General features: G+C 32.6%; 11 protein-coding genes across 31 annotated transcripts; 6 read left to right on the plus strand and 5 right to left on the minus strand.

Moving 5' to 3' along the window:
- The first annotated feature begins 2,012 nt into the window (after positions 1 to 2,012).
- LOC137820305 (mechanosensitive ion channel protein 3, chloroplastic) lies at positions 2,013 to 14,295 on the plus strand. 6 transcript variants are annotated; one of them, XM_068624301.2, is made up of 14 exons: positions 2,013 to 2,283; positions 2,398 to 2,545; positions 2,765 to 2,824; positions 6,078 to 6,166; positions 7,133 to 7,259; positions 7,340 to 7,437; positions 7,520 to 7,633; positions 8,347 to 8,407; positions 8,775 to 8,924; positions 9,118 to 9,228; positions 9,381 to 9,548; positions 9,648 to 9,761; positions 10,249 to 10,305; positions 13,342 to 14,295. In XM_068624301.2, exons 2-14 carry the CDS (start codon positions 2,444 to 2,446, stop codon positions 13,984 to 13,986), a joined length of 1,896 nt encoding a protein of 631 aa, XP_068480402.1. In that variant the 5' UTR covers positions 2,013 to 2,283; positions 2,398 to 2,443; the 3' UTR covers positions 13,987 to 14,295. The 6 variants fall into 6 exon arrangements, with proteins under 6 accessions (XP_068480402.1, XP_090151136.1, XP_068480403.1 ...); XM_090295010.1 differs by lacking the exon at positions 13,342 to 14,295 and adding an exon at positions 10,695 to 11,081; XM_068624302.2 differs by having other exon boundaries at positions 2,032 to 2,303.
- A 1,170-nt stretch (positions 14,296 to 15,465) lies between these two features.
- LOC137820307 (O-fucosyltransferase family protein) lies at positions 15,466 to 24,473 on the minus strand. 2 transcript variants are annotated; one of them, XM_068624304.2, is made up of 10 exons: positions 24,127 to 24,473; positions 23,926 to 23,988; positions 23,726 to 23,807; positions 23,522 to 23,592; positions 23,306 to 23,394; positions 23,009 to 23,212; positions 20,706 to 20,976; positions 19,642 to 19,869; positions 19,275 to 19,472; positions 15,466 to 15,731 (listed from the first exon to the last, which is right to left on the minus strand). In XM_068624304.2, exons 1-10 carry the CDS (start codon positions 24,265 to 24,267, stop codon positions 15,522 to 15,524), a joined length of 1,557 nt encoding a protein of 518 aa, XP_068480405.1. In that variant the 5' UTR covers positions 24,268 to 24,473; the 3' UTR covers positions 15,466 to 15,521. The 2 variants fall into 2 exon arrangements, with proteins under 2 accessions (XP_068480405.1, XP_068480406.1); XM_068624305.2 differs by having other exon boundaries at positions 24,153 to 24,433.
- A 2,964-nt stretch (positions 24,474 to 27,437) lies between these two features.
- Positions 27,438 to 29,812, minus strand: LOC137820748 (uncharacterized). 2 transcript variants are annotated; one of them, XM_068624985.1, is made up of 3 exons: positions 28,909 to 29,812; positions 28,202 to 28,335; positions 27,438 to 27,634 (listed from the first exon to the last, which is right to left on the minus strand). In XM_068624985.1, exon 1 carries the CDS (start codon positions 29,708 to 29,710, stop codon positions 28,961 to 28,963), a length of 750 nt encoding a protein of 249 aa, XP_068481086.1. In that variant the 5' UTR covers positions 29,711 to 29,812; the 3' UTR covers positions 27,438 to 27,634; positions 28,202 to 28,335; positions 28,909 to 28,960. The 2 variants fall into 2 exon arrangements, with proteins under 2 accessions (XP_068481086.1, XP_068481085.1); XM_068624984.1 differs by lacking the exon at positions 28,202 to 28,335.
- Positions 29,813 to 33,517: 3,705 nt separating this feature from the next.
- On the plus strand, positions 33,518 to 37,152 carry LOC137822045 (MADS-box protein SVP). Of its 6 annotated transcripts, none has more exons than XM_068626936.2 (9): positions 33,518 to 33,599; positions 34,009 to 34,197; positions 35,277 to 35,355; positions 35,608 to 35,669; positions 35,762 to 35,861; positions 35,967 to 36,008; positions 36,332 to 36,373; positions 36,705 to 36,880; positions 36,976 to 37,152. In XM_068626936.2, the coding sequence occupies exons 2-9, from the start codon at positions 34,016 to 34,018 to the stop codon at positions 36,992 to 36,994; spliced, it is 702 nt and encodes a 233-aa protein (XP_068483037.2). In that variant the 5' UTR covers positions 33,518 to 33,599; positions 34,009 to 34,015; the 3' UTR covers positions 36,995 to 37,152. The 6 variants fall into 6 exon arrangements, with proteins under 6 accessions (XP_068483037.2, XP_068483040.2, XP_090151882.1 ...); XM_068626937.2 differs by lacking the exon at positions 33,518 to 33,599 and adding an exon at positions 33,614 to 33,915; XM_068626938.2 differs by lacking the exon at positions 33,518 to 33,599 and adding an exon at positions 33,747 to 33,886.
- A 4,794-nt stretch (positions 37,153 to 41,946) lies between these two features.
- Positions 41,947 to 47,485, plus strand: LOC137820309 (V-type proton ATPase subunit E). The gene is made up of 6 exons (XM_068624308.2): positions 41,947 to 42,180; positions 42,263 to 42,363; positions 43,036 to 43,192; positions 44,207 to 44,403; positions 44,651 to 44,750; positions 47,010 to 47,485. Exons 1-6 carry the CDS (start codon positions 42,079 to 42,081, stop codon positions 47,043 to 47,045), a joined length of 693 nt encoding a protein of 230 aa, XP_068480409.1. The 5' UTR covers positions 41,947 to 42,078; the 3' UTR covers positions 47,046 to 47,485.
- A 1,234-nt stretch (positions 47,486 to 48,719) lies between these two features.
- On the minus strand, positions 48,720 to 54,618 carry LOC137820308 (V-type proton ATPase subunit E). Its single transcript, XM_068624306.2, has 6 exons — positions 54,353 to 54,618; positions 54,170 to 54,270; positions 53,540 to 53,720; positions 51,645 to 51,841; positions 51,275 to 51,374; positions 48,720 to 49,214 (listed from the first exon to the last, which is right to left on the minus strand). Exons 1-6 carry the CDS (start codon positions 54,452 to 54,454, stop codon positions 49,179 to 49,181), a joined length of 717 nt encoding a protein of 238 aa, XP_068480407.1. The 5' UTR covers positions 54,455 to 54,618; the 3' UTR covers positions 48,720 to 49,178.
- Positions 54,619 to 56,126: 1,508 nt separating this feature from the next.
- On the plus strand, positions 56,127 to 68,320 carry LOC137820151 (putative ubiquitin-like-specific protease 2B). 7 transcript variants are annotated; one of them, XM_068624011.1, is made up of 16 exons: positions 56,127 to 56,421; positions 57,330 to 57,629; positions 57,715 to 57,793; positions 57,886 to 57,932; positions 58,321 to 58,518; positions 58,767 to 58,842; positions 59,044 to 59,152; positions 59,287 to 59,343; positions 59,981 to 60,112; positions 60,918 to 61,118; positions 61,203 to 61,258; positions 61,330 to 61,423; positions 62,488 to 62,581; positions 65,888 to 66,007; positions 66,571 to 66,951; positions 67,239 to 68,320. In XM_068624011.1, exons 1-16 carry the CDS (start codon positions 56,350 to 56,352, stop codon positions 68,121 to 68,123), a joined length of 2,901 nt encoding a protein of 966 aa, XP_068480112.1. In that variant the 5' UTR covers positions 56,127 to 56,349; the 3' UTR covers positions 68,124 to 68,320. The 7 variants fall into 7 exon arrangements, with proteins under 7 accessions (XP_068480112.1, XP_090151101.1, XP_068480108.1 ...); XM_090294975.1 differs by having other exon boundaries at positions 57,715 to 57,790; XM_068624007.2 differs by having other exon boundaries at positions 56,225 to 56,421; positions 57,304 to 57,629.
- Positions 68,321 to 70,096: 1,776 nt separating this feature from the next.
- On the plus strand, positions 70,097 to 76,195 carry LOC137820716 (pyridoxin (pyrodoxamine) 5'-phosphate oxidase). The gene is made up of 14 exons (XM_068624931.2): positions 70,097 to 70,450; positions 70,542 to 70,733; positions 70,829 to 70,867; positions 71,099 to 71,266; positions 71,406 to 71,511; positions 71,903 to 72,069; positions 72,168 to 72,410; positions 72,578 to 72,666; positions 72,814 to 72,864; positions 72,954 to 73,044; positions 74,216 to 74,320; positions 74,417 to 74,487; positions 74,705 to 74,797; positions 75,967 to 76,195. The coding sequence occupies exons 1-14, from the start codon at positions 70,310 to 70,312 to the stop codon at positions 76,031 to 76,033; spliced, it is 1,623 nt and encodes a 540-aa protein (XP_068481032.1). The 5' UTR covers positions 70,097 to 70,309; the 3' UTR covers positions 76,034 to 76,195.
- A 1,579-nt stretch (positions 76,196 to 77,774) lies between these two features.
- Positions 77,775 to 83,342, plus strand: FIP1 (FH interacting protein 1). 2 transcript variants are annotated; one of them, XM_068624923.2, is made up of 4 exons: positions 77,775 to 78,380; positions 78,453 to 78,554; positions 79,189 to 79,460; positions 82,979 to 83,342. In XM_068624923.2, the coding sequence occupies exons 1-4, from the start codon at positions 78,032 to 78,034 to the stop codon at positions 83,150 to 83,152; spliced, it is 897 nt and encodes a 298-aa protein (XP_068481024.1). In that variant the 5' UTR covers positions 77,775 to 78,031; the 3' UTR covers positions 83,153 to 83,342. The 2 variants fall into 2 exon arrangements, with proteins under 2 accessions (XP_068481024.1, XP_068481025.1); XM_068624924.2 differs by having other exon boundaries at positions 77,789 to 78,380; positions 78,462 to 78,554.
- A 6,054-nt stretch (positions 83,343 to 89,396) lies between these two features.
- Positions 89,397 to 91,238, minus strand: LOC137820899 (zinc-finger homeodomain protein 2). 2 transcript variants are annotated; one of them, XM_090295873.1, is made up of 3 exons: positions 91,098 to 91,228; positions 90,169 to 91,008; positions 89,397 to 89,853 (listed from the first exon to the last, which is right to left on the minus strand). In XM_090295873.1, the coding sequence occupies exons 1-3, from the start codon at positions 91,153 to 91,155 to the stop codon at positions 89,759 to 89,761; spliced, it is 993 nt and encodes a 330-aa protein (XP_090151999.1). In that variant the 5' UTR covers positions 91,156 to 91,228; the 3' UTR covers positions 89,397 to 89,758. The 2 variants fall into 2 exon arrangements, with proteins under 2 accessions (XP_090151999.1, XP_090152000.1); XM_090295874.1 differs by lacking the exon at positions 89,397 to 89,853 and having other exon boundaries at positions 90,041 to 91,008; positions 91,098 to 91,238.
- A 9,170-nt stretch (positions 91,239 to 100,408) lies between these two features.
- LOC137821793 (serine/threonine-protein kinase-like protein At1g28390) lies at positions 100,409 to 102,563 on the minus strand. Its single transcript, XM_068626547.2, has one exon. It carries the CDS (start codon positions 102,269 to 102,271, stop codon positions 100,700 to 100,702), a length of 1,572 nt encoding a protein of 523 aa, XP_068482648.1. The 5' UTR covers positions 102,272 to 102,563; the 3' UTR covers positions 100,409 to 100,699.
- Positions 102,564 to 108,151: the final 5,588 nt, after the last annotated feature.

The following is a 108,151-nucleotide window of genomic DNA, read 5'->3' on the forward strand; positions in this document are numbered from 1 at the left end:
AATTAAAACATAAAAAATAGTATAATTTAAAATGCCTATTGATATATACATTTTATATATGTTTGAATAGTATTAAAAAATTATATAACCATTATTTATTTATTTTTAATTATTTTGAAATAAAGAAAAAATATTCAATTACTTATTTTATTAAATAAATAAATTATATTTTTATTTACTAAAAAATAAAATTATTCAATTAAAAAATTATAGCAAAAGAAATTATCAAATAATATATTTTCTTTTATAAGTCAGGTTGTTAAATTAATCTTACCGTCTATGTAGCACGAACACAAATCTAACATAAATCTATATATAGCATGAATATATGCATAATATCTAAAATGTAGGATAAGATGATACAAATCTATATATTATATAATTATAAATTATATAAATTGACAATAAAGATTAAAATATACTATTTTTTTAGTAAAAATATATTTTTTATGACTGGTTTAAAATGATTTATTTTTTATTTTATAATCATAATAAAATTTTATATAATAAATTTAAGTTTTTTATTTTTTTAAAATTATGTTAGACCCGTACTAAAATTATCATAAATCTAATAAATATTTTTTGAATTTGACATTTCACTAATACATGTTCTATGAATATTATATAAAATGTTAGTGTTTGATACGTCTCTTCGACATGGATAAGAGAGTGTCCGAATCTCATAACTCAGAGTACTTCTAACGCACACGAATGATGTGTACAACGTTTATTCAAGGTACTACTAATTGTGTTTCGGTTCATATACAAGAAATTACATAGAGTTTATCTTTCCCCATTGTTCAATTTTCTAGTGCACTGTCTATGTATTTTTTAATCAACTTTTCGAAATGTGAAAAGAAACACCCTCATATTAAAAATGCTATGAAAAAAATAATTGAAATTATATTATTTACACTCTTCATCCTTTGTCTTTTAACATTAAAATGTTGTGCACCTCGAATTTTCCCCCATGTATATGACCGTTATAATTTTACCGTTTATTTTTCTGGTGGTATTTGTCGTTACATAATGAATATTAGATTACCATTTACGTCATAAAACTTTAATATTAATGTAATGTTTTTTAATGTGTATTTTGCATTATAAAAAATCCTAACAGTCTAGATAAATCTCATAATTTTTAAAATTCAATCATTTCGTACATAAGATAATGACAGTTAGCTTAATAAATAAATTAGTAACAAAATAATACATAAGGATAGGAGCTTTCAGGTGAGACCCACTTAAGAATTCAAATAAAAGTATTGAATTGGAAATAATAGATATTGAGAAGAATAAAAATAAGTTATTTATACTAAGAAAATTATCTAAGCATCTAAAAGGATATTCCTTGTTAAATATACTCTTAGACCTTCGCTAAAGAATATCTTATCATCATTGAAAAAAAATGCTGTTTGATTAATTAGAAAGTACTAAAAATATACAATTTTAATATGTCAACCAATTACGAATTAACAATAACAAAAATAATACCTTCTGAAATATAATACCTTCTGAATGAAGATATTTAAATCGATTTTTACGAGTTAAAAAAGAATATAAAATTAAATAACATTTTTAAAGTGTTTAATATGAAGTTTTTTTTCCTTCTAAAGACAAGTTAAAACTTACATAAAAAAATTCACTATGTGTAGAAGCGTCTAGGTCCTCTGTAAGAGATTTCGAAAAATGATTAGGCTTTGGACAAAGGGAACCTTTAGGTGGTTTCCGATTATACCAAGAACAAAAACAATGATAGAGAATTGAGAAAAAGAAACAAACTGCATATATTATTCATCCATAAAATAATATGTCAATACTCTATTTATAAAGTACTAAAGATTATAAAATTCTAATAAAATTTTAACTAATTAAATAAATGATAAAATCCTGATAAAATCCTAATAAAATACTAACTAATTAAATAAATAATTAATTTCAAATAAAATCCTAAGTAATTATATCCTAAAACTTTAGGATATAACACACTACGGCCTAGTAATATTTCTTGATGTAGTGTTATTAAACAGTAAATAAAGAGCACGGAATAACTCGTGATCATATACCACTTTTCTTTCTTTTTCTTTTTAAGAAAAAGGTTTATCGCTGAATTATTGCTGCATAAAGAAGGTTCGCGGTTCGTGTGCTGATAGAAACCTCTTGATTTGGAAGAGTACAAATTTCCGTTTCTAACTATTCGCGATTGTTCCATTGCCGAGAAGAGGATTATTTTCTTTTCTTCGCTCCCACGTCTTCGGAATCTTATCAGTATCAGACATCAGCGTATCTCTCTGTTCGAGCCCGTTAGAAACATTATATTTATTTGCACTGACGACTCACTGAGACCTTCTTCTATTCTCTTTGCGTCTAACATTATCGGGTTTGTCTCTCGTGCAGGTGAACTAGGCAAAAGTTAAAGTAGTTTCGGTTGTTTGTTTATACGATGTTGTGCTCATCGCGTAACCTTGGATTTCATCTCACTTCAATTAGACTGTCTCGCGACGTCAGGCTGTACAGTAATCATGGAAGTTGTTGTTTTTGTCAGGTATGTGGTTACTTAATTTTTCTTGAGATTTCCTATTTGTTGTAAAAAAAAGTGGAATGAGTTTCTGGCGGATGCATGATCTTATTTGTAGAAATTTTCCAATCTTTATTTTTAACTTTTGTGAATGATAATTCAAGACTACTGAAATTTTTTCTTTCTGCGAGTGTTCTAATCCACGATGTACAACGTTGAGTTTCAATTTTGTTTGTCTTTTGGCAGAAGCGCGTGCATGGGGATGGATTATGTTTTGTTGCCATTAGTCTTTTGCCACATGGTTTGGTATGACCTTCATCTATGAAAAATTCATGTTTATTGTTTGTTTGTTCCCTCCAAGCATTTAAATTGTGGTCGCAATTTCACTTTCTTACTTTATATTGCTGGATATCACGGCCATAGGAGCGCCATAACTGTGCTCGTAGACACTTAGGTACAATTCTTTAAGTATTGCTTGTACTGTTCTCTAATAAAAAACAGAGTTTCATCCTGCTAATTCACACAATCCTTTAATAAAAACTTTAGGTATATGGATTACTAGGTAAAACTTCAATTCTAATTGGAGATTAAACAAACAACACCTAAGAAACTGTATTTAAGTTTTTTCTTTTTCTAAAACCCTGGTTCCATCCTAGGATGGCTATGTTTGCTAGTTATCTTTGAATTTCTTGTTTCTGGCAGTTTCATGATGATAAGAGTTACAGTATTAGATTGGATTTAAATGTATGTTTTTCTTTTATTTATTGTCTAAATCCATGGAGAACTTTGTGAACTGACAGAGGCTAGAGGAAGTATTACATAAGACAACAAAAATCAAATATATAAAGCACCTTACTTTTAAATCAATAAACTGTTGTTGACTGGGTAATGTGTCAATATACAAAACCAACCAACCAACTAATACATTATTTATGAATGACACCGGTATCTCCAACTACAAATTTTGAAAATACGTACTAACCTTGTCCAATTTAAGTACTTCTCAGATAAAAAGTTTCTGCTATGATGAGCGTACACAGCAGTCATCTTATATATTTTTAGTACATAAGGCATACTCAGCCAAAGATATAACTAAATATAAGCCATTCTGTAATTCACGTTTGCCAAAAGAGTGCAATTTTCCTTGGTGAAGATGTGGGTAACTATAGCAAAAGATTCGATGCCATCTCATTGCTGACATCACAACAACAAATAGTACTGGGGATTTTTATGTTAACCATTACAATTGAAAAGCAAAGGGTAATTTGAGGTTAGTCGGAGGACTAGTTACATTACTTAGAACCCTGCTTACCATACTCTTCTACTCTGTGATGAGCATCCATGAGAACATCAGTTGTCCAATCCTTTACTTCCTCCTGTGCACAGCACGTGAGGATTTCGGTCACTCATAGTGTGTTTGGATTAGGTTCATGGTGTGAATTATCAATTATTTTTTCTTGGTGAAGGTAAAAACAACAACAAATACTTCTACTTTTTTTTGGTATCACCATGATTTCACAGGATGATAGGATAGAATTGATTTTTGTGTTATCTAAACGCACTGAAGAGTGTTGAAAAAACAAAAACAAAAACAAAAATGTTCAGCACCCATTTTTCTCTTTTCAAGAAACTAAACATGTATGGAAGAAATTGTTGGATTCAGAGGTTGAACATTTTTGTGTTGAGATTGCCCATATTAGCAAGTGATAGATTATGTGTGATGAAGAATATATGATTTTACCTTTCACTTGATAGATTATGTTGACAAATCTAATAAAAGTATGAGAGAAGTTAATTTCAACCATAGTTATACTTGAACAATTGAGGATTGAAAACAGTGTATTCAACCCACACTGTTGGACTCTATTGATGTGTGTGTGTGTGTGTGTATATATATATATATATATATATAGAGGATACAAAGAAGAGGCAAGGCACTTGCCTAAAACCCTAACCCTAAAATTGGGTACACACAAGAAAAATAATAAAAAACATTATATTTCAACACTCCCCCTCAACCTGGACTATATAGATGATATGCACCAAGTTTGGAACATATAAATTGAATCCTAGGTCCTCTTAGAGATTTACTTAGAATGTCTGTGTGTTGTTCATTAGAGTTAACGAACTTGGTAATAAGATCCTTGGACAACTACTTCTCTCTAACAAAATGACAATCAATCTCTATATATTTAGTTCTCTCATGAAACATTGGATAGGAGACAATGTGAAGAGTTTCCTGGTTGTCACAGTACAACTTTGTGCTCATTTTCAAAATAATTCAATTCTTGAAGGAGTTGTTTATTCCACACAAGCTCACATGTACATAGGGCCATATATTGATATTTAGCTTCTGCACTAGTTCGAGTATAAACACTTTGTTTCTTACTTTTCCTAGATGCAAGGTTCCCTCTAGGGAATACACAATATCATGTGGTAGATCTCATGCCAATGGGACAACCAGCCCAATCTGCATCACAATACCCTAAGACTTGAGTACGTCCTTTGTTCTCATACAACAATCCTTGTCCTGGTTTCACTTTTACACATTTGAGGATGCGAATTACAACTGGATAAGAAAGACCAGGTCTTGTTATATTAAGCTAAATGAGTTTTCCAACTAACCTTCTCTATCTCTCTAGGTTTGAGAAAAATTCACCTTGATCTCCCATCACCGGGTTTGCAATTTTTCATGTCTATCCTCCAAAATATCAAGAGCACATTATCTTTGTGAGATGATGACACTTTCTTTTGATTGTGTCACTTCAATACCAAGAAAATATTTTAGATAGTCTAGATCTTTGGTCTGAAAGTGGCTGAATAAATGGTTTTTAATTGAACAATTATAGTGATATCATTTCCTGTAATAACAATATCATCAACATAAACCATTAGATAAACACACTTCCCAGAAGAAGTATAACAATAGAACATAGGATGATTTGCCTTGCTTAGTTTCAATCCAAAAATCTACACAATATGACTAAATTTACCAAATCAGGATCCATGTGATTGCTTTAAGCTGTAGAGAGATTGATGTAATTTACAAACTAAACCAGACTCCCCCTGAGTAATAAATCCAGGAGGTTGCTCCATGTAAATCTCCTCTTCAAGATTATCATGAAGAAAGGTATTCTTAATGTCAAGTTGAAGAGGCTAGTGACAAATGACAATCATAGCAAGAAAAACACAAACAATGTTGTTCTTAGTCATAGGAGAAAAAATATCACAATAGTCAAAATCATAAATTTGAATGTATCCCTTAGCTACAAGACGAGCTTTGAAATGATCTTCTTCACTAGTAGAACCTTCCTTAACAGCATAAACCTATCTATAACCCACAAGCTTGCTTCTTACTAGGAGAAAGAGGTACAAGCTCCTAAGTAGCACTCTGATCAGGTGCATGAATTTCATCAATCATGGCTTGTCGTGATCCAGGGTGGCCCAGTGCCTCTTGAACACTCCTAATAATATGTGTATAATCTAGATATTCTTGATTGTATAAGATCAACTCAACTCCTCATTTCTATAATTATTACAATTTGTTTATATTGTGAAGTTGGGAGGTGGCGTACGTACCATCAGGAGGAGTTTGGCAAGGAGAGCGATTCCGACAACGACGACCATGGACACAGTGGCGATGTCAAGGTAGGATAGGGATTTGGGAACTGGGCATACTAGTAAATGTTGTTTTTCTTTATTATTATTAGGTTAAATTCAACTTTTCCTTTCACATCGTTATATTTATATTATTATCTTAGTTTCTACTAGATTGAATTTAATGTTTTAAATTTTATATGTTTAAAATAATCCTTTTGCAAATTTATTATTAACAAAGTTGTATGTGTTTGCATTTGATTTTATATATGAATTGAATATTTGGTAATATTTGTAAGGAAAAATAATTTGTACATCATTAAGTAGAGGGTGGGGTGATGTTTTGAGGTTTTTTTTTATTGATTAATAGAATTTAAATCATATACCCTAAGTCCTAAATCCTAAATCATAAGTCTCAAACAAATATCTTGAAAGCTAAAAAAGGATTGTAATTGTTTTAAACTTGTTAATTTTGATTTTTTAAGAAAAGTTTGTATATAAATTGATATAGAATTGATCTAATTGATTATATTTAAGAATAATCAATTATAGAAACTCAATATGACTATCCTAATGGATTATGTTTATTTCTAGACATAATCGATTATCAACAAACTGTATACCTAAACCAAGCTCTAGATGATTGATTATCAAGTTATCAACTAAGTTTGTATTTGAACCAAATTTCAAGATAATTGATTATCTCTCATTTATGAGAATCGATTATTTGTGAAAGCACCATAATGTGCAAACACAAGATAATCAATTTTATTAATATGGTATTAATTTAATCACTTATCAAAAGATTTTTGAAAAAGATTTAAGTTCTTCTCAAAGGCATAGTATGAATATGAATTACATAAAGGGATGCGACCTAAAACTAATGCATACACACATTTACACTTGAAAGCACAATAACACTCTTTATAGTTTCAAAGTCTTGTTCATATATTTTCTTTTCCATCTATCTATTTCTGAATAAATGTTTAGAGATATTTATTTTTTAAATTGATGTAGGTCATATAATGCTATAGCGGGAAAACCAATTGCGATTCAATTCATCCCCGCCCTTGGTATTATTGGGTTTGCTGTTTTTGGTCTTGAGCCTCTTGTGCGACTGAGCAGGAATCTGTTTCTCCAAGAAGTTAGCATCTTATATAGCATGTTTGTCAAAATCATTTGAATAGTATTAATTGCTGATTTTCTGTTCCATGATGTTTTCAGAGTACTGATAGGAGTTGGAAGAAAAGTAGTTCACGTTATATTTTGACATCTTATTTTCGACCTATGCTGCTGTGGACTGGAGTAATGCTCATATGCAGGTATCTTTCTGGACTAACAAGTCTTTTGCAGTGGAAGTTTGCCATTTTCTGTTTGTGAAAACCTTAGAATAAACTATTTCAGGGATTTAGATCTACTAGTCCTACCATCAGAAACTAGTCAGGCTATCAAGCAACGGCTGCTGAGTTTTGTGAGATCGTTGTCAACTGTGCTTACAATTGCTTACTGTTCTTCAAGGTAAATTTGATTTCTGGCAGAATTATATCCCTCATTTGTTCAGTAAACTAACAAATTTACTACTGTATTTGTAAAAACTGTGGTCCTCATTGTGTATTTCAGGAAGTTTCATATGTTATCTGTAATTTTATTCTTTATGACAGGCTTATCTCGCAATTAATACTAGGTTTATGTATTTAAAAACAATCCCATAATCACAGGGATTTGTCTCCTTAAAATTAGCTGTCCATATTTCCTAAAATAACCAGCAGGTTCATGTATTTATTATAGGCCCAATGACCTCATAATTGATACAATGAAGTAGAATATTATTCCTTCTAAATTTGAGAATATTGCACTTTTTCATTGTAAGAAAAGCTTTTTGTTTTCCTATTTCTAGAGCTAGAAGTAAAATACACACTAAAGTGGAGTGATATATGCAAATTATTAACTAAAAAAATAGGATGAAAAAGAAACTGAGGCGCAGAACAATGTAGAGTTTGCTTTGTAGGATAATTCCATTTTTTTATTTTAATTATTCAACATTTCAATTGTATATTTATTTGAGAATTTTGTTGATTTATTTAAATAATAAGCAAATTAAATATTAAATCCTCTTTATTTGTTGTTGTAAAATAAACCATTGAAGTAGTTCACTTCTTATTATTATGGGTTTGGAGTCTTCCTATCTTGTTCAACTTATAATGTAATATGCTTCTGCTGCCTATTTTCAGCTTAATTCAACAAGCACAAAAATTTTGTATGGAGGCAAGTGGCTCCAGTGATGAAAGAAATGTATGTTTCCGTTATAGATCCTTGTCATTTTCCATTTCTGTTTACATGACATTTTAATTCAATAATAGAATAATTTTGGGGTGATACCACTTAAATAAAGGTTTAGTTGTGCTGTGTTATTCCCGATGAAAATTAGAAAAAGGTAGTCAGAGTCTACGAAATAAAAAATTCAATTGCTGAATATTATTTTAGCAAATTTGAATTTGTGGATTGAATATCGTATCATTATAGAATATTATTCCTTATTTTCATGTTGGATATTTTAGTGAGGGACTTCATAAATGTTAATTTAGTTTGTAGATTCCTGAGGGCATTTCTTAAGTATGTAAACACAAATCTTATTCAATATATTGCCAATGAATGACAGATGAGCATTGATTTTACTGGGAAAGCTGTATATACTGCAATTTGGGTTGCTGCTGTGTCATTGTTCATGGAGTTGCTGGGTATCTCCACACAGAAGTGGTTGACTGCTGGTGGTTTGGGCACAGTCTTGATTTCCCTTGCAGGTCGTGAGGTATAGTTTCCTTGATACTGTCTACGAGAATGATTAAAATTTGTCGTCAAATTTTTTTATGGATCCTCCTATACTTCAAATTCTTGAATTCCCATAGACCGTAGAGTAACTCTACTGGGTATAGCCATTACCAATTAGGTAGGCTCCTCTTTGCTGTCACTCTCACTTCATTTTTATGGTGTCTTGTCTTCAGATATTTACAAACTTCCTTTCGAGTATGATGATTCATGCAACTCGGCCATTTGTTGTGAATGAGCGGATTCAAACAAAAATTAAAGGATACGAGGTTACTGGTAAAGTTGAGGTTTGTATTTATCATCTAACCTGCTGAAAAGGTAGTTTAGGAGAACAGAAAAAAATATGTTAATTGAGTGCAAGTGATTTTCATCATAGGTGATATTTTTCCCGAGTATCTTTAAAGTATTTCACTATAATCAAATTTCATATTTTCTCTAGCATGTAGGCTGGTGGTCACCAACAATAATTAGAGGTTCTGATTGTGAAGCAATTCATATTCCTAATCACAATTTGAGTGTAAATGTTGTGAGGAATCTTAGTAAGAAATCTCATTGGCGTATAAAGACTCGTCTGGCTATCAGTCACTTGGATGTTAACAAGATTAATGTGAGTATTCTTAGACTTTAAAAATTGTTCAGTTACTATTTGATGGCTATCTCATCATCTGAAAACTTAAGTAATCTATTTCCTAATTTTTTTATGCAGAGTATAATAGCTGATATGCGCAAGGTTTTGGCTAAAAATCCCCAAGTAGAGCAAAGAAAATTGCACAGAAGGGTTTTTCTAGAGAACATTGATCCAGAAAATCAGGCTCTTATGGTTGAGATACCTTTCTTGTTCATTGGTTTATATAATATTTATGAGCTTATAAATTCCAATATATTTTTATCTTCCCCTTTTCTTCAATTTTTGTTTTGGAAGGCTTTTTTAAGGTTCCTTTTGATGCTACTTGTAGCATATTTCTTAGAATGAAAATAAGCTTCTTCAAAATCTAGAATCTACTGAAAATCTTGGGCATATTTTTATTCTCTGTGGAATACCTTTTTATTCTTTATCATTTAAGAACTGTAATTTTTACTATCATATTGTCATGAAATCGAGAAGTTTGTTATAATATTTGATGTTGTTTTAGGCAACAAAATATATTAAAAACCTGTTTATAAAGAATTTTTTTTTTTTTTTAACTTACGACACATTTATCTTGTGTTAAAAAAAATTCTCATCTATTAGGAAACGATCTCACAAGTATATTTTTATTTTGATTTCTCAACTACCATTATCTTATAAAAGCCTTTTTATGTCACAGATATTGGTATCCTGCTTTGTTAAAACTTCACGTTCTGAAGAGTACCTGCGTGTAAAGGTGAGAATAGATTGCTTATAATACTTGTTGATGCTAGTGCAATGATCCGTACTTCCTTGTTAAGGAAAACATATATAGTAATGCTTATAAATGTTTGGTAAAACAATCCTTTCAACTCAGTTGTATTAGTAATGTCCTCACCCATTTTCATGTTTTGAAACTCGGAAGGATTTTTTAACTGTTTTAAGTGTGGATGGTAACTTATAAGTTTCTCTGTTTTTGTGAATTGTGTGTTTAATCACACATGTAAATCTTTTATTAATAATCAGTGAAAGTATAATATAGGAAAACCTAATAATGGTTAATAGTTGAGAATATTCTTAATTATTAGTTGTTCAAATTTACCTATTTACTAAGATCAAATCATATCTTTTACACTCCTCTTCAAGCTGGAGCATATACGTCGAATGAGCCAAGTTGGTTGCAAATGATGTCAATATGTGAGCTCTTCAAGGATATAGTGAGCATCTTTGGAAGTTGGTCACTGGAGTTGACAAAGTCACTCATGATTTTTCCAGAAAGGACCTTCCCTAGTAAAATGACTATCTATTTGTCTATTTTTAATCTACTCATGGAAGAATGGGTTTGATACAATGTGAATGGCAGTTTAATTGTCACATATTACTATATATCTTGTGTATCTCCATTATTTTACCAATTGAGAAGTTTCTTAAGCCATGTAATCAAACATGAAGTGTCTGCCATAGTTCGGCACTCAACTTCAAAACTAGATTTAGCATTCCTGCTCCTACAAGAAATGACGTTTCCACCACCACAACCTGGTGCATTTTTTATGTATTGAAGGATGCGTAGCCCAACATCCCAATGACTTTCATATGGAGTCTTTTGGAATTGACTAACTACACTAACTGCACATGTAATGTTTGGTCTAGTGATACTGAGGTAATTAAGTCTGCCTACTAGGTGATGATATCTTCCAAGGTTTTCCAATTAGGATCCATTGAACTATCTCTGGGGGCGATTAATCATACCAATCTTGGTCTAAATGTCTAAAGCATTCTTTCGCTGGGAAATGACAATGCTAGATGACGATTGTGCAACTTCAAGGCCAAGAAAGTATCAAAGTGGACCCAAGTCCTTGGTTTGAAACTTACTGTGAAGTTGAGATTTGTATTAGAGAATGACATTAGATACCATTTCATCAACATATTCAACAAAATAGGTGCACATGCCAGCGAAGAATGTAGTGAAAAAATTGAGTGATCAACTTCCCAACGAGTCATACCAAACTCAAGCAAAATAAAGTTGAAACAGTAGAACCTGGTACGGGGACATTGCTTCAAGTCTTAGAGTGAGTGCCAAAGCCTACAATGAAGACATGAGTGAGTCATTAGAGATTATAAAACCAGGTGGTTGATTCATGTACACTTCCTTTTGCAACTTATAATGTAGGAAGAAATTTTTTATGTCCAATTGGTGAAGAGGCCAATGGTAGATGGTGGCCCTGGCAAGAAAAAGACAGGCAAAGGTGATTTTGGCTACTGGAGAAAATGTGTCACCATAATCTAAGCAAAAAGTGTGAGTATAACCTTTTGCTACCAATTGAGCTTTGTAACGATCAATTGTACCATTAAAACAATGGTTTTGTTAGGAGGTGTTGTGGAATAGCTCAAATTAAACTCACTATAGAAGCTTCTACACACAAACGATAATCTAATAACAGATAAATCACAATCATACGGTAAAAGGTAACTACATCAAGAAAGAATCACACAATGGTGGAAGAACGAATGGAATTGGAGATGATGTTGCTGGATCAGTGGGTGACACTTTAAATAGTGCCCATGTCCGTTGGTGACATGTAGAAGTGGAGGTGATGTAGAGCAACTACTGTGACAGCAGGTGGAACCTTTAGAGGACCTTTTTGATGTTGGAAGAAAAGCAAGGACTAGTTTCATGGGACGTAACATCAATAGAGACTAGATACCATTGTAGTTGAGAGAAACATCAATAACCTTTACACAGTCAAGAGTAAAAACAAATACATTTTTTGGATTTAGTAGTAACCTTTATTTTCACTTGGAGTGAGTTCATGGACGAAACATGTCTTGCCAAATATATAGTGACAAAATGAAGTTCATTTTTAGGGTTCAAGATTGGAATGAAGGATTTGATTGTTAAGACCCGATGGAGGCACGTGGTTAATCAGATGACATGTAGTAAGGAGACCCCCTAGAAATGTAGAGGAACATCAATGAGAAGAAGAAGAGTACAAATTGTTTCCACAGTGGTGGTTTTGCACTCAACAATACCATTTTGTTGTGTGTGTGGACACATGATGTTTGATGACAAATATTCTCTTGCATCATTAATTGTAGAATTTATTTTGCAGTTAAACTAAGTTTCAAAATAAGTACGATGAGAGAAATAATTATAGAAGTAACAAAATAAAATATCCTAATGTGTAACAAACACGACTAGGATCCTAAACATAAGAGTAAACTTCAGCAAATTGTGACTCAACGCGCTTATTGACTTGAGGAGCATAATTGGTACAAGTATGTTTACCTAGTTGTGAATTTTGATACAGACGTGGACACATGTATCTGTACGTATTTTCCTAATTATTATCATCAAATCATAACTATATGTTTTCAACTTTGTGAATCTTTAAACTTTTGACAAATATATTGACCCAACTATCCAATTTATTAATTTACTGCTTCCAAGCAACTCTTCATTAAAGATCATTATTATTTAATGATTTAATTACGTTTTAGTGCCTGAAATCTAGAATAATGGCCCCCCTACATTAAAAAAATATATTTTAGTTTATAAAAGTTAGAAAATGATGATTTTAGTCTCTAAACACTAGATTTAATAGACTAAAAGTAGTTTCAAAACAAAATTTAGTCCTTCAAATTTAATTATTTGGAACTAAAATCATATTTCCAAATTCATGGGATTATAATAACTTTTTTTTGAAATTTGGGAGAGTGAAAAAACAATGAGGTCTTGTTTATTTTATATTCAGCCTTAGCTTTTGTGATCAATAATTACTATTTAATAAAACAGGAGGCAATCCTCTTGGATCTTCTCAGAGTTATAAGTCATCATCGAGCTCGGCTAGCCACACCCATCCGCACAGTTCAGAAGATGTACAGTGATACTGATTTCGATATTGATCCATTTGATGACACCATTTCCACTCGATCCAGATCAAAGAAAAACCGTCCTTTCACACTGATAGATCCACCTTATAAAGTTAAGTCTTCAACTCCTTCAACCATAACAAATGAGGACAGAGATGGTAAGATGGATGAAACCTTGCCATCTGACATCAAAGTAGACTGTGATGAATTTTCTGTTACAGCAAGTTCCATCCAGAAGACCTCCAAATCCCAAAAGCCCAAAAAGGAAAGAGCAGGAAGCACTGGAAAGGAAACAACAACATCAAAGCTAGATGATCAGAAATCTGTTGTTTCCACGTCTTCATCATCATCATCATCACTTAGTCGTTCTTTGGAAGAGAATATTATTCTTGATATTGCTGTGATGGGCTCAGAGAGAACTCTTGCAGTTGATGAAGAATTGGTTAATTCTATCCCTGCAGAATCACAAGAAGTTGCAGCCCATCAGAATGGGAGTGAGTCTCCTATTTGCAAGGATAAGAAGGATGGTGAGATGTCTTCATTGCCTCCTACTAAACAAAAGGATTAAGTGGATCAGCAGAATAGATGTTGATGTTGAAATAGAGTAGCTACTTTTGTTCATGTTAACACGAAAATGATCTAGCTGTCTTTTTTAAGCTGGGCATTGTGCTACGTATCCATTTGTAAATTAGTGGGAATCAATTCTCTTATGTACATCACAAATTATGTTCATATCTCATGTCTATCTGTATCATGTTTTAAAGTGTCCAAGCTATTTAGAAAAAGACACAAAACTTAAACATGAGCTTGGCACATTTACTATGAGAGTACATTCCCCATTCAGAATCTCTGAATTACAAAGAAAACATTTTTGGGATTTTATTTGTAATTGGAGAATTAACCATCAAAATTCTCCAAATAACCTCGAAACATCAAAAGCAGAAATATCGCCCTTAATAATTGACTTTCAACGTTACTGGTTTAAAGTGTGGGATAGATGCAAAAGAAAAATAAAAATGGTTATGATCTTTGAGATGTTTCTATGTCAAACCATATACCATATAAAAAATAATGTTTCTCAGTAAAGTTGGTACAAGAGTTCCCAGTCCCGAGTGTTGAACATTCATACATTGCAATTAATGTTTTTTTTTCTCAGATTATCCTTAAGGGGTGCTTATTTGAAAGGGTTTTATGAAACATAATACATCAAAGGTTTGGTAATACTCAAAAGTAAAAAAGCATTAGTTGTTTTTCTAATAAAGGATTGATTACACTAAATTTAGCATCTCAAGATCCACTTAAAAGAATTGTAGGTTAACTGTTTCTTTAACAAAGAAATATTGATGATGGAAATTGTCAGATGATGGGTAATGGATTTGATTGCAATTTCAGTGAATACCTTGAACACAGTTTTTGCAAATTGTTGACTGGATGTGAGTAGCTCTTCTTGCGAACCAAACACTTATCCTAAAATATGTTTCTATTACAATAGACGTTTTGGGTAAATATGTTTCTATTGTAGTCATGTGCCCCTTTTACTTCATCCCATGCTTGTTATAAATTTCAAGCGACTAAATTCACTAATTTAAAAATTCAATAAAAATACATACCATTTTAAATAGCATTAGTAAAAACATACCAACAAGACAACAACATGACCACTAGTTTATAATGAAAATAAATAATTAAATAATTAATTTAATAGCAATTTAATATTGTTTCGATGTATTAATGTCCATTATAGGTTTATGACATTCAACTATAATTACTTTTAAAAAAAAAAATTTAAATAAATATTTCATTTAAAAATAATTAATATATTAGTTTAAAATATGAAAATAAAGAATATAAAAATATCATTAAAATAACACTCAAACCAACAATTTTACTATTAATAAATTTGATTATAAAATTGATTATTAATAAAAGTATTTTTGTATTTAATTGATTTCAAAATTAAATACTTCAAAATTTAAAAAAACACTTCGGTGTGAGTATCTTAATTGCATGAATTCGAAAACTACTGGAACATCTCTGCAATAAGAACTTGGGAGAGAAATAAATGAATTTTGCAGAAATAAAATATGCCAAAACTTGTTTACATTAAGCTCTACACATGCAATCAGGAGCAGGATACGTATAAATCGATTGTTTCTCCTTCCTTAATCTTATTTGCCCTTGTCTGTTCTTGTGTCCATCAAGAACCACACGTTGAAATTCTGACCAGCTTACGCTCTTATTCTGAAATAGATGCCCCAATGATCCCATGCTTGGTCTGATAGTCTTCAGATTCATATAAGCACGATGCGCCACCTAAAGAAGCAAAAGATGTTTCGCTAAATGATAAATTTTGGGAATTTAACTCAATTCTTGCACCAATACAAAACAAATATAGCTAGGTTCTTTTAAACCTATAAGTTGTTATTAAGGGAGTTCATCAATCCAAATCCAAATAAATGAATTAGATTTAAAATCCATATCCATTTTTAACTAGATCAAATTTAAATTGATCTTTTTAAAATCCATTTAAAGTGGATTAAATCTAGATTCAATCCATTTTGTTAATTAGATTAAATTCACTTTGTTAATTACATTAAATTCATTTTGATATGGACACAAATTAACTTGGCTCGAACCGGGCCTAAGTCGACTCAACCTGAACGCAAACCAACTCAGTTCAACATAGACCCGGGCTCGGACGACTCGACAATGGTCCGGACCTGGATGATTCGACATCAGCCCGAGCCCGTTCGACTCAACATCGGCCTGAGCCCACTCGACTCAACATTAGCCAGGGCCCAATCAAACAGACATCGACCCAGGCCCACTCCACTCGACATCGCCTCGAGCCTGAACAACTCGACATCGGCCCGAACCCGGACGACTTGACATCAGTCTGGGCCCGGACAATTGACATCGGTCCGGGCCCGAACGACTGGACATCAGTCTATGTTTGGACAACTCGACAATGGCCTGGGCCCGAACGACTTGATATCGACTCGGGCCCGCTCGGCTTGATATCAGCCCGGGCACGCTCGGCTCGACATTGGACAGGGCCCAATCAACTCAACATAGACCCAGGCTCGCTTCACTTGACGGGCCCGAGAGACTCCACATTGGCTCGGCCCGGCTCGGCTCGACATTAGCTCGGCCCAGCTCGGCTTGACATCGGCTCGACATTGGCTCGGCCCGACCCCAATCGACTCGACATGGGCCCCGGCCCGGACGATTCAACATGGGCATGGGCTCAAACAACTCGACATCGGCCCGGACAACTTGACAATGGCTTGGGCCTGGATTATTTGACATTGGCCCGGGCCCGCTCGACTCGACATTAGCCCGGGCCCAATCGACTCGACATCGACCCGGGCCTGCTCCACTCGACATCGGCTCGAGCCCGGAAGACTCTACACCGGCCCGAACCCTCTGTTGAACCAAGTGGTGTTCAAGCTTTGAAGAATCCAAACCCTTTGAAGGATGTTGAAGCCTTGGCTGTGCTTGGTGTTGCTGGGCTGGTTTAGTATAGTTCTGGGGTAGTTTGAGTTTTGTAATCCACCCCTTGATCGAATCTAAAGCATAAAGCATCTCAATCTTTGTGAAAATAAAATGTTTTCAAACTAAGTTAAAACAACCGATTGTTTTGTCGAAACAACCGATTGTTTATACTTAGGTGTTTTGAGAAAAAGATTGAAAACTGTTTTTCAAATGGTTGAACTGTTAAGAACCAAAACAACCGATTGATTCGAGGAAACAACCGATTGTTTGTTTTGGGACCATAACAGAAAAACTGTTTTATCTTTGACTGAGCTTTAAATGATTTAATTGCTTACGCTCCATTCATGAAATGTTTTGACCAATCTTTTAATGCAATTTAAGAGTTTGTTAAGATTTGATAACAAACTATATCTTTGAATAAATTCAGAAAAAAAAAAACAGATTTGAGAAAAAAATCCTTGACAAGTTTTTGCTAAGAGTTTTTGAGTTTTCAAAGAGCTGAGATTGCTGAAAGTTTGTGATTGATCAAAGTCTGTGGAATAGGATTCTGCTTGTATTGATTTCAGATTATCTTCTGTAACAAGTGTAATCCTTGTACTCTATGAAACAAGTTTCGTTTATGTGTTTGCTGAGATTGGCTGTGTGTACTGGAGGGGATCAAGATCAGCAATCTTGGTGTTGGTGTGTTGGCCAAGGAGAGTGTGTGTCTTGAGGTGTTCAAGGTCATTCTCTTGGTTGTTGTGTAAGTGATCAAGTTGTGATTGCTTAGTGGATTTCCTCAGGGTTTCTGAGAAGTAGCTCTGGTGTTGGAGTGAACCAGTATAAACATCTGTGTGCAATCTCTCTATCCCTAACTCTTTAAATTCAGTTTTGATATTTGCTGACTAGTATAAACAACCGATTGTTTCGATAAAACAACCGATTCTTTTTACTAGTATTGTGCTTTTTGCTTTATGTTTTGAAAAACTGATTTCTTAATCAAGGTTTTCTTGAAATATTTTCATTCAAGGCTTAAAAGTTTATAAAAACCCTCTTTAAACAATTCACCTCCCTCTAGTTTAAAGTCATATATTCTAACACCCTCAACATTGGTCCAGGCCCGGACGACTCGACATCGATCCGAGCCCAGACGACTCGACTTTGGTCCGAGCTCGAACGACTCAACATCGGCTTGAGCCCGCTCGACTTGACATCAGCTCGGGCCCTCACGGCTCGACATTGGCCAGGGCCCAATCGACTCGACATTGGCCAGGGCCCAATCGACTCGACATAGACCCAGGCACGCTCCTCTAGACATTGGCTCGGGCTCGTTCGGCTGGACATCGGACGGGCCTGAGAGACTCAACATTGGCCCGAGCCCAATTGACTCGACATCGGTCCAAGCCCGGGAGACTCGACATCGATCCGGGCCCGGGAGACTTGTAATTGGTTTGGGCCCGTTCGACTCGACATTGGTTAGGGCCCAATCGATGTCAATCGACTCGGGCCCGTTCCACTCGACATCGACCCGGGTCCGTTCGGCTTGCCATCGACCTGAGCCCGGGAGACTCGACATTGGCTCAGGCCCAGCCGGCTCGACATTGGTCCGGGCCCAATCAACTTGACATCAGCCCGGGCCTGGGAGACTCGACATTGACCCGAGCCCGTTCGGCTCGACATCCACCCGGGCTTGCTCAGCTCGACATTGGTCTGGGTCCGTTCAGCTCGACATTGGACAGAGCCCGGGAGACTCGACATTTGCCCGAGAGACTCAACATTGGCCCGGGCCCGTTCGGCTTGACATCGGCCCGGGCTTGCTCATCTCGACATTGGCTTGGGTCGTTCAGCTCGACATCGGCGCGGGCCCGACGACTTGACATCAGCCTGGGTTGCTCGGCTCGATATCGACCCGGGCCAACTCGGCTTGACATCGGCTCGGGCCAGCTTGGTTCGACATCGACTCGGGAATGCTCGGCTCTTCAACGGCCCAAACGCGCTCGACTCGAAATCGGCCCGGGCCCACTCGGCATGATATGGGCTCGGGACTGTTCGGTTAGACATCGGCCCGGGCCCGCTCGACTCGACATCGGCTGGATTGTCTTGGCTTAACTTGGATCGAGCCAAGTCACAATCTATCCCAAAATGCAATTTGGATAATCCAAAAATGTATCTAATCTATATCTAATCCATATCCAATTAAAAGGATTGGATTTAAAATCCAAAAATATGGATTTGGTTTTGAAATAAATCCATTTAAATGGATTAAAACTAATATGGATATGGATAATTATGAATTGGATTTTTTTCCCACCCTTAGTTGTTATGCAACAAATTATTTATAGAAGTACATTTTGAAATAGAATATTTAACAATGATTCTTACCAGAGCATTGTGCATATTGCCTGGAGAAGCAGAAATGAAGATGTCACTGTGCATGCTCACGTAGTAATCAACAGAAGCTAACAGTGATGCCTTTCCTTTAACCTTGGCCAGTTCCTCTGTGGAGACTAGGCTCTTCTTATCTTCCATAAGAGGAAATAATTTGCTTAAAGTTGCTAACCTAGCTTCTCCACCATAAACCTGAAAGCATACAATCAATCCAGACCAAGGGCCTAAGTCAAAGCAGAGATCCAATCGATAAAAGTATCAGAAGGTATTAGATTGTTAATCATTGGGCATCATTACAAATATCATAATGAAATCTATGCTGAGTAATCACAAGCCTTCCAATCATATGTTGTTAACAAACCTTGTGAGAAGCAAGATAAAGCCGTGTTCTATTATTGAAACCCAAAGCTGCCAGGAGCAATCCAATTTCTTCAGGAGTCAGTGGGCAGCGCCCCTGACTTCTCAACTCTTCATCAGTGAATTGAGAGTTTAATACCCTTCCCTGCCAAAGCACCTGCCGGTACTTTGCTAGAGCAAGCTTCTCAGCTTTACCCCCACCAAAATCACAGGCTGAATGAGCAGCCATATCCTGCATGGGCAATTTGGAATGAAAGTGTTAAGGAGTGAGATATGTAATCATGATAAAAGCAATAGATACCAGATCTTAGCTATAAGAACTCAAGGATAACACTCTGAAATTGCAGAAACAAAGATGGAAAAGAAAACAAACAAAACAACAAGACACCCAAAAACACCCACTAATCAAACCTAATTTTCTCTCAACACCCGCCTAACCCCACAATCCTTTTGATTTCCCCCACTCCATTACTGACTCCAAGTCATTCTTTCTGAATTTCCCATTCTCAGTCCAACGAAAAGGAAGAATGAGAGGGTCATCAAGGGCATTGGAAAAGTGGTTACGAAGGAACTCATGGTAAATAATATCTCTTCATTTGGTCTTCGACCAAGTTGAATGGCGTCAAGTGATCTTACCTAGTGGGACAAGACTTTGTTTTCTTAGTACAAGGCAACATAAATATGTAGTTCCTTGAAGCCATAGTTGCCCTAAAAGTTCTAGACAACAGAGTCAACATATTTTCTATAAATAAGCATGCATTATTGGCTACAATAATAGAGAAGCATGGACCATCAATTCATTATTCAAACACGCACAAGAGCAATTACATTAACAGAAAAATTATTTAGGTGCTAAGGACATTTGAACTAATCATACTACTTCAAAGTTCAAACAAATAAAGCAGTTAGTCTATGCCTGTTAATTAATTATCAACCTATACACAACATAAAGATTGTGTCCTCAATGCAATAACTGAATTAGAATGACAAGCGACCTAGAATTTCATGAAGCTACATGCATAAGCTTTGATTTGTAATAAACCACTCAAACGAAAAGGAAAACTGTACTTTGTCAAAACGCAGATGCAACACAACAAACTTTCCAGTTTGCTGTTTTATTAACACGTCAGTTTCCTCCAGTGGAAAGTATTTCGCTTCAGCTTGGTTGACAATAGAAGTGCGGCGAAGACGATGAATAATGGCATCTCCTAATTCCTTGATATGTGGAACAAAGATCAGTGCTTCAAAGTTGACCTTACAACGGAGGCGCTGGATGTCTGATGGCAGGTTGTTGAATGTCAAGCGATGAGAGAATGGTGCAATAGCAGCAATTCCATAACTGTATCAACCAGAAAATCTACAACAATTGAAAATAGATATTTATGTAAACAATATATCTAAAGGAAGACATTGAATGGTTTATGTCTCCAGTGAAGATTGAAGATTCATGCCTGCTATATAGGTTTCCTGCTCATGAAAAGAGTTGAAAAAAGCGAAACTGTTTTATTCAATCTTTGGGTTCGAACAGGTGTATCCATATATATACAAATAAAGTTTCTGTCTTTCATCTATAGGAATAAAAAATAAAAATAACCATCTTTTGGTTTATCTTATATTGAGATAAACTAATCTAAAAGATAAATTTTTCCATCCTAAATATCAACTATGTTTTCAACACTTCCCTCTCATGTTAGGGAATGGATATTAATCATCCCCAACTTGCCAATAAGCTCCTTTAAACTTCTTGAAGGAAATCATTTGGTGAACATGCCTACCAATTGGAGCCCCATAAAAAAATGTGTTGTGTTGTGACTATAAGACCATTGTCTAGTTTTTCGTTGATGAAGTGTCTATGAACCATTATGTGTTTTGTCTTGTCATGCTGGATTGGATTATGGACAACACTGGTAGTTGAATTGTTTTCACTAAACTGCCTCAAAAAAAGTCCTTTAGCTTTTACTTTCAGGTCATCACAAATACCATGTCTCAGCTGAAAATCCTGCTCTTCCACTAGACCTAGCAACTACCATTCTGCTTTTGACCCCTCCATGTTACAAGATTTCCTTCCATAAACATGCAATATTGGAGGTGGACATTTTTATCTACAACTCTGACCTGCCATAATCTTCATTTGTAAGCACCTTTATGAACAATGTGCCCTCTTCTCTTGAACAAACAATCCTTTTTCCTAGACTTGCCTTCAGATATTGACAGATTCTATCAAACTTTCTGTAGGTTCCTTTCATCGGGATCATGCATAAATTGGCTTACCACACTAACAACTTCCCCCACCAATCTCTAGTATTGGGATTTTTCTATTATTGGACTTTCTTCACTTCCAATCTTGTTTTCAGCTGGTACTTCAGATGTCTTACATCTCAATTTCCTTATTTCTTTGAGAAGATCAAGTATATATTCCCCTTAGGAGATAAAGATACCCTTTTGGAATAGCAATCTGTTCCAGAGAAGTACTTTACCTTTTCCAACTCCTTCAATTCAAACTCGGTTGTCAGCTTCTTCTTCAAAGCCTATTCTTCTATCTAATCATCACCTACAATGATCATATCATGTAGATATACCAGGAGAAGAGTGATTTGCCCTCAGGGGAGTGCTCTATAAAAAGAGTATGACGACCTTGACTCTATTGTATCCTAGGGATGTCATAACCTAGGTGAATCTTCCAAACCATGTTTGAGGTGATGGTTTGAGACCACACAAAGCCTTCTTGAGCCACACACCTGCTCTTTTCACCATGAGAATTGAATCATAGAGGAATCTTCATGTAGATTTCCTCTTCTAGATCTCTAAGAAGTAAAGTACTTTTAACATCAAACTGCTTCAAATCTCAGCAAAAATGGGTGACTAAGAAAGGGTAATCTTTACCATATTCATCTTTGCTACTAGGACAAATGTCTCCTCATAGTCTATTTCATAGATACGAGGGGTAATATTAGCATAAGTGCCATGGTAATTAATAAAGTCTGTTATACTAGACTAGTGCTGAGTCGGCTATATTGTTACTACACCTAATAGGTACATTAGTTACACGATCAGCTCCCTCCCTAATTATAAACCTATAAATTTACTCTCCCTGGTTTGTATTGCAAAACTAGTTCATTCATTCAGCCTTTTAATTTTCCACAAATATAGTTCTCCTGAACATTTTGTTCCTTTTATCCCTCATTTTATCAAACTTTCTAGTGCACTATAGATTCGTATTACAGAAAAATAGCACTTATCAATTGTATTTTGAAAAACCCTCGGATAACTAGTATCAAAAGCTTTTAAGTCGTAATTACAGAAAACAGAAGCCATCTAATGACATAACATAACAAACCAGGTAAGAATCTGAGGTTAAGCTATGTACATACCTCCGAAGTACAGGCAAGACATTTTCTATATACCAATCAGCTGTAGCTTGAATGGGTGCAGTTTTAATTCTAGTAGCTCTTATGCCTGTGGCATAGTACTCTCTTGTGCTCCAAGAATAGTCACTGGGAGGTTCCTTCACTATAGACACTTCATTGCGGAGGACATCAATAAAATGATCCAAGTCAAATATATCTTCGAATGAACTGCAGAAATAAAACAATTCCACTTAAACGGCAACTTGCCAATTTGAAAATTAAACATATAAAGGTTGAAAAAATAGCAAAATCTGGATATACCTTGAATCTTGCCACACAGGGTTCACTTCAAAATGTGGGATAACCAACGTTGCATTCAAAATCTTAGCAACAGCAACAGCATCACATATCTTTTAAAGAGAAAAAAGGGGGAAAATTATATTAGACTAGTGTCAAAGGCAAATGTCAATGAAATACACCCACTTTATCTCTTTGATCAAATTATACCCTTTCAAAACAATCTCATCATTTACATACCCCCATCTTCTGCTGGTTCAACCCCCCATCAAGGAAAACCTGAATATAACCGCGTGACTTTTCAGGTAGAGCTGCAAGAGATTATGAGCATAAAGAAACATGTAAAATACAAGACACTAGTCACAGGCAATACAGCCCTCATTTTCAAGATAAACAAATGTCCAATGTCTAAAAGAAAAATCAATTCAATATACTATAACTCACAAGGTGGTTTCGGACGCTCAGTACAAGGTTTCCATCCTTGGAAGGCCAATGGAGACCAGAGACTAGTTTGAAGTTCAACAGACTGAAAACAATAAAAAAAATGTTAATCTCGAAACAGCTAGATACACAAAAAGCGTGTCAAATTAACCTAATCTTTAAACATTTAACCATGATTATGATTAACGTGTATTTGTACTCACAATTTGGCGTTGCAAAGCACCCTCTAGCAAAGACACGTGCATAGGCCTCGGAGCAATCCACTCCTACAATGACAATTCATCAAAATCAGTTCTTCCTCAAATCAAATTCGGTTTTTCTTTCGTTCAAATTTCGCACATAAGTGTCACAATTAATATCTCAAAATTTAAGGAATTAAAAAGAAAGTTGCAAATTAGAGTTACAGAGAACATAGAAGGCGATGCACGACCAAGAGGTTGGAAAAGATCGGGAAAGAAAAGTGGCAAAAGAATGACGAAAACCACAGCGAAAGCGGACTTTTGAGAGTGGTTTAGTTGGGTGAAAATCTGAAGCTTCATTGTCATAAAGAAGAGTTTCGCAGATGATGATTTAAACGCTGCGTTTTTGCACCGATCACCTCAGAAGACAGTGTTCCTTCATCTTCATCTGCAGTGACGGGGATCCAATTATGGGCCTTCAGGCTTTGATAGGTTTGAGATCAAACTGTTTTCATTAATTAGAGCTTGCATCACTTGTCTCTTACAACAATGAATTAATATGTTGAAACTCTACCTGTAATAACTGCAGTATAGATTTTCTTTATTCAAATTATTGTTTTTATATTTAATAGTTTAATTATTTTTTAATTATTTAATATCTCATCATAATCTATCAATATTATACTTCAAAAATATGGCATATTAATATTTATACTTCAAAATATGGCATATTATGATATGCTGCCGAGCAAATCAATAAATTATAAATATTTTTTTTTCAATTATATTTTATATTTTTCTTCTCTTAATTTATTGATTGTTATGTCAAGAGTAAATTGGTATCAAAAAGTTTTTTATCTTTGAAAAATATATAGCTTCAGAGAGAGAAATACCAATAGAGCAGATACATGTCACCCAATTTTAATGATAAAGAATATGAGTTATGAGATGCAAAAATGATTAGTTATGTTGAATTATTGAATCTTTGAGAGGAAATACAAGAAAATTAAGAGGTTCTTGAATTGCTTAAGAATTCAATAGTGGCTCAAATGAAATATCATAAGGAGAGAAAGATAAAAGAGATAAAGACAAAAAAAAAATATTTTTTTTATGTAAAAAATTATGAATTTCAAATCTCCCAAAAAAAATAGGATTATCTCAAAAAAATAATACTTTGGTTGTGAAAGGATCAAAGGCATGCAAGTGCTTAACTTGGTAGAGAATTTGAGATGCAAAGCATGAAAGAGACAAAAGCATGAAAGAGACAAAAACATTTAAATTGATCAATTGATAAATTGATCAATTGATAAGTATAGTAAATAAAGTGTAACTATTTGGGAAACTCGTTCCTGAAGAAAAAAAATTGTTAATTGTTCTAACATTTTTTGGTTACTATACTAGAAAAATATGAATCCAAAATCTCAACTTTGGAAGAGGAAAGACTTGTCAACTATCATCTCGGGTGAATTGATAAATGCTTTACAAGTTCGGGAACAAAGAAAAATGATAGACAAAAGAAGATTATACGTGATTTTTTTATGTAAAATGACAAGATTTTAAAGGTGGCAAAAATAAGAAGAACAATAAATGAAAGAACAAAATGAAAGAATGATCCAACAATTAATAAGGTGAGAACTTTCTCCCTTGTCTACATTGCAAAAAGAAAAATCATCTAAAAGAATGTTGGTAGAGGCCAAATGTCAAGTGTAGAAAATGTGGTGATCTAGGATATGTAGAACAAATATGCAAGACTAAATCAGAAGAGGAAAATGTGACTTTGGAGGAGCAAGAAGATGAATAACTCTTTGTTGCAACATGTTTTGCTATGACCAACACTTTGAGTAACTCATGGTTAATAGGCAATAGTTGCACAAATCATATGACCAACAACAAGAAGTTTTTTTATAGAGCTTGACAAAACTATCATTTCTAAAATGAAAATTGAAAATGGTGATTTCATCTTAGTTAAAGAAAAAGTGACCATTACTATTGAAACTTGACAAGTTTGAAGCATATCTATGATGTTTCATATGTGCCTGATCAAAATTTGTTTAATGTTGCACTGGCAAAAAGCTTCAAAGTTATATTTGAAGATAACTAGTATTTAATCAAAGACATAAAAAACAAGGAGGTCTATAGCATATAAAAGACTTTAAATTTTTTATTTTAAGAGACTATTATACATGTAGAAACATGCCTTGGACAAAGGTGTCTTGTGATTGAAGATAAGTTGACAGATTGTGTGGCTTGCCAATTTGGTAAGCTAGTCAAAAAATAATTTTTTCAAATCACTTGGAAAACAATTCAAAGACTACAACTGATTCATACAAATGTTGGGGACGACTGGGTAACCGACCACCCGAGTCAAATATTATTTACAACGTAATAAATAAGCAGTTACAAATAATGTTGAATGGGTCAAATGCACACTCTGAAATATTCGTGAAATATCCCAATATAACGATAGAAACTGATCAAACCGAAAGATACACTCCCACGATATCAGGAAACCACTATGCATGTTAGTTGTTAACTAACTATCCAGCCCACACAGGTAAAAGTCTATGAGTCAACATTATAAATAGAACTCTTTGTAAGAAAATGAGGTACGTTTTTTATATTCTAAGAGAACACACTTAAATCATAACACTGACTTGAGCGTCGAAGTGCAATCGCAGGTACTCCCGACAGATCACCAACAACAAAGGGAGAAAACTTGGAAAAACTCAAAGACAATCGACACGTAGACAATTGTGTACCCAACGGACAAGTATTACCTGACCCCTCTACTCCATACTGGTACATATATTATTTATTTAAGATAATAAATTAATGGAATTTTTTCTGATATATTATTTATGACGACTACTAATTTATCGTGTATGTGATTAAGTGATAGTTATTAATATACAATTTTATATAAGTATTAACTACAAGTTTTGATTCTATTCTAACCTCTTTCAATATCTTGGTTTGGGGCACATTTTACTTTCTGCTATTGTTCATGGAGCAGTTAGCCTTGCTTCTCTCTTCATCATCACTGCCATTGTTGATCTTTGAAAGAAGATTCTTGTTCATTTATGGTGATGTTCGCATCCTTGTTCATTTATGGTAATGTTTACATATAACTTATTATTAGTATTATTTGACATGTAGCTGGTATGGTACCAATAATCACATTTTTTGTGAGTGAAGATTGGGGTATCTGTTGTGCTATATGGTACAAAGGACATACAAAAGGGAAATGCAATTGTGGTGTTGGTGGCTAATTCCGAGTGAAAGAAAATCTCCATGAACTAAGTAATCTTCCATCTTATATAAAAAAAAATATTTAATTTATTGGTACTGATGAAAATAATTAAATTGGTTAACTTTAATAAGTAACATTATACTTTTAAAATTTATTTCTCAAAAAACTCAAAACAATATTAAATAATTTAAAGAATAATTACATTTGATGACATTGTTCATGATTTAAAAAATTGAGAGAAAAAGCTCGAAACATTCCAATGCTATAAAGACATGAGAAATGTGCATAAACACAAACCTGATGAACATATATTTACTTCTCACATTGGAGAGATTCTCACATTGGAGAGACACTTATGTTATTTTAAAATAACTTCATCATTATGTTTCCTTTTTCACACAGTTTCATCCTACATAAAGTAAATTAGGCAAAATCAAAGATGAATCTAATCTAGCCCATAAAGTCAAACTCTCTGCATAATACCTGCATTTAGACAACAACAGCCAACTTTAGACCAACACTCATTGTCTCGCTCAACATCTCCGATAAACATTGTTCAGTTGTAATATGCCATAAGAGCAATAAAAATAGACATAAAATTCTAGATTAACTCCCCAACAACTATTGAACATTCAACAATGAGAGAAATAGAGATACTGTTATGCAGTTTGTAAGTAGGCTATTGCAAAGTACTTAATGGCTTACTCAAAGTAAATTTAAACATTATCACCTCTTGCCCTATCCTCCTCTTTACCTGACCACATATCCTGAAGTAGTTCCTGAACTTGATCTGTCAATCTATGCCTAAATAGATTAACCATTTACCTGATCAGATCCTGTCAGTTAACCTACCCACCAGAGCATCTGTATCTTAATCCAACTATTACCATAATAACCTTATAAAGAGAGGATATATTTGCACAACAAAATCAACAATATCAGTATCCAACAATCTGCAGTGTTGATTTTCTTATCAAGAGTTACAACAATATTTTATCTTCCTCATCCCTCACTTTAGAGGGCAAAAGCTTTAAATAATAGTGAACTCACAATAATGTAGATTGTGATTTCATTTCATCGATCAATGAGCATTCGCCAAGGTTGCAGTATAGATGCACCCAATGAATGCAGATTCGAAATGGATGGAAAATATTGAACCCGAAACTCTACCTTCCAAAATTGAACTGCAAGGGAGTTATAATTCATAAAAGGAATACCAATCTGTAAGGATAATCTAGGTTACTTTTACTTGTTGTCTTGAGATTTTCATAAATTTCAACAAAACTTGTCCTAAACCAGTAAAACAGACTCAATCTGTAAAACTAATACAAAAAAAAATCTATTGTAAAAAATTGTTTCCAATACCTAAAACAAAACTTAAATCAATAGAATTATCCTAAACAGCAGAAATTACAACGAAACCGATCCCCTAAAAAAGCTTAGCAGATTGACTAAGATATTCAAAATGAACTCCAAATCAGAAAATCCCAAAATAACGTCGCAGCATCAACCGAACCACGATGACAAAAGGACGCATGCAAATGCGTTTCGAACAAAAAATCTTTGAAGTTGAGTATATTTATATAAACAATTGAAAAAAGCTTCCCAAATTCATATATAAACGCTCAATAAATTAAAAGAAAATAAATGATATGGAGCAACATTAACCTACTTTGAGATTGAGATGTAGAACCACCAGAAAACATGTATAACAAACAAAAACTACTTTAGATGAAAGGAACTAAACTAAACGCTACCTCCATGGGTTTCTGCTTTTCAATTGCCCTGAGCAAAAACAACCCAAAAAACTCACACCCCCTTTCGAGGCCTTCCCCGCTTCCGCGCAGAACGGGAACCCAATTCCGAACCAGCCCCATTCGAAGCAGCCTTCGGACCATTCTCAATCACGAGCTCGGGCACGGACCCAGGCCCATTGGAGCCCGAAGTTCCAAACACAAAGCCCATGGGCAAGCACCCCCAGTTACAATAATAGGCCTCCTGGCCCGGCACGAGCGGGGGGAGCGATGGAATCGAAAGCCCGTGGAACATCCTCTCGCAATTCTGGCACCTCAGGCAACGCCCCTCGCAATCCACAGGGTACTCGAAGAGAAAATAACAGTACGGGCACGCGGTCCAGAAACTCGCACTTTCGACCGAACCGGCGACGTCTCGGTCGTAAAGGGCCTTCTGAACCGGGTCGGATAAAACGGCCCAGGCATCGGTGACAAGCTTGAAGGCGTGGTCGGCGAGGGAGAAAGGGTTCTTGTCAGGATGAAGGAGAAGTCCGAGTCTGCGGTACTGTTTTTTTATGAGATCAAGGTCTTGGCACGTGCGATCCACTTGGAGAATGGCGTACCAATCGAGGTGGTTGTTGTGGATCGGCTTCTCGGCGGCGACGACGACGTCGACGATGGCGAGGATCTGATCAGAGCCGTCGAGGAGCGGCTCAGCTTCCTGCGCGAGAATGGCGAAGTCGCGGGAGCCGCTCAGGTCGCGGCTCTGCAGCAGCTTCTCGCCGATGGCCAGCAAGCGTTCTGCTTCGGCTCTGTTTGTGTTCATTTTTATCTTATTTTCTTTTATTTTATTTTTATTTTTGTGAGGATGGAGTTGGACTGCTGGGAGTTACTTCAGCAGCAGGAACATCGCGCATTACTGGCTTATTAAATATTGACTGCTTCTTCTGTACACAAACCAAACACGGTTTTATTATTACTAGCTACCCATGCCCGCGTTGTTTCACTAAACTAACGTGATTTTTAGTTCCCCCAAAGTGCTTTACTCTGCTTTATATTATATACCCTTTTTTAGAAAAAACGATAATAAATGTTTAACCATGATTGATAGAATAACTGATTAGTGTGTATCATTTTCATTATAAATTATTGTTGTCTTTATTCTTCTCTAGAAGTTTAGTTATCCGATTTATTGTAATAAATCTATTTTAGTTTATGCTTTGTCCTTCCTTTTAGTTAAGACTTGTAAATAAGAATAAAAATAGTACAGGAAATAATTTTACTACCTTTCTAAATAATTGTTTGCAAAGTTATATTAACCGTGGCTTTTGATTAATCGATTACACACATTAATAACATGAATTATTGATAAGTTGGAAATGTAGGATGAAAATTTAAATTTGATTCAATTTTATGATAAACCATAACACATAATATATGAGTTTAGAATTTGAGTTATATATTATTGTTGTAATTTTCTTTTAATTGTGTTCTATAAGATTTTTTATGGGATGATATTAAATAAAATAGTTTTATAATAACCATGTACATGAATTAAAATGATATGTTATTGAATAGGTTGAAAATATATGTAGTAATTGTTGCTACACTTTTTATTTTGTTGGAATCGACTCATAACGGTAAAGATATTTTTGGATACTTAAGTTTTAATATTTGATAATTGAAGATAATAAATGTTATTGATAAATCTATTTATAAATATGAGTTAGACGTATGTAATACTTGACCTAGATTAACACATATATTATACTTAATTTTTGTATTAGTGTAATATAAAATATTATCATTAATCTCGTGCTCAAATTATCTTAATCTGATTCATCAATATTTTCTTGATTAAAGAATTAAAATGATGTTCAATACAAACTTTGTTAATCTAAAGTACATATAATTACAAATATGATAAATAAGATAAGTTAATGCAAAACACATTATTAACATTTTACCCAACTCAAACTTGTTTGAAGGGCAAAAGCAAATGTAAGAGTTTTTTTTTTTTTTTACTTTATCTATTTGATTAAAAAAATTAAAGGAATGTTAACACGAAATAGGATTTGTTGGTTAACTTTTTTTTAAACAATTTTTGAATTCGGAACAAAACTCTATTAATTAAATAATCTTATTTATTTTTTCTGAATTCAAAGTCTGTTCTTTGACTTTGATGATGTTATAAATGCAAAGTGTAACGTCTTTTAATATGTACATAAAAATAATGTTGTATCAATGCTTGAGAATATGCTCTTAAAGTAGTACTATGTGTTTGTATTGAATTTTAGAATAATAAAATGGGGTAATAAAACTTATATAGAATCTCAAAACTCACACAAAGTGAGAAGAAAAGAGGATGAAAGAGGAAAAAAACGACAAAATGAAGGGATGAGGATGAAAACGTGAAATGGGGTGGAATTTATTAAGATTAATTTTGGATTTAAGTATCAATTTTGAGTATATAACTAGGAGTAATTCTAAGTCACTACTTAAATTTAAATTAATTTTTTAATATAATATCAGATTTTATGTTTATATTAATAATTTGTTATGAGATTATTATTCATCATCATTCATAAATATATAATTTTATATATAAATGGTTTACGTTTATAAAAAATGTGCTAAACTTAAATTCACAATTTTAATATAATATTATATTATTATTAATGGTACAACCTATAAATATTTAATCTTCTACATAAAATCTTAATGTCTTTACCTAAATAAACGTGTTAGAAAAATACATGGACTAATTATAATTAACTAAATATAAAATTAGTTTATAGTATATATACATATATAAATAAATAAAGATAATAATTTTATAATATGCTTTATGACTTAATTCTATAGCCGTATACACCCATTTTTATATAATCGTAATATATTAAATTTAGTATAGAATAAAAAACATTTTTACATGTTGATAATAATATAAAGTGAAGAAGAAGAAAAATCAAAATGGAATAATGTAGCATAGAAATATTCATTGAGAGGTAATAGCACGTCAAACAAACATCATGCTCTTCATGTACGAAAAGCAACACTCCACAGAAATATGTAAAGTACATTGAAATAATAAATAGAAATGAATTTGTGGATAACAATCCCTTCATCTAATATTATATATTGATATTTAATTTTCTTTAATACATGTTAGTTTTTTGTTTTATTTAACAACTGATTCAGAAAAAAAAAAATGTTTCATCCGTATCAAATACTGTTTTTTTAATAAAGAAACTACTATCCTTTTATCTTTTGTATTTAAATTTTAAGTTTTGTTCATTTTAATTTTTTTTAAGTTATATTTTAGTAAGTTTTTTCAAAATTAATAATTAAGGAAAACTTTACGATGATATAATGTTTATAGTAAATTTAACATAATTAATTAAATGTTTAAAATATTTATTCACAAAGAGTTTTAATTAAATAAAAATAATAATTTATCATCATGTAGACCAAGGCAGGATATGGAGTGGGGCCTTTGCTCCATGACTTTTCAATTCTTTTTTATGCACGTGTTATTTATAAATCCTTTCATTTAGGAGTCAAATAATAATATTTATATGCTATTTTCAAAATATTTATTATAAATACGATGACATTGTTTTATTTTTTAATGAATACTTTTTTATTACATGGAGATTTATTTTTATCCTTTTAAACAAAATATTTGAATACCATGTATTTATTTTAATATTACTTTTTATCATCTATGTTAAAGACTATAAATAATTGTATTTACAAATTTTACTAGTTTTTTTATTTATACTTATTTTATCACAATTTTGTTTTTAAATACTTATTAACAAAGTAAGCTTAATTACAAACACTGTATACGAAATCGATGGTTTAAAGTTTGAATTATATTATTTTCCATTTCCATCACTTGTTTATTACATTTTTTCTTCTCTTATCTTTTGTTTGAGACTCCAACGTAATTTTGATTTCAAATAAATAGATTCAAACACATTACAAATAAACATTCTGAAAACAAAAGAAATATTGAGTGTACTAATGATTTATCAAACTTTACTTTTTGGTAATTTCGTCTAGGCCTATAATATTCTTATTCTAATATTTAACTATCTAAAAAATACTATTCAATAATTTGTATCAAATAATACTATTTGATGAATAATAGAGCTCATTCTAATCCAGTACAAGTTAAATTTTTCTAATAATTCTATTAGAGAAGATACTATTTTTTATTATATACTATTCATGAAATTTCTACATGATATAAGAAATTGTTAGTCAACATTTATAATACTGGATATTTAAAAAGGTATTTTCGATTAACATTTTAATAAACTATTGTTATAATTATATATATTTGAAAATATATGAATATTTGATTATATTTTTTAAGATGGTCTCTAAAAATTAACTCTAGTTCAAACCCTCGTGTAGACTTACGGTGATTAAAAAGAAAACGTGTAAAAGACAACTGAAATTCCTTCACATCGATGTCTGAAGAACCAATGGCAGATTTTCCTATAATTAATTATTCATAGTTTTGAAATATCCATGTCCAAGTTTGACCACTGGTCGTAGTCATCTTAAGAAATTGAAGTAAAAAAAAAAAGGGATAAGATAAATTTATAATTAGTAATGAAAATAGAAAGAGTGCAGCATTTACCTATCTATAAAGGGAAGGGGTTTCTTTCCTTTCTTGATATCAAGCCACCATTCCAATCAAGGTTATATCTCTCTCTCTTCCTTCTGTGTCTCTTCCTGACTCCCAAAAGTTCTTCTCTTCACACACTTCCGTTCTTTTTTACTAAATCTGATTTGAGTAACACTTTCTTAGTTTTTCCCCTTTCAGTACAAATCAACATAGTGCTACTTAGAGTTCTACAAAAGGTTGAAACATATCAACCAATTGAAATCAAAACCCACCAATCTAAAGCTCTCTTGCATGTTCACAAACTTCCCTTTGGGAGCTAGGTTCCTTTTTTCTGTTCCCGTTATCCAGATCTGAAACTGGGTGTGGCTTTTATTAGGGTTTTTTTCCAAGTTACGCAAGAACAGTGTTTATCATTCCATATCCATATATGTCATATATCAGAGTGTGTTTAAAAGTAGTTCTTATATATGAGTTTTGTGCAGTTGAAAAATGACGAGGGCGAAGATAAAGATAAAGAAAATCGACAACATAACTGCGAGGCAGGTAACATTTTCTAAGAGGAGGCGAGGGTTGTTCAAGAAAGCTGAAGAGCTTTCTGTGCTATGCGATGCTGACGTTGGTCTCATAGTTTTCTCATCTACCGGGAAGCTCTTTGAGTATAGCAGTTCCAGGTACGTACGGATATATATTGTATTACACAACTGTGACTTTTCTCTCAGTATTTATCTACATACATATATACATGTATAAAGCATAATATCTTACGTTGTTTTGTTTTCAATTAATATTAATATGTTTGTGAGTGTGCTCCTTCCGATCCTAATTTCTGGTTAGGCTAGTTGTGCCTGTAGTTTCTGTACGGAGTGTGTTAGAGAGAGAGAGTGTTATGTGTAATCTTATGATGGGTTTGGAACAAAAACCTCGTTTCACTCGCTTCTATTTCTTATTTTATGGGAATTTATCAGTAGTCTATTCAAGTTATGAAAGGTTCCTAGTGATGGGAGAAATAAAAAAAAAACACAGCTGCATAAGTTAGTAGTAATTCCCTAAGCTTTTGATAGATAGTTTTGACTACCTTTTGTAAATATTAGAAAATGGGAATAAAGTAGTGTGGAGGTTTTTTCCAATGGTTAATAAAATAAAAGAAACAAAAGTAATCCAAAGCTGAACCCTTCAAAGCTCAACCAATTTGATATTTGTGACCAATGGTAATCTATTATAAGCATGAAACTGCGAGCTAGATAGATAGAATATGCTCTATCCTATGCAGTGAGTGTATTTGTTTAGCCTTTTCCACATACAATCAAAATTACAATAACCCTTTTATTTTGTAGATAGACCAGCTATAAGTTTATTGTCTCTGACATAATTTCATTAATGGAGTTTTAACTTTCGACTTTTCACATCTAAACTGTTGCTGCATTTTTCTGTGGACTGAGATTCCAATGGTAGGCCATGTTGTGGATTCCTTCTAGTTTGTTTTATAAGGAAACATATGTGCCTGGTTAACTACTGTAATGAAACTGTACTGATGTGTTGAAATTACAATGGCTTGAGGAAATATTTTCCCTCTAGTTATTAATATATATAATCGTTTTAGCAGATAGTGAAGTTAAATTTGACTTTCACTATATGTTGTTTGAGTTGGAAAATGTATTTACAAAGATGCTGCTTGATCTATAAAAATTTATTTAATATATATAACTTTTCTACTAACTTTTTTTTCTTTGTCTCTTCTTGTTTTGTATAGTATGAATGACATAATTACAAAGTATAATACGCACTCGCCTGGCATCAATAAATTGGATAGGCCATCACTAGAACTGCAGGTTGTACAAAAAATTATGTTCTTGATTATATATTTGCTTAGTTTGTTGCGGTTGTGCATAGACTTACACCACCAAACTTCTTGGTGACCGAAGCATATTATGTAATTGCTCAAATTATTTTATATGTTATGTTATACTTGTACATTTGAAAGAGGTGTTAATAATCAATCAAATTTTACACGTTTTTATTTAGGTTGAAGTAACACTAACTGCTGATAAGTAACTGGGCACTTGTTTAATTGTTGATTTCAGCTAGAGGCTAGCAATAGCGCCAAATTGAGTAAGGAAATTGCAGATAGAACCCAAGAACTAAGGTATATGAATTTTGTATAGAGTTAAAACACTTGAAAAATAAGTGGATGAATTTGAGTAAAATTCATTGTATTTATATTTTGAACGGTTTTAGTTGGATGAAAGGCGATGATCTTCAAGGACTAGGCCTAAATGAGTTGCAGCAACTGGAGAAAACACTTGAAAGTGGACTCGATCGTGTCATTCAGATAAAGGTACATACATAAAGCCCTTTTGGACAAACCTGTTGCATGTTAAATTCTGAATGATTTATATGTATATATATATACCAACTCATTTTTCAACTTTTTTACCTTCAGGAAAAGCAGATGATGAGCCAGATTTCTGAACTTCAGAAAAAGGTTTTTTGATATATAACTTGATGATGCAGCTAATGTCTTGAATCAAATTGAAACTAATGCATATTTAGTATAATTCTCTGATCCTCAATAAGATAACCTTCTATAGAGTAAGGGCTAGATAGGTGCATTGCATGAATATTAATTAATGCTTTTAGAGAATACCAGCCATTTGATAACTAATTGGTTATGTTATAAGCATATAATTAGAAATGCAACAGTGTTTTAATTCTAGGAATAATCATAATGTTTTAATTTCTAGATTTATATAGTAACTTCCGAATTTTGAGGATTGTTTGCTTTGTTTTGTGTGCATTCTGCGAAAGGGAATCCTGTTGGAAGAAGAGAACAGGCATTTAAAGAGAAAGGTGAGAAATCAATGACTCACTCAACTCTTAATCTGTTTACTTAACAACAAATCAAGATGAAATAATGTAATAAATAGTTAATGTTTCATCTTTTAAAGCGAGATTTACTGTAACTTCTCTCCCATTTATGATAAACGTACGAAAAACATTTAAGAACTAAGTGAAGATAAACACAAAATTGAAAAGGTAACGTGGTCTTAAATTTTTAACTTTTAGTAGACAAATAATTAAAATTTTGAAAAGGGTACTAAACTAAAAGATGTTTTAGGTTTATGTGTTTGCTTCTCTTCCTTTGGTTACTGAGTTAAATAATGTTACATTAATTAATCAGCTAGTGGAGACGGAGATGGAGGCTATGCTGCGTAAAGCAAAAATGCCTTTTATGATGGACTCGAACATGGGAATGCAAGAAGAAGGTGTTTCATTAGAGTCTACAAACAACGTTAGCAGTAGCATCAGTGACCCTCATGTTGAAGATGGTTCCTCGGACACATCTCTCAAGTTAGGGTAAGCAACCCAACCAAACACTAACAGCCAACAAACACTTACAGATATTTTTACGTTAATTTGAACAAATCCTTTGGTTTTTTTGTTTTTTTCAGGCTACCCTTCTCTAAGTGAAGATATGTAACATGGTGAATGAGCCATGCCCGGTTTCAAGTTTTAAGAAATTGTCTTGAAATCTGTACCCATTGTTTTTCTTGAATTTTTCGTAAGTGAGAAAATGTATGATTACTATATTTTAATAATATATAAAAATTACGATATATTTCCATGTATGTATCTCAGACATAACTTTCTCCAAAGATTTCTTTTTAATCAAATTGGTTTTGGTGGGAAGATTGGTTTGTTGTTAATCACATCAAGGCCACAGTGAAATCTGATTAAAGAAAGATATTACAGTAGCTTAGAAGGCATCACTCTGTGAGACTCAAGGGCAGCTTTTTCAGTAACTTAGGCATGTTTAATCTGTGATGATCTATAGCACTGAATGTAGTACGGTTTTATGGCTCTTTCGGAACCAACCAAGAAGCATTATTGTTTTTCCTTTACTTTTTTTATTCTAACGATAGAAAGTTGGAGAGCTAACAAATATGACAAGAGTTAGTGAAACTATAAAAAACGATAAATAAATTCGCTGTCAGATTTTTCTCTCTCTCTAAAGTATAAAGAAAGTTGATTTTTTAACCTATAATAGTTTAAACATATCAATGTAACGGATTATATTGAATAAATACTAAAAAATAAAAACAAAAACTAATTCTAAAAATAAAATAAAAATTAATTAATCATTATATTAATTAAATTATATTATTTTAAATCAATATCTAATTAGCTAAGGATTTAATTATCAAGAAAATAATAAAATAGAAACTAATTTTAGAGATAAAAAATAATTAGTTGCTATAATAGCTAAATTAGAGATCAAGAGACTAAAAAAGTTTTGGTTTCTAAATTAGTTTCTAAATAGTTTCTGAATTCATATCTAATTAGTTACCAAAATTTTAACTACCAATTATTTAGATTCTAAATTTGGTAGAAAAACCTTAGTAGTTAATTAGATACCAATTTAAAAACCATTTAACAACAATAAAAACTAAAAAAAATTATAGTTTCTAAAATGATCTCTAATTGTCTCTAATTAGTCACTATAGCAATTAATTATTTTTTGGTTTCTAAAATTGGTTTCTATTTTATGATTTTAGTAAAATATAACAAAATATTTACTTTTATTTTAAAATATATAATAATTAAATTTGTAATAAAATAAAAGCATTAAAATAAAATAAATTTAATATAGATATTTATTGATGTTCTGATCAATAACAGTTTTGTATAGATTAATAAATCTACTTAGAATATTCTCTCATATCATGTTATAATTTATTAACTATTCCTCACAAATTCCTTACAAACTTACTTGTATGGTTGGACTTACCTAAGCAATTAATGACTATCTTTATGATAATATTAAAAAAATTATCATATTATTTTTACGGAATGTATACACAATAAGTCTGTCTGCATGTATGATTTTAAGTATTTGTACGGTATTATTTTTCTGTTTGTTTTTGGTGGAAACCTCTTTATGAGTATGTAAATGCTTTCTAGGTTGTCGTTGTGCAAGTAAGTAAGTATATATATATATATATATATATATATATATAATAATGTATGGCATGCAAACATTAGGCCAATTGAGAAATGGAACAATTAAAATAATGTTTAATTGGAGTGGCTACATTTTTACTAGCTTATTAGAAAAGGATAAATTTAATTTAGGAGGAGGTATTCTTGAATCTAAATTTCATTTACAGTTTATTGTAGTACTGTGTTTTGAATATCATAATTCTCTTTAATGATTATGTGTTTAGATTTTTTTTTTCTCTAAAAAGACTTTAAAGAAGGTAAAAATAAAAGATAAAGTCAGTTTTCTTCTATAAATTGTAACTAATTTATGTACAAATTAAAACTTTTAAAAAATCAACTTAATGTATAAACTAATTTTAACCTAATTTTAATTTATGAAAAAACTATTCATTTTTTCTTTCTTGTTTTTTCCTAGTAAACATACGCCCTTATTTTACTTTAAACACAACTGTTTAGTCTTTCATTTACGTTTTTCTTTTCTTATTAGCAGCAACAAAAATTAGGGTTTAGGATTGAAGACCTTATATCTACATTTATTATTTGCTAAAAGTTTGTCAATTAATAGACTCAATTTTCACATGATCCAAAGAATAATTCCACTAAATAAAAGATGAAGAATACCAAGATTAACAGATATAAACAAATATACATCAAAATGTGTTTAGTAACTTTGTCTTCATAAAACTCTTCACCTTGTTATGTTGTTTTCTTAAACTCGTTTTCTCCATAAAAGTGTTAACACAACCTTAGATTGTCTCTGATTAAAAATGTTTTTCATAAGTGTCTCAAAATAAAATGTTTTACTTTTGGAGAATCTTGATTTATAAGGAATTAGGCAGAGTGCCATATTAGAGGAGTTATAAATTAGGCACATATGCCCACTTTACAAAATACATGTCATTCCCTTATTCTCCTCATTCTCTAGTCTCTTGTAATTTGTTGTTTAGATAAAGTTTGTTTGAGACACTAATAATAATAAAAAATTATTTTACAACTGTTTTTTAGAATAAAAAATTATATTATAATAGAATAATAATTTATTTAAATGTCAAGTGAATATAATTCGTGTTAACGTATGATCACTCGTGTTATTTTACTTGACTAATCTAAACTTGTAATGATTATTTTTCTTCCTCAAACAATCCATGTTCAATTATTTCTACTCAAAGTTTCTAATTGTTGATTTGATTTTAAGAATAATATGTTATATATTGTATCCAATATTTGCTATACCCAAATCATAGATATGATAATAACTTAGTATTTTTTTGCCATTTACTACAAAATCTCACCATCTAATCTTAATATTGCAAGTTAAAGAGGCTTCATGAGACTAATGCTTTCTTGGTTTCTAAGCGCGGAAAGATTGAGAGGAGAGAAAGATAGATAAAGTGTAGGAATCGAGAACTGAAAAAGTAAAAAATAACGTAAAATTAACAAAATTTGGAGACATAAACTTTTTGTGCAGCAATAAAAGGATTTGTGATGAAGCAGTAACTTCTAAATATAATCGTAGTGGTATGGGCTTGATCGAGACCAGGAAAACATGATCAAGATGAGGAAAATCATCAGGGACGACGGTTCGGCCGACCGACACATATATCCATTAACGTTCAAACTAAGGTTAGTGAAACTAATCTGTCATTGAGAATTAGGTAATACAGTCATAAGTGTGATCTATTCCACTAATCATGCCCAATAAGGTAAGTTTACTAAAATAATATAAATAACGCGATTTCCAAGGAGAAAAGGTACAACATTTATTATTGTGTATCTACCCGAGTGTCGATCATCCGCTTTACTGACTTGAGCGTCAAAATATTTTCTGCAGGTACCTCCCCCATTTGGCATTCATCCGAGACTGAGAGCAGAAGAAGAAGCACGGAGGCAAGAAGGATCCCAGCCAAGCCCTAACAACCTACCCAACCGAAGGAGAAAGACGAAGACTTCAATAGTTATCTAGGTCCTATCTCCCTAGCCGAAACAATAATCAATTATAGCTTTTTTATATAATTGATTATTATGTTAATATTTATGTTTTTTATAATAGAATAAGTATATTAAATTTCATTTCATTTATAGTTTTAAAATTATTTTTTATTTTAAAAAATTAATTGTATAAATTACATTTTAAATATATGAATATACAAAAAATTTATTACACTACATCAATATACAATTTTTTTACTCATTTCTACTATCTACAATCTTTTCACTTATCTCTCTCTTTTTCTTAATTCAAACATCATCATTTTCCATTGATTTCTTAATTCAAATACAAACTAAATATAGAAATCGTGTACAATTGAAGTTAATATAAAAAGTTCATATTATATAAATTAATTGGATAATTTTAAGTGAGATTTAATTAATCTCTCTCCTGATCGCTTGATAGGGCTATTTAGACAGATAAATATATTTTCTTTTATCAAATATATATATATATATAATTAACTATATTTTTTTTTCTTTTATGTGGTGTTTAGTAGATGTGAAAAAAGTAATTAATGCATAATGTTTGGTAAGAACCGAAGAAAAAATAAATTATTTTTAAAAAACAATAAGATTTTTACGGTATATTTTTTTTACATATTTTATTCATTTATTTATCTATTTCTTATGAAACATTTTTAATTTTCACATTATTATTTTTATTTATTTCTATTCTATTAATGTATTTCTCTCTCTTATATATCAAAAGATTTCCTTAATTAATTTATAAAAAAAATATTCTTTTTGACTAATTAATTATATTTACATTCTCATTATTTATAAATAAGTAAATTTAAAATTTAAAACAATCTTATAAAACCAATTAATTTGTAAAATACAAAATTGCATCTATTTATATATTATAATTTGACTATGTATTTAGTTGATATAAAATCTTCAATTCACTAATATTTTTAAATAATACAATAGTAAAAGATACCATAAGTTTAACAACTGGTGATAGAATAAACTTTGATAATGATTTAACAGTTTCTCTATCTGTAATTTACTTTCACTGTCACTGCTACAAAGTAAACAACATATTATTCCTGTTGGTTGTTTTCAAACTTTTGTTCCATTCCTAAAACAGTTACGTCAAAAAAGATTTATATTTTCTGAGAAGACTTTTATGAAAAATATTTTAATTTTTTTAAGAAATCCATTTAATGGAATATGTTAGCATAAGTGAAATAGTTTAATGTTCATTAAAAAATGATGTTTTTTTTTTTTATTTTTTTTATTTCTTTCGTCTCATTTCTATTTAATTCAATTTCATCTCTTTTGTGCCTAGATTCTCTCATTTTTTATACAATTAATTATTATTTAAAAACGATTTAATGAAAAAAGTTTCTTTAATTTACAAAAAATTTAAAATTATTTATAAGATCACATATTCTATATTTTTATTTCTAAAAAAAAAAAAAATCCAAGCCCAAAATTTGTATTTTAATCTGTTAACATACATGTGCATAAATAAGAGGTGTTATCTGTGCGTCGTGCAGTGAGGCATCAATCCCTGTGAAATTCAATCAAAGAGGAAGTTTCCGGTGTATCATCTGAAAATGAACGACTCAGATGTCTCTAGGCAAATCCAGCAGATGGTGCGGTTCATCCGCCAGGAAGCAGAGGAAAAAGCCAACGAGATCTCTGTCTCCGCCGAAGAGGTATCTCTTCTTTTCGCCGTGTTTTCTCTTCTTTCGCTCTCCATTCACGCTCTCAGATCGAATCGTACTTTTTCTTCTGCAGGAATTCAATATCGAGAAGCTGCAGTTGGTCGAAGCCGAAAAGAAGAAGATCAGGCAAGAGTACGAACGCAAAGAGCGCCAAGTCGAAATTCGCAAGAAGATGTAACTTCCTATGTACCTTTCTATACTCTTTTTTTGTGTGGATTTTGTCTGAGTTTGAAATTTGTTAGGATTTGTCCTCCATTGACTTTGCTTAAAATTAAATTATGGAGACCAAGCCTTACTCGTATAGATCCTATACTTGATTTCTTATGGAACCGGATTCGGTGCGGTTATTTTTTCATGTAATCACTCATTCAGTGTATTTATTTATGATTGAAGAACTGTGACAGTGTTTTAATTTTAAGTACTAGGATATGATATTTCAGATCTTTATCGAACTGTTCTGAATTGCTGAATGCCTGAATGCATGCAAGTCAGATCAATCAACAATGAAATAGTCTACCAGGACCTTGTGGTCTTGTCGTACAATTTGGTAAAATCAATAATTAATGGCTATAGGTTTAGTTTAGTCTCTTTTTATTTATTTACTTTGTTTGAGTTTGAATACTTCGTTTGATGTTCAATTTCTTTAAAGTTGTTGACGTCTGTGGCAAATTACTTGAAGTCAAGGATATTGCCCAAGTTTGACGAAGGAAATTGAGGGTTTAGTTTCAGAGATGTATTTTATTTCGTTATGTTAAATACAGAGGTGTGCGTTGTGCTTCAAAGTGACAAAAGCAGTGCTACTTGAGATGGTTTATGTTTTGAGTCACAATTGATTGTTTGTTGCAGCGAGTATTCGATGCAGCTGAATGCTTCTCGAATTAAAGTTCTTCAAGCTCAAGATGACGTGATTAGTTCCATGAAGGAAGCTGCTTCCAAGGAACTTTTGACTTCGAATCATCATGATCATGCCTACAAAAACCTTCTGAAAGATCTCATTGTTCAGGTCAGTTAAATTTTGAGTATGGTACACCTACTTGTGATTTGATAATTTGATTTTGCTGTTTTGCCAAGTGCTGATATGATATCAGATTGTTGTTTCCATCTTTTCTAGTAAGAGCCTTGCACCTAGGCAACTGTTTTTAATGTTATTTGTTTATTGTATCCTACTTTTGTATTATTTGAGATTATGGGCACAGCATTGTATCTCTAACTAGTATTTTCATTGCAAATTGCTATTATCCAGAGACATCATTGTATTTGATAACAATGATGATGACACATGAAAAGGAAGAGGAATAGGGTTTCTGATATTAGCTCTGAAAGGGAGTATAAATATGCAAGACATACCAAAGATATAAATATATAAACATGGCAAGAGCATAAAGACTAAACTACCCTTAACTAATAAATATAATATTATTTAACAGTATCAACATCATTGATTGTTTTGTGATAGGAACTTGGGTATTTTTGGAAGTGCAGTGGAGTATTTAGCTGTTTGGTTCTCCTCCTTGTTATAGCTACTTTTTTAGAGTGGGTTCCCATGTTCTTGGGTACTTATCAATTATTAGAGCTAGTTGTTGCTGTCTTGTAAGGGGCTATCTTCGTAGGGTTCACATCAATATGGAAGTTGAGTGAAGTGTCACCAAATGAAGTGTTAGAATGAAACCTGCCAAGATGTTGTCTCTTAGAGGTGGTGCTATGATAAGAACTTGGGTATTGTGGGGTCCCGAACTCCCACATTGAGTAGTATGTATGGGATCCTCGGTGGAATATTTAAGTGATTGGTTCTCTCTCTTTAATAGTTAGCTTTTGAGGATGGGCTCACCAAGTGCTTGGGGACCAGCCTTGGTGTGTTCAATGGCATGAGTTCAAATCCTTACCCATCCTGTTACTCTTCCCTTTTTCATTGGTTAACATGACCTTTTTTATTCCTTTGTAATGATATTGCTGTTTAGACTACCTTCTATGTGTAAGTATGTGGACTTGGAGTTAATGTTAGGACTGTGTGTTACAGTGTTTGCTAAGACTGAAAGAACCTTCTGTCTTATTGAGATGTCGGAAAGAGGACCTGCACTTTGTTGAGCATGTGCTGGATTCTGCTGCACAGGAGTATGCTGATAAAGCAAATATTGACCCCCCAGAGATCATTGTTGACAACCAAGTCTATCTTCCACCTGGACCCAGTCATCACAATGCTCATGATATCTCCTGGTAAAGTTCATATTATAACAATTAAATCTTAACTAATTTGTTTCTTACCCTATACTTTTTTTTTTGTCATGGTTAATTATAATTCAACACTATCTCCTGAGAAAAGTGCAAATTCAAATCTTCTGTGCTTATTAGTAATTCTTTCCCACAACAATTGAGGATACTTCCTAAAATCTTGTTAGCTGTTAGCTGCTTTGATATTTAAATTTTAGTTGTAACACACTTGATTATTTTTGTTGATATTCAGTTCTGGTGGGGTGGTGCTGGCTTCTCGTGATGGAAAGATTGTGTGTGAAAATACTCTTGATGCACGACTTGATGTAGTGTTCCGTAAAAAGCTCCCTGAGGTAAAAATTTACGCATATTAATTCTTACTCTGTGATTTTGTATCCTGTCAGATATTTTCTACTGAATTGTTTCTGTGGACTTTTCATATTATTTCCAAGTAGGAAGGTGGGTTATTTTTGAGATATTGAAACTTTGACATTGAAATAAAAAAAAATACTTCAGTAAAATCATATCTGATGGGCTACTAGGACAGGTAATGGAATGTGCCAGTGATTTTCAAGAGAAAAAAAAAAGAAAAACAGAGCTTGTTTAACAGAAAAAAAAAACCTGAACTTTTAATTTTTTAGAAGCCTTACTATTTATAAAGTTTAATGAATAACTACCCACTAACAACGTGATCCTTGGAATAAGCCATGAATACAATCGGGAATGACAAAGTATCTAAAACTTCCCAACAGACTCTTTAAGACTAGGACAGCAACAACGAACAAAAATAACATAAGCAGAACATGGAGTATAGGGAATAGTTAACTGATGCTCAACTCGATGTCAGCTTCCTCACAACAGATTTAAGTTTTCTGAGGTGTACTCCTTGCCATTATCAAATCTTAGAATCTGAATTTGGTTGCCACTTCTGACTTGAATTTTAAGGAAACAAAAAAGATGCAACACATTCTTGTGAAATCATCAATAAAGGCAACGTAATGTCAACACAAGTAGCTCTTTTTGCTGACTTCAGAAATGTCTTCCTTCTTGCTTTCCAAATAGACAAGCCTTACAGGTTGGTATGTATTATGTGATCATCAAATTTGGGAAAATCAGTTGCCAGCTTCCTGGACTTCATTTGCAGCAGCCCTTGGTGGTGATAATGCCTGAGCCTCTTGTTTCAAACTTCTGTGATATTTTCCTTGATTGGAAAATCAGCTTGCTCTTCCTCTAATGGATTTATAGGAAAACTTGTCCCTTCCGTTTTTCCTTTGAAGATATCATGACTGGCGGCATCCCTAATCAGGCAAAGATTGTCTTCAAAAGCAACTTTGAAGACTCTTTCAATCATTTGGTTAACACTCAACAAATATTGTTGAATTTCGGATACAAACTTTACACCTGAGCAACTTGCTATTGCAACAATTCCCTTTCTTTTGACGGAATTACAATCACCATTGCTATTCTAACTTTGGTGATGTTGGTTGCCTCTAAATCTTTGAAAAGCTCCCTATCGATGGGTCATTTGATTGGTGCAACCACTGTCCTTCAGCCAAATCTTACTTACTTCACTGCTTTCAAAGCACAGCCACAAAGTAGATCCTCGTTGTCTTGACCAACAACCTTAGCTTCTCCTCGTCGTTATTGATTTTTGCTCTTTCATACGATTGCTTCATTTCCCATTTGATTGCACTTTGTACATTTAGCATCAGGTCTCTTCCAACATTTGAGTGGAGGGTGACTCATTTTGCCACAATGCTGACAAGGTGGGTAGCTTTTCTTCTCACCCTTTTTCTTGTTGTAATCATTTGCACTTCTCTCACTACTGGCCCGATGATTCTTCTTGTGATTTTTCTTTTTCCATGTTCTTCCTTGTTACCTCTTGGCTAGTAGAGTGCCTTGATATTCTCTCATCAATCTTTTGCCGCATTTGGGCCTGCATGGCATGTAGGACTTACTTGACCTTATCAAATACTCACTTATCGTGGAGTGAATATGAAACATAAGACTGACATGAACTTAATGAAGATAATAACAAATTAGTATTAAAATATAGAAAGTTAGAAATACAAAGGAGACCAAAATAAGATGGAAAGGCAACAGGGAACGGAGATAATCTGAATATTTGATACTTTGAAAATTTCGGACGAGTTTTCTCAAGAAAATATTTCATATTTGTTGGATAGAGATACTAGACTAGAATATATATACACGCACACATAACTAGACATAAAAATTAAGAATTGACAGTAGTTATTTTGTCAAGGGAAGGAGAAGCCATTAAGATTTTCTAGAGCCAGGAAAACGACAAAATTCTTCAAACTAAACTCTGAACTTGGACTATTGCTCTCATTCAAATAACTTGTATGTAGAATTTTGATTCACATCCACTTTTACGTATTTTATCGGGTAGTTCTATTCACTTCATTCCACAATATTATACTAGTATATACAGTTTCTATTGGATTAGTTTAAGTTGTGATAACCAACATTCTTCTTTATTTTCTTTCTTCTTGGGAAAGGAGGAATGGGTGTAATTATTTTGAGATGATGAACTGGTTAATCATGTCAAAGCACTAGATTCTTATGAAGTTTCTTGCTCTTTGTTGCAGATTCGAAAGCAGCTCTTTGGACAAGTTGTTGCTTGAATATTTCGATTGTATTGTTTCCGTACCATGGAGTGTTTATATCCCGAAGCATAAAGCTTGTCTTGGACCTGAATAGCTCTGGTGCCGTTGAGTTATAGTTGTTGTCTTTTGAATAACACCAGTTTTCGGTAGTTCAGTTGCTCCCATACCGTTTATGATGGGGCATGTGGCGTTCTAGAATTTATCTGGTTCATTGCTGCTTTTAGCTCATGTAGCAGATATATATACATATATATTGTTGACATTGTGAGTATAAGGGTTATCTATTGTCGTGTCTGGTGCAAGTAAAAGAGAAAAAAAACCCGGAAATAGTGAAACGTAGGGTCCATGTGAGGGAATGGGAATTTGACGACATACAACGTGTAATTTCATGCCCCATTTATCATGGATTTGGTCTTCTGATAGACTAATAAAAATAAACTTGCATGTCTTGATGATTATATTCAAATAGTTATCAGAAATAATATTTAATTAGAGGTATATCTTCTTAATCAAATACAAGTTCTACATTAGTTTTAATAAAATATAGGAAATAAAGATATAAACATGAGGAGTATAATAAATTTATAATTAACATATATTTATGTATTTGTGTAAACTAGATTTCGTTCGGATTGGTTTTCATAATCAAATCTGAAATTCAATCCAATAATGGAATTTGATATTCATTTCTGTTTTTTTTTTTCCTTTCAATTTATTCAGTTTAAAGTCTTAGATAGATTAATTTTCATTTTATTACACAGGATTGAATTAATTTATGAACAGACCTATTTGACATTAAATAAATAAAAATATTTTAACCAACTTTCAATATTAAACAAAAATTTCATATGAAATTATGGCTAAGAAACAATGAACCATCATAATTAATTTTATATACTATAAAGTAGGTGCAGTGAAAATAAATAAGAATAAACTAAAAAATTGAATTGTTTTATTGAAGAGGGAGAGAGACAAATATATAGAGCTCAATAGAAATATGTGAGAAAAAATGCTGCCAATTTTATAATTTTTTTCTGCTATTATTGTGCACCACACCAGTATTAATTCATTCTTCATCCATTTCCTCAACTGAGATCCAATAATTTCACCGAGATTAAGGGACACATTCCTCTGAGAATAACCTCGATTGGTTTTAGAACCACAAAATCAATGAGGATGTGGGAGTAATTATGCAAATATTGGTCACACTTCTTTTACTAAAAAATACAATTTCATTTATTAATTATCAAAATAAATAAAATTTTAAAAAAATATTAAAATGGTAGGTCGTAACAATGACACGACTTTAGTGCATTTAAACTAAAGTCCAAATAACAACTAAAATGTAATCAGATTTCAACTAAACTCGTACCACCTTCACACAACTTATCCATTTTGATAATTTTTTAAAATTTTATTTATTTGAGTAATTACGTTGTGAAATTATCCATGGTAAAAATCTTCATTTCTGTACTATTGGAAACTGAGTGGAAGGAAGGAACAAGAGAAGTCATTCTACAAATTTCGGCATACAAAACAAGATGAGCCAATAGCTAAAAGTGAGAAAATGTGCTTCCTTACTATAATTTGGAAACAATCCTTTTGAGTTTTTAAATAGACACCGGAGTTAAAGAAAATAAGCGCAAAAGTTGTGACAATAAAGAAGTTGCAAAATGTAAAGGAACATAGAGATAGCGAAACAAGAGCATGTAGACCAACAACCACGCAAAAACAGAGACTCTAAAAAAGGTTTAGATGTACAGACAACGGAGAAGAAAGGATATAATGATACATGAAAGGTTTTAGAATTGTACTTTGCCAAAACACCAAAAGATGCAGGAATATACCTGATTGCCTGGGCGCCGACATTTCACTATTTTCACTTGCCCGCGACACGATAGTAGAGAACGCTTATACTTCTGTCACAATGTTCACAATAATGTATATATCTGCTACATGATTACCAATAAGCTAAAAGCAGCAATGAGCTATAAAAATTCTAGAACACCACATGCCCCATCATAAACGGTATGGGAGCAACTGAACTACCGAAAACTGGTGTTATTCAAAAGACAACAACTATAGTTCAACGGCACAACAGCTATTCGGGATATAAACATTCCGGGTACGAAAACAATACAATCGAAATGTTCAAGCAACAACTTGTCCAAAGAGCTGCTTTCGAATCTGCAACAAAGAGCAAGAAACTTCATAAGAATCTAGTGCTTTGACATGATTAACCAGTTCATCATCTCAAAATAATTACACCCCTTCCCCCTTTCCCAAGAAGAAAGAAAATAAAGAAGAATGTTGGTTATCACAACTTCAACTAATCCAATAGAAACTGTATATATACTAGTATAATATTGTGGAATGAAGTGAATAGAACTACCCGAAAATACGTAAAAGTGGATGTGAATCAAAATTCTACATACAAGTTATTTGAATGAGAGCAATAGTCCAAGTTCAGAGTTTAGTTTGAAGAATTTTGTCGTTTTCCTGGCTCTAGAAAATCTTAATGGCTTCTCCTTCCCTTGACAAAATAACTACTGTCAATTCTTAATTTTTATGTCTAGTTATGTGTGCGTGTATATATATTCTAGTCTAGTATCTCTATCCAACAAATATGAAATATTTTCTTTTGAGAAAACTCGTCACGAAAATTTCAAAGTATCAAATATTCAGATTATCTTCGTTCTCTGTTGCCTTTCCATCTTATTTTGGTCTCCTTTGTATTTCTAACTTTCTATATTTTAATACTAAATTGTTATTATCTTCCCTAAGTTCACGTCAGTCTTTTGTTTCATATGCACTCAACGATAAGTGAGAATTTGAAGTGGTCAAGTGAGTCATACAGGTGCTGAAGTCTTGAAAGATGTTGGGATTTAATTTAGCAGATTCCAGAATGGTTGAGAAAATTCTGATAAAGGCATTAAAGAGATACAAAAATTTACACAAAGGATCTGTTTAAGATCACTTTGACAGAAATCCTACATGCCTTTGCAGGCCCAAAACCAGGACAAGGAGGTAGTTGATCAAGACAAGGAGGTTCTACTCTTTGTGGCTATTGTTTTTGCAAGCAGTGAAGTGAGTAAGATTTGGCTGAATGACAGTGGTTGAACCAATCAAATGACCATCGTTAGGGAGCTTTTCAAAAGATTTAAAAGCAACCAACATCACTAAAGTTGGAATAGGCAAATCGTGATTATATTTCAGTCAAAAGAAAGGGGACTGTTGCAAAAACAAGCTGCTCAGGATTCAAAGTTGCTTTTGAAGACAATCTTTGCCTGATTAGTAGAGATGCGCTAGGCATGTTATCTTTCAAGGAAAGATGGAAGGGACAAGTTTTGCTATAAATCCATTAGAGGAAGAGCAAGCTGATTTTCCAATCCAGGAAAATATCACAGAAGTTTGAAACAAGAGGCTCGGGCATTATCACCACCAAGGGAAGCTGCAAATGAAGTCCAAGAAGCTGGCAGCTGATTTTCCAGAACTTCATGATTACACACCAACCTAAAATACTTGTCTATTTGGAAAGCAAAAGAGAAGCCATTTCCGAAGTCAGCATAAAGAGACACTTGTAAGCTGCAGTTAGTCTACACGGATATATCTAGACCTCAGAGAACTCCTTCGTTAGCAGGGAGTTGATATTATGCTGCATTTATTGAAGATTTCACAAGAATGTGTTGTTTCTTTTTCTTTCTTAAAATCTAAGTTAGAAGTGGCAACCAAACTCAGATTCTAAGATCTGATAATGGCAAGGAGTATACCTCAGAAAACTTCAATCTGCTTTGTGAGGAAGCTGGCATTGAGCATCAGTTTACTACTCCCTATACTCCACGTTCTGCTTATATTATTTTTGTTTGTTGTTGCTTTCTTAGTCTTAAAGAGTTTGTTATTCCCATTTGTATTCATGGCTTATTCCAAGGATTATATTGTTAGTCGACAGTTATTCATTAAGCTTTATAATTGTAATGCCTTTAATATATGTTTTCTTCTGGGTTAAACAAGCTTTGTTTCTTCTTTTCTCTTGAAAATCACTGACACATTCCATTACTTGTCCTAGTAGCCCATCAGATCAGATATGATTTTGAAGTATTTTTTTAGTTCAGTGTCAAGTTTCAATATCTCAAAAATAACCCACCTTCCCACTTTGAAAAATATAGAAAGTCACAGAAACAACTCAGCAGAAAATATCTAACAAAGGAGACAACCAGAGTAAGAATTACAATGCATAATTTTTTTACCTCAGGAAGCTTTTTACGGAACATTACATCTAGTCGCGCATCAAGAGTATTCTCACACACAATCTTTCCATCATGAGAAGCCAGCACCACCCCACCAGAACTGAATATCAACAAAAAATAATCAGTTTGCCTCAACTGAAATTTAAATATCAAAGCAGCTAAAAGCTAATGCGATTTTAGGAAGCATCCTCAATTGTTGTGGGTAAGAATTACTATTACCATAAGATTTGAATTTGCACTTTTCTCATAAGATAATGTTGAATTATAATTAATCCAGAGGAAAAAATAAAGTGTAGGGTAAGAAAGCAAATCCTGTATTGGCCGGACCAAACAATTAGTTAAGATTAAATTGTTGTAATATGAACTTTACCAGGAGATATCATGAGCATTGTGATGACTGGGTCCAGGTGGAAGGTAGACTTGGTTGTCAACAATGATCTCTGGGGGATCAACATTTGCTTTATCAGCATACTCCTGTGCAGCAGAATCCAGCACATGCTCAACCAAGTGCAGATCCTCTTTCCGACATCTCAATAAGACAGAAGGTTCTTTCAGTCTTAGCAAACACTGTAACAAACATCCCTAACATTATACACCAAGTCCATATACTTACGCATAGAAGGTACTCTATAAATAGCAGTCAAGCAGAATATATATCATCACAAAGGATTAATGCAAGTTGACCAGGAAAGAGGGAAAGGGTAAAGAATTGAACCCATGCCATTTAACACACCATGGAGACCAAGGTTGGTTTCCATGTCAAGAGATAGTTATAATTGAAATGTACTCAAGCTAACTATTACGGGGAGGGATCCAATCACCTAAATACCCCACTGAGGATCCCATACTATACCACTCAATGTGGGACTTAAAACATCCCACAATACCCAAGTTCTTATCGTAGCACCACCCATAAGCAACAACATTTAGGCAACTTTCATTCTACAACACTTCATTTGGTGAAACTTCACTCAACTTTCGTGTTAGTCAGAACTAGGAATGACAAATGAACTTGTCCCCCATTGACTGTGTATAGATAATACCCAATTTTTTAATTTGGGTATGGGGATGGGGATGTACATATCTGCCCTGCCGACCTCTTACCCGTCCCCTTTTTAAGTTACTAAACACCTTTAATTTATTAGGTAAACTACAAAACTTATATTAATTTTTCATTTAATCATTTTTACTCTTTTCTATAATTATTTGACCTTAATCCATTTATTATTTGATAGTCTCACTCACCTTGATATTTATACAATTATAATTATTTTCTTGATATTTGACATTGGAGTAAAGAAAATGTGTATTGTTTTGACATTGAATACTTGATAATACCGTGTTTCCTTTGCTGTGATTTTTTTAAAAAGAATTATTTAATTAATATTTGCAATAGTCAGGGAGAGGCTACAAGTATATCCATTTCCTGATGCCAAGGGGATGAGACAAAATATCATACCCGTTGGGGTATGGGATGGGAATGCGGATGAATTTTTACTTTGGATATGAGAATGAGATAGTCAAACTTGCATCACCCTATCTGTTGCCATCCCTAATCAGAACCTTAGATAGATAGCTCTTTTCATGACACCAACAACTAGCCCTCATAATAATTGATGTGAACCCTACGAAGATAGCCCTTCACAAGACACCAACAACTATCTCTAATAATAATTGATAAGTACCAAACACTTGGGAATCTACTCTAAAAAAGTAGCTATCACAAGGGGATAACCAAACAGTCAAATACTCCACTGCACCCCATACTACCCAAGTTCCTATCACAAAACAATCAATGATGTTGATACAATGGTGTCTCTAGGTAATAGCAAGTTAAATGATAATACTAGTTATAGATACAATGTTGTGCTCATCATCTAAAATAATACACTAGTTATAGATACAATGTTGTGCTCATCATCTCAAATAATACAAAAGTAGGACACAATACATGAATAAATAAATAACATTAAAAACAGTTGCCTAGGTCCAAGGCTCTTACTAGAAAAGATGGAAAGAACAATTGATAAGTACCCAAGAACTTGCTATCACAAAATAATCGACGATGTTATACAATGATGTCTCTAGGTAATAGGATTTTTCAATGAAAAAATTGGTTTTAGACAAAATAAATAACATTAAAACAGTTTCGTATGTGTAAGGCTCTTGTAAAAAAAATGGAAACAACAATCTGATACTTGGCAAACCAGCAACTTCAAATTATCAAATCATAAGTAGGTGTACCATATTCAAAATTTAACTGACCTGAACAATGAGATCTTTCAAAAGGTTTCTGTACACATGATCGTGATGAGTCAAAGTCAAATGATGATGATGACTCACACTCAAAAGTTCCTTGGAAGCAGCTTCTTTCATGGAACCGATCACATCATCTTGAGCTTGAAGAACTTTAATACGAGAAGCATTCAGCTGCATCGAGTACTCACTGCAAACACAATCAATTGGTTGTGCATCAAAACATAAACTATCTCAAGACAACAAGGATTTGGTAGACTATCTCATAATTGATTTGAATTGCATGCATTCCTCAATTCAGAAATACAAAAGCGTCCTGATTCAGAAATTATAACAATTGGACAAAAGATCATATTTTAGTACTTAAAACACACAGAATCACAGTCGTTCAATTATAAATACATAGAATGAGGGATTACATGAAAAAATAACTGCACTAAATCTGGTTCCATAAAGATTCAATGCTGCGTTACTAACAATAATCACACAATCAATAGACACTGTCGTATCGTAAGGATCAAAATCTATACGAGTAGGAGTTAGTCTTCAGAATTTAATTTCAATAAATTTCAATGGAGGACAAATCCTAATGAATTTTGAATTCGCAGAGACAGAATACAAAGGTATATCGGAAGTTACATCTTCTTCCGAATTTCGACTTGGCGCTCTTTGCGTTCGTACTCTTGCCTGATCTTCTTCTTTTCGGCTTCAACCAACTGCAACTTCTCGATATTGAATTCCTGCAGAAGGAAAAGTACAATTCGGTTTGAGAGCATGAATCGAGAGCGAAAGAGGAGAAAACACGATGAGATAAATATATACCTCCTCGGCGGAGACAGAGATCTCGTTAGCTTTTTCCTCTGCTTCCTGGCGGATGAACCTCACCATTTGCTGGATTTGCTTAGAGACATCTGCGTCGTTCATTTTCGGAGAGACACTGCAAACTTTCTGAGATTGATCTTGATATCTTTTCCCACTGCAGTTACAACAACAACAACTCACACTCCACCACACCTCTTATTTGTTAAAATACATAATCTGGTATACGCGTGGAAATTTTATTTCCTTATTTTAAGATGTGTGACCTTATAAAATAATCTCACTTTTTTTTAAACTAAACAATATTTTTCATTCAATCACAACCTCAAAAATATGTAAGACGTATTTATATATTATATAATTAAGAATTATATAAATTAACAATAAATACACAATTTATTTTTTATTTTTATAATTATAATAACAATTTATACAATAAAGTTTGATTTTTTTATAAAATTAATCTATTTTTTTAAAAAAAAAATTGTTAGAACCGTACTATAATTGTCAGAAATCTAAAAAATATTTTTTGAATTAGACACTTCACGGATACATGTCCTACAAGTATCATTCGAATGTCGCCGACTTCACAGATATGTGTCTTACAGGTATCATTCGAGTGTCGCCGACATGTCATTTAAGAGGAATGTCCAAACTTCATATCACAACTTATAAAAGAAAATTAGTTTAATAACAGTTATTTTATTTTACAAACAAATTTCAATGCAAAATGCAGAGCATATTTATAAAAAAAATAAAAAATTCTTAGGAGAAATATTAAAGGGTTAATAATTTATTACGGCTCATTTAATTTCAATATTTTATGTTAATAATGTCCATTGTTTTTAAAAGTTGTAAATTATGTTTCACTATTTAGTGGTTCAGTTTGGTACAACCCAGTCGTTGATTTGTCAGGGTGAGACTGATTGGAAATAGTAACATGTTTGTTATAGAATAAACTGTCATTTTCATTTTTTTTATATATTTTTATTTATTTATATAATTGGTTATGATAATTGATATTATTTTTAAAAAAATATACATATAAAAATCAAATAATATATAAATAAAGTTGTAGGTAAAACATTGATCACACCGATATTTAATTATAAATATCTACATTATTAAACAAATAAATGAGTAGACTGTATAAGAGTCATACAAATTATAGATAAGTTTAGTTTGCTTGATATATATGAATATACTAGACAAAAAAAACTTTAAATTAGAAAATTTATAAATATTTTATCACGTATTATGTATTATACATTGTAAATTTTCACTGTAATTTAAAAATACTTTATAACACAAATTTATGTGCAATGGTAATTTAAAAGTTTTCCATTCTTCAATCAATTAAAAATTACAGGTGAAATGTTTTTTAAAGTAATTATAAAAGTTATAAATTTATTATACTTTAAAGCTTGTGATTGAATACTAATATATTTTTTTCATAGTTAATACATGCACTATTTGTTCAAAAAAACATAATTTTTTATTTCAAAAATTACAATTAAGAATTTGCTTAAAATTTGGGTATATATATATATATTATTAATATATGAAATTTTGGCACATACATTAATTAAAAGTCTTATTTAATACTATATGTAAATAGTTTTTATTAAAATTAACAAATTTATCATGATTTTGTGTATAATTACATTACAATACGTTTGCATATTTTTCAATTCAGATAACATAAATGTCTTTTGAATATGTAAAGCAAATACAATTTACAAATTGATATAAAGATTTGCCAGGCAGTGGTAGAGGTGAATATAAAGATAAATGAACTTTCCAATAGAGTTCGGGACAGCTGTCATCTTTTAATTGGCACATTTCAACACTATATAGGTCAGTCTTCAAGGCACATGCCCCAATTGAGAGTGCCATTACAGCTTGGATCAATTTCGCGCTCTCAACAAGCTCCCGCAAAAAACCCTTATTGGGGACAATGAGTAAGTCTCCGCGCAGAGATCTACAAGTCTTGGATTTCAATGGAGAGGATGATGCCCCTGCCGCAGACAAAGACCTCCATCACCAGTCCCTACCTAACCACGATCCTCTCGGTAAGGCGATTTCCCTAAAATCCTAATTCGCCAAAACAAACTTCATATTCAATCGATATTGTTCATATGTAGTACTTGTTTTGCCTTTAGAATGCAAAACGCTGATTTGGTAGGTGTGGCCATTGTGCTATTCATGTTTGATGATTAATATTTTGAAGTATAGTATATGTTTCCTGGAGAGTCAAATTGAAGGAACTGAAGGAGAGAGATGAAACTTGCAGCAGAGTTTTTCTCTCAACGTTTTTTGTTTGTCTGAGGACTTGATTTTATCAAGAATTTTAAAATTCTGATATCTTGATTCTTGGACATCGTTTTTCTGTCTCTTGATTTTCCTCACAATAAATCTTAAGTGACTATGTTCTTGCTATTGTTGAATGAATATATGTAATCTTTCATCACCAATAGGATTTACACATGATTCAGCGATTTGTATGCTTTTAATTCACAATTTGTCAAGAAAAAATCTAAAAGCCTAGTTAGTCTAAATTTTTATAGGAAGAATTTGAAAGAACGCTTGTGAACTTGTCCTATTTGATTTTCCCACTCTCTAACAATGCATGTACTTTATGTTACTATTTAATTGGTTCATTTCCACTTCTAATTGTGTCTTATAAAAAGTATCTTAAATCTTAGTTGCATTATGGATTATGAACTGTAAGATTTTGTCTCCCACTCTTAATTATGGAAAATGTGCTTTAGCTATACCTTGTAGTCTTTATTTTAGTAATTTTGCATTCTTGAAATAGGTTCCCTCTCATGTCTCTCAGTTATTTTTTCCCTTTCATATTATACAAGCATTTTGACTATATTATGCCTGTCATGACTTCTTGTGTTGCTTCTGTTCTTCTCTAAGCTGGTTTTCAATTAATTGATTGTACATAGCCGATGATATATTGACAGATTCCCAGGTGAACAAGGTTGGCATAAAGAATGTTGCCGGTATTCCTTGTGTTGGTGTAGGTGGTGCTATTTTTAATTTGGAAAAGAGTGGTTCTGAACCTTCTCCTGACACACTGGGAGATGTATATGATAGTGAAGAGAAGAAATCTGTGTTGGAAGCCGACAAACAATCAAATTCGACTAGTCATGAAAATGATTATCATATTAAAGATATTTATGACCATAACAAGCTAGAGAAAATGGATATAAGTGGCGAAGTATCTTCACCTGAAACAAACCAGATTGACCCTTCAGGGATTTCTTACAGTGTACTGTAACTTCAATTTTGCCAGATTACAGTCTAAGGAATTGATTTAATTGTGAGATTTATATCTATGTTCAATTCATTTACAGAATGAATCAATTGATGTCAATTCAGAAGCTGATGAGAGTGCTCCAACAAGTCCTGCTTCTGATATTCCAGAGAATGGTGGTATATTTTTTATAATCCTGGTCTCCTGATAACAACACTTTCAATTTGAAAATTATATTGCAGTTTACTCACTTAAGTATTCATTTTTCCAGTTTCATTAAATGGTTTTGGATTGAATGGCACAGACAATTCTGACATGGTAAAGTTTATTTCAGTGACTCCCATTTTGTGCTAAAGATATTGACATGACATGCAGTGTTTTTTCACCTTTATGTTTTTTTAGATTTTGGAATTTCTCTAGTTGTTTTTTACTGCCGTTGTTTTTACTTTTTCATCTCTGATGCATATTATTGTTTTTTGGTTTGGTTTTTCTTTCCCCTGCTGCTGCTTCATCAAGTATACTTTTCTTTACCTGAGAATATAAGCTTTTGTATTATCTCTTTAAGCTAAAAATTTGGTTCATTCTTATCTCTCAATGTTGTACATCAATATAAAATGCTTTCTATGGTATTTAACTTACTATTTTTGTGTTATGTTGGTTTATTTTGATTTTTTGTTCACTATTATTTTCTTCAATGTATTTTCAGGATGACACAAATACAGAAGTCGTTCTTCATCCTGATTATGTCAGGTACCAAGATAATTATTATCTGGGGCCAAAGTTAACCTTCTCACCCTTTTGTGTCAAGATCAATGTTTCAACTGCTTGTATAAAGCAAGAAGCCTTTGATCTGGAATGGGCACTGGATGATCTCATTGACATTAGTTGTCAGTTGTTTCAAAGTGTGAGTTTTGTAGTTCTATTGCTTTCATTACACACACAATGATAAATAATGAAATTACTCTATGAGTGACTTTAAAAGAGTTACTCTTTATCTTCACTTCTAATTGTTTAGTCTAATTGTTCTAAAGAGGACATCAGCTTTAACCATTGGATTAAAAGAAAATGAAGGAAAAATTGGTAGTAACTTGATCCTTCTGTATGTGTGTTGCGTATAAATTCTATAATTCTTTGGTTATGCCCTTTTTTCAGAGTGGAACCATCATTATTAAGCTTAGAGTATTATCAAGTAATGCAATCCAGTCAAATCATGTAAGCAATGCTTCAGGTGAGTGCAATTACTAAGGTTGATTAATGTGGAATGGTTTTCTTCATTATAGCTTGGCATATTTGATACAACTTATTTTTTTTATTCAACTGTAGGTATAAATTTATGTGGGTAAATTCTGGTATTAGGAGTTTGTAGATTGTTTTGCAGATGTTAACTTATCTGTTACGTACTGTATGTGCATTTCTTTACATATGCTAGGTGTTGAGGAATTGGAAATCGCAGTTGTTGATTACAATTGGTCCCTGAGACATAGGCAAATCACATCTCTTAGTACGAAATACTTGGCGTCTTGGAACACTGCGCTACAGTAAGTCATTAAGTTCTTTATAAACCTGTGATGAGTGGTTTCATTGTCTTGGTAAAGTTTATTTGGAAGAGGATATGTTTTTTTTGCTCTGAAATTTATGTCATTTTAGTGATGTTTATGTTTATTTTTTGTAGCGCTGATGTAGAAGGCAATGAAATTGATTCACATGCATCAAGATGCTACTTCCCTAAGTAAGAAATTAATTTCCTTTTCCTTTCTGACAAGTTTACCTTGATGTATTGACGCTGTAGTCCATAGCTTTTATTTTAAAAGAATTTTCAGGTTTAGTACTTTATATCCTTTGCTGTTGCATGGTATATATGTTGTCTTTTTATTTTCCTTTCCCCCCCCTTATTCAGTAGTTTATTCTATATGGTTTAATGTGTTTCTGAAATGTTTGGTTTAGGATGTTATAGCTTTTGGGATAAATAGTTCATGGCATGGTATTAGAGGCTTTATGGCCATGGTCTAGGGTGTAATTTGCTCTACTCATTCTTCCAACAGAGAATGTCAAAGATATCATTTATTGGAAATATGAGAGTCCATGGTTACATTTTCCATTGATTTAAGTAGAAACTTCAATAATTCTGTTGTGTTGAGGAAATCAAGTTTGCATAAATCTACTGATTTTTAGATACTCTTTTAATGTGTCTATTATTAGACTGGGTATAAAAGATCACGATATCTTGTATCTAACCATTAGAGCCTACTGCATTATACTATCATTTTCTAGTCATCATATTTCATGTGTATGCGTGTGTTTTTCTTTGGTGGGGAGTGTAACTTCTGATAGCATGTTTAACTCTGAGAATTTATGATCTGAAACAGTTTTGAGGAGAATTTTGATGATGTTATCTATCCAAAAGGGGATCCAGATGCTGTTTCCCTAAGCAAGAGAGATGTGGATCTCCTGCAACCAGACACATTCATTAATGACACAATTATCGATTTTTACATCCAGTAAGTTTTGTCTTTCTCTATCTGTATACATATAATTCTTTTGTTCCATTTTTTGTTAAAAAATATTTATTCATAATTTCTAACATTGTACAATAACATTTTTATCTTGTTCTACCTGTCTTAACTGCAGAGCTTGCCATATCTTCTCTTACCTTCAAAAACTAAATGCACTTTTGTATTGTCTATTTAACATGCATTTTAGAATTGAAAATAGATAATCAAACTTATGGGAAGAGGAATATCAACATATACCGTGCTTGTACAATGAGAATTTGTGATTGTAGGCTACTAAAATGATTGATAATTAGGATTATGTGAAAAGGCAAAAGATATTAAATAATATAAAATTGTTGTATTCTGAAATTATTGTAAGTCCAGGAGCAACACTCCTCTATGGAGTACTATAAGTTGATTATTTAGTTAACAAGGAAATGGAAATGAAAAGCAGCAAGAAAAAGAACAATCAGAACCTAATTAATGGGTCTTTCTCCCCCTTTAAAAAATTATCTTCTCTTCGACCAATAGCTCCCCTTCCACTTTATTCATGTTTTTCTTACCCTCTCAACATTGTAGAGTTTCCTCCCCAATTCCCTGATGCCAGGTGTAACATCAGTTACTCTCTCCATCCTTGCTTTTTCTACTCATGACAGCAGTTCTCACCCTGCATTAATTATATGCCTGCCTATTTCTTTTTTTTTTTGTCTTCTGGTATACTTATGTTGAAGGCCATTAAAATTGTAGGGTTTTAAATCTAGATTTTGATTCTTGAAGGAGGTTGACAATTTGCAAATCTCAATTTTGGCAGGTATCTTAAGAATCAAATACCAGAGGAGGAAAAACCTAGATTTCATTTTTTTAATAGTTTTTTCTTTAGAAAGCTGGCTGATATGGACAAAAATCCATCTAGTGCTTCTGATGGAAAAGCAGCATTTCTACGTGTTCGTAAATGGACAAGAAAAGTAAATTTATTTGCAAAGGATTATATCTTCATTCCTGTGAACTTCAAGTAAGACTTTATGAAAGGTTTGGTTCTCTGACTTTCTATTTGTATTCAAGTTCTGATCAGCATTTTCTTTTCATGTGATGATAGTCTTCACTGGAGTTTAATAGTCATATGCCATCCTGGTGAAGTGGTTAATTTTAATGGTGAGAAATCAGTTTATATTCTTCTTGTGATTCTCTGTTTTCAGAGATTTATGTTATTCTTGGTATTCTAGACAAGGAGCTGCACAATTCACTTAAGGTACCCAGTATATTGCATATGGATTCTATAAAAGGAAGTCACAGTGGTCTGAAAAACTTGGTGCAAAGGTAGACTAAAACTTCTCACTTTCTTTTATTCCCCTCTTAATCTCTTTCCTGTATCAAAAAATGTATGCAGATTTTATGTATTTTTTTTATTGAAACTAAATTCAATGTTATATATGTGGTATTGCCTTTGGCTTCATGTTTAAGACCTTTTTAGACTCTGCCCCTGCAGCTGAATTTTGCAATTATTGATTTGGAAGCTTTATTAAATTGTGATTTTATAAAGCAATTGATAATGAATCTCCTGGTGGTTAGTGTGCTTCCTTTAATTATATTATTAGTCTTGAAATTTTGCATGACTTTTAATTTAACCAAAATTTGTAAATTGTTCAATTTCTTACTTTCAATATCTTAAGCCAGTATTTGCGTATAATAATTCATTTAAATGCTGTCCACTTTGTAAGTACTCAACTTTTTGCAGTGTAAGACATGTATAAATCTGAATAATAGAGCTCAGACCAATGACAATGCATTCTTTTTATCAAACTGTAAGCGGTTCTTGTAGATAAAATTTCTGTGTTATTGAAACTCTTAGAATTTGGGCTTAGTTTAGGACTTAGCTCATAAAACTGTCTTTTAAGGTGAATTAAGAACTACTTAATATGTGGGAATGCGACAAGAGTCGACATCTTGGTGACTCAATGCTCTGTGGCATTTAACTCAACCTTTCTGGCCAAGCCCCTTATATTCTAGGTGTGACAACAGCAAAGGTGGCTTTTCAACAGTAACAAATACTCAAATGCTATATTTCTAATTTACGACTTTAATTTTGGTTTCATCTTTAAATTCTTGAACCGTGAAAATGCCAATATCATGATTGTTTTATCTTTGATTGCCGCAATACAAACAAGAACCAAACTCAATGTGCTTATAGACACTGCTCATTTGTATTGGCATTTTCTTTTACCTTTTTTTTTAAAATTGACATTAATATCAATTTTATTATCCTGTTATACATGTTTATTTCCTTTGCAACTGTGCAGATTCCTTATATTTGCATTGTCGGTTAAAAAAGGTGAACTCAAGAGAGTTGTACTTGTTCTTTTTTTCTCCTCTGTTATTTGCAGTTACCTGTGGGAAGAGTGGAAAGAGAGACACAAGGATACGTTGGAAGAAGACCTTTCATCAAGATTCTTCAACATGTGTTTTCTTCCACTTGCGGTAACGCCTGCTAACATTTTGACGATTTTCACCAGGGCAATAATTTTTCCTTTAGAGAGACACATTAGTGTTTAAATGAAACAAATTTCTGTTTTATTATTTGCTGAGAAGTAGATATTAGATTGTTTCGGAAACTGGCTGTTTTTTTTTTGTGAAAAATTTCTTACTAGTTGATGTTGATGAAAATCTTTTTCACTGGCTTAATTATTCATATATAAAATACAGATAATTGTTTCAATCCATTATATGTTAGGAGTTGTTTTGGGATAAACCAAAAAAATAATCTAAAGATTGAATGAGTGGGACATTTTAGGTCTTGAGATTTTAAAAGCTGTTAATCCATGATTTTGCGAAAGCAATATTCATTTTAATCTTCTTCTACTTTGTTTTCCATTGATGTTCTGCAAAGTCAAGCATTTTAGAAATGAGAGTTTTTAAAAATCTCATACTAAAGTGCCCTACTCATTCAATCTTGTAGATTAATTTGCGCTTTATTGGGTTTTCCTCCAAACTTTACTTTACATACATTTGAAGAGGAAAATCCCATCACTTGATAATTTTAATTTCCCCTCTTTTGCTACAAACCATTGCATGCCTTTTTGTTAAGGGTGGGCAAAAAATCCAAATTACAAAATCCAATCCATAATTATCCAAATCCATATTTTTGGATTTTAAATCCAATTCATTTAATTGAATATGGATTAGATATAGATTGGATACATTATTGGGGTTATCTAAATTACATTTCGTGTTGGATTTTGACTTGGTCCAATGAAGGTTGAGCCAAGAAAATTCGGGCCCAGATTGAGCAAAGTCAGCCCAAGTCCACGTTGAGTTAAGTCGTTTGGGCCCAAGTCGAATCGAGTCGGTATGGGCCAAAGTCGAGCCAAGTCATTTCGGGCAAACTGGGCCAAGTCGAGCTAACTGGCTCATATTGAGTCGACCCGAGTCGGTCGGGGCTGATATTGAGCCAAGTTGGCCCATGCAAATGTCTAGACGAGCTGGAACAGGCCCATGTCTAGCTGAGTCTTTCTGGTCCGATATTGAGTTGAGCGGGCCCGAGTCGATATTCAGACGATCGGGTCAGGGCTAATGTCGAGTTGAGCGGGTCTGGGCCCATGTCGAGCCGAGCGGGTTTGGGCCCATGTTGAGCCGAGCGGGCCTGATCTGATGACGAGACGAAAGGGCCCGGGTCGATGTCGAGTCGAGCGAGTTGGGGTCGATTTCGAGTCGTTCAAGCTTGGGCCGATGTCGAGCACAACATGCCCAGGCCGATGTCGAGTTGAGCGGGCCTGGGCTACTGTCGAGTCGTTTGGGTCGGGGACGATTTCGAGTTGTTTGGGTCGGGGCCGATTTTGAGTTGTTTGGGCCTAGGCCGATGTTGAGCCGAGCGGGTCCGAGACGATGTCGATTCGAGCGAGTCCGCGCCAATGTCGAATCATTCGAGTTCGGACCAATGTCGAGTCGTCCGGGCCTGGGCCAATGTCAAGCATAACGGGCCTGCGCCGATGTTGAACCGTTCAAGCCCGCGTGGATGTCGAGTCGTTTGAGCCCGAGCTGATGCTGAGTCGTCCGGGCCCAAGCCGATGTCGAGTCAAGCAGGTATGGGTCGATGTTGAGTCGAGCGGGTCGTGGTTGATTTCGAGTTGTTCGAGCTTGGGCTGATGTTGAGTTGAGTGAGCCCGAGCCGATGTCGAGATGAGCAGGCCCGAGCCAATGTTGAGCTGAGTAGGCCTGGGTTGATGTCGAGACGAGCGGGTCCGGGTCGATGTCGAGTAGTTCGAGCCTGGGACGATGCTGAGTTGATTGGGCCGGAGCCAATTTCTAGCAAAGTGAGCCCGGGCCGATGTCGAGTCAAGCGGGCCCGCGCGAGTGCTGAATCGTTCGAGCCTAGGCCAATGTCGAGTCGTCCGAGCCCGGGTCGATGTTGTTTTTTTTGGGCCCAGGCTGATGTCGAGTGAGCGGGTCTGGGTCAATGTCGAGTCGAGCTGGTCGAGGTCGATTGAGTCGTTTGAGCCCAGGACATTGGCATAGGCTGGTGTCGAGTTGTTCGGGAACGGGCCTATTTCGAGCATAGCGAGGACGAGCCGATGTCGAGTCGAGCGGGCCCGCGCCAATGCCGAATCGTCCGAGCCCGGCCCAGGTTGATGTCGAGTCGAGCTGGTCGGGGTCAATTTCGAGTTGTTTGAGCCCGTGACGATGTCGAGCTGAGCAGGCCTGAGTTGATGTTGAGTTGAGTGGGTGACAGAGATCAAATGGAATCATATCAGCGGGCCTGGGCTGATGTCAAGACGAGCGGTGTCGGGCTGATGTCGAGTCGTTTGGGCCCGGGCCGACGTTGCGCTGAGCAGGCTTGTCCTGATGACGAGACGAGTGGGCCCGAGTCGATGTCGAGTCGTTCGAGCCTGGGCAAATGTTGAGCACAACAGGCCTGAGCCGATGTCGAGCTGAGCGATTCTGGGCCGGGGTCGATTTCGAGTCGTTTGGGCGTAGGTCGATGTCGAGCTGAGTGGGCTCGCGCCAATGTTGAATCATCCGAGTCCGGACCAATGTCGAGTCGTTCGGGCCCAGGCCAATGGCGAGTCGTTTGAGCTCGGGTCGATGTCGAGCACAACAGGCTCGAGCCGATGTTGAGCTGAGTGGGCCTGGGCTGATGTCGAGATGAGCGGGTCGGGGTCGATGTTCAGTCGAGCAAGTCTTGGTAGATGTCGAGTCGAGCGGGCCTGGGCGATGTTGAGTCGTCCAGGCCCAAACCGATGTTGAGTCGTCCGGACCCGAGTCGATGTTGAGTCGTTCGGGCCCGAGCCGATGTCGAGCTGTTTAGGTTTGGGTCGATGTAGAGCCGAGTTGGTCCATGTCCAGGTTGAGTCGGCTTAGGTTCAGTTCGAGCCAAGTTAATCTGTGTCCATTTGAAAATGGATTTAATGTAACAAAGTGTATTTAATCCACTTTAAATAAATTTTAAAAAAATCTAAATATATTTGATCTAGTTAAAGTGGATATGGATTTTAAATCCAATTCATTTAAATTCAATCGATGACCACCTTATTTTTTGCATTTGTATCTTTCTTCAAATGGCTCATTATTAGTTGAGTTATTCAAGGAACTAGGATCACTTTGTGGCTCTATTCTCTGAAATGATTATTTAAATGTCGTGATTGAATGCTCTAACTCCATGACAGTTGGCCACAGCAAGAATATTTGTATGATTGTGGCCTATTTCTTCTTAAGACTGGTCACTTTTTGCTTGTGCTGCTTGAGTATTTTTTTTTATTGTTATGATTAAATGGTCGCTCTCCATGACAGTTGCCGCAGCAAGAAAACTCGTATGATTGTGGCCTATTTCTGCTTCACTACCTAGAGCTGTTCCTTACTGAAGCACCTCTTAATTTCAATCCTATCAAACTAACCAAGTTTTCCAACTTCGTAAGTGATCTACTTATTCTTTTAGTTCTGGTGCATTTCACACTTTTTGTTTGAACACAAAAATGAAATCATTGGAAAAAGTTTCCATTCTAAAATCAATTATCTACTCAATTGGTTCTCAATATACAAAGAGTTGTGTTTTGCTAAAAAGTTTCCATTCTAAAATCAATTATCTACTCGATTGAAAATAATTTTACCCATAATTCATTTGTTGCAACGTCCTCAATTTCATTAATCTCTTCATGCAAGTAGTTCTAGCGAACAACTTTCTTAGCATTCTCTTCAATGCACTAATTGGGTGAAGTACATATCCTATTACCTGGGTCTCGCATAGAATTCTACTCAATGATAGTATGATAAAGAATGTATTAAATGGGTGCGATGTCAACATTTTTGTCTTAGTTGTTGACCGTGCTTAATTAAGTATTACTACATCTTCCAATTTTTGCAGTTCCTTGCATAGTTGTCTTAATGTTTTCTATTTTTCACATTTGAAAGGTTACTGGCATGTTAATAACGGGATTCTTATATGAATTTGACCTAATATAACTAGTACTTTCCAGCTTAATGTGGACTGGTTTCTGCCTGCTGAAGCTTATCTCAAGCGAACACTGATCCAGAAGTTAATCTTTGAACTTGTGGAAAACCTTGGTTCACACGAAATCTCTTCCTCTGGCTGTAGCGATGGCAATGAGTGTTTAGAAAATAATAACAGAACTGGGATCGATCATGCTGAAGTCAATAAGGAGTCAACAGCTTCCCATGCACGGCAGGGAATAGAAATCACTCTATTGTCCGGTTCGTCATCTTTGGATCCTCAATCTTTTAACAGTTCAGGCTTGGTTCTTAAAGAGCTTTTTGAGCCAGGAGCTACTGCAGGAGCAATGTTGGGACAATGCCAATCTTTTGACCAGCGTTTCAATGGTTCAATATATTCGATGGAGGTACCTACTTGTGTCTGCATTTTTTTCTTGAATATGTTTGAACCACGCCCTGTACTACAGAAGACTTGCATGTTTGTCAAATAATTTATGCTGTCTGCTTTACATTATACATTGAAAAATCAACTTTCGACCCATCACTTTCTGGAGCATAGTTCCTAAATATAGCCGTTCAAAGGATGTGTACATTTTTTATGCTGGCAAGACATTTATTTTAGATCCCATTACATTCTTTTACATTTATGTTGTAAAACTAACCTCTCCCCCTCTTTTTTGTTGTATGTTAATAGGAAGACACGGATATTGGGGAACAGTTTATGTACCTGCCTACAGATCCCAACTTCCAGCAAGTGGCTGGAATTATTCCTCAAACATGTTCTTTGCCATATCTTCCCAGGGAGTGTGGAGATGATACATGCCATAGACCAGAAATCTCTCTTCAAGCGAACCATGATGTGGTTGTGTCATCTCTAGATACATCAAATGGTGCCTTAGTTGATTCAGAAGATGTAAGGGTCACAAAAAATTGCCCTTCTGTGAGTGAGCCCAGGTCGTCCAATGAAGCTGAACAAGGGGAGAAAACTTGTTCGGCCATGGTAAACCCTGAGCATGTCAGAGATATATCCACCACGGTCTTGGGAAATTCTGAAGACTCAATTATGAATTGTGATGATAACAATGGAGATCTCCACTCTACTGGTCAAGAAACTCTGACAGTACCATCGCAACCAGTTTCTCATGTACCAGATTATGATGAAACTCCGACGATACCATTGCAACAAGTTTCACACGTGGCAGTTGACGAGGATACTCCGACGATACCATTGCAACAAGTTTCACACGTGGCAGTTGACGAGGATACTCCGACGATACCATTGCAACAAGTTTCACACGTGGCAGTTGACGAGGATACTCCGACGATACCATTGCAACAAGTTTCACACGTGGCAGTTGACGAGGACACTCCCACAATTCCAATGCAACAAGTTTCACACGTGGCAGTTGATGAGGACACTCCCACAATTCCACTGCAAGAAGTTTCTAATGCAGTAGGTGATGGTGAGACTTTTGATGGCGTGGCACCTGATATTTGTGAGGAACAAGCTCCGAAGAGGCGGCGGCTTATGCCTCTTGAATGCAATGGTGAGGGCACTGTGACAAAATCCGATTTGTAGATAACAAGATATAGATAAATATGGCTGGCTTCCTTACATTTATTTTTGAATTGTTTCTAGGTTTTACTTCACCTATGTAAATAGTGTCGTTGCTGGGTGGTTGTAGTAGTTATAGTCAATTCTGCGGCCTAAATTGGGAATTACCTGCGGACTTTAGATACAATTCAACCTGGCAATAGCAGGATTTTTTTTATTCATGACAATCTTTTAAGTTCCCTTCTCCTTACATCCTAACCTTCATACATAATTTTGCTATTGTTTCTTTTCATTGTTTGTGAAACTAGGGTTAACATGTTCTCTTAGAAATAGTCAAGTGGAAACCAATAAAAAGCTAATTAGCAATGATCAATGGCATGTAACTTGAAAATAACAAGTATGGGGTCAAAATTAGTGCGTGGAACATGTTAAACCTTATTTATATTTCAACAACTGATCATACTAAAATAACAATACTGGAAAAAATGTAATATGATAATAAACTTACTATAAACATTAAATTTAAATTTACTAAAATGAGATAATAAAATATTAGACCCACAGGTGCAGCCGTTATGTGATTTTGTTAGAAAATCTTAAAATTGATATGATTATTGTAAAAAAATGTATTCTAATCAGAACTTTAAATTTTAGAATGAATAGATGTCTATTAAAAAAATTAAATAAGTAATGTTAAAGCCATGTTCAGTAAATCATATCTATCTAATAAAAAAAAACCTGACTCAATTTATTCTCGTATTTTTTAAATGTACCAGTTTTGAATGTTACTCCGTGAAAGAGGTAACTTAAATTCTTCAATAAATAAAAATCATGAACTCAAAAATAGAAGAAAAAAAAACAAGCTTGGTTTCATAAAATTTGCTGTAATACAAGAAAGTATTTAATTATGCTTTAAAGAAATTATGCTTCGACTTTATTGATGGAAACACATAAAAGAACAAAATTTTAATCAATTTCAAAAATCATGAAACAAAAATAAGTATAAAACAAATTAATTATTGACAAACAAGTTTTTAATTTTTAATATTATAGTGCAATTTTTTAACCGTTATTGTATTTTCAAATAAAGTTGATTGTGTTTATAAATACAGTAAAAAAATGTATACACAAAAAAATTATTAAAAAAATCAACATTGTTAATTACTATAAACTATATACTATAGATAAAATAATTATTAAAATAAAATATTAATGATTTTTATATTAAAGTCATAAAAAATAGATAAAAAAATTGAATGAATTTATTTATTAACTTTTATATTAGTATAAAATACTTATATTTTTTTACCAAGATAGTTATTATTTATTAAGATATTTCTTTAAAGTTAATAAAATTGATTATGTTTATAAAGATAGAATTAATAAAAAAATGTGTAAAAAGACCAGTGAAAAAAAGTAGTTAAATTAAACTGACTATTAAGCCCAAACTTAAACCAAACTAAGGCTTCTTCTTCCTGCATCTCTGCGCTTTTCTTCCTACATCTCCACAATTTTCTAAATTTTGAAACTGGTTTTAACCTTTTATTTGAAAAAAGTCACCGTGGTTACCGGAAATAGGAATCTGGGAGTATGTTACGGATTCATCAATCCCGAACTGAATTATTTTGAGGGTGTTCCATAAGCAAATTTTGCATAAATTATTGATTATCGAATTATTGAATCCAAAAGCCTAAGTCTGTTACGAATTGGTGGATCCAATATGTTTTTTTTTTAATTATGGATTTCTGAATCTAGAATGGATATTTCTGTTACGCATTGGTGGATCCAGAATGTTTTTTTTTTAATGATGAATTTTTTATTGTGAAATGCATATTTTGAATTATGGATTGGTGGATCCAAAATTTGACTGAAAGTGTCAATCCAAAAATTTTCCTTATTCCATAATTCAGAATGCAAAAAAATAAATACAGGTGCATTTTAGGGTTTTTAAAAATTTTAGGGTTTTTAAAAAATAATAAGGAAAGTTTGATCTTTTCATAATATTGTGGGTGCAAGAAGAAAATTGTAGGGGTGCAGGAAGAAACTGCCACCAAACTAACATAAGCGAATGTATTTATACTGAATATGCAGTGGCTCTCGGGAGTTGATGTGCATTGTTTAGGCTTATCACAAGTTCTATCATATGCAGTGTGAGTTGGCGAAGTGAGGAACAGTGGGGAGATGCAGAATTGGAAGAAACTACAAAATCAATGCGTTCATTGGTCCCCAAAGGAAGAATCAACAGAAGGAGCATGACATGTCGATGCCTTACCAATTCACTCACTCAAACCCATAACCCCTTCGCTTCTTCTCTCCACAATAACCGCAACCCTCTCTTTCAGTTTTTCTCTGTAAGAAAACCAATTCCCTCTTCTTCTCTCATAAACTCTCTCAATGTTTTTCTCTGAAATCTTCGCGTTTCTATTTCGTCTTTTCTTCCAGGGTATTCTCCGACCCTCTTTTCGCCCGTTTTCCACCAACTTTAGGGGCGCGCCTACACCTGCTGCTTCTTCTTCTTCTGCATTAATGGCCAATCTCCATGCTGATTCCGTCACTTACCTCACGCAGCGAGAAGCCGCAGAGATCGACGAGACGCTCATGGGTCCTCTCGGCTTCAGCGTCGACCAGCTCATGGTCTTTCTTTCTTTCTCCTTTTTTTTTTCCGTTTCATTTTCGTGTGTTAATGTGTCGGTTAAATTAGTTAACGCCTTTTTGTTCTTAAATTTTAGGAATTGGCTGGTTTGAGCGTTGCTGCTTCAATTTCTGAGGTAGTTGTTTTTGCGTGTAATCATCTCAATTTTGCAAAGATAATTATAGTAATTGAAAATTTTGATTCCTGCTCTGCATTGGAGTCTTCTAATTGGTGTTTTGTTGCATTAGGTGACTGGAATGTGTTATGAAAGAGGAAATATCCTATGACTAATTGGTTCTCTTTCTCTCTGATATTTTTTTGCTGTTAATGGTGGTGCGTTTGTGCTTGAATTACTTTTTTTTCACAGGTTTACAAACCCAGTGAGCATAGTCGTGTTCTTACTATATGTGGCCCTGGTAACAATGGTGGTGACGGTCTGGTAGCTGCTCGCCACCTGCATCACTTTGGTTATAAGCCATTTGTGTGCTACCCAAAGCGTACCCCCAAGCCTCTCTATGCTGGATTAGTTACTCAGGTTGGATGGAACTCATTTTGACGAAGTTTGGAACTGCCACTCCTCTTTTTGTTATTGTGTTTTTTGTGTCTTCTTGCCATCTATTTCTTTGGGTTTAACGAGTTACTTCAAGTCTCATGAGTTGTTGTTGTTGCTGTAGCTTGAAGCACTGTCGATCCCATTCTTGTCAGTGGAAGAACTACCGTCAGATCTTTCAAATGACTTTGACATTCTTGTAGATGCGATGTTTGGATTCTCATTTCATGGTAGGTATTTTTCTTTTTAAGATGCATTTGAACATCTAGAGCATCTACGTAATTCTCACCCGTGTTTTGCAAACCAGGAACCGAACAACATACTGTTACCACTGTTTTTCTGCCTCTAATCATTAATTGTCTTTTTTTTTCATGTATGCCTCCTTGTTATTTTGATGCTTACTGTTAGGATGCTCGTGGGACCCCTGTTAGGATCAATATCATTGCTACAATCATAATCTGCAGCACCACTCAGTTAAATTAAATAATTCTTTCTTTGTTGTCAAAGTCTTTCACATCCCATCACATTGGCTCTGAATTCTGAACTACTGTATGGATCAAGCAACAAATAATTCCATTTTAATTTTATATTGTTATACTTTGTTATTTTCTGTTTCTTCAGGTTCTCCCAGGCCTCCTTTTGATGATTTGATCCAGAGACTTGTCTCTTTGCATGATAATAATCAAATTGGCCAAAAAAGATCAGTTATAGTGTCTGTAGATATTCCCTCTGGGTGGCATGTTGAAGAGGGAGATGTTGATGGTGCAGGCATTAAGCCTGATATGTTGGTATGTATCTGGGATATAATATCCTTGGATGTTTATTTCAACACAATTTGTGTTTCTATTGAGATACCATTTTTCCATTGTGTTTAATTTTTTTGTAGGTTTCTTTGACAGCCCCAAAATTAGGTGCAAAGAAGTTCGGTGGTCCTCACCACTTTCTAGGAGGTAGATTTGTTCCACCTGCTATTGCAGAAAAATACAAGCTTGTACTTCCACCTTATCCTGGAACATCCATGTGTGTTCGAATTGGAAAGCCTCCACAAATTGATATCTCTGCTCTAAGAGAGAATTATATCTCACCAGAATTTCTTGAAGAGCAGGTGGAGGCCAACCCTATTAATCAGGTAATTTTCATGTGAAACAATACTGTGTTGCAGAATTGTCCTTCTTTTACCCTCTGTGTTTGTTAAGGAATTTAGTACTTTGCCATGATCTATTTCAGTTTCCAAATCTGAGATTTTAATGACTACAAATGATTTCCTATTTACAATATTATTTTTGTTATCTTCAGTTTCGCAAATGGTTTGATGATGCAATGGCTGCTGGTTTGAAGGAACCAAATGCCATGGCCTTGTCAACTGTGGGGGAGGATGGAAAACCGTAAGATCTGCTTTTTTTTTTATGTTAAAATGGTGTTTTCCTGAATATCAGTGGGTCTCGTAAAATGAATTACTATTCCATACTTATGAATAATATGTGTAATACTGAACTAAAAGTTGCAAATTACTCTTCTTGATCTGCCTACAGCTCATCACGAATGGTATTGCTAAAAGGCTTGGATAAGGATGGATTTGTGTGGTCAGTAATGATCTGTTAATTTTATCTTAGACCTGTTGTATTTTGGCAAATGCTTATTTGAGTTCAGCTAATGCAATTGATTTGCACAGGTACACAAACTATGAAAGTCGAAAGGCACGTGAATTATCTGAAAATCCTCAAGCATCGCTGCTTTTTTACTGGGATGGTTTAAACCGGCAGGTGAGTAGTATTGTTCTGGCTAGTTACATCTTCAGATTGACTTATTCTTCATGGAAATGATGAAGTTTATTTTCCATGCCAAACAATATCACGCCTTCTTTCTTGGAAACATGGTGCAGCATGCCATAATGTACTTTTATTTGAGGGAAAAGGAGGATAGGTATAATAATTCATAGTTACAATATAACACCAAGAGACCATTTAGGATTTGGATGACTAAAATCTCAGGTGGTATAGCATAGGGGATTAGAATATCTACTATCAATATGGCTTATACTTTTGGAGGCTTGAGTTGATGCGTTTCGGTAAGATTCAACTGGGATTCATAAGGGCTTGATCTGTTTGGCGATTCTTCTACGTGGTTTTAATTTTCTTAAGCCTGTGTAGACAAAATTTGATTTTCCATGTTAAAGTCAAAAACAGACAGCTAGAAATTTTAGTCATGATAAAACATGAACGATGTGAAGTCTGTGTCCTTTATCATTGTTGTGTTCACTCTTTTATCTAGCAAAATAATAATCCATATTGATCTTAATCCAGTCTGTTTATTTATCTATATTAGTTGCATTAAGTTTGATATTAATACCACCAAAACTTCCTGCAGTTGCTTACCTGGATTCTCCGTTAAATACTTTTTTTGAATCATTTTGTTTCTTTAAATGATCTTATCTTAGAAAACCTGCACAAGAAGTGATAGAAGATGAACATCAGTGATATTTCTGCTATACAAATTTAATTTGTTGTTGTTGTTGTTGTTGTTGTTATTATTTTGCATTTTCTGACTTGATTTACATTGGTGAGGAACAATGGTTAGTGTGTCAATTTAACTTGATACATACAGTTTGATAATGCAAACTATGTGTCACTGCATTTTGGAGGCGTGCCTCAACTATTGGATAATCTTGATATTTTAGGACTGTTGGATACTATACTAATAGGGAAAATATGAAGCAACTTTTGATTGACTGATTCTGTTTTCCCAGGTCCTTTTACTAGAACCAGCTGTAATCAATAGTTTATCAGTATCTTAGAGAAATGATTTTTTTTCCTTGGTATTTTAGGCTCCTAAAATTGTGTACAGTTTTCATAATTTATTTCCTCCCTAGTTCATATTTGACTATGGAAAGAAAACTTATTTTATCCATTCCTTTTTACTTATTTATTTTCCTAGGTGCGGGTAGAAGGACCTGTTCAGAAAGTATCTGATGAGGAATCAGAACAATATTTCCATAGCCGTCCTAGAGGAAGTCAGATTGGAGCAATAGTCAGCAAGCAGGTCTACTTCTACCTATCTTTAAGTCTAATTGTTATATATGGAAATGATATGGTATGTAAACTTATAATTTCAATTTCTTGGATCATGGATCATTAGAGTACTGTAGTACCTGGTAGGCATGTTCTCTATCAGGAGTACAAAGAACTGGAACAAAAATACGCTGATGGGTAAGTTTTTGAACAATTTCTTCTGACTCAAATGTTATTTGTGAATTCTGATCAAATATGAAACTCCCTTGAGATGGTCTATAACCCCATGTCTTCTCATTGCTTGGACTTGGAAAGCTGAGTAGCTAACCATCTCATTTGGCCACAATTATACCCTTTTCTCCCATTTGTTAACTCTAGGGGAGCTGTAAATAATACTCATATTTTCTACTTGCAGAAGTTTGATCCCCAAACCTAACTGGGGAGGATATAGACTCACACCACAACTTTTTGAGTTTTGGCAAGGACAGAAATCTCGCTTGCATGACAGGTGGTTGCATCCTTGTTTGTGATAGGTTTTCTTGTTTTTAAGTTGTTTTTTTCTTTTTCTATGAATGGATGAAGTCAAACACTATGTACATAATAGTTTTTAGTAACATGTATTGGGTTTTCAAGCCACGGTGTTCAAGATATGAGCCGTATGCCTATCAATTTGAGTTGATCTATATCCTAGTCTGGCTGCTTGGATATGATAAACGTTATAAAGTAATCTGCCACATCTACAACATTATATGACAATTTTCCATTAAAAAGTTAGTGACTATCTCTATCCTCACAAAAAAATTGAGTTACTTAAATAAGTTTGAGGTTTATATTGAAAATCAACACTTACAAGCTTTTTCTGCATCCCCTCATCAGTCATCCTTAAATAGCCTAAATGTTGAACCTTATCTTGACATTGCTTAAAATTTGGATATACTTGTACTTGATGGGCTATTTGGAATTGTTTTTTTATTTGGGGACGTTGTTCAATTTTGAATTATCTTATTCTGGTATAGAATATGATTATCTGATCCTGGTGCTTTGTTACGTTTGGTCTATAAACAAACCGTCCATAGGAACCTGGTATTTTATTAGGAAGAACTATGGATATCCTATTACAAAGGTAAAGCATTGCAAAACTTCAAGGGTATGCACCGTCCACTCCCCAGACCTGTGGCCCCAATTCTCACAAATGACTAGTTACCTCTCCCTCTAAAACCCTGCTTATTCATAGTCAAGATGCATTATTTTTTCTTATTATCCCAATTAAACTAACTCCCTCACTAACATTTACTGATTGATGCTAAAGATATCTAATGCCCCTAAACATTTGCTTTTTATCATCGTGGCGAACAGCTTGTGATTGCTGAAAAGAGTTTCACTCTCAACCCCTCTTATTTATGAGCACGATTCCTGATTTCTTCTAAATATCCCAGCCCAACTCCCTTTTTCTTCCTTACTAACAGATGCTAGAAGATATCTAACACTAGCAGACACCTAACAGAAACATTTCACAGACTTCCTTTCCTTAAAAGATTTGTTTGAATTCCTAGTTAAAGGAGTACGATGTCCTAGAGTACACTCTAGTCTATCATTCTGTACCATAGCACATTTTCATATATAGTGAAGTAAATTTCCACAAAATTTTCCTGAGATTGTGTGCATGTTTATTGACAGGTTGCAATATACTCCCCATGAGATCAATGGACAGCGGCTGTGGAAGGTTGAACGGTTGGCTCCCTGATAATTTGATTTTTCTATTAAATATCTCAACTTGTAAAAAACTAAGAAAATAAAGTTGTTTCTAAATCTCAGCCTCTTTTTCTTTCAGCATGTTGAATTGTGCTGTATCTAATTTTTTCATATACTTTTACTTTTTTTTATGGCATTCTAAATAGACTTGATCGCAGGCCTACATTCCAAGTAAAAATTTAATAGTTCAGCAAAAGTAAATAAATAAATAAATCGGCTGATATCATATGATATGGGATAGCTTCATTTAGTCAACTTGAACTAATCTGAAATATTAGATAGTAGAAAACGTTATCCATTATCTTAAGACAGTGTCTTGTAACATGTAAGCGATAATAATTATGTGAATACCTTGTATTTATTGTCCGATATTGGTTGCTAGCCCCCTGCCTCGTATTTCTGAAATCGCTTGCATTTGTCACACCTGGAATCTACCAAATGTTTACAACTATGTGATTTTAAGTTGTTAACCTTTTTCAGCATCCTTTTTTCAAAGCCGCATTATTCTATTGTAGTTGTTGTATATACGGACAAGTATGTAAGTTTATTTTGTTTTTCATGAAACTAATCATGGTACCTCAGATCCATTGGTTTGAGATATTCAAAGGTATTGCCATTACCTCATTTTGAAATGGATTTTTCTGAACAGTGTATTTTACATTTCAAAAAGTCTATTTTAGATTGAGAGGAGGGTAGCTAAGGAAGATGGGCCTATATTTTCATAGGCCTACTATTTATGACAAACTTGAGGTTGTTGCTTCATACACCCAGCAAAATTTGAACCTGCATCATAGTAATGTGAAAAGAATAAAAGTACACTCTTTAGTTTTTAAATAGGAGTAGGGGGGTTCAAGTTAAAAATGTATTTGGGATTTGTTATTCTGCAACGCATTTTTGGATTAGATTTTTTGGAACATTTTTCTGGATTAGACATTTAGGAACAATTTTTCGAAATAGTCTTTTTCAAAATATGTTTCTAGCTTCTTTTTTTTAATCCATTTTTTAGAATATTTTTTTGGATTTTTTTTCTGGAATCTATTGTATTATTTGTATTATGGATTTGTTTTTTTAGAATGAGATTTCAGTTTTTCAGTTCTAGAATACAAAAAATCTATTATAGATTTCTTTTTCCAAAATGTATTTTTCAATTATGGAATGAAGAGCAATTCTAGAGTTTCAAAAATCATTGGGTGCATAAAGCAATTGGCCAAACTTGATAGAAGATGGTCGAACAAATAATTAATGGGCTCTAATTGAGTGTAGGAAGGGAAAATACTTTTACTTCCTGCACCTCCATAATTACGAACTGACTCATACTTAAAAAACCAAAAATACCCTCCATTGTGCACCACACTGCTATTACCATTGATCTCACTTCCATGTTACCTACACTCTTGAAGAGGAAGAAGAAAAAGTGAGAGATAATTAGTTGTAAAAAGCTCATTTCAAAAGACATTTCATGTATTATGAAAAAATTATTCTAGAAAATTTATTCCGAAATGTATATATATAAGAAAACTTGTAAAAAAATTATGTTCTAAAATCTATGTTATGTGTTCCAAATAATTTGTTTTGAAAATATTATTAAAGAAATTCTGTTCCAAAAAATCTATTCTAAAAATTATATTTCAAAATTTATTCGCAAATATTTCTAAACCAAATAATGTAGAAGTCACTTCTAAAAGAATAAAATGATTATTTTAAAATCATAGATACAGATATAAATTTTGGGGTACAAGAAGAAAGAAGAAAAAACGAGACTCATAGCAAGACCAAAACAAAAGTCTCGAGAAAAACACGGGCAGGCGAGAGATAACAGAACGGGCAGATCCAGAAAAAGCATTGAAACCTGAACTGAATCTGTCTTAAACAGTTTGAGGATTTTAGCAGAATTTGACGTTTGAAAATTGAAGTCCCACACACCTCTACTCTCTCTCTCTCCTCCACTCTCACTTGCCATCTCTTCACCAATACTCCGATCCCCAGCAACATGAGTGCTAACGCCCCCACCCAAACCCAAACCCAAACCACCGCCACCAAACCTCACGAAGCCGAAACCCAAACCCAAGCCACCGCCACCAAACCTCACGAAACCCAAACCCAAACCACCAGCACCAAACAGGAAGAATCCCAGTCTGCATCTCAGCCTCACACCGCCGATTATGCTCCATACCCTAAACTGGACCCAGACGACGTCGTGCCACCTCCTCCTCAACAACAAGAAGCTACCCTCAATACTGAATCTCGTGCCCCAATCTCCGGCGATGCTGCCACTACCATGCCCAAAGACTCCAATCCCTATGTCACTCCTGCGCCCGTTGCCGCTTCTTCTACTAAGAGTAACGAACTCACTTTTCTTCTCCTTTTCTGATTTCACAAAAACACTCTCAAAACTTACATTATTTTATCAGCTACTTTAGATTCCGTGAAAGACGTTCTCGGCAAATGGGGCAAGAAAGCCGCCGAGGCCACCAAAAAGGCAGAGGATCTCGCCGGCAACATGTGGCAGCACTGTATGTCTTCATTTCCTGTAGCCGTCTTTTCTTTTCATTCTTATTCTTTCTATTACTGTTATTATTAGAAAGTAGTTTAGGCCCAACTCAACTCTTTAGAATCTGTTTCGAATGTTCTGAGGTTTCCGCTACCATTTGCTCATATCTCCAGTTCACCAGTGTTTTCCAACAATAATTATAAGGGAAATCCTAATTAAGGGTGCATTCAGGGTAATTTATGTTATAATTGATTATGATCAAAATCTGTTTTGTTTACATAAATTGGCTGAAAAGTGGTCTAATTGATTTCGTTATGATACAGTAACAAACCAGCTTTCACATAACTATATATATATATATATATATATATATATATATATATATATATATATATACACACATAGATAGACACACACACAATAAAAAATATAAAAGATTTTAGCTGCAACTTATTTTATAAACAATTTTTTTTTTTCTTAAAGCAGCTGAAAGGGAAGGAAAAGAAATAATGTGTTTCTCCGTGATTTGTAATACAGTTACTCTACCATTTCTAAATAAACAAATTCCTTTTAATTTCTTAATCAATACGTAAGAATATGGGTAAAACATGAATCTTCTTAATATTATTATGATTATTTAATTTTTTGTGGAACAGTGAAAACGGGTCCAAGTTTTGCGGATGCAGCAGTGGGGAGGATTGCTCAGGGAACTAAAGTTCTTGCGGAAGGAGGGTATGAGAAGATCTTTAGGCAAACTTTTGAGACAGTTCCAGAGGAGCAGCTTCTGAAAACGTATGCATGCTACTTGTCTACTTCGGCTGGACCTGTGATGGGGGTCTTGTATTTGTCAACGGCGAAGCTGGCGTTTTGTAGTGATAACCCACTTTCTTACCAAATGGGTGACCAGACTCAATGGAGCTATTATAAGGTATTTTTTAAACCTTCTTGCTTCTTATTGATCTATAATAGAAATTATGATATACATGTGCAATTTCGTTTGATTTGATGATTTTGATCTGTGAATGGCTTCATTCTATATGATTACTTGTTAACAGTGGATATTTACTATTATTCTTTTTGTAAAATTGAATAGAAAACTAATGCAGTCAAGCAGTAGTGCTCTTACGTGCTCACTGATCTTGTTTGAAATTTTAAATCCACACTGCAAGTATTTATATTGTATGATACTTAATTCTTCTAGATTTTGCGGTTGCAAGGATGAGGAGAGTGGAACTAATTAAAGATAGTTGCATTTTTGCTTGTTTATTTACACTCATATTTTTGCACTCCATTTCTTGAAATCTGATTGTAATCAAATAAACGAGGTTTGCTATTTTTTTTAACTGTTACTGGTAATGCTGAATGAGCATTTTCTTCAGATTTTGATTAGCTGTTGTATAGTTTGGTACTCTATTTTTGAACTTCTGTCATTGACGATGATGGAGTTCAGTTACTATGTGCTCTGTAGTCTGTTTGTTAGGGTGCAATTTGATTGGCTTCAAACTGTGTGCTAGTTATGCAGAATCGAGAAGTATAGTTAAGAGTTATTGTGTTATATGTGAATTACTATGTTATTTGAGTTCACAGTAGAGAAAATTAGCATTAGATGTTGATGATAATAACCAAGAACACTTCTCTTAAGCCAGGTACTTCCAACCTCGAACACAAGAAATGTCAATATTAGTTAGGCAAAGTCTAAGCCTAAAACACTTGAGGGGGCTCCCTCTAATCCTTTTTATAAGTTCCAATTAACTAATTCAGAAAGATTAAAGAATTTAGTTAATAAAATTAAATTTGTCCTAAATTTATATATTTTTTCAAAATTACCCCTATGGTTAATGAGATATACTCTTACACTTTTTTTAGATGTTATTTTTATTAATTGTTATTATCATTAACATGTTTACTTTTATTTTTTATTAGCTATGTATGTAGATAATCAGTAAGATATACAAGACAAAGTTAGACTCCCTAGAGCCTAGGATGTTAATGTATTTCACTTATCGTTTATTGAACTCAAAACAATTACTCATAATTATTGTGAAGATAAAAGTAATGCACAAGACATTCTATATTGGTTCTTATAAAAGGAATTAAACAATGCTTATAACATAATAACTGTTAACCAGACTCCTCCGTACAGGTGGAAATAAGCTAGAGTGAACAAGGTTTTACTTAAATAAACTTCATCTGTTTGGCTTGAGCTTAGCCTATTACCTGTCATAGGTTTTAAACTTTGGCTTGGCCTAATTTATTTGGAAATCTACCTTGGCTTGTAAGCCTACATGAAATGAAAGTCTATTTCGTATCATAAATTTAAGGCAATTGCTTCCTGCACCATATCACTGCACCCAATTATACAGGAGAAAAAAATACCCTTAACAAAATGGGGTACATATAAAATTACATTCCGGACCCCCTTTTCCGGAACACAATAATCTCTTATGGATAAATTTTTCCGGAATGTATTATTTTTAATTCTGGATTTTCATTTCCAGAATAAAGGGTATTTTTGAAACTGTGTTGGGTGCAGGAAGCAATTGCCTAAATTTAATATAGTTCTAACTTCTCTCTACATGTTGTAAGGATTCTAAACAGGGCTTACATTTATTTTATAATAAGCATATAAGTTTGACAATTTCTATTGGTTTTCATACATTACTACAATAATATTGACAAAAAAAAATATTTTATTACTTAATAGATCGCCTTGTTAGGTCTAGAAGGCTTAAGAAATGGCCTAAAGACGTTTGTTTTACACTTCGTATGCCTCTCACGAAAGTGTAAGTGGAAAATTGGAAAGTTGAGAAACTCTCTGTGCAGACGTAGAAAGCGGAAATAGCACAGAATATGTTGTGTTTCTTTTTTTTATCACAACTCGTGCTAAAAATAACACCATAATATGGCAATCATGTAATCATGGGTACCACATGGGATCTATTTCTTTTTATTCTTATTTTCAAATTTTCTTATGTATAAACATACTTTTTTCTCATTTTTTTTTTTGTTTCTTTTCAACCAAACCATCATCATTTCCACACATTTTTACGTCTAATTTCGCCACCCTTAATCCTTCATTCTTGTGGTCTTTTATTAGGTGATCATCTAATTTATTTCATCTTTTAGAAGCTTTACCACTATTGAGATCACGGTCATCATGACCCCATGTTATTTCATCATGACATGACCCATTGTTATTTCATCATGACCTCTCTTTTTGTTTGGTGGCCATATAATTTATTTGATCTGGTAGAAGCTTTCCACCGTTGAGATTATGGTCATCATGACCCATGTTTTTTATTATGGAATGATGAGGTTATGTGCCAGCCTTGCTGTAGTACCCTTTTAGGTCCAGGCCAATTACAAATTAGCAAGTAACAATTATGTTTGAAAATATTTTAATATTTATTGCTGAAGCTATATCCTAGGAACTTATTGGCAATGACATTTAACAAAATATGAGACTATTCGAACTAATAGAAATTGAAGTCTTGACGTTTGCATGTAGTACTCATCCACATAAATTGATATTTTGTAGGGGATATTAAACATACTAAACAACACCAGATCATTTTCAATGCTAAAATATTTAGCTTTTGCCGAAACTTTTAAGATTACTTGTCCCTCTGATAATCTGGTCCACTTTTAAATTAAACAGCAGTTTATAATTTCGTCTATTTACTGATATTCTTAGAACATCTAAGCAAGTTGTTCCACATTTGTATACTTACATTTGTCATATATGTATATATACTTGCCCCGTGATAAAAACAATAATATATTGTATAAATTTGAGTTTATGAAAATATAATTGAATTTTGAGTTATTGAAATAAAATTAAAATATAATATAAAATGAATTTAAATATTTATATTTACATATTCATGTGCAACTAATATTTTAAAATTGCCAAACATTTTTTGTAAGAACGAGTCCTGCAAGTAAATAATATTTTGAAAAGCACAATTCAAGGAATAATGAAGATGAGAGAAAAACCTTGCAAGCGTTTGACTTTGCAAAATTAAAGAATAACAACATTTTTCCACATCTCCCGTGGGAATGTACTAAATTCATCCACATACTCTAAACAAAGTGCTCTCTATCTATTATTGTTTCAAATGTGTAATATTTTACTCAAGAAAAATTAAGAATCTAAATTGAAATGAACAATTAATAATCTCACAACATCACTCAAAACAGTTAATCATAAATTTGATTTCATTCTATAAAAAAATAAGTTCATGAAAATTTAAGTAACTTTAATAATAAATTTAAGAACTATCATATCTCCGGCAGTACCATTTTCATATATTTACTGATAATAGTAGTAGATCCCAAGGAAATTGTTGCACTTGTTTATTTCGTGTGTGTATATATATATATATATATATATGTATTTTTGTTTTCTTAAATATTTACTGGTGTGCTTTTCTTCTAATGCATTAGGTGGTGATTCCATTGCACCAACTGAGAGCAATAAACGCATCAACAAGCAGAACCAACTCATCTGAAAAATATATACAGATTATCTCTGTAGACAACCATGAATTTTGGTTTATGGGGTTTGTGCACTATGACAGCGCTGTTAAAAATATTCAAGGAGCATTGCAGCCTCATTGACACACAAGGGATTCAAAAACACCATGTATTATTTTATACCAAAGATGAGGTTTGTATTGATAAGTTACCCATCCATCATGGAAACAATTTATGTTTGTGGAGCTGTTATAGTATTCAAATTGAAACTCATGTAGTGTGCATTATATATTTTTTTACCTGTTCTCTGAAAATGAAAGTTAATTTGTTGCAAGTTGAATGGATACATAGTTGGTGGATGTACATTTTATTTTATTAAATGATCTCTTAAAATTTTCTGTATATTTTGGAATTTGGTGATTTAACTATTTAAACTACGAACAATTTGTTCTTACTAAGCTACTATTGAGGACAATTCAGTCATGGTGGTACAAGCTAAATGATTCTAAAAGAAGGGAAGTGGGTGAAAATATTTTGTAGAAGACTTTTTTTTATCATGTGGGTCTTCTTCCAGTACAATGTAGAGGAATTGATAAGCTGAGAAAGACATGATAATATTGTTGGTTTACATGTTCTCAATAATGAAGGCACACATACTCCAGATCCCAAACATAACAAGCTAGAAAAGGTATGATAAGAAAATAAAACAAAAAGACAAGGACTTACACTGATGAGGTAACAAAACCTGCATCCTTGTTTTCAACAGTTTTTTTTTTTTTTTTTTTTTTGCAAAGGGACAGAATAAATTACATCTAAAAAAATTCACCTTTGTAACTTGATTTAGATTAACAACTATGCATGTTTAACATTTAAAGTCTAAAAGCATTCAAGAATGAAAAATCAAAGTTAAAACAGAAGTATTTCATTTTTCATTCATCCAAAAAAAACTGGTTTTGCAGGGCTTTCCTATAGAACATTTTAAATTCTAATCAATCATTTTAATAATTATTTAGCAAAAAAAAAACTAAATGATTTGTAGGGTAGTAAGATTAAACAAGAGTATGCAGCAAAACATTATTATATAAACTAATTTTTATAGGGTCCCAACATATCCTAACATTCTGTTTCATAGCATTGGTGTTCTCTCCATTTTACTGCTTACAAAAATTCTCTCATTTCTTTTGTGCAGTGCCCATAAAAGAGTACCATGTGAAATTTTGTTAGGAATCTTAGTATCATCTACCCCACTTTTCATACTTTAAAACATTAAAAAACACAACAAAATATTATATCCACTGAAAGACAAAAAAAAGTTTATAACAAAATCTTTTGGAAAAATATAATGAAACTTTTTACCTAATGGTCCCCTCTTATTTTCAATTTGGAGGAAACTAATGCATAGGGACTAACTAAATGGCTCTGACATGATCTGACAGTTGGTCAGATTAAGATAAGATAAAAAAAAAAAAAGGTTCTCTTGGTCCATCTTCAGTACTGTTGATGTGCTATGGTTCATATCAAGTAGGTCATTTTGGCCCATTCTCTAAATCTCTATCTGTCAAAAAACCCAGAACCCTGTCTCAATTATTAATTTTCAACCATCACATTTCAGAATCTAGTACATCAAAAAAGTAAAACAATTTCCAATCCCCCAACCCCCGGCAACAAAATAAAACTGGGTCAAGAACATAAATTACAGCAAAGCAGTTATTGGTAAAAAGAAAAAAGGTAAACAAACTTGGCATCTTTCAAATCCATTTTCTTCTAACAATTAACTGCGTGTTTGTATTTTTATTCAACCCAACTCTACAGTGATGTGTGGACCATAATGTAAAAACATTCTGAATGATTGATATGATAATGAAGATTATACAGAGAAGATCATATGGTTGCATGCAGTAATTTGAGGGAAGAGAGAAAGGTAAAACAAATGTATTAATACGTTTATATTCCACTTCTCCGTATCCATTGACAGAGAGATTGGAATAGAAATTGTCAGATATTTTATTCTTATGAAAATGTTATTTTGAAAACTGCACTATTATTAAAATAAATATTTCTCCCTTAAGTAATTTGATGGAAGATTTTTAACATATTAGCACTCTTCTTATCCTTTATATATACGTTTTTTTTAAAACATATTGACATGCTTAAAGGGTCTATGGGGAAACCAGTTATTTTATGCAGAAAATATTTATCATCACCAATACCATATTATCACTGTGCATGTACTTTCAAAAGAATATACAAAAGCTGTGTCAGTTTATTTACACTTGATATTTAAACGTTAAATGGTTAAAATTGTGTTAAAAATCATAACCAATGCAATGATCAGGTTCAATCAGAAACAAAAAGTTGGAGTTTTGATTTGACCAACTGGTGTAGAATAGCATCTCACCTTGAGATTTGAAGTCAAACTAACACTTTCATTTAATGCATGCACTCAAATTCACAAATCAACGCAAAACTATTGTCTCTGTGTATTGTCTCGCTCCTTCCCCGACACCACGTTCAACAACAAGAGCTTCTTTCGTTGACTTTCACACACACATGTTTCGTTACGCAAATGCACCAAAATTTTCAATAGTGTTATAAAGTCAGCTTCACCTATAAAATATTTTCACACCACGTAGTAACTATTCGTGCTAGAGATAAAGAAAAAAAGTTTTAGTCAAATCATTTTTAGTTCATCAAAGTTGTTCTGAGTTACCATAGCCAAAATTCATGACATGCACTTACATACCAAACGTGACTTGGGATCCATTTCTTTAGTCTAATATATTTTAATTTTGTACTTTTTTAAATGATTCTAGTTGTGTGAATCAATATCAATTCTTAAAAAACTGATTTTAAGCATGTGATCTTAATTAAAAAATTCATTGCATTAAAAACATGTAAATATATAACACTTTATTTTTCTTTATATGCATTGGTAGAATGCAAATTAAGAATGTAATCAACTTTTTTTCAAATGAAAATCATTTATAATTTTTTAATATATTATTTCTCACTTTATTTATTATTTTGATTTTTTTATATTAATATTAATTTTTCTATTTTAATATACTACCTAAGAAAATACTAGTAATTATCTTTTACAATTAAAAGTTTTAAAAAAATGCATTGAAAATTGATATAACATTCTCCTGGATAGCAAGGAAGCATATGAAGTTAAAAACATTTATTGCTATTACTCCTTTCACCGATGTTGCTATGGATAGTGTTAATGGTTCTGAGTAACTTTATCCTTAATCATGTGTTGTATTTTATCTCTGCCACATTTTGGTTTTCTTCTTGTCCATTCCGAAGCGCATTTATGTGAATTTGGAGTTATTATGAAAAAAAAAATCACATCTCATGTATTTTGATGCAAATTTTTTTATATATGTACACAGTCCTATAAAACATAAAATAAGTTTAGTAATAAGTTCCTTCATTCCATTCATGTTCCTCTGGGATTTGTCCGGTGCTATGGATTCAATGAATTCTGAACGTGATGAAATTAAATCAATTATTTTGTCTGGAATTTTTCACAGACCACAAATAAGGATATATGGCTGGCTGGTGATCATCTTTATTAAAGTTTTAAAGAGTTGCACATCAAGAGGGTAAGAAGACATGCTTCTGTTATTTATTTATCCAATGAAAAATTAAATATGTTTTTATTAATTGAAATTAATTTTTGTCTTTAGTGTAAATTTAAAATTTTAGTTTTACGTGTTAGACAAATTTTTAATATGAAATCAAATAGAAGAATATTTACTTATCAAACTATAATAATATTATAATACAGTAACGACTTATTTTATTAATTTTTTTACTATAAATATCTCAAAATATAAAATTTAAATTAAAAATAAAAGTTAATTTTACATTATAACACATGAAAATTTATTAAATATAACCTTCATTTCTATTACCTTATCTGGAGAAGCACACCCACCAGAGTTTTTTTTTTTTTTCTTCCATGAAATATATCCTTGTATGGATAACATGCTTAAAGAAATCAACCGTCAATCATAACTTTATCTGTGCACCATTTTACATTAAATAAAGATAGGACATCTTTGCTTAAGAAGAAGAACAGCTAGCAAGAGTGTGTTTCAATTTTAGTTGGAATATTTAATAAACTATTTAATTTTTGTGTTGACATGTTTAATACTTCTTTTAAAATCTAATTAAGCAACATTCACCTTAAACATTAAGAATAGAGTCAGTTAAAATGGTAATAATTTGTGTGAACTAATCATTCTAGAATTAGTAATGGTGGTTGATTTAGTAAACCAACCCCTGTGCATTCATAGACCACCACAAGAAATTAATTTGGTTACAAATGTACATAGTACTACTCAATTTAAAGGGGTGCCAGTAAAATTTAGTTGAGCTTTAGATATGGTAGTTAAGTTGATTCAGCACTACACTTGATAGTTTTGCCGACAGTTGCATGTCCTTAGAAATCCAAGTACAAATTTATTATGTTTTAGATTTTTCTTTTATCAATCAGGTATAATTCCACACATTATTTATTGTAATTTTAAAAATTATGAAAATAGATTTGAGTTGAAATTTGATTATATTAGAATTATATCACTTTTTAAACTGAATTCATATAACTTTGATATAATTTTTTCATAATAAAATTATATTATTTTGATATAACTTATTTTAATAATTTTTAAAATTTTATCTATTTCTATCATCAACATGTGAAATTGTTTCTGTTTAATAAAAGAATTCTACGTTTTCCCATATAAGATGAAATTACAACAACCCAGGCGTAGACATATGGCTGGGAAAATTGTATATAAAATCAACCTTTTAATGTATTTAGTTTGGAATTCACTATTGATTGCATCTTTTTATGCTTTTTACAGCACACAAGAGAATCCTGTGCCACTCTGAATAATGGCAGACTATTTCATGTGAATAGTTTTAATTGATACCAATTATTTTTTAAGAAATTTAAAACCAACCAATCAGAAAAGCTGTTCAAGAGAGAGAAAAGGTCATAGGATGCATCAAATTTGTCTCAATTGAAATTTCTCAATTTAACTAATTAATTACAATAGTTAACAATCAAGTTGATGCAAGTATTATACTCGAACTTTGTGAATAAAAATACATGCAATGATTCAGGAAGGAGAAGTTTAACAAACTTGATAAGTTAAATGTTAGACATTTATAAAACTTGAGAAGTATTTGCCATGGTTAAAAAAGTATCTGAATTTGTTGTAAAAATTGGTTTTATTATGATTGAATATTAAATTATATTTTAAAAAAGAAGAATACTAATGGGTTTTTTCATCTCAAAGATATCCATAAACAATTTAAAAAATATTACTAGTACAACTTCATAGTTATTTTAATAAAAAAGTTTTTTTTTTAACTAATAATTCTTCAAATAGTATTTATTAATACCATCTAAAAATTGTTATTGAGTATATTTCAAACTCACCATTAAAGTTCTACAGGACCATTCACAAGGAAGCAGTAACCAAAAAAAATAAAATTGAAAACTTAGTTTTTGATAGACTGTCTTGTCTATTCTCACTCCAGAGAGTTTCCAGTAAATTCATGTTTCATATGTTAAATACAGTACAAGGGCACCAAAAAAAATCAGTAAATACACCAATCAAAATCAAAATCATTTTCACCCTTTGCCTTTTCATTTCAAAAGACGAGAAAAAACAGCATTCTCAAAAATGGTCTTTATGCATAAAAAAGCTTGCCAACAGTGGAGATTATACGCATATAAACTGAAAAGAAAAGGAACAGTTAAGAAACACGTATGGTAGGAAGTTATTACAAATAAAGTTCAGTCTTGTTAATGTCTGCACTGGCATTACATATATGTATAAGCTTTTAATGCATTTTCAACTCATGAACTGAAAAGATGATTATCCTAAGTAGAAATGGTAGCATGTTTGTGTATAAATATATATACAGCAAGTTTAGCGAGTAACAGCGTTCGAAAATAAACCTAAAGTTTTTTGTGAGTAGTGGTGTGGTTAAAAAAAGAGAAATGGTTGAAGATAGTTAACGAGAAAGTTAAAGAAAAAAACAGTAGTTAAGGAAAAGTGCACAGAGCAGCATTAACGTGGTGCAGTGTTATCAAAATCAGAAAAAGCCTGCATGTCTGGTCTGCAAGCCTGTGATCTGCGACGCAACAGGCAAACAGTGTACGAGTTTGCCGCGTGAAACGCCCACTCATAGTGTTGGGATTACTTTCTCGCTTTTTCACACATGCGGGAATAAGATTTAAATTAGCATTCCGAATGATAAATGGAGCAAACACTGTTTTTGATGAGTGATGAGTAAAAGTAAAAATAGATTAAGCAAACAGAAATGAAGTGAAAATAAGGTGAAGAGTTGAAAGGTGGGATGAAGGTTGAATGAGAAGGTTAGAGTGATTATTAAATGGTTTGTGAAGTTTGAGGTGCAGAAGTGATGAAGAAGTGAAGACATTAATATGAGAGAGAAAGGAGAATAAAAGTAGGGTGGTGTTAGGGAGGAAAAACAGGAATAGAAGACGACAAATGTGAAGAAACAAAGCAAAGTAGTAACTTAAAACAGCTTTGCACTTGCATTCCACGCACCATAAATACAACCACTGTTGCTAATTATTCTCTGCGCTCATCCCCATACTTCCGTTGCATACTCCCCTACCTCACCATCATCATCATCATCAACAATTGCAAACCCTTCCATCATCATCAACTTCCAACTTTATACTTCTTTCTCTTTATGTGGTTAATCTCCCTTGGGAGAGAGTTCTGAATTCGCAATTATGGTGGAGCTGTTCAAGTGATTCGATCCATTCCCAGCTGAACGTTGCTCAGAATTAGCTAGTACACACACATAACAACCACAATCACCAACAACCAAAATCTCATCATCATCGCATCATATGCAAAAATATATCAAATCAAAACATGCTGCTGAGGGAAGAATGCGAAAAATATATCAAATCAAAACATGCTGCTGAGGGAAGAATGCGTCTCAATTAACCCTAACCAGATCTCCATTGGTTTAAATTATTTTAGATTACTAATTAAGTAATGATAACTCCACTTCACTTCCTTCTATTCAGACTAAAATTCATGATATAGACCAAAAAATTCAAAGAGATAAATTGAAGAATGGAAATTAGGGTTTCTTACCGAGAGTGTGTTTGTTATTGTGCATCCAGACCTTGAGCACATGTCTCTTCACACAAGTTTCAGCGCAGAATTGTTCCACAGCAGCTTCGTCATGCTTCTGAATTCTCCATCCTAACTTCTCCGCAAATGCCAGCATCTTATCCTTCTGCTCTTGCGTGAATTTTGTCCTAAACCTCTTCTTCGTTCCACTGCCGCTACCGCCACCAAAACCGCCGCCGCTCGAGCTGGGGTTTGACATGTCCTCCTCTTCTCTACTGAACACTCCTCCCGAAGCCAGCGGTGGTAGCGCCAAAGGCCGATGCTGCGACACAGGAGGGGTTAAAAGGTGGTGGTGGTGGAGGTATCCCGCGGAAGAAGGTGGTGGCCCGCGGTGGTAGTAAGGGGAGAATTGGTGGTGATACTGAGGATGCAGCGGTTGCGGCTGCGGCTGCGAGCGCAGCTGGTAAGGGCTGATTTCCCCGTCGATCTCCTTGCGGTGAAAATTGCGGTGGCAGTTACAGGCGGCGCAAATTACGGCCTCCAACGTGCCTTCCTCTCCGGCGGCCAAGAACTCGCAGCATCCATCGACGGCGTGGCCGCCGATGCTGACGGCATGATTCTTCTGACATTCTCTGTATCTGACCGTCCCCGTGGAGCCGCCTTTCCGACCAGAGTTGACGGTGGCCGGAAGTCCCTCAGCGGAGGTAATTTTAGACCTGGCGGCCGCGTTTCCGAAAGAGTCGTAACCCGGCGCCGCCACCGAGAATCCCATTTCCTCCTCTTCCTCCTCCTCCTCTTCTTCCTCCTCCTCCTCCTCCTGGTCTTGGTGGTGGTGAAATTCCATATCAGTTTCCACTTGGTCTAAAACGAAAATAAAATAAAGTTATGAATAAATAAAAAAATAAATATAGTGTTTTATTTGGGATTTGGTGTGGGAGAGAAAGATCTACAATCAAGTATTGTAGCTGAGAGGAGGAGGCAGTGAATTGAATTGAATGATGAAGTCATAACATAACCCACCGCAATGGATAATAAGTATAAGTAAGATACTGTTTTTATTTTAACATTTTATTAATTAATTAATTGAATTTAAGACATTTTATATTAAGATAGTAATATTAATTTGTTTGAAGTCGCAGTTGAAGATAAGAGAGGAGAAGAGGATGTGGTCATCAATGAGCCGTCTGCAGAAAAAGAGGTGTCTCACTCTCGAAAGCCTTTCAAATACTTCCCATTCTCCATCCATCATCTTCACACATTCACTTTTACTTTAACCCCCCCTCCCTCTTCTCTTCTCTTCTCTTTTTTATCTTTTACTTTTTCTATAACACTTTTTTTCACAAATACAACTCTTACAAACGAAAGGAATAACACAAAATAATACAACATATTTTTCCCCTCCTTTTCCATTTATTGGAGAAAATGTGAAACACACACATGGGACCTACCTGTTTTTTAATCTATTCGTTTTGAAAAGAGTACAAAATATGAATTTCAATAATCAAAATACTATTTTTTTTATTTCTTTTTTTAATTATATATATTATTTTCTACACGAATAAATGAAAAAAATATTTTCTATTAAATACAAAGTGAACTTTAACCTTAACTCAACGTCATAAAATCACTCATGAGATAAAGTTTGCACTCACTTATATACAATAAAATGTTCTTATCAATCACAAACAACAATATTAATTAAAATAACAATTTTTATCAATTGAAGTAGAGTGAACCGCATCATCTGATTCTGTTCATATAAAATTAATGTGTTAATGTAAAATAAGAAAATACACGAAAAATGAAGTAATTAAGATGAAGTTGAGAAAGAAAGGTAGAAATTAAGATGAGAGAATGGTGCATGAAGAAGAATAATTATAGAAGATGAGAAAGGATGAGAGGACGGACCCATAGACTTAGGACACCAACCTGTCATCGGAAATATTAATCTGTCGGCATTCATGGGAGCTGCCTACGTGCCCTTCTCTTCCGACATCACATGACATCACTCACCTGTCACCCTTCTCCTTCCTTCAAATATTTCCTCTTTTCATTTTAACTATTTCATGCTTCTCATATTATTTTTTTCATATTCTTTTATTTTCTAACCGATGAATTATGTTCATCAGTTTATTATTTCACGTCCATGCCTGGTCCATTTATTTTCATGTTTACAAAATTCAATATAGCCCCATATGCCTATAGGTGTTACCATCATTCTTTTTAATCATATTGCAATAATATATATATCCTTTATTGTTGACACAATCACTATACTACAACTACTATTATAAATAATTTTAATATATTGTTGTCACTGTTATGTTATAGGCATTGTACTATTAAGAAAGCCACCCCTACTTGAATAAACATAATCTTTTTCATCTAACAATTTAACTCTCAAGTACCATTCTCTTTTTTTCTTTCACGTGCATATTTCTTCAAATTGAAACGTTTAGATTAATTAGGCATTGCAATTAATTGGCCATGGATTTCTAGGACTTTCAGCTGTAACTTCTGGAAAGCTTGAATCTATGGCGATGCACGTGAATGTTAACCTGGTTTTAGGTTTTTAGATAGATTTGGATCTTACGAGTGTGGTTCTTCAAATTACTTAATTAATTCATATGCATGCTCCAATACGATATGGTAACTGTGTGACCTAATATCTTGGGAGAATGGGATCAACAAGATAATAGTAGATATCCTATGACTCTATGCATTTCATATCGAGATATGTGACATGTTTCATCAATAATTATTCTCACCTACAAAAATCAACATTTCTCTTTTACATAGATACCTTCTTAGATGTTATTACTCTATCAAAAAACTCCTCGTCGCCATTTTTTTTACTGCTGCAGTTCATAGGTTCTTGCCATTTGTTACTGCTGTATTTTTTACTGTATTTTAATAACAATGGTGACCAACAAAATTGTTTATATGTTATTGGGAAAGAAGTGGTTTCAGGATTATATGTGTGCACATAGATTTTGTTTCTCATTGTTGTTTTCAAGAGTTATGCTCATACATCATCAGTATTTTGTAATATAGTTGGAATGTTTCTAAAATATTTCATATTAACAGTTGAAAAAAAAACAATCTTTTTAGTGTAATTCAATACTGAAACATCTTAAACTGAAAATAAAAAATATAAATGTTGTATAAAAAAAACATTTTATAAATTCAAAATCAGAACAAAGATTTAACATTTTTTTAATTATTTGAATACATATTTTTTTAGAGGTGCGTTTAATGCTCTTTAACCATAGTTAATAATGGTATGTGCAATGAATAAGAAAATGTTTATTTTCATATATATGATTAAATTTCACAAGAAATACATTTTAAATTTATTATTTATCATGAATACATGTAATTTTTTTGTGTCCAAAGTATTTAATTTAACAAAGACTATACATGTAATTAAAATAAATAAATTTCATAAAATATATATTATTTTTATTTTAATAATAATAATTTTTTTGGTCATTGTTATTTTTTAATACTATTTTGTTTACAACTGAATAACGATGACTAACTTAGGAACCAATAGCTTGATTTGTTCATTCTACCTTGATTAAATATATGTAGATTTTTCATAATTTTTAATTAATTAATAGGCGCAATATATTATAACATTTATATTAACTATTAGTTGTTTTCCCGATTTTCTTCCTATGGTTTAGATAAAAAAAAAATTCTACATTAACCATCTAAACAATAGAAGGATAAGAAAAAGTTGAAAGTTTTTCATCCACTCATCTTCTTTGTTTCCAAAATTTGTCCAACCAAACGTAGCCTAAGGAGATTCTCTGAACCAGTTTACCGTTAGAAGCAATGAGCAAATAAAAAAGTGTAGTAAAAATACTATATACAGCCTGTAAAATGAAAAAGACACTTCCCTATCGGACTTCAAAATTCCTTAGCTGTAAAATACATCATTTTTTTAATTATTAAAAAATCATTACATTATCAATATGGTTTTTACAGTATCAACCAATTATAGAGCACAACATATATTTTTTAACAAAACATTTCAAAATAAATGAACACCAAATTTCATATTCAAACTAAATTCCCAACTAAGTTTATCATAATGGGATAACTTGGTTGGAAGGAAATTTTGTTCCAGAGATGAATGAGCAGTAAGTTATACAATGAATAACATGACTATAACAACCATCATAAATATTCTTAATCATTCAAAACTGTTGTTAGAAAGACACTAGCATAACAAAATTGTATAGCTTTTAATCTGTTATATTTATTTTACCTATTAGGCAAAGAAGAAAAATATAGAAATAAAATATTTGTGGTAAGAAATTAAATGTTAGAATTAATAAGAATTAAATTTTAAGTCTAATTCAATATTACAAAATTGATTTATAAGATAAGTTTTCTATTTACTTATATTCTATAATTTGTTTTTATTTTAGTCGACGTGGGATATCCAACTTATTTTCTCGCGTTTGACAATTCGTGTGTGACTATATATATTTATGAATGATCCGATAGTAGGTGACTTGATAAATTCAACCAACTCTCGTTAGGATAAATTCTAAAAGACTTTGATCTTATATTAAGAGATAGATTAAGTCTAACTCAATCTTATAAAATCGATTCATTTCTGTATTATTATTATTATTATTATTATTATTATTATTATGTGTTTTTATCATTAGATATGTGTAATAAAAAAATGAATTATTTGAGTGAAAATGGGTTTGTGTTTTGGTGTTGGCAATTGTACTTGTGTCACTCTCATGTCAGCTGGCTGGAAACCACCTTTCACATCCATCCATTTTCCCAACAAAGAACACACGCACGCCCTCTCAACTCCTTATCCTTTCATTTCAATCTCACTCACTGCCACTTTTTCTTCATTTCTTCAATTCCTCAATTCCAATGTCCTTTGCTTCATAACACCATAATATTCTATTCACTTTTCTCTATATTCAGTCAACTACCTACAAAGCCTTTCTCAAATATGCTACTCTTCATTCATTACTCTCTTCATGCAACTTCTCTCTGTTTGTGTTTGATCTGTGTGTTGGTTTCTCTTTCTATTACAAATTCTAAATTGAACGTAAATTTCATTAGTATTTATTCATTTTCAATGAAGTGTTTAACTTAGATTAAAACCAATCTGATTTTTTAAACTTGGGAACAATTTGGTAGTTTTTTAAAAGTTCAAATTGTTTCTGTATGACTTCCAAAATTATTTGTGGGGGATATTTGATGCATTTGCTTAAATTACTAAAAGCTTTTGCGGGTGACGAAAAGTAAACACTGGTCCAGTAGTTGGCACGGACAAAAGGAGCATTTTCTTGGGCTTAGGGTTCTGTTTCCGTTTACATTTTCTTTTTGTCACGATTTTTTTTTCTCCCACCTCAATGTTTTCAAAGTAAAAAGAACAATTTAGAGATGGTAATATAAATAGCATTGATGCTATTTTTCTTATGACTGTAACTTTTAATTTTTTATATAAAAATATCAATACTTATTATAAGATGAAATTTTGATTTTACCTAAAATGGAAGATTTCGAAGAATGGTTCATTTTGAATTTGATGATAAAAGAAATAATGGGAGATGGACGTTGACAAGACGATAAAAGAAGTTAAGGAGCGTCTGAGTCAGCTTCATTTTCCATACTTTTATTTATAGGCTTTTACTTTGTTCATTTCTATAAGTTTTATTTACCTAAAAAGAATTATAAAAAAAAAATGAATGATGTTGTTTTGGAGGTAAACAAATTGAGATAAGACAAACTCTTCAATCTTGAACATGACTTTAAAAGAATTGACAGTGGAAATTTTATTCATTTATTTAATCGAGTTAATAAAAGTTTTGAGTTTGGTTTGTTAACAAATGTTATATTGGAGCTCGATTTGTCTATCTCATTTATAATTTAACTAATTTTGTTGTTGTGATTTTTTTAAAATTGTTTTCAACTATATTAATATAGCACTTAAAAGCTGTTTTAATACTAATTTACTAATAAAAACATTTATAATTTTTTTCTCAAAAATATATTCTTAAAAAATGGTTATTTTATTTTCATTACGAAATTGTAAAAGAAATATAAGATAAAGAAGAAAAGTAAGTAAGAATGTGATAATGGTAAAAGGCATTGAAACGTATTCTTCTTAGCCTTCAATATCAATCCAATGGCAATGGTTAAGGTAGAAGAAGAGTGTTTTTTGGACTGTTTCTTCCTGCACCTCCATATATTCTTCTCTCACCTTCATAAATATTTGGTATTCCAAAAATGTCCTTTTATAATATTCTGGATTATATAATCCGAAGTCTTTTTCAATATAAAATTAGTTTCTAGATTATGTAATCTGAAAGTTTTTTTTTCAATGGATGTCTAGATTACATAATTCATAAGTTACTATCAAATCCAAACTTTTGGATTATATAATCCAGAATACCATTTTTTAAAAATATATTTTGGATTACATAATTCATAAATTATTTCCAATTTCAAGATTAACTTCCAGATTATATAATCCAAAATATGAAGATGACACAAGAAGGATAAAAATACATTTTCATGTTTTGTATGGAGGTGACAGAAGAACCTACGAAGGTGCAGGAAGAAACGGTCTGATTTTTGTGTTTTGTGATGAATTTAACAGAGCTTTGTTGGAGTTCAGAAGAATATGCCCAAACCCACTTATTCCTCTTCTTAGCCCAAAATTTATAAATCTTACCCACATAATTAACGCAGGTCCACTTTGAATGTTTACCCATGAATTTTAATAAACCTTAGTATATGATTCTTTTTTATAAATTTATTATCGAAAGTTTTCAAAATTAAATTATAGAAAGTCATAAAGTTTAATAAGTTTTGCATATTTATCTGGCACAATTAATTGAATAATCAATTCTCCACACAACCATTTTAGGTCAATAACAACAATACCCATGCCAATATTAATTTAAATATCCACAATATGTACCTTCGAGCTCAACAACATTTAATTGTCATAAATTAATAATCAACACAAAAAAATTCAAGTATATCACAAATCGATATCATTAAATACATCCAATCCTTCACCAAAATCTAACTTACGAATTTTCAAAATATTTCAAACACTTTCTCAAAATCTTGTGTTATTCCATATGAAAAAGAGATTAGAAAATCCCTAACTTTTTCTTAGAAACCTTATTCAAAAATCAAATATATTATTACGAAGGTAAACTAATCAAGATTCATCATTATCGATTAGATTTCACATGCAAACAATAAACCAAACTCATGCAACCAAATATAAATACAATATAAGAAAAATACCTTACTCTAATAAAAATTTCAATCGGATAAACTCTTTCTAGGCTCTATCACCTTCTAGAAGACGATATCGTGGAATTTTCTAAAAAACAAAATTAGAAAGATTGTTAAGATCATTTTAAGAAGGTAACTATAATAATTTTAAAAAAATATATATAATAAAATGTTAAAACTACATTAGATAGATTTCGTAAATAAATAAAAAAATATGATTTATTTTTAAGGAATTGAAATTTAGCATTAAATAATTCGGGGAGAATAAAGACAGTTGATAAAAAATATATAATATACATGATGCAGCTGGATATACTACGATAATAATTTTCATGTCCACGGCATATATAAATTATTTTAAACATAATATTAGACAAAGAAAGACACCATTGTTAACTGTGGTGTAAAACTAGTTAAATGATATCAACTTAGTTTTACTGACTTGGTTGTAGGGCCATGATTATTTTTAATATTGAAAAATACAGAAAATTAATCACAATAACTCAAATTGGTCTCAAGAACAAAAATAAAACTTGTAAAATTGTAGAAACTATTTTTTATTTTTATTTTTTGCAATGGGATTACATTGGAATTTAACAAATACTATAATTCCTATCTAGGACATTTCCGAGACAAGAGCATCTGCATGGTTTAACGTTGTTTCAAGAACAGGGAAACAACATTTCTTATCAAAAACAGAAGAGACAAATGGGTTACATTTTTTGAGATACTCGTTTAACTCGTTTTTTTATGGTGAAATAAGTTGAAATTTTAATTTCTCAATTTGTTTTGACTCATCTTAAGAAAAAAAAATCGTTGATAATTTAAAAAGAGTAGATATACTTAGATAGAGTTCCATAAGAGAATAAATAAATAAATAAGTACTGAGATTAATGTGATGTGCGAATAAAAATTAATAAAAAAAGAAACGTGATATGTATGAAATGGGTATTTGGCAATCTTTAAAAAAAACTGTTAAATTTTTTTTGTTTACCTTACCATGTGAAAATGATAATTTAATATATATATATATATATATATATATATATATATATATATACCACACATTCTTAAATTAAAAAATAATTCATTATATAAATACAACATTAAGAAGAAATTAGACTTTAATCATAATATCAATCGTATTTCCTATAAGATCAAGTAACTTGTTTCCTTCTTATTATGCATGTCTTTAAAAAAATTAGCATTTGACATATAAAAAATAATATTATATTCCAATTTTAGCTTCCTATATTAAGGTGGTTCTTTATATATCTACAAAGTGAGATGCAAAAGTACATCGACTCAATTCATTTGAATTATACTATAATAAATATATAAAACCAATTGATAAAAAAAATATTTAAATAAATCAACTCACTTAATTCCCAAGTCAATTTTGAATTAACTAAAAAATGGATTAAGTTAACTTAAATGCCGTTATAAATAAACATATATTGAAGTAATTGAGTTAACCTAACTCCGGCATATTAATTCTCTTTGGTGTAGTACCTTCTAAAATATTTTTGAATTGATTTTAAAATTCCTTTTGTTTTCTTTGTTTTATGTTACCTCTTGCCAAACCACATTGTTCAAGAATGAATTCTTCTTATTGAAAATTCAAATTCAATCTTTGAAAAATGGAAAAAACTTCAAAAAAAGAGAAATCTTTATGACGGCTACCAGTCAAGTCTAATGTAACAATACTGTTAAAATTTATAGTCAGGTTGATCAAGAAGCTTATATTCGATGTTAAAGACAATTTCAAAGGAAAAAGTAATTCAAATATAATTTTTAAAGTATTTTTAAAAAATAACATTTTTTTATATAAAAACTCATACTATAAAAAAACATTTATATAAAAGATATACTTTATTTTATACAAATTAAAAAAAAACATTAATTTGTTATATATTATAATATACTATACGTAATCCATCTTCATTGCCTTGTGACATTAATTTCCATCTAAAAGATGTAATATTTGATCAATAAACACGATGAATTCGATAAACGTTCAAATTCACTTAAAATGAAACAATTATTACGTTTTTTTTATTAAGAAACCATATCATTTAGAAAAACTCGTTATCGCTGATAGTAGTGGAATTTTAATAGTTTTCAATCTCATCATTGCCGCATTATACAAAAATCATTTATAAAGACGAAAAGGACGTACGATGAAATTCACATAGAATTTGATCATCACTCGCTCAATATATATATATATATATATATATATATATATATATATATATATATATATATACAAATATATGAAAAATAATTATTAGAGATGTTTCTTTGGACATAAAATTTATTTACAAAAATATTATCGCCTATCCCCTCATTTGAAAACTTTGATTAATTATTTTTTTTCATACAAATTAAAAATAGACTCCACTACAACTTTCTTTTAAAAGTCAGTTTTTAATGCTCCACTAAAAATTAACTTAATTACATCTAAGAATAAAATTGAATTTTATTTACGAATAAATAATATTAATCGATTCTTAACTTTACAATCCTTCTGGATAAATTCTGTAAGGTAATATTTAGGATTGTAGTTGGATTATTAAGAATTTGTGGTTTCATACATTTCCATTTATTTAATATTTTGCCAACAACCGAGTTAAACCCTCCTCACTATAATTGTTGTGTCTTAACTCGTACCTGTTTTTCAGAATTCATTCATAAAAAATTGTGTGCGTGTAAGTTTCTCATACAGTGAAGGTTGGTCCAAGTTTAAGATCGACCATAAATCAAAGACATAAAAAGAGAACATTCCTAAAGATAAAGAGTCCTTCAATCTTAAACTAGTTATAGCAATTAGGTTTGAGAGCGAAGTTGACATATCTTTGATCCTGCAAGAATTAATTGTATTAAAATCTAAAAAAAAGGGATGATATATTGAAGGATTAAGACCGCATTGTCCAAAACAAAAAGATAAGGACAGCAAGAGTTAGAATTTAGGTGTAGTATTAATGGCAGAAAATCAGAGTACAAATGCAGTTGAATGATCTATGGTCTATGTGAGGTAGCTTAGAATGGAGGGAGTGAGCAGAAGCATCCAATGCAAAAGATTGGTCCTTCCCTTCTCCAGACAAAAATGATTCATTTCAAACCCAATCAAATCATACTCACAGGCACAGGCACAGCAGGTGAAACATCAAAAATCTCACTACTTTCAGCTCTCTTTTGCAAACCCAACCCAATTCCACTCTCACATGTGCTGCCACCAATCCAATCCAATTCAAATAATTCCTTCATTGTCTATCCTCACACTCCCACCCTCATCATGCAATTTCACTAACGCTTTTTCCACCATTTTCTTTTCTAACTTATCTGTAACAACCAAATTGGCCATTGCCGACCCTATTACTAATACATCATCATCATTATTATTGTTGTAACTCCTTTTGTTATTATTCTCACTGTAATGTGAAAGTGCAGACCCTTGCAAAACCCCCATAGACTTTGACTTCTTTAACCTCACCTTCCTTCTCCCAAACCCGTGCTCGGTTTGGTGTGGCTGCATTTTAACCCAACTCCCTCTCACCAAACCAGAACCAGAACCAATGGACTTTGACCTTGTGACTTTATTATTATTGGAGGCCTCACTCCCATACCCTACACCCCACACACTAGATACTTTCCCCTTCTTCCTGCTCCTGCTCCCACTCCCACCTTTCACCATTCTCACAAATTTCTCACTGCTGTCACAATCATTAATACTATTATCATCACACTCCTCCCACGCCACCACCGGCATCGTGCTCTCTATACGCGCCACTCGCCGCCGCAAAGACAGCCACATCGGCGACGCACGAACCCTCTTTCTTACTAGATTCAGACACTCCACCACCTCCGCCATGGACGGCCGCTTCTCAGCTGTCGACCTCACGCATCTGGCAGCCTGCACCGCGAGCTGCCGCACCACGGCGGGGTCCGTCGGCGGGCCGATCCGGCGGTCGCAGATTCTGGCGAAGTCACCGAGCTTGATCAGCGGCACCGCCCAGTCCACCACCGAGGGAGGACTGTAATTGACATCGATGGCGTTCCGGCCGCTGATGATCTCCAGCAGCAAGATCCCGAAACTGAAGACGTCGCTCTTGGCGCTGAGATCCTCTGGCGCAAGATAGCACGGGTCGAGGTACCCTAACGTCCCCGCGGGCGGCGTGCACTTGACGCGAACGTCCTCCACGTGTCCCCTTAAGGCAAGGCCAAAGTCACCGAGCCTGGCGTTCCATTTCTCGTCAATTAAAACATTGGAAGACTTAACGTCGCGGTGAATAACGGGAGGGTTGGAAGAGTGCAATTCGCGAACCGCTTTCGCAACCTGAACCGCGAACCGGACCCTCCGGTTCCAACCGGGCGGTTTTTTAACGGAATGTAGTAGATCGTGGAGCGAACCGTTGGGCATGTATTCAACCACGATTAATTTGTTGCCGTTTAGGTCGGTGCTGAAGCCGATGAGGTTCACCACGCGGGGGCTCGGAACTTGAGAAAGGATCTCGATCTCGTTTTCCGTGGGGCTGGTGCAGTTCCCGCAGCCGGTGCATTTAGTGGAGTGGTTCTTCGAGGCAGAGACCAGTTTCGTCGTTTTGACGGCGGCAAGGAGCTTTCCGCCGTCGAGAGTAGCTTTGTACACTCTGCCGTGGCTGCCTCTGCCTAGGAAGCTCTCGGCAGAGAAACCAGAAGTAGCGGCGGCGATTTCGGCGTAGTGAAAGTGGCGGATTGGTTTTGCAGCGAGGGGTTTGTGCTTTTTGAAGTGAGGGTCGCAGGTGGCGATTGCTGATTGGGCATTGCAGGAGAGGTAACCCATGAGAGTGAGAATTGGAATGGATTTGGAGGAATGAGAGAGAGAAGTTTAAGAGAGAGATGAGTGTGGAAAAGGGAACACATGGGGCGCCAAAACCCATAACTGCAAAAAAAGGTGTTTTCAACTTTAAAGTCCGAAGTGATTCGCAGCTTTAGGACTATGTGAATGCAATCCAAACACATTTCTTTTTCTTTCATTCTCCTTTTACTTTTTCTATTTTTCTTTTTTCTCTATTATCTCTTCCACTGCTTTCTAGTAATTAAATGATTTCTGCATGCAAAGTCGTGCACCAAGCATCAAATAGGAACTTCTTGGTTTTCACTTTTTATTTATTTATAAATACATAATTACTTTTTCCTTTTAAATTGCTTAGAAGCAAACTATTAAGTTACTTTAAATAAATCAAATTAAATTGTCTTTTTTAAGATATTTTTTTAACTCATGCATAAGTTTAGCTTACGAAAAAAATTATTCATTTATTTTTCTCCTCATGCTTAGAGAAAGGTAGACAAACAAAACCTAAGTATTCAAACACTAATTATTTTGTCTATGATTAATGTCAATGATATCTCTGAGTTAGATGAAATTAAAGTGGATTTAGAATTAAAGCGGGTAATTTCTAATGTTGACAAGGTGTGATTGATTAATTGAGATTAAGTTCATTTAAAGTCCATAGTTAACTTAAAATGTAGTAAATACTTTAAAAAATACTTTAATGTTTAAATTGGTGACAATGTTACTAGAATTGAAGATGTATATATTAAACATTTATATGTACAAAAATTAATATGCGAACCGTTAACATTGAAACTTCTGACTCTGTGATTTAATATTGGTGTGACTTTGCTTGTTTCTAATTGAAATAATGACTTCCATAATGTTTAGGTGAATTCCATTAACATTTGTCATTCTGGGCTTTCATAATATTCAGGCTTAAGAGAAGCTTAAGCTCAGTCAATACAAGTTGGTTGTTAAATGAAATATTTTTGTAACAAATTATGAAATAAGTTAATTTTTTTTTAACTATTTGTTTTGGTTTCAACTAAACTTTACCCGATAAATTTAAATAATTTGCATGATATCTTAGATTTCAATATCCTTACCATATCTGTGTAAAATAACTTATTGAATTTGACAAAAAAAAACTAATTTTTATCTAAGATTTTAGATATATAAACTTTTAGTTAATAGGAGATAGAGCATAGAATAAGAAAATTAATTGGTTTAAAGACACGTTTAATTAAGTATGCTAACATACATTTTTTTGGCAGAAGTAAATAGGTCAATAAATAAAAGTCTTTAAAAAGACAAACTCGAAAAGAAGATTAGAACATAGTAATTGATAATGAAGCACTAATAATTATAATATCAATAATAATAATTTATTTTCTTAAGTGTCTACAGTATCGTGTTTCACATTTTGGATAGGATGAGCCTTGAGCAATTTATTAGGAAATTAAAAGTCTCATAAATTTTGATATCATCCTAAAAAATAAATTTTAAATTTAATTAAATCTTATATAATTAATTTATAAGATTTCTTCATTTACATAACATAATTTGAAATTGGTATAAGATCTTCAACAATAATATTATATTTTATTTTTATCTATGATGACACAAAGTTATGATATGGGTAATGATATATATGATCATGGTCTTTCTTATATTGACAATTTGATCATTATTGAGATGTGGTAGAATTTTGTAAAATAAGAATCCCTTGAATTATTAGGAGTAGTTACTGAAAAATTACGAGTCCTCCATAATTGCAAATATTTGCATTTAACAGGCTATCAACAAAAAATAAAAATCATTCATTGTTATCATTTCCCCTTCATTATAGAATGTCACATCTCTGACTCATCCAAGTTTTCTCAAGAAGAAAGAAACTTCACATAATTCATTAGGTTCGTTACTTTCATCATACTTCAGAAAAAAAAAACATTGATCTTAGCTCCTTTAAATAAATAGAAAACAATTTAATATTCTATCCATAAATAAATTAGGTATCCAATTATTATATATATATATATATATAATACAAACTAATTTTAGAGAAAAAAAATAATTAATTATAATAATAATAAATTAGAGACCATTTTATAAATTAAAAAAAAATCTAAAAATTAGTTTTTATTATTGTTAAATAGTTTTTAAATGAGTATTTAATTAGTAATCATAGTTTTAACTATCAATTATTTAGTTGTTAGCAAACACCTCTAATTAGATATCAATTTAAAAATCATTTAACAATAATAATAGAAACTAATTTAAAAATCAAATTTTTTTTAGTCAATAAAATAGTCTTTATAGCAAATGATTATTTTTTGTCTCTAAATTTGATTTTTATTTTATAATTTTTTTGTAATATATTAATAAGAAAGATTCCACACTTTCTCTATTATGGCGTAAGACTTAGTTTTAATTTTATGATTAACATGGTAAATTTAAAATTATATAAATAATATTTTTTATTAATATTAATGATGATAACTATATATAAATATTTCATTATATAAGTGACAGAAATTTTTATTTTATTATATATTCGTTTTTTTATAATATTAAGTTAAACCTAAAATTTATTTATTAAAATAATATTAAAGTTTTTTAAAACTTATAAAACTTAAAGTATCTTAAAAATTAAAAGCTTAAATTTAATTAAACAAATAAATTCTTACATTTTATAATATTGTTGTATACACCTAAATCTTCTCTTTGACTATGTTCTCTAAATCCCTATTTAAAGTTACATGAATATGTTTAGAAAAGAAAACACGTAGAGATAATCTCAATTTTTTTCTCAGCATGCATATATATTATAAAGTGCGATAATTGATTAATTATGTATACACGGAAGAGGTGACACGCGTGTGGGACACATTTTAACTTTTTTATTTTTAGATTGTTGAAAAAAATCCACTTGTTCTGTTGTGCACGACACAGTTCTGCAACCACTAGTCTACGATATTATTTAATTGTATCCTCTTCGTATTATTATTATTATTACTATTATTTTATTTATAGTTTTTAAGCAAGCATTGGATCCACCTAAATTCTAAGTTGGATACTTAGTTGAACTTTACAATTATACAACACAATCGTTAAACGCGATAAACAGCTAGAAATGAGACAATTTCCATTAACTAACTCTTAATATATAATTTGCTGACTTTATGCCATTGATTGGCGAGCTTTGAGACTAATCTTATACGTTGAGTTTCACAATAATTGCAACAATTATTAAATTATTTTTTTAATATTCACAAAATATTTAGTTTTTTGTTCATTTAAGGAATAACAAACCTTTGTAAAAAAAATCATTATATATAATTTCAATCATCATTTCACACATTTCACTATAATTTTTTTTTCTATTCATCCGGACACTTTTTGAGATAAAAATTTATATATAAATAACAATACTCTTATATTATTAATTTAATATTAGATGAAAGACAAAGACACATATAATAAAAGATGACTAATGCATGTTAAAAGTTAAATTATAATAATTAAAAATAAATAAATAAGTAATAAATTAGGTACCTATCTTGTTTTTAACTTAATAGTGAATTCAATTTGATCAGGTCCAACAAATATGAAATCTGATGTTATATAAAAAAACAACTTTTAAGTTTAACTAATTATTACAAAATCAAGTTGTAAAATAAGTTTTGTTATTAATTTTATTTTATTTTTAATCAAAATCTCTAACATGGAAATATAAATAGATTATTTAGTTTACACTTCTCAATGCAGAATTTTACATTCCCAAGGCATTAACGTGATAACTAGTATTACTAATGGACTTTAAACTTAACTCAACTTCATAAAATCGATTCATATGGTTGAGTTAGGTTTAAAGTCCACTTCGTAATATGATATCAGAGTCATTTCGAGTCTATCCTAGCGAGTGTTTATTGGACTTATCAGGCCATCTGTTATCGGGCCGTTATCGGACCATCCATAATATGTTATTCCAAGCACGAACTGTCACTCTCGACGTGATAAAAGTGTGTTAAAGATTCCACATCGACTAGAGATTAAAATATTTCATTGAATATAAATGAATACAAATCTCATTTCATGAGTCAATTTTATATAGTTGAGTTAGGCTTAAATTTCACCTTGTAATTACAAATTTTTGTAGCTTTTACGTTGAACGGAAAAAGGATAATTAAAACATCTGGATGGAAAAGTCCGATTATATATTTTTGAGCAACAACGGGTGAAGTGAAAGAAACAAAGTGAGTAGCGACAGAAGAAAAACTGTGACGTGCTTACGCAGCATTGAGAAATACTCTGAAACGTGGGACGAGAATGTGTTGGTTGCTTTTGTTTGTAGTTTTAGAAACTGAGTGTGGAGTTTTCTTCAGCTTTTGAGAGTGAGAGATGTTGAAAACCAGCTTCCACGTCTCAATATCATTTCAAACGCTAAATGATTCTCTTTGCCTTCTCTACTTGGGCCTCACTTTTCAAATTCATACACTAACTTCTAAATTATGTTTTTTTTCCCCTTCTAGATAATGACGTTTGGTTTAAATTATTTCAGTTTTTTTTCTTCACAAGTTGAACGAAGCATAATTCTGCAAAAATACCCCAGAATATTTTTTATAATTCTATGACTTTATTTTAAGACTTTCTGCTTCTCTTTGATTCTAGAATTTAATATTCATTAACACACTATTCAAAAAATAAATTTAAAAATCACAAATATATATATATATATTTATATATATATATCAATTAATTTTAAAATTTTATGTTTAATTTAAACTTAAAAATTAGCCTTTAAATTTATAAAAATTAAATCAAATGCTACTGTTCATACAAAACCTCCCTCAAGTTATAAAAATATCTCTTGATATTTTTTATCACTCAGAAACAAAAATAAATAACAAGGTATTAATAATTATTAAAAATAAGTTAAAGAAACAGGTAAATGTCATTTTAATTTTTATTAATTCTCAAGAGTTGTCCGAGATCTCAATTATAAGTGAGGCAATCTTCACTTTATAGTTTTGTGAAAATAAATTAGATTTTATGTATACATTTATTTTTTAATATAATATTAGATTTTAAATCTGGAAAAGAAAAAATGTATGAATGTGGGATGGTGACATGGAAGAGCAGAGAAAAACCCTTTGGAATAATGTTGGTGACCTAATTGCATAAGTTAATCACGTTTGAAATATATCTGTTAAAATTAAAAACTTGGTAATTGTTTTCAAACAGGGGATAATCGCTTTTGACTTTTGCTCCGCCGCGATGGAAACATGTGAAAATGCCGCCAAATAATGTTCAAATATACTTTCAAATTCATGATAGCATAATAATAAGTCAATGAGAGTGGATACTTTTGGAGATATATTAACCTCTAATCTGTCTATATTGTAATGTTAAAAGAGTGTTTTGATTTCTATTATAATAGTCAAACTAACTTTAAAAGGGTGGTATATAAAAGTACAAAAGTAATAAAATATATATTATCATAAATGAAAGAATATGAGTTACAAGGGATACAAGATAATGAAAAGAATTTACTTTTACTTTATCTTATTTTCATCTAAAATTTAATTTTAAGCTTTATTTTATTGTCAATAATTTAATAAGACAAATTTACTTATAAATCTTATTCTTGTTGGAGATCCTTCCTTAATTTAAAGGGACACCATAACCAATGAATATTGATTATTGATCCACTAAATATATTCAATAATGGTCATTTCAAAAAAAAATTGAATTGTATCTCTCTCCTGAAAATGTAACGAGCATTAATCTCCTTATGAAGAAGTTTTCCTCTCATTCTCTGTATTAAGGAAACACTATTGAGGAAGAGAAAAACAAGCAAATGAGAAGAGCAACATAAAGAAAAAT

Source organism: Phaseolus vulgaris, chromosome 9 (genome assembly GCF_051622355.1).
Source record: "Phaseolus vulgaris cultivar YP4 chromosome 9, ASM5162235v1, whole genome shotgun sequence".
NCBI classification, from domain to species: Eukaryota; Viridiplantae; Streptophyta; class Magnoliopsida; order Fabales; family Fabaceae; genus Phaseolus; species Phaseolus vulgaris.

What these genes read in the sequence shown, in the direction of transcription:
- LOC137820305 (XM_068624301.2), top strand. Translation starts at nt 2,444, where the DNA reads ATGTTGTGCTCATCGCGTAACCTTGGATTTCATCTCACTTCAATTAGA. An exon ending in GAAGTTGTTGTTTTTGTCAG is followed by an intron (nt 2,546 to 2,764) that starts GTATGTGGTTAC and finishes GTCTTTTGGCAG; the next exon opens with AAGCGCGTGCATGGGGATGG. An exon ending in GGAATCTGTTTCTCCAAGAA is followed by an intron (nt 7,260 to 7,339) that starts GTTAGCATCTTA and finishes TGATGTTTTCAG; the next exon opens with AGTACTGATAGGAGTTGGAA.
- LOC137820307 (XM_068624304.2), bottom strand. Translation starts at nt 24,267, where the DNA reads ATGACAATGAAGCTTCAGATTTTCACCCAACTAAACCACTCTCAAAAG. An exon ending in GTCTTGCCTGTACTTCGGAG is followed by an intron (nt 20,977 to 23,008) that starts GTATGTACATAG and finishes TGGTTGATACAG; the next exon opens with TTATGGAATTGCTGCTATTG. An exon ending in GCAATATGCACAATGCTCTG is followed by an intron (nt 15,732 to 19,274) that starts GTAAGAATCATT and finishes TTGCTTCTTTAG; the next exon opens with GTGGCGCATCGTGCTTATAT.
- LOC137820748 (XM_068624984.1), bottom strand. Translation starts at nt 29,710, where the DNA reads ATGAACACAAACAGAGCCGAAGCAGAACGCTTGCTGGCCATCGGCGAG.
- LOC137822045 (XM_068626936.2), top strand. Translation starts at nt 34,016, where the DNA reads ATGACGAGGGCGAAGATAAAGATAAAGAAAATCGACAACATAACTGCG. An exon ending in TTTGAGTATAGCAGTTCCAG is followed by an intron (nt 34,198 to 35,276) that starts GTACGTACGGAT and finishes TGTTTTGTATAG; the next exon opens with TATGAATGACATAATTACAA. An exon ending in TTTCTGAACTTCAGAAAAAG is followed by an intron (nt 36,009 to 36,331) that starts GTTTTTTGATAT and finishes ATTCTGCGAAAG; the next exon opens with GGAATCCTGTTGGAAGAAGA.
- LOC137820309 (XM_068624308.2), top strand. Translation starts at nt 42,079, where the DNA reads ATGAACGACTCAGATGTCTCTAGGCAAATCCAGCAGATGGTGCGGTTC. An exon ending in TCTCTGTCTCCGCCGAAGAG is followed by an intron (nt 42,181 to 42,262) that starts GTATCTCTTCTT and finishes TTTCTTCTGCAG; the next exon opens with GAATTCAATATCGAGAAGCT. An exon ending in AATGCTCATGATATCTCCTG is followed by an intron (nt 44,404 to 44,650) that starts GTAAAGTTCATA and finishes GTTGATATTCAG; the next exon opens with TTCTGGTGGGGTGGTGCTGG.
- LOC137820308 (XM_068624306.2), bottom strand. Translation starts at nt 54,454, where the DNA reads ATGAACGACGCAGATGTCTCTAAGCAAATCCAGCAAATGGTGAGGTTC. An exon ending in TCTCTGTCTCCGCCGAGGAG is followed by an intron (nt 54,271 to 54,352) that starts GTATATATTTAT and finishes TTCCTTCTGCAG; the next exon opens with GAATTCAATATCGAGAAGTT. An exon ending in AATGCTCATGATATCTCCTG is followed by an intron (nt 51,375 to 51,644) that starts GTAAAGTTCATA and finishes GTTGATATTCAG; the next exon opens with TTCTGGTGGGGTGGTGCTGG.
- LOC137820151 (XM_068624007.2), top strand. Translation starts at nt 56,307, where the DNA reads ATGAGTAAGTCTCCGCGCAGAGATCTACAAGTCTTGGATTTCAATGGA. An exon ending in ACCTAACCACGATCCTCTCG is followed by an intron (nt 56,422 to 57,303) that starts GTAAGGCGATTT and finishes GATTGTACATAG; the next exon opens with CCGATGATATATTGACAGAT. An exon ending in TGATATTCCAGAGAATGGTG is followed by an intron (nt 57,794 to 57,885) that starts GTATATTTTTTA and finishes TCATTTTTCCAG; the next exon opens with TTTCATTAAATGGTTTTGGA.
- LOC137820716 (XM_068624931.2), top strand. Translation starts at nt 70,310, where the DNA reads ATGCGTTCATTGGTCCCCAAAGGAAGAATCAACAGAAGGAGCATGACA. An exon ending in GTGGGGGAGGATGGAAAACC is followed by an intron (nt 72,667 to 72,813) that starts GTAAGATCTGCT and finishes ATCTGCCTACAG; the next exon opens with CTCATCACGAATGGTATTGC. An exon ending in GGGATGGTTTAAACCGGCAG is followed by an intron (nt 73,045 to 74,215) that starts GTGAGTAGTATT and finishes TTATTTTCCTAG; the next exon opens with GTGCGGGTAGAAGGACCTGT.
- FIP1 (XM_068624923.2), top strand. Translation starts at nt 78,032, where the DNA reads ATGAGTGCTAACGCCCCCACCCAAACCCAAACCCAAACCACCGCCACC. An exon ending in TGCCGCTTCTTCTACTAAGA is followed by an intron (nt 78,381 to 78,452) that starts GTAACGAACTCA and finishes TTATTTTATCAG; the next exon opens with CTACTTTAGATTCCGTGAAA. An exon ending in CTCAATGGAGCTATTATAAG is followed by an intron (nt 79,461 to 82,978) that starts GTATTTTTTAAA and finishes CTAATGCATTAG; the next exon opens with GTGGTGATTCCATTGCACCA.
- LOC137820899 (XM_090295873.1), bottom strand. Translation starts at nt 91,155, where the DNA reads ATGACTTCATCATTCAATTCAATTCACTGCCTCCTCCTCTCAGCTACA. An exon ending in CTCAGCTACAATACTTGATT is followed by an intron (nt 91,009 to 91,097) that starts GTAGATCTTTCT and finishes TTTTCGTTTTAG; the next exon opens with ACCAAGTGGAAACTGATATG. An exon ending in CAATAACAAACACACTCTCG is followed by an intron (nt 89,854 to 90,168) that starts GTAAGAAACCCT and finishes TGTGTGTACTAG; the next exon opens with CTAATTCTGAGCAACGTTCA.
- LOC137821793 (XM_068626547.2), bottom strand. Translation starts at nt 102,271, where the DNA reads ATGGGTTACCTCTCCTGCAATGCCCAATCAGCAATCGCCACCTGCGAC.